Here is a 144179-nt window from a genome sequence, read left to right as displayed (position 1 = left end):
CTTAGAAGTAATTTGCCACTGTGCCAACCAAAAAGAGGCAAACTATAGCACGAAGAGACAGTTATGTGAGTGAACTTGCCCCTGCATTTTTTAGTGGTGGTTTGTCAGTTTCCTCATATGTAAAGCAGTGATCATAGCGTCTATTAAAGGAGTGTTGAGAGAGAGTTAGAAAGTAGCAGCATCATTGAATAGATAGTACATGATGACTATTATCTTTTCATGTGAATTTTCTTATTTTCATAATACATTCAGTAAATACTATTGTAACCTATTTTTCTAATACAGGAAGCTATAGATATGAGCTGCTGAGTCATTTGCTCCTGACCACATGACTAGGAAATGAGACATGTTCTTCATCATGTCACTGTACAGGGGAAATATGGCACAGTGAGGGCTAATTTGTCATAGTTTGGTGTTTTACACAATAAAAGTTGATTTCCTCCTGGAGGAGAAGGGATCATTGTTGACAGAGAAGAGCAAGAAGTCTCTAATATGACTTGAACTAATTTCAGAGATGATTAGATTATTGCCTGAGAGGTTGTGCCTTAGGGAAGAAAAGTTGAACCCTATAATTTTAGGACACTATCTAAATTTCTATGTAATATGTATATAGTAATCACTTTAAATTTTAATTTAATTTGCTTGTTAAAGCTTTTATAAATCATATATTCTTTGGGAGAGTGCCTATTAAAAACCAAGCAAAAGAGTTTTGTTTTTGTTTTTGTTTTTGTTTTTGTTTTTTTCCATATTGTGGAGTGGCTAAAAGCAGAATCAATTCTGCCTTTTATCCTTTTATATGTTGGTTATTATAAGATATCTGGACTCTGTATGTCTTTCTCATTTGACTATGAGCAGCTTGTGTTTCTGACCACAACATCAAGAATCCCTAAATTCTAGAACTCATGACCTGTAATGGGTAATTGCCCTCAGAGTCTTGGCTCTTCTCTGAGATAAGATTACATACTGCTTCTTCTCCCTCTCCTGTGGCACACAAGTTTGTTGTTGTTTTGTTTCCCACATCCCTCAAACCTTTGAGTTGACAGTAAAGTCTCCTTTGATATTAATACCAAAAAGCCATTCTCTATCTCTCATCTTTCAAAATTAAAATCAAAACAACCCAACTTGAATCATACACCATCAACTCTGCACTCATTAAATATCCACTTCAGAAATGCCTATCCTCCTTTAGAGTTCCTGGATCACTATTGCTCTGTACAGCACTGGCTGTGTTACAAATTTTGGTGCTTATAAAGTTCTGCTATTACTGCAGGTGGTTATTTTCTCTGTTTTCTCAGTTCCTCCAAAGATTTGAACTTGAATTTCAGCCATTCGTTCCCCTGGTCATACCCAACCATCTGGAGAGCATTTTTCAAATGTGAAAGCTCAGGACTGACACTTGAGCTTTGTGATCTGCTTTGTTAAAATTTACAAAACAATCATTGTCATTCACATTCTCAAATAAATTCTTGCCACTACTATAATCATAAATTCAATATCCCATTTTTCAAACAACATCCCTTTATTTCAGTCTAGTCCCTTTACTATTCCAACTTGAGTAAATTTTTTGACTTCTACAAGGATCTATATAACCTACTGCTGATTTTTATTATCTGTCACAAGTCTAACGTCTTCACTTCACACCTTCCTAGCTTAAACTCCCTGGTCCATCAATAAAATCACTCTTTTAGGTACTGCATTTCATGTTACTCTGGAGTAAAACCTTGATTCTCATTAATTACTTTTTCTTCTACTTCATCAATGAACCTGCCCAAAAGAACATATTCTCAACTAAAATATATAATCACTAACCAAAGCTCTATGTAATTAGGAATCCCCTCTGTTTGCTGTTGTATCACAAGATCCCAGAGGAATGCTTGGAATATAGAAGAAACCGGTCAAACATTCAGTGAATAAATGCATGTGTGGAACAGTCCATTGATGGAACACAGAAAACCTATTATGTTCCCATTGTTTCCTTTCCTAGTTTTGTACTTCTTACTTTTTCTTTCAAAACATCAATAAGATGGTCTTATCCTAACTTTCTGCTGAAGGTTTTGCCTATCAATTCTCTGAGAAAAACAGAACTACCATAAAATCACATAGCTTATAAAGCTCTACCCACCTACAGACACCCAAACTCAGGTAATCAGCATTTCTTCTAATAATTGTGGAAGCTAAATTCTTGACTCACACACTATGTTCCACTCTTTTCCCAGAATTTTTCCAACCTTTTTTTTGGATAATCTATTTTTACTTTCTGTTTAATAAATCCAGCCAGCAATATTACATGAAATTTATTTTAAAATATCTCATATGTTTTCATGTTTCCTCTAGAGATTGACCACATTATTTTGCACTTTTAGATCATACTTCCTTGAAAGAGATGTTTGGTCTAAATCCCTCTTCTCCCATTCTTTCTTGAATATTTTCCAAGCAGATGTTCACCCCTTTAACTTCACTACAACTGTTGTTAGCAAGGCACTCAATAACCTCTATTTACTGTCTTGCTCCAATCTCAGAAGTTGTCCTTTTTGGTCTTCAGTGAAATTTGACAGATGATCACTGTCTCCTCCTGAAGACACTTTCTTTATTTGGCTTATAGGCCCCTATAGTTTCTGGCTTTCCTCTTCTGTCACTGATTTGTGTTCCCAGTCTCATGGGTAATTTATTCTCTTTCAGGTCTAAAGATATGGAAAGCCCCATGACTCAGTATACAGTATTACCTTGGTAATTTCTCACCAGGGTGCAGCATAAGTATCATATATGTTGAGACAACTTTTAGATAGTATGTGCAACCTAAACATTCCCCATGAACTCCCACATGCAGCTACCCTGGAGCAATCATTCAAATTTCACAGGATCTACATCAAACACCTGATCTTCTTCCTGACCAAGTCTGTTTCATCTAAAATGTTCCCTGTTTCAATAACCGGCATCTGCATATTTCTAGTTTACATGTTCTCAAAATCTTATGTTATCTTGATTCTTCCCCTTTACCTAATCCAATAAAATCTTCAGGTGAATCCTGTTTGCCCTACATTCTGATGACTTCTCTTCATTCCTACTGATATTATTATGCTGAATGATTTCCTACCTTCAGTGTTTTATTAACTTTATAATTTGTCTTCCTATGTCTTCCTTCACTCTCATTTGTAAGAGTGATTATTATTAGTAAATGGCAGAGTTGGGTTTAAAACTCTGTACACATCGTAGGAAACAAGGTTCTTACATGACCTACCTTACCTGCCACTATTATCAGACTTCCTTTATAATTAAACAAAACATGCCTATCATACATCCCAGGTACTTTTACAGAGGTAAATGTATTGGGACGTAAAAGAAACTTCAATTTCAATGTTCTTCACTTACAGATACATTGGGGTAGACCTGACAATATGTTCTCTTGAGTTTCTACTTTTATAAAAGGGTTAAAAGACATTTTAGCCTTGGTCCAGTCCACTGTCTTCTGCTCAAACTCCTTTTCCTTCATAATCCTCCACATAATTGAGTGTAACCAAGACAACCTTTAAATTCCCTTTGGCTTAACTAAACCTTAAGTTCTAGTCAGATTCTAAGCCCCAAACACCTTTTCCTTAGAGCATTTACTTTAGAAAACTTGTCATTATAAGTTATTTCCAGTCTATTTGAGATATAAATCTTTAAAAAATTCTCTTGCCAGTTTTATAACATAGGAATGTCTTTCTTAAGGACCTGGGAGACATTCTTTTGAAATGCAATGGTCAAGGACAATAGAGGCCCTATTTTCAAGTACCCAGGGTGGTAGGAAGTCTAATTTTGGTGAACAACTTGCTCCATGTTTTAAATATACCTACTGTATATTTAAATATACCTATGATTGCTCCCAACTCAGTTCTTAAAAATTTCTCTGCTTGGTTTAAATGTGGTTTATTTCAGACTACATTTCTTGTCTCACTCCTATTCCAATATCCTTGAATACTTTTTGCCTGTTTGATTTTTTGTTACACTTTTTCAGGTGGCTTTGGAGTAACTACAAGCATTTTAGGAAACCAAATAAAGGAGAGTTAAATTAGGAACACAGTTAAGATTTAGTAGGTGCTTGTGATAGTGCACTTAGTTCTATGTATAATTCAGTTATTGCTAACAATGTTTCACAAGCTAATAAGGACAGCACTAAGATTCAGATCTCAATTTGTCTAACATTAAGGCTAATGGTGTTTACAGTATGCATTAGTATCTGCCTCATGGTCAATGACCCATCAACAGACATTTATTCTCAAAGCGATCTAGTCCATCCCTAGCTACTTCCAGAATTTGGCACTTTTACCCATTTTATCTGGTTCCTCCATGCTTTCCATTTGTATTTCCTACCTCTGTGCCATCTGTGCACCCCAGGCTACACGTGGCTTATGTCTTGTTGGCTGTACCTTTTCTCATGTTCTTCTTCCAGTTTAAAATGACTTACTTAGTTCTATTTAATAATTTCTTATTAATTTCTAGTTGAATGACACCAGAACTGACAATGACAGTGATAGAATGAACACAAAAAACATTTAAAGATTCAGTCAACTGTAATCAATTAAAAAAATTTAAGATTAGATATTTTAAAAGAAAGCAAAGTAAAGAAGAAGAAGAGGAGAAGGAGGGGAGGGAGAGGGGGGAAGAGGAGGAAGAAGAAGAACTGAAGTCTTGAAATCTTGAAATCTTAACTTGGAAATGGCTCAAAATTTAAATGGCATTTCCAATAATGAGTTTGAAGCTTTTTTTTAAGAAGCTTCCTACACAATAACTAATAATGAAAGTCTTCATCAACCATGCTAGAAGAAAGACTGAATTATGTATTTTTATTTCTTTTAGAAACAATACCAGAAAATTGTCATTATATGACTTGATAATCAAAAATAATAACATCCACCTGTAAGAAAAACATATTATGGATGGAGATGAGACAGATATTTAGTATAATTTGTTTTCTTGATCTTGTAGTTGCAGACAATTTATAATTTTCTGGAAATTTCTATTTGTTGTGATTTCCATAGTGACTTTTAAACTTATTTTAACAATTATAATTTTGCTTTCTTTTTCTTCCAGAGGACATGTCAAATTTTCTAAGCTTTATAACCTGAACAAACCCAAAACGGGTTGCCTTAGTATTTCAAACAGCACTTTCATAAACACAGTCCCTCAGGGAAATGGGTAGTTTATTGAAAGAAAATTGAGAAGGTTTCTGAAGTTTCAATAGAATATGTTGGTAGCATTCAAATCTTACAGAACTAAGCAAAGAACTGACATTGTTTTAGGATCACTAAAAATAGCTCTGAAGAATAACATAGCCAGTCACTTAGAAAGAATACTTACTATCTGAGGTTGGCTGGCATACAGGATCAGGACCTGGAGGCTGAACTTAAATCTAAGAATCAGTAAAAGGGACAGTTTGTGAAATTGAGCATATGAAGGTATACAAAATGATAGATAAAATGGGTGTATTTGGGACTTAATGCTTTCTTGGATGCTACAATATTACATGTAATATTGCTTAGTAATTTATTTAAAAATGGGAGCAACTATAATATACATAAATGAAGACTTTTCAGAATTGTCGTCTGGTAAAGACAGTAGTTCAAGATGTCCAAAACTGTGAAAAACAATGTGTATTAAGAAAAGTTGAAACAAAAATACCACCTTTATAAATTATGTCTATCTTCTAAATGAAATTATTTCTCAGATTGGATATTTCCCTGTGACTCATTTTATTTCCATTCTGGAATGTTTAAGGTGTTATGGTCCTCAAAGTTAATATAATTCTGGATATTAATTGACCGTGAGTCTGTTTGGTCATGAAGAAAAAATAACACATTATAAATAATATATTAAAAATGATCACAGCAAGAGGGAGAAGACTGAGAAGAACATTAACTTATTCTGAAAAAAATTATTATAATTATGTTTGATTAATTTTCCACAAAGTTAAATTGCTTAAAGATCTATGTAATTTTTGTTTTCACAGTCCGAGATATCCTGGTGGCAAAGAAATAGTAATTTTTTAATTTTTATTATATAAAAATTTAAAAGCAAATATGACTCATCCCTTATGTTGTTTTCAAGTACAAAAGTTTTTCATGTGCATTTAAGAGACATTGGGTATGTACACTTTGATAATTTAGATTTCTTTTCTATGTCAGTTGAAAAAATAAACTTTAATTTTTTAAGAAATAGCACTAGGATTCTGAGAAAAAAAAACACATCAATGCAAGGATATATGTTGATCTATTTTTAATTTAACACTTGGGTTGATGCTTGACTTTTCTTAATTGCGAGAGTCTTATAGGGTCTGAAGGTCATGTGCTGTTTCAAACTCATATGTGATTTCAAGATTAGCATTGCAAATGTTCTGAAATTCTTTTCAAATCTTGTATTGCATATCGAATACAACAAGCTATTAAGCTTGTAAATTTAACTATTAACAGAATGTAGATGTCTATGCATAGGTATAAGTCTGGGGAATTTTTGATGAGTTTGTGTCTATCAATAGCTATTTATCTACAGCTATATTCTCAGTCTTGAAGTCACTATACCAAATTCCTAGGGGTACTAGGCAAGAAATATGAATGCAAGAATTGTGTGATGTTCAAAAAAGCAAAGCAGAGATATATTTTTTTTTCACTTTTGATAAAGATATGGTATAGAAACTATTATGTGTTAAATTGTGTTTCAAAAACAATTGTTGAAATCTTAACTCCTAGGGCTTTAGAATGATCATATTTAGAAATGCGAGTATTGCAAATAGTTCAGATATAGTCCTGTTTGAGTAGGATGGGCCCCTAGTCCAACACTAAGCTTCTGTGGGGCAAAACATTTCTGTTTCTTTAAATGACTAGATTATAGTGTTTTGTTATAGCAGTCCCAGGAAACTAATAGTGATTTTGGTGCCAGATAACAGGTTGATAATACAAAAAATAGTAGAGAAAGTTGAAGTGAATTTAGAAATAGACCATGGATAGAGGTTAAAATAATTTTGAGATGCATGATAGAAAATCATAGATTTCTTTAAAGAGTTTGCTATTTCAACTACGGATGGTGACTGTGATTCTGCTGATGGATCAGATGGAAATCAAGAATATGTTATTGGAAATTGGAGAAAAGGCGATCCTTGTTCTTAAGGGGAAGAGAACTTGTAAGTAATGAACATGGATATTTAGCTAAGAGCAATTCCAGGACAAATGTTGAAGGCACAGACTGACTTGTTCTTAATGCTTATAGAAAAATGAAAAGAAAAACAAAAACAAAAAAAACAGATGAATTATTGAAGAAGAAATTGCTAAAGAAAAAATCACTAGATAATTTGGGAAATTCTTAACCCACCCAGAGAGTAGTATGGAAACAGTCCAACAGTGTAGCTGGACAACCTTTCCTAAAAAAGATTAGGAGTGTGACTTACATATGGAATCCGCTGCTGAACAGAGACCAGAGATTATGATGTGACTACCTAGGGAAGATCTGTGGAGGACACTCTTGTCTCATACCTAGACTACAGGAAACTGAATTGCACAGGAGGCCGACAAAGATTTTAGAATGTTGTATCAGCAGAAACATTGACAACTTGAACCAAAGGAACAGAGATGAGGCAAAATGAAGGAAGAGTGACTCCAGAGTAGAATCAACAATGCAGAGACCTAGGCAGCAATAGTACTCTAAGTTCTGAAGGCTGAGGGGCAAGCATACCTGTGGCTCTACAGGCCCAAAGATTAAGATCATCTAACCACAAATAATTATTCTTAAGCTTCTAAAGCTATTGAATTTCCCTCCGGGCACTGACAACTTGTTTTAGACAAGTGTTCATCCCTTCCCCCTTCCCTTTTCTCCCTTCTGTAATAGAAATTTCTATCCTATACTGATAATTTGCTTTCTGGTTTTACAGGTCAACAAATGGGGAGGGATTTTGCCTCAGGATAGGACATATGCTAAATCTCAACCATATCTGATTTAGATGATACTTATATGAGATTTAAAATTGGTATTATGACTGATTAAGATTTGGGGGATGTTAGAATGAGATGAAGATGTTTCACTTGTGGGTAGGCCATGAACTTGAGGTGGAGACCAGAGGATTCTTATGGATTGAATTATGTCCGTCCCCCCAATATAGAGAGGATATGCTGAAATCCTTACCCATAGTACCTCAGGACTTAGCCTTATTTGGAAATAGGACCATCACAGATGTAATTATTTAGGAGATTTTCAGATTGGAGGAGGTTCAGTTCCTTATCCAATATAATTAGTGTCCTGAGAAAGTGGCCATGTAAGGACAGGTTATACAGGGAGAGTACTATGTGAGGACAAAGGCAGAGATACTGGAGTTAAATACTCACAAGCCAAGAAATACCAAGCATTGCCAGTCCTTCACCATTGCTGGAAGGGACAAGCTAGAATACTGCTACATTTTTCATTGGGAGCATGGCCCTTCTAAAACCTTGATTTTAAACTCTTAGCCTCCAGATCTGCTAGACAATACATTTCTGCTTTAAGGCACTCAGTTTCTAATGCTTTGTGGCAGAAGTCATAGAAAACTGATATGGAAGCTTATATTCTTCTTTTAAAAAAACGTGTAAGAAACATGATGTGTGCCAGCTGACCTGCAGGCTTACTGTAAGGAGCCAACAGGGAACATGGGAGCCATGACAACCAAAAGAGCAACCACCCTGCCTAGAGGACGCAGTCTTTATTGTTCTCCAGTTTGGTGGGGTTTGGATGTTCACTTGCAATTTTTCAAGAAGTAAAAGGTAGAATTTTTAAATACTGTTTTCTCTATTTTAAAGTACCAAGTGAAAAGGACCACCCTCAAACCAAACAAAACTGGCCTCTGTGAATATTTGTCATTGATTTCACACCTTCAAAACTGGTATTTAAGGCATAGATAATGAAAAGAGCACCAGCTCATGGCTGATATAATTCGCTTGCACTGTTTGACTATAAAGATTTTACCAACCTTTAAACCTTCTTCTACCCTTTTAATCTTCAACCAGTGCAGCCCAGTGCAATACAAGGAACCCCAGCCTTCTCCTTGCCTGTCCAGGACGCAGTTCTCATTCTCATTGTTACAATGTTTCCATTACCATTCTCTTACTCTCCTGCTTGGTTGGTGGGAGCAAGTTTGGTGAAAGGCCAACAATTTGTTAATGATCAAGAGAAATATGGGCAGTAAATTCAGTACTTAATTACTCTTGTTTATTTAAAGAAAAAGCTCAACCTTTTTTTTTTTTTTGAGCAACACTATCTACATCAAAACTTACTCTCTTAAATGCAACAATTAAATTTTAGTAATTTTGGAATAATTTCTATCTTCTCTTAATTTTATACCAATACTCCATTTAATGTCCAGACCCATCTATATGATAACTTCAAAAATAGATATTGAAATTCCCACTTAGAAGACACTCATCATCCTGTGGATTTAAATGGATCCCTATCAAGCACTGTCTGCCATCCAGCATGCTCTCAGCCATATTTGGCAACTGGTTTCAATTAAAAAAAAAAAAATTACTCACTGTATCTTCTTTAACTCTGAAAGTATCTTCCAAGAAAATGCAAAAGGCAATGTGGCTTTCAGCAATAGGAACAAGTTTATAAAGACTAAATTTGTAGCTTTGCAACCAACTAGTATGCAAATCAGTTGCAGAAATGAAAGGTTAAATATTAATTTGATTTTCTTATTTTCAGTCGTTAAGGGAAAACCCTTTTACAACTGCAGCATTTCATTTGTTTTGGTTTCAAATCCATTATTCTAATAAATCAGCTTTTATTCATGTGAATATTGATTTAAGCTTTGTTTTCAAAAAAGGGAAAATGCACTTAAGTAAGAAAACCAAAGAATTTACAACCCATAGAAAAAGGAAAGAAAATAAATGAACAGAATATAAAACCAACTCCCAGTGCAAAAGCCATTTATACTATGTTTGAATAATATTTTGTAAATGAAAACATACTATTTATAACACCTGTAAAAAGAGAACAACATTTGTAGAAACTATTTATTTGCAATGCCTTAGTACTTCCTAGGGAGGAAGGTTTATGGATTTTCTTTTCTCAGAAGGTGCCAGCTCCTTTCTATCTGGCTTGCTATAAACTGTTGGTAATTAACAGGCTGTCAACTGTTGCTCTAAAACTTCCCTGCCTCTGGTTCCCATGAGTGCCACCCAATATAACCCCATGTTTCAAATACTATAAAGAGAAAAATCATGTTTACTTGCCTACAAGCTGTCCTCTGATTATGAGTACCCCTAAAATTGTTTTGGAAATACAATTTACAAATATTCCTTTTTTAACTGCAATAACATATCTATGGAAATAAAATCTTTCAAAAAAATAGTATTTCTACATAATATGGGTTCATGAATGTGTCTATCTCTATAACTACAAGAGTAGAAAAGACATTATTCTAAGAATTCTGTATCATTTACTCTTTTTCCATGTCGATTCTCTCCAAACCAGCCCAAGCTGTAGCTATTCACTAGAAAAGAGATGTGACCTGAACTATCTCTAGGGATCAAAACACTATCTTCCACCAGTGCGTAACAGAATTCTAGTGGGCCATTTGATCCTGCCTACTTTCTCAATAATAAGAATTTTACTACCGAAATTATTTTATGCTATGAAAGTACAAAATGATTTTGCTCCATCAAGTTAAAGTTTATTCTTCAGGGGTTAGAGGAACAAGAGACAGAGGAGTCAGGCTATAGATGCAAGTCTTGATGCATTGAAGATCATGTGTGTCAAGTGTTTCTCCTTCCACAGGTTCCAGAAACATCTGTTCACACATGTCCACAAGGCAGATATGTGAATAAGTTACATGTAAAAATACCCTAAGTTAATCAGTGCTCTTTGTTCCATTTCCATTGTGTTTTTGTGGCATTAATTGCTACATACTGTAAGCAGTCTTTGGTATGGCCAGGTCCATGATTTTGAAAAACAATAAAAAAGTGATGGGATACCACTCAAAATGTGGAGTTAATGGCATAATCATGCCTCCAGGGCATTTATAATGCTTGACAGGTACTAAAATGCTTCTGCAGCCTTGAAGAGTGATTAATGTATTTTATATGATAACCTTTACTCCCACAATTGCTTCCTTTTGAGATAAGAAATATAATTATTTGAAATAAATATTATACCCAGAGATAAAAAGGACAGTTAGGCAGTATAAAGTCTGCCAGGCCACAAAAGAATTTGAGACTAAATTGAGTATATGTTTATTAAAAATGGATTTAACCAATTAGAGCATATGCCCTCTCATTAAATTGAATTGTGATACACATCCATAAAACATGGTAATTCTGCAGAAATTGTTTAATTACTTGCCTAGAAATCCACCCTTAAAGAATACTTGGCCTCCCTTATCTCTATGTCATCTTGCTGTATGCAGTGGCGTTAGATTTTTGTGTCTGTTTGTTGAGAAAATTGTAAATCTCCAGTTCCTTTATTCCAAATCTTTCCATCTTATCTGCAGCATTTTTCATCCTCTAAGTTATAAAACATTTGTGAGGGATGGGTATGACACTGTATAAATAATCATGTATATTTGAAAGTAATGTCCCTGAAGTTTTGTAAGCAATTTTCCAACTTGTTTGCACACCCTTTATATTTCATTATTACTCAAAAACATAATTCACAAAGAACTTTAAGTGTTTTAGTTTTAGTGTATCTAGTGTTTGTCTATGAGTATATCTACAAATCTGCTGTTTTATATAACTGCATAAAGTACATAATAATTGTGATTAATCAATACACTCTCCTACAGATTATACCAATGGATTTGGGGAACATTGATTCACAGAGCCATTAAGTGGCCTTGTTAGAGAAAGTTTAGATTATTAGCACACTATTATTTTCAAAACTGCTTTAAAATAGATACATTTGATACTCCATCTGAATGTTGTTGCTTGCATAATGGATTAATTTAAAATTCTTTCAGAAATTTTTGATGACTGATACCTTACTCAGTCCTTGTGACACCAGGATAATTCTCAAGGCTGTTTTAGAAGTGATAAATGGATATTTTATATATATATATATATATATATATATATATATATATATATATTTGGATAATTTAGAAGAGATATAAATTAAAGACAATTAGTTGCAAACAGTGTAGACACAAATGAGAGATAGCAATGAGAATCAACAAAAGCAATCATGATGCCCATAATTTTCTCATTCTCTTTTCTGCATTAGCAACTTCAACTCTTACATGTCAGAGTCATATGGCACTATGTAGGTGACCAATTCTTTTCCATTAGAAGTGGTCTCAATTCTGTCCTCAGGCACCTTCATGAAAGACTCTATCCAGAATATGTGTTATTAGGGCAGGGTGATTAGAACTCCTAGCAGCACAGGGGCAGGGCTCTGTGAGGTGAAGATCATACACAGCAAGGTGCTAGACCTCAGCGCTACTCCCAGGGCTTGCCGTACTCTTAGATAGGTACATGCAAACACAGTGGACCTGTGAAATCTCTCTGTGCAAACATATATTTTTTAAACCACTCATTTCACGAGTGCAAAGCACTTCCTAACACACTTCTAAGCAACAACAGCAACAAAAATCTCTAATGGTGAATTCAATAATTATAATCAAAATACTTAAATATACACCTTTGAGTTGTTGACTTCTGATCTGAATTATGTGAATACTAACTATACTTTCATCAGACTGTATACATATAAAAATTCATTTGTTTTTAAAACCAATCTTTTTCCTTTTTTTTTTTTTTTTGCACAGGAAATTCAACTAGGCAGAAAGCAAAGACATACAAAACAGAATATGGGAATTGAATATACAATGTATATGTAACAGAAAAAAAATACTGATTAAACTGAGACAAACTTACAGCAGCCTAGAGTGTGTTGATTTATATTGTTAGATATAGAGCTGACTTGTGGCTATAAAATTTATCTGCATATACAAACAGGGCTGTTACAGTCTCACAACAAAGCAAGTGATACTGCAGAAAAACCTCAAGTGCTCTTCATGTAAATATGTACTATATTAGTGTGTTGAATTTTTAAGAGATAGGAACTAGTGAATCAGGTTTTAAAGTGTTTTCTTTGATCAAAGCTATCAATACATTTTATATTGATTTAGTTCAATATATGGCACTACAGAAGCAAAATATTCATCTAACCCATCTTGAAGAAATAATAAAAAGATTTTTAGAAGGGTACATTTTTGCTTGAGCCTTAAAAAACAGTAAGCATTATCTAGAAGTCCAGAAGAGATAGAACTAGAATGTGGGACTAGGAAAGGGTTAAGAGAATTCTGTAAGGAACCAGTAGCTTGAGCAAGAAACAGAGGTAATAAAGAGCACAACTGGAGGGAGATAAGACAAGAAACAGAATGGTATGACTGGGATTAACATATCTAAAATATCAAGAATTTATGAAGATGTATTCACTGGGAACTATTATAAATATGTAAATATTGCAATGAAATAATAAAAAAAACTCATTTCAGAATAATAGTTACCTGATATTATTCAGAGGTTTAAGTGTAAATTGGTATAGGAAAATATTTAATTTTAGCTTGTGAAGATAAAAGAGTTCATTTTCATTGACCCACATATTAATTCCACTCAGGTATTTGTATCCTACAGAAAATTTGTGCCTGCTCAGAGCAATCTAAAATATGGACAATAAAAGAAATTTTGCCTCTGACATATTCAGGTATGGCAAACAGTAAAAAAAATATGTATTTCATAAACAGATAAATATAATACATAATAATAAAGGACTATTTATCAAGTCCTATTATATACTTTATGCCCAAGTTTTAATTAAAAATTATAAGGCATGCCGTAAGCTAAAAATGTAGTCTGAAAATAAAAAGCAAGCACATGAGTAGCAGACTCTTAAGACATAGATTTTACAGAAAGAATTTAAAATGACTATGAATAATAAGCTAGATACAGTTCATAATGGAAAAACTGGGAAACATGAAAGAACACATGGAAATATAAGCAGAAGATGGAAACTTAAAGATAAAACAAAATGCTAAAAATCAACATCATCACAACAGAAATGAAGATATTTCATAAGTCCATCCATAGACTAGACATGGTCAATGAAAGAAATGCAGGGGTTGAAGACACATCACTAGAAACTTCCCAAACTGAAAAGAAAAAGAAGAAAGAAACTTAAAATGTAATAATATGCTACTTGGGAGAGTAGACTGGGCAACTTAGTGAGACCCTTTCTCAAAATAAAATTTAAAAAATGTGGCTTCAGATATAGCTTTATAGTAGAGGTCCCCTGAATTCAATCCCCAGTACCACACACACAAAAAAAGGAAAAACTCCAAACAAACTACAACAACATGTGCAATACAAGATGTAGAAGTAAGAAGAAAGAAAGAGAAGAAAGAATAATGGTTGAAAGAATAATGGTTGGGAATTTTCTCAAATTCATGACCCACACCACACCACAAATCCAGAAGAGCCAGATACCATCAATGATAAATTCCAGAAAACTACACTTAAACATACTATATTCAAACTACAGAAATTAAAGGCAAAAGAAAAAAGCTCTTAAGAATCTAAGAGAAAAAGAAATTTGTTTATATTGTGACATTATGAAAGCCACAAATTTTCAGTTAGTTAAAAACAAAATTAAGGGTCCGGTATACCTTCTTCAGATACCCACTTTCAAGATGAAACTAAGAACTCTTGGGAAAAAGCACTAAAAAAAACCGTAAGACATTGGAGCTCAGGGTACAGTGAAGAGTGTTAACTATATATTTCACATTTGTGTTATAAATAAGGGCTGACTTTGATCTTACATAGGACAGAGATTTATGCAACTTTTTTAAGGTGACATTTGACGAAGCAATTTTCTGCATAATAAATGTCAAGCACACAGGAAAAATGTCAAAAGCTAAGGACATCTAGTTTTCAAATCCAGTCTTTTTGCCCAAACTATGAATCTTTTGCAACTTATGCCATTTCAGATCCTATCTTTCAAACATTAATGTAACATGATTTTAAGTAAAATATTGTGGAGGTAATCCAATTTATTGGTTTATTTTATTTGATGATATTGGTAGGCTCAATTGATGTAATTGCTGAAGAAAGATTAACAGTGAACTATGTTCAGACTCAAAGGAGATTCAATGAAGTTTATATGGCAAATTCATACAAAAGGAAAACATAGCTTTGGTTCTTTATGTTTTAAAATGTCTTGCTTTTACCTACTTTGACTTATTTAATCACATCTGGGGGAAATGTGAGAGTCAATAAAATAAGAGAGTTAATTTTATGGCCGAAGAGATTGTATTTCTGATGAGATTCTAGTCAAAACTTTCTGAGGTGAACATCTAGGCTCACTGCTTTCTGAGACGAAATTCAGAACTGTCTTGGATCTCCCTCCCTGTCCTGTAACATAAGCCAGGATACTTGAGCGATGGATAGATGACAGCAAGTATTTACTACCTGACTAGTTAAAGAGATGTTTTAGGCCAATTTTCTTTTCAAAGTGCTTCACCAACAATGATTTATAAGGTGTAGCCATTGATTAATTCAAATTGCACATGTCAAATTGAGTGAAGTATTATTTCATCAGCTTCTAACACTGACATCTAAAATGTGCTCTGTCCCTTAAAGAAGTTAAAGTGAATTGTGAGGATACTTTTGAAGTATTTCAAATAAGAAAGAACTTTGAAATCAGAATCTTCTTAAAAAGAAATGCTCACTAGTAATTTTACTACTTTAATTGAGGTTTAGTAATTAAAGGCAATAACAAATTTTCATATTAAACACATAGTCTGAATATGCTCATTTCTCTTTTGGAACTTTTGAGTTGGAACCTATAAGATATATCATATATTTATGTCATAATATAATTGCATTGTTCACATTCTAAATACATTTCAAATGTTTGCTAATATAAGTATTCAAATTTACATAATTAAACTCATAGTAGGAAGACTGCTACAGACCCTACTTTAATTATTCTGCTAAAAAGTGTTTGGTGATATGATGCCTACGTAGATTAAGTATTGAATTCTCAATGGGTATCAGAAGTGCTGAATTCTTAGAATACAATGTCAGCTACTTAGAGTTTTTGCTTACTATTTACAGTTACAAAATAAATTCTGTATATATTTAGAAATCATGGATTCTAATTTTTTTTGATTTTATTTATATATTATAAATATATTCCTAATATTTATAAAGGTAAAGTAATATGACAATAAAGATGAACACATAGAACTTAAACATACCATTTAAAATATAATAATGATAATTGCAACATCTGATAATTTTAAGGTTAATTTAACTAATTTTATACAGCTGACAATTTTAATGTTTTGTGTTTCTATTACTCAATGGCTGAGAAATATTTTCTGCTTCAGCAGTTAGGTGCAAGAATGGTGTGAGAACACAAACATGAAATATTCATAAAATTTTGAAAAGCATAAATGAATCTTTAAAATTGCAATACCTGTACTACAAATCATTCTACAAAAATGACAAGAATGAAGAATAGTTAGATCAATAATTTGCAAGAAACTAGTTAACTGGTCAGTTTCTGGTTTTTATTCCAATTAAACCTAATTATACAATTCGAGGACATATTCATAGGTGAGAGTTTGAATTCTTTCCTTTGTGTAAATGATAGCTAAGTGGTTGTTAGTTTTTCTCCTCATTGATTTTTCGGCTCTGCCTTAGACTTGCATTATGTCATTTCTCTCCCAAGTGTCCATCTGTCTGGAGTTAATAGATACGGGGTCAGACCAAGAGTCTGAAGCCATGACTACAGTGCCCATGGTAGTTAGCTGGATTATCTGGGGGTTAAACCACGAATAATAGTTTGCTCCATTCAAGGCTATGAAATTATGAAGTCTAACAAGCATATTAGTGAACATTTATCTCTAAATTTAAGCACAGTTTAACAGAAAACTTAATAGGAATGATCCTGACTGACATAGCATTTTTGCTAATCTCTTAGTATGGTAGGGAACTAGATAATCATATTGAGTAAAATAACAATTATTTTGTGAGGAATAGATGACTATATATATATATACATATATAATATATAAATGATTAGATATTTAGCTCTTTTCATGTTGGCCTTTAATTATATTAAATCAATATTTTAAATCCACTTTTTAGAAGTTAATCATTTTGTGCAATTCATACAAAATAATACAGTGAAATCCTTATGTTAAAATGAATGGTTATTGACCTTTAACATGAAAATTATTACTCTGAGGAAAATAAATGTGAAACAAAGTGAATTTGTGATATTCTGTCACTTAAAACCATTTATCCAAATGTTAGTTATATTTTGATTCTCGAGATAAAATTTTATAGTATAGTTAGGATAATAAATTCCTATTTTTGAAATAAAAGAAAATTTTAAAAAATTTATAATTAATGATATTAATATACTTTCTGATTCCTTATTTCACAAGTGACTAAAATAAGGCAAAGCTAAAAATCAAAAAGTTCAGGAAGTGAAATTATTCATACAAATGGATAGGTTACCCCTATTTATTTCTTTTAATGATAATATTTTTAAAGAAGAGCATGATATTAGTTTTCCAAGATCCCCATAACAAATTACCACAAATTGAGTGGTTTAAACAATGAAAATATATCTTCTCACAGTTTCGGAGCTTAAATCTCAATCAAGATGTCGGCCTGGCCAAAGTGTGACCTGAAGGTTCTCACAACAATCCTTCCTTTCTTCTTCCTAATTTCTGGATTTTGGAGACAATTCTTGGCATTCCTTGTAGAATTATTACTCCAGCCTTCCTCTTGTCTTTACCTGGTCATCTATCCTTGCATCACTCTGTCTCTAGATGTCCCTGTTCCCAAAAGAATAATAGTTTTGAATGAAGAACCCCTTCTAATGTATTATGACAGATAACATCTTAAAGGTCCTGTTTCCAACTAAGGACACAAGCATATGTACACAGATCAGGACTTTAGCATATATTTGGGTGACACAATTCAACTCACAACGTGTACCATGATCTTATCTTAAACTTTAATGCATAACATTTATAATATTTAATATGCACTGCAATGTATTTAACTTACATAAGACAAATTAATTGAACTATAGGAAATATTGGCATCCATTATGAAAGCAATATAATATATATTTATGAGAAATTCCATTGATATACTGGCATAATCATTTTTTTAAAGTAATATCAAATTAGTTGACATCGTTCAGTAAATAAAATATATGACCTAAGATAACTACTACTATTTCTCATCTGATTTATTTATTTGCATATTGTGGCTACCACTTCTAAAGTGTTGAGTGGTTATTTGTCTTAAGTGAAAAAATAATGGTGCATATTGAATATTTGTTTCTTTAAGAGTTCAATATTTCTAAGATTTGTGCATGTAAATAAGTCATTGATCTACAAATTTTCTAGTTGAATCTCTTCAGTTATCTTTGCTCCAAGTTCTTTTGATTATTTTGTGTCATTCCCCTCCATAAAAGCTGTTGCTAAGTATTGCAACTTCTAGCCAGAGAATACATGTTACCAATTCTGTTTCAGATTCCATCTGTTTTGTTTTGTTTTGTTTTTATGGTCAGAATGTGTTACAATAGTACTACAGAGACTCCCCCAGTGATAAAGACACTATTAAATAAGATGAACATTTTTTAACACTTTCAGAAGAAACCTCTTTAATTTACAGATATTTTGCTTCTTTTGTAACATTTTAATAACTTCATATACTGGGAAATTATCTTAAAATACACATAAGTACATCTGGCAAAGAAAGAAATGATAGAAGTTGGATACATTTTACATACAGTTAGAAAATCTTCTGTGGTATGTATAATTCTTGACTGTATATATTTAGTAGTTTTATCCACAAAGTTAACATTTAGTATAAGAAGTCCAACCTAAATAGATGATTTTTAAGTAATAGCGTTTAAACAGATTTTACACAGAATTCATTTTTGTTGTTGTTGGGAGACAAGATCTACTGGGGATTGAACTCAGAGGTTTGCACATGCTAGGCAAGTGCTCAACCACTGAGTTATACCTGCAGTCATTGAAACTATTCTTTTTTGGCAAAAATGTCTTGTGATTATAAGAAATAGGAATTAATTATTTACGCTATTTTAATATGCAATAAAATTATCCATCTTAGTGTTCAGTTGAATGAATAAAATAAGTAAGAATTCATAGTTTATTCCTCATTAAATATTACTTAAATCAAGTGGGAGAATATTTTTCTTACCCCAAATGTCTCTTTGTAGAACATTCGGGAAATTCCAATCTAACTCTACTTCCTAAGAAGTCTTTCCTGTGTGAATTCTGCCATTGTGTATTTAATGTTTTGTTAGAGTTTCATGTAAATTGAATCATAAAGTAAACACGCTCTTCATGATCAATTTTTTATTGATATAATATAAGATTTACTCCTGCTGTTATACACTAAATGGTTAAGTTTTTATTACTTCCTGATATTCCATTGTGTGATTATGTTATAATTTATCCATTATCTTGGCATTTCTCTTGTTACTATAAGAACTTTTATATACATATTCTTGTAAACACATTTTAATTTATCTTGAGAAAATTCACCAAATTTGGAATTGGTGGATTCTGGGATAGACAGATTTTTTCCTAAGTTCTTGGAAATGGTTACATCATGTTATACTTACATAAATAATGCGATTTTAAGTTGCTTTCTATGTTTTTCAAGTTTAAATACAATTTGCTATTTCTTTTTTTCAACAGTGGTCATTTCAGTTGATGTAAAATGGTACTTTTTGTGGTTTTACTATGCAACTTCCTTATAATTATTAAGCAGCTTTTTGTGTATTTATAGCCTGTTTTTCTCAGGCAATTTTTATACAGTTTGTCATTTTATTCTTGACTTTAGATGATCCTCATTTGTTCTGGATGCAGTTCTTCTGTCATAGACATATATTAAAAATTTTCTCTTACTCTTTTCTTTAAAATGGTATGTAACATTACCCCTCAGATAATTTGTATTCCTTACCCCAGGGTACAGTTCCCCAATAATCTTTGAATTTTCAATAGATTTGAAAATTTGATGAATTTTCCTTCCATAGTTATTTTCATGGGAATAAAACTCCCTGTAATATGGCATAAATAACTTTAGGATAGAGGTTATTTCCTTGTACCTGATCTCATGAATCATTTTACAGCATTTTTTATTTTTTACTATAAGAATTTTCTCCAGATGGTAGAAAGAAGAAATAAAAGATTCAAAGAATGAGAATGGTTGGCTATTACCTTGCTGGCTTAAAAGTAGAAGGGACCACTTAGAGGAAAATCATGCAGCAGTTCAGTTGCTGAGAAGAGCGCCCAGCTGGAAGCCAATCAGGAAGCAGAGACTTCAGTCTTACTCCCACAAAGAAATGAATTCTGCCAACAAGAAAAATGAGCTTAGAAGCAGACATTTTTTTCCAAATCCACAGACCAGAATTAAGTCCAGCCAAATCTTCGACTTTGGTTTTGTGTGCACTGAGCAGAGAACTCAGGCACACTTAAAAACATTTGAACTTATAAAAGTATAACTAATAAATGAATGGTGTTTTTAAGCTAGATTTGTGGTAATAAAAACATTCTATATTAGTGATATTAAAATGTTTATAGCAATAAGAATACATAATGACTATTTGGTACAAGAAGTAGGATATGGTTATAACAAAAATATAAATTCATAAAATGTGAGAGTGTTTTTAGAAGTGGTCAGCAGAAGGAAACTGGGAGAGTACTAAGACATATTATTTAAAAACCTTTATTGCTTTGAACAAACTGTTAGTAGAAATACATTAATAGTGGTGGGCTTGGGTTGTTGCTCAGTGGTAGAGTGCCTGTCTAGCACGTGTGAGACACTGGGTTCAATTCGCTGTGCCACATAAAAATAAATAAAATGAAAGTTAAAAAAATGTTTGTTTGTTTGTTTTTTAAATAAGTGTTCCCAAGGAAGTGAGTGACATTATAGAAACATTTTACATTGTTTTAATAGAAATCTGTTTTACAGTTAATAGACAAGTATTAGAAATCTGAATATTAAGAATGATGCTGGTGAAAACTTAGGAGGAAGTGAGGAATATGTTATTGGAAACTGGAAGAGAGACTATATTTTTATGTAGTAGCAGAAACCAAGGCAAAATGTTTCCTGCAGTTATGTGGAAAGCAGAGCTTGTAAGTGATGAATTGGATATAGAGCAAAGAGGACTTCCAATCAAAGTGTTGAAGGCACTCCCTGGCTTATTGCTGGTTATAGCAAACTGTGAGAGGAGAAAGATAAGTTTAGGAAAGTATTATTAAACCAAAAGTTACAAAAACTTGATGCCTGGAGAAATTATCAGACTATCCTGGACATTAAAATTGCTTCAAAATAGTTATGATATTAATCTGCAGGGAGGGTTTTTTCTTCTGGGGCATAGTTGTCATGTTTTGGAGTTTAGTCATTTAATAGTCATATTGAGGTATCTTGTGTTGTTTTAATTTGCACTTTCCTGGGAACATGATGTTGTATACCATTTCATAGATGTATTTGATGTATGTAGATCTTCATTTTGTAGATCTTCACTGGTAGATTAGTGTGTTTTTTTTTTTTCCTTACATTTATTCAAGTTTTGTTCTTTTCTTATTGTCAGGTTGTAAGAGTTCTTTGTATGCTTTGTATACAAGTCCTTTATCAGATATGTCTTGTGCAAGTTTTTTCTCACAGTATTTGAACTGTCCTCTCATTCTCTTGACAAAGTTTTCTGTAGGGCAAAAGTTTCTAATTTTAATACAGTCCAGCATCAATTCTTTCTTTCATGGATTGTGCCTTTGGTGTTATATTTAAAACGTCATTTTCAAACACCAGGTCATCAAGATAGTCTCATATGTTCTTTTCCAGGAATTTTATAGTTTTTTGTTTTCTACTAGAAACTATAATCTATTTAGAGCTAATTTTTTTGTAAAGGCAATAAACTTTTTGGGTAGTTTTATTTTTGCATGTTCCAATTATTTCAGCCCAATTTGTTAAGATTATCTTTTCTTCATTTACTTGCCTTTATTCGTTTGTCAAAGGTCAATTGAATATATTTCTGTGGGTCTATTTTTAGGATCAGTATTCTATTACATTTCTTTTACTTGTATAATCTTTCACCAATTTCCTACTCTTTTAATTACCAGATGTTTATAGTAAGTATAAAAGTTGGTTGAAGTTAGTTCTCCAACTTTGTTCTTCAACCTTGTGTTGGCTATTTTAAATGTTTTGATTTTTTCATATAAATTTTAATATATTAAGTTTGGCAACACCCACAAATTCCTGGGATTTTAATTGTATTGGTGTTAAATCTATAGACCAAATTTATAAGAACTAAGATGTGAAAGATATCGAGCATTCCTATCCCTGGGCATGGAGTATCTCTTCATTTATTTAGTGCTTCTTTGATTTTTTTAAACCAGAGTTTTGTAATTTTCCTCAAATCTTACATGTTTTCTGTTATATTTATACTATACACAAGTCTTTTACTTTAAGGAGTTCTACTATGAATGGTATAGTATTCTTAGTTTCAGAATCGAGTGTTCATTACTAGTGTGTAGAATAATGGTTGACTGGTGTATTAACTTTGTATCCTGAAACCTTGCCGTAATTGCTTATTAGGAGGTTTTCTTCGTTGTATTTGTGTGTGTGTGTGTGTGTGTGTGTGTTTGTATAGATTATCATGTTATCTATATAAAAAGTATTTCTTCCTTCACAATCTTCATGCCATTTATTATCTTGTATTGTGTCACTGCATTTGCTATGTCATATAGTACAATATTGAAAGACTGATGAGAAGTGGCATCTTTGTTCTCTTCTTGATCTTAGAAATCTTGTAATTTTTCACCATTAAATATGATATTAGCAGCAAGTTTTTTGTAATGGTCATACTCAACTTAAAAGTTCCCCTCTATTTCTAGTTTGCTGACTTCTAATGGAGTTTTTATAATGATTGCATTAAAACCATAAATCATTTTGGAAAGAATTGACATTGTGTCAATATTAAAATTCCAATCCATGAACAAAGCACATATTTTCTATTAGCCTTTTCTATCATTTTTTATGTCAAGGATTTTCATTAAAAGTTCAGATATGATCAGCCTGAACATAATAATGTAGAAATAATGAAACTGAGGTATAATAACAATGCCATTTTTAATCTTATTGAGACTATCACAATTCCTAATTTAGATTATTTTATATCATGGAGGCAATGCTGGTCAAAATTGTTGAAATTTTCTGTAACACTTTAGTCAGTTACCTCAATGCATTTTAAAGATCCTAGTCTTCAGAATAGGGTTTACTGAAACTGCTTTTTGAGGCAGATAATATGGTTGATTCTCAGAATGCATCACCAGCGCATTTAGCAATCATGCTGTTCAGGAGAGTGGTAGCAAAGAAAACCAGGGGCAGATGGTACCTCTTGTTGAATGAGGTTGTATCTAAAAAGAATACCAAAATCAGGTCAATGACACTAAGGGAAAGCTTTATTTGGCATTTTTTGGAAAGTAGGAAGATCAAAAATTGCATGTGTTCTTAAAGATGATATTGAAATGTTAGGAAAATATACCTGTGATCTCATCCTAAGACTGATTTAAGCTGGGGAACTAAAAAAATATCATGTTTAATCCATTTGGAAGCAAATGTCACTTGCAGTCTAAGTAATCATAACTCATATAATGGTTCAGCATTATGAAATGGAAAATGAAGGATAAAAATGCCAGCTCATTTCATCTTCCCCTTAGAGTTCTGCAAATAACTGAATTTCTTTGAATGCTTAATTTTTCAAGCAGTGAACTAATCCTAGCATAGTACCAGTCTGAGAATATTATACTTATTCTACACATATTGACAGGTTTATTTTATCACCCAGTGTGACCCATTTCTTGGTTTTCTCCTTGTGGAATCATCTTTTTATTATGTTTTCTAGGATAGAAAGTAAGACAAAATAATCAAACAAATCTTCTCCACGGCAGTGACATATTCTGGGTTTATTTCACATGAAACTCTTCATTATGAAGACATACATGAAAATCCACACGCTACTTAGTAGGCATGAAAAGTTGCAAGACAACAGATGTCCAGAGACTTTGAGGAAGAAAACACAGTAGCCTCTGAGAAAACTAGTCAAAACTAGTAGTAAGACGGCAAAATGTTGGCAGTTGCTACCTAATGGTACTAGAGATAACACACAAGCCTGAAGCTGCTTTTCTCAGTCTAATTGGTCCAAGAGACTGGCTGAGGGTTTTGGCTTTAAATACACAATAGCATCTTCTTTTCCTATATCATCAATATACAGAGCCAAATTTCTGTGTTAGAGCTGGTTTTTTTGTTTCCTACTCTGGTTAAAGGCAAATATACCTTAGCATGCCTATGTTTTTGTTTTTCTATTATCATTGAATCATGATAAAGTGAATAACAAATTTAAGCCGCCTCCATCAAACAAACTTCACACATTTATAAGCAATTTTCATATAAATAGCATTATATACAACATTTTTAAAGTCTAAACTGGCACAGCAAAGAGGTAATTGTAATAGTTTCATTATACAAAAATAAGGAAGAATTTTTTTTATGGAAGGACATAAGTTATTGAGATAATTTAGACATTTTCAAAGGAAGAAAATTGTTTTGTTTTAAATTCAATATTCTTTCCTTTAATCTAGAGATTTTCTAGGTGTATGGTTTTACATGAATATATAAAATATCAGTAGGGACTGAGTAAAATGATTTCCTATGATTACACCAAACACTAAGAAAAATATTAAATATTTTAGTAACAGACTTTCTAAACTAAGTGAAATTAAGGAAGAATAAACAAACATTGAATTAAATCCTGAAATGTTTGATTTTTCAGATATTTGAAGATTATTGATTTCTTATAAAAGAAAACCAAAGAAGCAATTTATTTTAATTATTATTCCACTAAAATTATGGAACTATAAGTTACATTTCAAATCATATACATACATGTGGGCATATAATGCTTCTGGTAATTATGAAAGTTCCTAGAGCTTCTAATTATGGATTTGTGGAAAAGAGATGTTAACATATAAAATAACCTAGAATTATTTGTAGGATTATTTTATTAAAATTACTAAACTTTCTTTGATGGGAATATTAGCATACACATTAATAATTACTGAATTAGGATACCATTTATTATAAAAATAACATTTTGTGGCATAATGGCTGTGTTAATATAAAATAAATAAAAGGTACATTGATTCATTAAACTTTTAACCAAATAAAAAAGTCATAATGGGAAGTTGAATTATTCCACAGGAAAGAAAAGTGAAAAATCTTTTGACTATGCTTTATACAAAGTGTTTTTAAATAGCAACACATACTTAAAATAGAAAAATTTTAAGTTCGGTCATAACAAAATTAAAAATTGTGCTGGCTCAATCCAAATCCAGTCAGGATGTGAGATCACTCTCATAATACAGCAAGAAAACATTGGAAAAATAAAGAAACATAATAATATTTTGTCTTAAAACCATCCAAGTGGTCTGTATACAACCATATCTCAAAGAGAAGCAAGTCCTTAACATATGGAAATGAGCAGAGGCTTTAAGGTAAAGGAAGACAGTGGAGCATATATAGTACAGAAGGAGAGACTTCCCTGGGATGAGAGAAGCAAGCTAAACTATTAATGAAAGCATTGGTATGACTGTTTGGAATCTGGAAGAGTGTCAATGTACAATAAATATTATGTCCATGAAGTTATAGACCATAAGAAATAGCTAAGTAAGCATCTGCAGTTGGCAGGTGGAAAACATGTAGGCATATCAGTTTCATTTTAACCCCCGGTCAAAGGCCTAGCTGAAATTCAATTCAAACTTGAAACAAAAATAAGTAACACTTTAATCCAGTCCAATTTACTCCAATTTGTGATTAGCTTCATCTCAACTCCCTGAAAGAAGAGACAAGCCCTTACCAGAAAGAAAAAAAAAACACATTAGGAGAACATATTTAACACTTTAATCTTGATTGTAATTTTATAAAATAAAAGTTGAACATAAAAAATAAAATAAAATTTGTATAGAGACAGAAAAATGCTTCCTGTAATGAAGAGATGATAGTCAACAGAGGGAGTCTCCACTTTAGCCTAAGATATATGAAGCTAGAAAGGATACCATCCCTATACTTGTGCCAGGAAAACAACAGGTATTTGTGAAATACATGTGGGAAGAACTGAATAACAATTCACATCAGAACATTGTTGGGATAGACCAATAGGGTACAGGGAGACCCTCTCTGATGCATAGTATGAAGGGAAATTTTTAGTTGAGGGGAAGGCACATTTTGAGAAAATCTTCCAGATAACCAATCAGCCTGTACCTAAGAACAAGGTGATATGAGAAGAATTTGAAGCCGATAGCACATGTGGGGTAACCATAGGAGAGCACACCCAAGGCATAGCAGAATTTCTGATTCTATGGAGTAAATCTAGCAAACCAAATGGAAATTCTGGAATTGAGAAAGGCATCTGAATTCAAGAATTCATCTGAAAAACTTTTCAGTTAACCGAACACATCAGGGATAAAAAGGCACTGAACTCAAATACACAAGTGCACGCGCGCGCGCACACACACGCACACACACACACACACACACAAAGTTCAAATTGAAGACAGAAATAAAGAGAATGAGAATATTAACTATACTAGTTAGAGTATGAGGGAAAACCCAACATATATGCAGTTAGAGTTGTAGAATAAGAAGAGAGGGATGAAAAGATTAAAGAAATTGTTCCAAATATGATTTTGGAACATCAACAAAAAGAACACATAGGTAAGAAAATGTTAATGGAATCTTAGGGTAAAAAACAAGAATTGCAATTGTAACCATCAAAGTCATGCAAATAAAAACTAAAAACAAAATAAATCTTGTTATGCTGCCAGAGTAAAAAACAATGTACATTCAGTGAATCTATGGCATATAACTTCTTATCTCAGGGGATGAAAAAAGAAAACAAAATGACATATTTAAGTCCTGTAAATAATATCAGTCTAGAATATCACATTCAGTAAAGATTTTTTTTCAAAATTGAATATGTGAGATTATCTCTCATTAACAAATTCACACTGGAAGAACACAGGCCAAAAAAATTGTTAAAACCCACATTTGAAAGGGAATCTTTTCAATTTCTGTCATTCATTTTGTATTACTTCTTTGTTTTAAATTGGTGCTTTCCTAATGACTAGTAAGGATGAACATCTTGTGTATTTTGATTTTTGACAATTCTGAGGTGTGTCTGTTTAAGTAGCTTATGTATACTCCTGACAGATAATATACCTTTTGACGTTTCTTTTCCTTATCTATTTGAAAAAAAAAAAGTTATCAATAATGGTCCATTGTTGGTTTTCTCTCTTCCAAATATCACTGTTCTGTGGTTTCTATGTCATTCTTGTAAAAATGTCTTTGACAAATAATGTTTTAATTTTAATATAGTCTAATTTATTATTTATTTGCTTAGTAGTTCATGTAGTCTTTTAAAAAATGCCTTTTTTATCCCCAAATAAGGAAGATATAACTATAATACTCCATTGTAATAGTTTGATTTGTTGAACTTTTAACATTTAGATCTGCAATTCAACTCTCCTTGATTATGTGCAAGTCATCAGTTAGATTGAATTTTACTAATCCCTACATAGATATATAATTGATCTAGCATCATTTATTGAAAATTCTGTTTTCTGTATTGCTTTCCTGTGATTTTTACATTGATGAAGTGTGTACATATGCAAAGTACTATAATTTATACAAATTTTTAAATGATTTTACCACCTCCTGTTCTTGATGTTAATGTGCAAAATAGAAAAACTTGGGCATTGGAAGGAACTAGGCATTCTTCTCTGTACAGTATTGACTTTCAAATTGTCAAAATGTGAAATAAAGAAAGTCAAATTTTATACTCTGAACTAATCAATGTTGTCTGTGTTTTAAGTTCATATTGACTTATTTTCTGGGAGGATGCATCATATCTCAGTTTATGGATTGAATAGTGTAAGGAGTTATTAAAAGGCATTTGTCCAAGATTCTAAGACTTCTATCTCTTAATGGATTAATCTTTATGTCATCAGTTAGGCACTAAGAGAAGCTAAATGAGAAGTCAACTGTGAGGAATTTTATAAAGATATGCATCAGAGTACAGAACTGCTATGAATACTATTTGCTGCAAATGATCTTTCAGATGCTTCTTATAGCGCACATTTAAGAGTTTGCCTTAGGACATACCTAGAAGTAGATTTCCAGAGACATAAAGGAGGCCTTGGTATTATAATAGATGATGAATATCATTTTTTCTAAAGCCTATGATATTCATATCAATCTGTGTCTAGCTTGCTATAAGAGAGATAAAATAACACAATGAGAAAATAATACATATATATTTATAGCAAAAAGTATAAATTATATATATGTATATATAATTAGAAATTAGAGCAGAGCAAATATTAAAAACAGACAATGTTGAGCATAGGCAGAGATGTGAAGGTTTTCATTTCTGATAACAATTATATAATTTTGGAAATATTTTCAAATATTCCGTTATAAATTTTCTCATTTCAGCACAATTTTTGTTTGAAACAGCCATCACTCATTTTAAAACAGTGATTTTACTGTGATGCCGTAGACTAATTGCATGAGTATTATTTTTCCTCTTAAATGTGTGCTTGGCACCATTTACAGACAGCCACTTTTCAACACAAACTAGGTCAGCAAATTTGTAACAACCGCTCTGAATGGAATACTGAACAGACAGCTGTGCAGTCCAACTATTTTATGCTCTATCTCCTTTTCATGGAAAGCATTTTCATGATTACATTACACTCTAGATGCCTTGATTATATAAAACTAATCACATTCAAGAAAATGTGCAATACTTTGAGAATACTGGCTCAATGTCTTAAAAGTATCTTTTTATTTATGGATCATTTAGTGAATGTGTAGAACAGGTATTACAACCTAGGCAAATTTATCACTGACTCATTTTAATGTCAATCAAATAAACCAATAAATCAATAGTTGAATTTTCCTAGTTTTTCCATAAAGCATTCTATTAATTTTTAAAATGTGACTTCCTATTGAACGTATATCTTTTATGAATTATTCTCCCTTCTAGTGACTCATAAGGATTATAGCTTTGTGACATTTTATTTTTAAATCAGACTGTAGGTATTTCTGCTATTTTCCTGATATTTATCTTTTTCCCATTTCACCACATCATTTGCAGGGAATCTGGGAGTGTAACTCAATGGTAGAGCAATTGCCTAGCTTATGTAAAGTCCTGGGATTTATAACTAGCATTGCAAAAACAAAGCATATATATAATTTTCTAGATGAGTAAATGAGTTCAATTTAGTTTATTCCCATTTATTCCGTGTATGTTTTTACTACTTTTGTGTAGTCATAATGAAAATTTTTTTATCAATGGTATACAGCTATTAGGCTAGAAGTAACAAAGATTTTCAACTATTTATAACTGAAATTAGTGATTTCATAAAACATTGGAATGATGACTATTTTCTTCAACTATCACTGAAATAAATAATTTGATTTGATAATCATTATTTTAAATTATTAATATGATGCCTGGTATATTCCTGAGGGATTCAAATAAATATTATTTCAATGTATTGAATAATTATTACAAATATTTCTGTCAGTATATGATTTTTTTCAATGCTGTAGATCAAACCCAGAAACGTGAACATGAGGCAAGCTTTTAACCACTGAGTTACATCTCCTGCTCCCTATACGTTGTTTTGTAGAAGAATTCTGAAGTATTCTTGAGTAGTGATTTAACTAAAGATAGACTTTATTAATTACATATGTCACATATTAAAAAGAATTGTTTACATTGAATATAAACATAAAGTAATTATATATTAAATAAACAAGTATATAAAGATCAATAGTTTAACTTCAGTGAAACTAACAAATTTAGCAGATAGCTAAACATTATATGTTTATAATTACAATCAATTCATATATACATATATACATACACATACATAAATACAGTATTGGCCTCAGTTAAAATTTTAAAAATTGCATCCATGTATTCCACAAGTACAGTTATTTTAGCATGGGTGCTCTGCAATTGAATCACCCTGAAGATAAATATTTGCTGTCTCTTCATATTGTGGAACTAGAAATTTTTCATTGTGATACTACACTTGGCCACCATTTCTGTCATGAATATAATGAATATATTCTTTAATATTCCTCCTCACTAGATACTATATGGCAGTGAAAATAAGATTGTATACCTTCCTGAAGGACTACATTTTTGAAGGCCTACACAAGCAAGAAACAAATAAGAAATGTAATATCAGACGTCAATAAATGCTAAGAAATAAAAAAGGCAGATTTGAGGGAAGGATATTAAATAAGTCAGGAATTTGTAATAAAATAGTCAGTGAAGGATTTTCTTTTGAAGCAGCATTTAGCTGACATCTGAATAATGTGTTAGTGGACAGTGATTTAATCTGCTATTATAAAAGAATACTACAGACTGGGAATCTATAAAGAACAGAAATTTATTTCTCACTGTTCTGGAGGTTGAGAGAAGTCCAAGACTGAAGAGGAAGAGAGTTTTACTATCTAGGGAAAGTTTTCTTTGGGCATACTCACATGGTGAAAGGGACAGAAAGGTCAATAGGGTACAATGTTGTGGCAGAAGTTCAGAAGAGAGGGTGAACTGGTTTTCTGAAGTCATTTTAGGTGGCATTAACTCATTTGTGAGGAAGGAACCCTCATGACCTAAACAGCTTCTGTCAGATTTCACACCCACCACCGTGTTACACTGAGCATTGATTTTCCAACACAAAAATGTGGAGGCACATTCAGACAGTGGAAAACACAATGCCAATATCTGTGGAAAGAATGGAGAACCCAGAGGTGAGTGTTTTTGTGTGTTCAAAGGACTATAAGATCTCAGTTCAATTGAAATGGTATGGACCAGGGAGATAGAGAAAGGATGTAAGATCAAGAAGTTTTCAAGCATTCATTCATATGAAAAGATGGCCATTTAAAAATTGTCAGATATCATCCTATGTGTTATAGAAACTAGGGAGCTGAACAGAGAATAGGTATAGTAAGATATACTAGTTCAAAGGTCATTTAACTTCCTTGGATGGGGACACTGTAACTAGGAAAGAAATAGGGACATAAGTTGCTTTAACAGTTGTACAGGCATTAAAAGGTATTGACTGAAACCTGGGACTGAAAAGCAAGATCTGCAGGTGCATTTAATGTGAGACAAAGGGGTGATTCAAGGATGCCACAGAGCTTTTTGGTCAAACACCTGGAAATAAGGACGTGTCACATAAAGAAGAGAAAATCTAGAGGCAGAAATGTGTTTTATTTGGGGCCAATTAATATTCGGATAATTATTAGTTCTCTAAATAGAGATAACAAGCAGTATTGATAAAATTTGGAAGTTATCAAAATGTGGATAATATTTAAACTTATAAGAAGGGATGAGCTCACTGAGAGTATGAAGAAAGAAGATACTAAAAAAAAGAGAAAGCAGATAATAAAAACAGAAAAATACTAAGAGCAGAGAATGGGAAAATGAATGGAAAAATTGGACTGACAAGGAGCAAAAGTGTGATGGGAAAAAGTGTGATTGCAGAAAGCAATGCAAGAACTAACCAGTAGCCAGGTGTAATAAAGGCCAAACATAATTTAAATATAATGAAGACAAAGAATTGAGACATCAAATTCAGCAACTTGGAGGGGGTCAAATATCTTGTCAAGAGCTATTTCAGAGAGTTATTGGAAAAACTGATGGGGGTCAGCACTTGATAGTTAAGAAGAGAATTGAAATCCCCAGTTGCTTCTATCCACACTGGATCATGTTATACTCTCCTCACTGGGAAGTTTTCTTCCTGTAAACAGAATCTGTATCTACTCTTGATCACTACTCCCTCTTCTTACTCCCATTTCTTACAGTGCAGTCAGTTACTTACATGCATGTGGAATGAAAGTATCAATAAAGATTTGTAATTGTTATTGAGAAAGTAGAATTTGGAGAAATAGTCCAGAAGAAATTAAGAATAAATTTGAATGACTTTAAATATAGTTCTCCACTATAATAGAACCTTATATAACCCTCTTGCCCATTTCTTGATTTTTTTAAAGAACTAAGTGAGTGATTTATCTTTCTTCTGAGTTGAATTTTCAAGTTAGTAATAAGAATGTAAGAAATATTTATAGCTTCTCATGCCACTGTGCCAATAGAGATATCAATAAGGTTGAATTTATAGCTCTGGCTTAATGACAAATTTATTATTTTTGAAATGAGATGTCAAAAGAATAGTTTAGTTTCTATAACCTCTACTGTAGAAAGGAGTGATTAACAGGACTGCACCAGTACTCTTCTAAAGTTTTGAGTTTCACAATGACATGTGAATCATCTTACACTGCTTGGACACTTCTGATTGCTGCAGAAAACATGTCCATGCTCAAAATTAAAAATCTGCATTGATTCTATTACCTTTAATTTCACTTTGCTTCTGTATTAACTGCCCCTGTTGCCTGGAGATTTCTCTGATGCTCTGGATTTATTTGGCAGATTTAAGGTTGTAGTATATTAGATGAACAATTTAGGATCACTACTATCAACTTTTTTCCAATCAAACTCTTAAAATAGTAATTTAAGTTGGAAAAGAAAAGTTAATATATTTTTATCTTCAAAGAGATGTGTGTGTGCGTGTGTGTGTGTGTGTTGATACTTAAACGTAATTGTTAATTCTTCTCTTAGCACATTGATGGATCATGACTCATGGTATATTAATGAAAAGCAACTTTATTATTCTTTCCCACTGACAATTTAAAATTCATTTAGTAGAGAGAAATTTTGTTATGAGAGTTCATGAAAACTAGGAGATACCTTGACTTTTATAATTACTCTGAAATAATGGAAAATCTTATTAAAATTCATATTAAATCCAAAATCAAGTCCCAAGTAACTTAAATCCCTAGTTGGACAAATTAATTATAACCACAATCTTGATTGTAGTTAGATCTTTTCTACCCTCACTGATGGGTCATCTTCATGTGGAGCATATTTGTGCTAACAGGAGATGTGATCAAGTTTGGACAATTCCTTTTTCCCCTGCCATGCCTCTCGTGACTTTGAACCCTTTATGGTTGTGAACATGGCTAGAAAATAGCAGAAAGTAAAGACTTCCTTAATTTATAATAATTTAAGATGGCCTCAAACACTGTTCTTAGTTGAGGTTTAAATCTGATTCTCATGTAGAACATTTTATGTGCTTTTAAGAGCTTTCCCTAGAAACACAACTTTCATTTCACAAGTAATACAACTTTTATTACCCTCGCTGATGCTTTTGTCAGTTCCCTAGACCTTGGAGAAGATCTTGGAAGATCTCTGGGGACTGAATATAAAATTACTTCCTATATACGTCATCTAATTGCATTGGAAAAATAGTTTGCCATCTTGCTAATGGTGCCATTCTCAAAACATTCTCTTTTTATATTTCTTTCTCTTCACATCCATGTCCATGTTCCATTTCTATCTTTATTTCTATTTGCCTATATCCTGAATTACAGGAAAATGTAGTACAACACAGCCTTAGGTTCATCAGATTGTATATCAAACACAAGGCTGACGAATTCCATTAAAATGTGGGCGACAGATAATATTCATTCCAAGTTTTCTCACTGTGGCCATTTTATTTTGCCTTAAGATGAGGAGCACATAGACTTTTTTTCTCTTGTGAGTGTTAGAACTCACAACAAAGTAGCAGTTCTTTCCACAGATACATTCTCCATTAATTCTATACAACACAACTTCTCTTTTATGTTTTATATGTTTAAAGTTAATGAGAAATTTCAAGTCATTTGTTTTTCTAATTGATTTCCCCTATGAATTTGCATTTTAGAACATCTCCTATCTCACTTTGATATCTTATATATAATACATTTCAGAGCACGAGTAAAGAATTCCGGTTTGACACTGTTACTATGTATGAATATTCTGTGTTCACAGTATGCTTATCCAGTAACTCCAAATCATAGAAATTTACTGAGTTGTGCTTGATAGTGTTCTTGCCACTACCCTTCTAAAGTGTCTTCTGTTATACATTTTAAAATAAAATTATCTTAAACTTAATTTTCTTATTGTTATGGTTTAGATGTGGTATCCCCAAAAAGCTAATGTGTGAGACAGTGCAAGAAGGTTCAGAGGAGAAATGACTGGGTTACAAGAATCTTAACCCAATCAGCAAATTAATCACCTCACAGGGATTAACTGAGTGGTAACTGAAGTGGTGGGGTATGGCTGGAGGAGGTAGGAATTGGGGACATGGCTTTGGGTTATTTATTTTTATCTGTCAGGTGTAGACCTCTCTCTGTGCTTCTTGATCAACAGGTGAGCTGCTTCCCTCTGCCACACTCTTTGATTATGATGTTTTGCCTCACCTGTAGCCTTGAGGAATGGAGCTGGCTCTCTGTGAATTGAGATCTCTGAAGCCGTGAGCACTTAAATAAACTTTTCCTCCCCTAAAATTGTTCTATTTGGGTTATTTAGTCAAAGCAGTGAAAAAGCTGACTAAAACACTTATAAATTTCAATCATTTAAATATCTTGATGTAAATATGGGTATTTTATCTCAGTAAGTGACTAGGAATTACTTATTACTTGATTTCTATATGTACATAAATAACAAAATTTTTATAACAATTAATTTTTATAATTTTACTTCAGTAATTTCAATATTATTCATATATATGTGAAACATTGTTCATCTAAGTTGTGGTGTCTCTACTATGCAAAATAAGACAGGATTCTTTTCAAAAAGTTTGTTTTTCATGATGTTATAAATGTTGGACCATATTGAAGATGTAAGATTTAATGTATCGCAATGAAAGAAATAGTTCCTGTGGAGCATCCATGTTTGTGTGGATATTACGCAACGCTATAAAAATCTGAATAGGTTCTCAACAGTGAAGGGATCAATAGTCTGAGGAGAGTATGAAATATTTTCTCATCTTTAAATGACTATTACTCATTTTCTAAAATGTGTCATTTCTGTGAGGCTGGGACACCAACAAACTGATCTTTTTGAACTAAGAACAAGTCTGTGCATTACTTTTGGATAAGGCTTATTAGTCTATTTGACATTATTATTGGTTCAGTTAGTTTTTACTTTTAAACAACATATATTTCTGTTTTCCTATAATGAATTTTGTATGTAAAGTTTTTGGAGAAAATGTTCCCAGTTTACAAAAAGCATTATTTGCACTTTAGTATGGAAGTGATAGCCACCCACAAGCATGAGGTAAACAACCTCTCCGTAAAGTTTATTTTGCAGAGCAGAGGTATTACTATTCTAGTTCATTTAATGTAAAAATATGACTAAAATATTAACAATCAATATACTAGCATTGGTCATTTTGTGCATATTAAAAATGAACCACATTTGCAATTGATTTGTTTTCAAAGATGTAGTTCCTTGAATAATAATAATCTTACTAAAAATGGCAGATGGCAGATATTAATTTTAAAATTTGTAAAAATGAATTGGGATATTTTTTAATGAATACAAATGTACTCACTTCATATTATAAAGAATAAAAATTAAGTACTTCCTTAAAGAAATGGTGTTTAAAATAATGATTTTAACAAGATTAGGGAATAATTGAACTATGAAACACATATGGTGATGGTTACAGTATCATAGTGCTATCAATCTAACCAAAAATGTCTTTTGAAACATGTGAATTTCAAATGTTTACAGGGAGCTTTTAACTTATATACACATTAGCAAGCTAATTTACTTAAATAATTAAGAATATCAAAGGATTTTTTTGGAAGGGATTAGATTTAGTAACTTTTGAATCCTTGTAGAATAAAAATCATATTAATTAATGATAACATTTTGAAACATTAAACTTTATTTTTCTAATTCAGACTTTGTTCTAGGATACAAATTATAAATGAAGAGCTCTTCTCCCTGATAACAGCTTCAAATTGTCAATTATTTGTTGTTCCCTTAATCTATCATATACATTTTAGAAAATCATTAATAAGATTCTGCTCTCTGTCCAACTCTGCTAGATATTGAAAATATAAAAATGATTAAATGGTTTTAATCACTTAAAGGCTTAACCACTGAGTTGCACATCAAAGTTATAACTAAGTCAGTGGAGAGATGTGTTTGGTACTATGGATCTTTTTCTCTTTTTGGGGGGATACTGAGGATTGAACGCAGGGGCACTTAAACACTGAGCCACATCTCCAGCCCTATTTTGTATTTTATTCAGATACAGGGGTCTTATTGGGTTGCTTAGTGCCTCATCATTGCTGAGACTTGCTTTGACTCAAGATCCTCCTGTCTTAGCCTCCCTGGTGGCTGGGATTACAGGCATGTGCCACTATGCCCAGCTGGTGCTAAGGATTTAAAAACAAGGTAATACAAACATACCATTGGATATGCTCTGTTTCTTGAAAAATTTTCACTTTTTAAAATTTTATATATGTTATAGTAAGGATCTAGAAAGTTCTTGCTTTGAAAGCATGATCCAAATGCAGCAAGATTCAAAGGTGGGACTTGTAGACAGTGAATAGGGCTGTAATCTCACTGGATGAATTAATAATTTGAATGAACTAAGAAGTGGAAAGTTTAGGAAACTGGATATAGCTAGAGGAAGTAGATCTCTGAGAGTACGCCTTTGAGAACTATACCTTCTATACCTTATTCTTTGCTCCTTGCCCTCTTTCTTTCTATCTCTTTCTCTCTCTCTCTGCTTCCTGGCTGCCATCAGCTGAATCACTTTCTTCAGCCACAACCTTCCACCATGATGTCCTACATTATTCAGACCCAAAACAATGGAGTTGGTCAACCATGGACTGAGACCTCTGAAAGAATAAGCCCAAAATAAACATTTCCTACTCTGCATTGCTCTTCTGAGATATTCAGTTACAGCAACAAAAAACTGACTAATGATAAAACTTATTTTCTGACATATCAAATTATTAACTCATTTATAAAGGATTTATAAAAAAGCAAAAATTACTGCTTTATTATTTTATAGGAAACACATGATTCATGCAAGGAAATTTTTTTTAAATATAATTTTTCCTTCACAGAAAATAATCTAATATTCAAGTGTACCAATTTCAGCAGTTTTACATGCAGCTGTAGTCAAGGAGATGGATCACTTTATTACTATAAAGATAAAATGTTCCTTTTTTCAAACTTCTGTGGAATTTCAATGGTGACATCTAAAATCTAACTTTCCATGAAATAATACTGTACACCTTGTTAGCACTTAATCTCAATATTCTTTCAAGTTGCAGAAAATTGTCATACAGGTAAAAGATGAGGCCTGATTCTTCCGTTAAATGGACATTATGATTACATTCCTCAGATATTTCAGTTGTTCTCAATAGCAACATACTTCTAGATGCTCCAGTAAATTACCAAAGCAATTTATAGACTTTAAGTTTTGGTAAAACTGTAACACTTATTTTGACTTCTATTTGAGTCTAGAATAAATTTTTTCCTTTCAAATAGATTGACTGCTTCAAGGCTAAAGGGCTGGAAAAAGAAAACAAGTATAAATTTTCTTCATATTTTCCTTTCTGATGATAGTCAACATTAATCTCATTTTGTTCTAAAATGTTAAATAACACTTGCATTGGACTTAATTCAGTATTTGTCTTTTAAATAAATTTTAAATTTGTGTTAATATTCATGGGGTCAAAAATAATAAACAATAAACTATAACCTTCAAAGACATACTCTGCTTCATGTCTCAATGCAATTCACAGTAGTTTAGCTATAACTAACTAATAAGATTGTCGTGGTAAAGTGTTGAAAGGTGCAAAGCTCCCTTTCCCATGATTAACTTTGATGAAATGAAGAAAAGGAGAGAGAAGTACACAAAACAGGAATTAACAAAAATTATAAAATTTTAGAAACTTTGGGAAAAGGAAATTTCTTGTTAATGAGACTCAGTATCTGTGTCTGTTGGGGGCAGGGCAGGTTGGGATAGGGAAAGAGTACCTAGCTGCAACTTGAGAAATGAAACACATCTGGGAGAAGCTATGAGCACCCGGATGAAGAAAACTCTTGATGTCTGGTTTCTAGCATTTCCCCATCACTTCACCATCTTTAAAAATAAATGCTGGCCTCTTCATTGCTGAAGCTGGCAATGGCTGTTCAGGTTTCTCATGTAGGTACTATCCAGCAGGGCAAAGCCACACTAGGATGAACTAATATTAAAAGCATTTGCAAACTGATCAAACTGTACTTGAATTATCATTCCATAAATTCATACTATCAACTTCAACCTCAGGGATATTTGCTTACAATCTAAAATGTAAATCTGATTCTTCAAATTCTTTTTATTTCTAAGAATTTAATAACAATTACTTGAACAGAGAATCTGTCTGTGGAGTAAAAGCTGGGTCTTGTGTTGTTTGGGTGTTCTCATCCTGAGAATGACTGCCTCTCCCTTTTCAACTGAACTAGAAAGGCAAGATTTGTGCCTAGTTCTATCTCTGCTTCAATATATCCACCATGTCAGGATAGCTGATCTGCCGGCATGCTAGAATAATACTGGATGTATTCCTGACAATTGAGGGCACTCTGCATACTTGTCTCAGTGATGACAATTGGTTGCTTGGCATTAACTATGGTGGAGGTACTTAATCACAGAATTTGAGGAACACCTCAAGTCATATTTTTTATTTCATTTTATTTTATTTTATTTTATTTTATTTTTTGTGGTGTTTGGGATTGAACCTAGGGCCTCGGACATGCCAGGCAAGCACTCTACCACTGAAATAAACCCCAGTCCATTATCCTCTTTTTTTAAGATTGCTGACTTAACAAAATACTATCTCTAATAATGAACTCAGATGAAAAACATAGTCAATTTAAGAATTTAAGAATTTAAGAATGCAAATATAATAAAATAAAACAAATTAAATATATTAAGTGAAATATAAAGGAACAGATAAAATGATGTTAAATTAGTATAATAAATGTATTTTCAGAAATTATAAATGTGTAGAAAAAAAGTTACAAAATATAGAACTGTATTCTAAAAGTTTTCCAGAGATAAAGCACAAATAGCTTAAAAAGAAACATTTATGGTATGAGCCTCCTGAAGTCAGGAAAATAGTGAATTGATATCTTAAAGTATATAGAGAAAATATAAAAACAGGTAAACACTTTTCAAACATTTGAATCTAGAATATTGTATTGGGCAAAAATATTCAAATGCTGAAGTATTATAGGAATATTATAAGATATCAAGTCAAGGTCTCAAAATGTTTGTTATGCATAAATATATTGAAAACACACACACAAAAAGAAACCCAAGAACCAGGCAATAGAGATTAATACAGATAATCACATATCTTATATAATATTAGTAAAAACTTGCTTACTTACTTGCAATTTTTTTGGTTTTTTTTTTTTTTTTTGGTACCTAGGATTGAACCCAGGGATGCTTAACCACCACAGAGCCACATTCCCAGTCCTTTTTCATATTTTATCTTGAGACACGGTCTCACTAAATTGCTGAGGCTGTCTTTGAACTTGTTATTCTCTGCCTTAGCCTCCTGAGTTGCTGAAATTACAGATGTGAGCCACCATGCCTGGCTTAGATCTGATTTTTTTAAAAAGAAAGAAAATAAGTGTCTAAGAAGCCAGGCATTCACTATAATCCAAGTTACTAAAGAGGCCAAGGCAGGAGAATTTTAAGTTTGAGGCCAGACTGGAGAATTTAATAAGCCTGTCCCAAAATGAAATTAGGAATTAGGGATGTAGTTCAATGGTAGCGTGATTCTGCTTTTAATCCTCAGGACAGAGAATAAAAAAGAAACATTTCTTATAACCCATTGTCAACAATTCAATAAGAAAACAGAAAAAGGAATTGTAATGATTGCAAAAGTTGAGGTCAGTTTCTCATTATTTTCAAATGATATAATCAGCTATCTAAAAATTATAAAATTAATAGAAAAAACATGAAATAATCATGGAAGTCAAATAATGACAAATGCCAACAGCAACTAACTAAAAACAGATCATAAAAAATACAATTGTCAATAGTAACAAAAGATCTAAAAAGACAATAGAAACCTGAATATTAGTAGTACACACATTTTCTTTGGCTATGTGGGACAGCTGAGTCATATGATAGATTTATTTCTAAGAATTTCCATACTACTCTTCAAATGGCTGTGTCGACTTACATTCTCACCAACAGTATGGCAGAGTTCCTTTTCTTCCACATCCTCACCAGCATTTTTTTTTGTCTGTTTGTAACAGGCTTTTTAACTAGAATATGATGATGCTTTCAATTTGCATTACCCTGATAGTTTATTATCTTAAGCATTTTTTTATATATTTGTTCACAATTTGCATGCTTCCATTCTGTATGTTGTCTCTTCACTCTGTTGATGGGAAGTTTCCTTAGCTGTGCAGAAACTTCTTAGTTTGATATAATCCCATACTGAACCTGTATCTGCACTCCCAAGTTATTGCAACAGTATTCAAAATAAGATATGGAATCAATTTATATACCCATCAGTGGATGAATGAATACAGAAATGTCAAGTATATCATGACAGGATATTATTCAGTCATTATATGGGATTAAATCTTATCATTTGCATCAAAATAGATGGAACTGTAGGTCATAATGTTAAATGAAGTCCAGCAGAGAAAGAAAAATATCCCTTGCTTGCTCTCTTATATGGAAGCTGAAAAGAAAAGATCTATCTTAATGTAGAGTAGTGTTTAGTAGATGCTGAAAAAAGTGGGCAAGGGATACAAGGAGATAGTAAAAGAATAACAAAACACAGATAGAAGAAAAAGTTCTGATGTTTCTTAGCAGTGACACTGGTTCACAATAACCTATTAGATATTTTATGAAGAACTAGAATACAGGAGTACAAAGTCTTCCACATATAAAGAAATGAAGATACAAGCTAACTGATTTAATCAGATTGTTTATATAGATGTGTTGAAATATTACACTGTTGTCATAAATATGCCCAATTATCACATTAATAAAAAAATCAAGATAATAACACAACTTTCATCAAGAGCAATTAAAATTAATTAATGATAAATATAATTAAATAGATAATTAGGGAGCTATTTCATACCCTTGAAATAGCCATATTTCAAATATCATACTAACCCAAATGAATATGTAAATTCTATGTATTCCCAATAAAAATATTACTTAGACTTATTAAAGTCAGATGAATTTATTCTCAAATATAAGAAAAGGAATAAAAATCTTTGGGCTATCAAATAAACTTTGAAAAAATAAAAGCTTTGGAGATATTTGCCTTATCATATAGCAATAGAGTTCAAAGACAAGTTCAGGTATATGGAGATAATATACATTAAAGGAAACACCATGTATGAGAGAGAAAATATAATTTCATAGATAGTGTCAGGAAAATTGGATAAAAATAAAACTGAATACCTGTATAACACTATATATATATATCTATAAAACACCTCAATTTGGATGTTGGAAAAAATCAAGTATCTTAATGTGAAGGATTGAATTATAAAGGTAATTGCTGAGCATGTATTAGAATAACCATGACATAGAAGAGGAAATCTTTTTTTAGGAAAACTGAGACAATTAATAATTTTAAAGTTGATGGATTTTAGTGATAAAAATCTAAAAATGAAAAATCAGTGAAAAATCACTGAGCGCTCACACAATTAGGTACTAAGAAAATACATTTTCGATAATACAGAGAACGTATTAGACATATTTTTAAATGAAAAACAAGAAAAGCACATAAGCACTATTAAAAATGGCCTGTTCAAAATGGCTAATATAAAGAAGTGCAGTTCCCAAAAGTCATGTGGATAAGAAAAGATCTGCAAACTAATTGACAATGCAAAATAAGCCAAAGTTGGGAGACAGAACCAAATGCAGTAAGTAGAATATATTTGGATTCCAACTGAAGTGAACATGTGTGCACACACTCATATATTATCTTTCACTAAAAAGGGTTCAATTTAGCTTTCCACCTGGAACAAATTTAAAAATAAAGATATAAATTGTGTAAGCAATTACTTTTCAAGAGGCTGGACACTGGGCACTGAAGCACAATGGTTTCTGAGAGACAGAGAATATACAAAATAATTTGTTTGCTCCACTTTATTTCACTCAGCAAGATTTTTGAGTCAAAGTTTAAAGGCCAGAAGACCTACTAAGTTGAGGAGAGAGAGCTGAGAAGTCTGAGAACAAACTCTACAGTATGGGAGAAGATAAAACTGACTAGGTGGAGAAGCCAGGAGATTTTCACAGTCTACCTGAATAATCATAGAAAGGATTAGAGGTAGTTGCAGGTCCTCACATTGTGCTAATAATAGCACCTATTCTCAAGAATCAGTTTGGAAAATCTCATAATTCATGGGCTATTTGGAACACAAGTGAGAAAATTCTTCTATTAATAATGGTAAGTAATCCTAAACTAAGAACTGCTAGTAAATCTAGAAAGTAAGATTAAGAAAAATTAAGTTGTTCCCAAGTTACTTAACTACATCACAGAATCAAACTCATGTTTTTGGAACAAAAAGAAAAATCAAACCTTCTATAAGTAAAATTCAAGATGTCTACCATCTGATCTAATATTAGAAGGCATTAAAAATAATTAACAAAATATAATCCAAAATTAATAAAACTGATTCATAAAAGCAGTTAAAATTGAGTTCTTTTAAGTTCAAAAAGTTAACTACTTGCAAGATAAACAACATTTTAAGAAAGACATGCAATTAAGAAGAAGCCAAAAGTGAAATTACATATTAGCCTGAACATAAATGAAATTAACTTATCAGAATATGTGAGATGCTACTAGAACATTACTTAAGAGAATTCATGGCACTAAATACCTGTGTTTCAAAACAGAAATTTATGAATGTATTGAGGTGATCTTCCAGTTTAGGAACTCAGGAAAAAGCAAATAAATCCAAAATAAATAAAACACTGAAAGCAGACATGAAAATCAACAAAAATAGAAATTAAGAAAATAATAGAGAAACCCAACAAAAAAGATAGTCATCTGTAATGACGGTTAACGTTAATAAACTTTAAACACACTACCAAAAATGTTCTGATGACAATAAATTTTATAATACAGGAGAAATAACCTAGTCTTTAAATGAAACCATGAATACTTGCTCAAAAACACACAGATAATCTGAGGATTCCTAAACATTATTTAAATTGTTGAAGTCTTAGTTAAAAGTCTATTCACTGAGAAAACTTGGGACCATTTGGATTCACTTGTTTAGCAATCTATCAATATTTAAGGAAAACATAATTATAAAACAGTGATGCAAAAAGATATTAAAATAAAAGCTTATTATCTCTTAACCTGGCTGCAAATATTATAAGCAAATTTAACCATATCCAACACATATACAAAGTACAATGCATCATAATTTATTGGCATCCATACTGGAAATATAAGGTTGGTTAACATTCTTAAACTTATGTGATATAATTATAAACAAAAGGAATAGCCATATGATGACATCAATCATAAGTGAAGAAAAAGCATTGGCAAAATCCAATATCCATCCCTGCTGAGGTCTCATTAAACTGGAAACTGAAAAGCACTTCCTCAAACTAGTAAAACACACCCAAAAATTTCCTCTACTAAGATCAGTTACAATGAAGTCAGTACTTATTACTCTCATTCATCGTTGAGATGGAGTTTCTAGACTTTGTAACAAGGCAAGAAAAAGAAATAAAAACCACCAGAAAAGGAGTCAGAACCGTAAAAGAAGGTTTGGAGGATATTTTCACTCTCTTGATTGTTGAGGTAATATCATTTGTAAATCCTGTTCAGGGCAGCGCTGTGGTGCACACCTGTAATCCCAGTGGCTGGGGAGGCTGAAGCAGGAGAATCAAGAGTTAAAAAGCAGCCTCAGCAACTCAGGTGAGGCCCTAAACAACTTGATGAGACATACTCTCAAAAAGCATAAAGGAATAAAGGAATGGGAATATTGCTCATGGTTACACGTTCCTGGGTTCAATTCTTAGAAAAAACAACAAAAAAAAAACAACAACAAAAACTTGTTCAGATTTGCAGTTTAAAGGCATGCTGTGATCTTCCATCAGTTATACATCGGCAAATTGCTAAAGAAAAACATTGAGATGTCATTTTATGTGCCAGATAACTCAATCATTTGCTGCAGAACTGAGGAAAAAGTAACTTTCATGCATGGTCTACTGGAGGTATTCACATATACTCTATAACAACTCCTTTGCTACAAATATATCCAAAATAAATCTCGTCATTAAAATATAGGGCATTATGAACAAAGTTGCTGATTACAGGGTTGTTTATTGTGACAGAAGGTTGTATGCAATATAGGTGACCATCAGTGTGGAAGAACTGAGAAAAATGTGATTGATAAACACAGTTAAGTACCACATGGCAGCAGGAAGCAGCACACTTGATGGGTGTATCCATATATTATATATATTATAGAGGGAAGCAAACCAACAATGAAGCAGCAGACTGAATGAACTTAGAAATGGTGTGGAACAAAACAAATCAAAAATATTTTAAATCATTGCACAGACCCATTTGTGTTGGTAAAAATTCTCATAATTAAAATAAGAACATGCATTTTAGCATGACATGAACAACAGAGGAATAAACATCAAACATATTGCTACACTGCTGGGTTGGTTAAGGATCTTGGTGTGGTACCCAAGGACATAATTGCATAAATAAATAAATTCACAAAAATAAAAGGCAAAAATAATACAGGTCTTGAACAATTGATGACAATTATGTTTCATGAAGAATAGATTTTACTCAACTCTTTACCTGTACATTAAAAATTAATTATTAAAAAATAAATGTCAGCTATATTCACATACTCAGAAACTACTGAAATACTACAGATTTAGGTCACAGACATTATAAAATCAACCTATAGTGTGTTGCCCTTGTTTTACTTGGAAAATGCCATTACATGCCATTTTCTAGTTGTTTGGAAACTTCAGAATTGGCGGAGCAGATGAGTTCACAGCTTGGTGCAGTAAACAGAAGAGTCTAAGTGATCCCATAGGGGACTTAATAAAATAATTCAACTGGCCCACTGTTAAGAAAACATTCTAAGACCAGAAAAAGTCTTGTGTGAATATCACTAATGATATTAACAGTCCATATTATAATGTTTTAAAAAGTTTTTCTGCCCAATCCAATATACATTTCTTTTATGAAAGATCCAGATTCAAGAAGGGAAATCTTGGTTTAGATGCTTTAAGAGCAGCAGGAATTGTCTCCAGAGAGGCTCAAACAAATCGAGGATGTTTAGCAATCCACAACAAAAAGTCTTTTTGCAGTTTCCCTGGGTTAATCATCAGGAGAGTGGGATAACTGGACCATACTGGGTTAAATTTCTAACCTAGCTGAGTTGTGCCAAGCTCACAAAAAGTTCCCAGAAAACAGAAAAAGAAAGGGGATTTTGTTTTTCATTTTTTCCATTGTTTAGATGTCTTCGAGTTACATAAAAACTTGACCATTGGTTGGAGATTTTGCAAATTTATGAAACAGCTACCATTGAGCACTGTCAGTTGCTCCCCAGAGGGTTTGACTGAGCTTTGCAGGAACAGAGACCATTGCCAGCATTGGGAATTTAGAGTGTCCAGCACAGTGTTCAACTTTTCATCTTCTCTTCTTCCTCCACAGCCTCCTTGATAAAGAGGATAAAAGCAAAATGCATCTTCATGAATGGCTCTCTTCTCTAGGAATTGTGGAAAAAGTAAAATAGTGTGCATTTTCAGTGATAAAATGTCTATAAAAATAGACAATGGAGTCAACGTCCACTGCTGTATCACTTAAGAAGTGTGAGAAGGATGAAGTAGAGGAGTATAAAATTGGGATTAAGAAAACAAGATATGTCTGTGCTAATTTCTCATAAAAAATACCTAAACATAACATGGATTATAGGAAAATTATTAAAAGGAAGGTAAACCAGGATGTTGAGCATGTTGTATCTAAATTTTTAAATGGTAAATCAGCTGTGAAATGTATTTAATCTCTCTTCTTACAAACATGTGTCTTGAGTGCAGTACAATGTGTACATGTACTGAAAATGATCAAAGTCATTATTTCAAGAGGTGAGAGGGTACTTTGTGCTTGGGTGTGAATGAAACTTAGGAACACGAAATTTCTGTTGGAAAAATTGAGCAAATTCCACCAAAAATATCTTAAAATCTATGAGAGGATGTGCCAAAAAGTTGGGATATTTGATTAAGGTATATGAGAGATCTGAAACTTTTAAATGGTATCATTTCCACATTGTCCATGATAATAAAATAGTCTTGGGATAATTTAATCATGTTTTTATATATTAATTTGTTTGCAGTTTGCAGACAAATATTTGTTTTGTAAGTAACAAATATTTCTTGATTAGAACTAGCAGTGATAAGTAGTACAGATGGAAATGAGGGGAATAGTTCAATGGCAACATGAAATCTTCAGAGTATAGTGGTTTCCTATGAGTATTTAATCGAAATTCAAGTAATGGGCGAAGATATTTGATTCATGGATGCTGATTTTGAACCAAGATAGCAAATGGCAAACTTCTTCCTCCCTTCTCAGGTGGTTTTGCCTAAATTAATGTATTTTAATGAAATTTGTTTCTCAGGCATAAATATAAATACTGATTTTAAAACATGTTGTAGTTCTAAATTTTTTTAAAAGTGTGAGAAAGAAAAAAATCTAATTTCCTCTAAATGTCATTAATATCACACTGGGACTCCTTTCTTCTGTTTTCATTTTCTTTCTTTTTTGGGCACCTTTGTTTATATTGTATCCTCTTTATTACCTTGTCTTAAAGTTCATTTCTGTTTTCTGATTAACATGTTACATTTCATAATCTATAAAAATTACTTTTCTCCTCTTCATACAGCTGCCAGGGATGGAATCTACAGTTATGTATATACAAGATCATTTTTACAGAAACAATTAGAAACATTAATTGGTGAAATGCACATGAAGTTATTTTTATAAAGTCTCTCCTTTATTCCAATATGAGAGTAATACTTAATTTTTACTTACTGGTCATATATGATTTAGGGATATATATGATGGTTATTAAGAAAACAGATGAAATCGCTAATCTTCAAGATTAATCTTATTTCAAATGATGGGCTGGAGAAGATTTTAACTTTTCTATGGAGCTGGGATTCAATAACAACAACAAAAACGCTGTTATGAACAGCAACTTGACAAGTGTAAACACACTTATAATGAGAAAAATGTCTATTTATATTCATCTGGGGAGATGCAAGCAGTCCCTATCACCTTTTCTGTATCAAGATTATAATCATCAATTCTTCCGATTGACAGATCTCATCTGTGGTGGTTCCCATTCTGTTCCATCATCTAAGAGTTTAACATTATTTGGGTTAGGTCTGTAACTAGTCAGGTATTTTTTCACTCACTGTTTCTATTACATAGGTTTTTTCGTCCTTCAAGTATCCATGAACTTTCTCTATGGTTTAAGATTTTGATTACTTCTGGTCACCTTTGTATAACGATTTTAACAAGATAAACTTTTGTAACTGTGCATGATAGTAGAGCTAGTATGTGTAATAATAGAGTGAAGGCAATGTTCTGAAGTTTTAGTTTAAAGTGTACTTTAATTTTCTTGTAATTATTTGCATTACCAGTATATGTAATAATTTTTAAAAGTATACAATACTGTCAATTTCGATGTAAGAATTTTTTAAAATAATATAATATCACTGGTATTCTCTTTTCTCTCATATATACATATATATGCTTATTTATTCATATATAGTTTAATATATATGCTTATTTACTTCCCTCCCAACTGTAGTAGTAACAATTTTCATAACCTGAGAAGCCTTTGCTTCAAAGTGAGAAGTTTCAGGGCTCAAACTTTCTATTACAAATCTTGAGTGACATTACTGCTGCTACCACCTTACCACACACTTGAAGAACTTGTACTAAAGGAAAGAAGTAATTTAGCTATAAATAGGTTTAAGTCAGTTTCATAGCCATTATGACTTTCCCAACAAATGAGACATGAGTGAAACCATTACGTAAATTTGCCAAAGTTAATTTATAGGTTAAAATTCTATGTATCTTTATGGCATACTCTTTGTAACTAGGATTTCAAGTTGTAACATCAGCTGTCATAGAAGAATTGCTATATTTTCATGATCACATCTTAGTAATTGTATTTTAGTTAGCTCCCTATTCCTTCATATTATTTCATTTATATTACCAACTAAATTAACTCACACACCATTATAGATGCTCAAGAAATAGAAACTGAATGAACAAGTCTATCAGGTATTTTAATTCTAAGCATTTTGCCATCTTTACAAATTCTACTTGTGATAGATGAAGTAATAATCCATCATGAACTATAAAAACCATAGACCATCAATTGTACTAAAACAATGAGTTCAGAGATTATAAAGATTTGAACCTTGATTATTATTTAATTACTACAATGAATTTAAAACAAGAGCATTCATCCACTTGAAGAAGAAAACCAAGTAGCATTGCCAATAGAAATACCCACCTGCATATTAATTTCCTCTGGATTGTTTCATACTTATGAACTGTCCTATTCATAGACTTAAAAAACAGACACAGTTCCAGGATGCCTTAATAAGTAACTATAACATCTGTACAACCAGATTTATATTATGACAATGCTTAGAAATTTGTGGATCACACCATAACGACATGCCTCTTGTACTTGAACTATTTCCACTAAAACATTTTGAAAACTGATGAGCATCTATGACATAGGATCATTGTGAAATATTTATGACATTCACATTTTAAGTTAAAGAATGAGAGTATAAATCTCTCCATAATGAAATGCCACAATAAGACACATATAAATGATTTATTATCAGTACCTCAATAATCTTATGGCTATTTTTTCATGTATGTATATATGAGAGAATAATAAAGACAATATTTCTGTATACATTTATTTATGTTGTTATTTTCTTTAGGCCTCTTATTCTAAGCAAAATTATTTTTTGTTGTTGTTTATGAACTGCTATATTCCTGCATTTTTAAAAGTTTCTCTCACTAATATGTAGCAGGAATGAACATTGAACCAATTATTTAATGAGTCATGGCCATTTGCCTACATACTGAAATAGTAGTCATAAGGATAAAAATATAGTCTTGATGCTAACAAAACCTAAGAGGTACCAGTTGATTTCTCCAGGTTAAGATAGCTGACTGATCCTGACATGAGGAGAAGGAGGTAGAGAAAGAAGAGCAGAAAGACTGGGAAGACTTGAAAGTAGAGATTTTTCATAAGAGGACTCAAAGACTCTAAGGTACCTACCTGTGTTTCACTCTTATCCACTTCCTTCTTCCAGGAGAACTTGGTTATATAGTCGCCAAATGTGTTTGAGTGCGGACTCTTCCTAACATATGCAATGTAAATTTGTGATATACTTCAACCTCTCTAATCTTACTTCTCTCAATTGTAAACTAGAGATAATGTTATGTTGTATTCCCTAAGTGCTACTGTGAGGAGTAAGAAAGAGATTAAATGGTAGCCCACTGATTGTAGAGAGTGGTCCAAAAATAGAGGTAAATCAACAAATTTACTTGGCACTCTCTAATGCAAAAGAGATAGTAACATGATAACAGAGTGCAATAGAGATCCAAGAAAGATTTAGTGACTGTGCCTACCATGTGCACCATGGTATAGCCAAATCCATCCATTTAAAGGTAAAGAATCAGAGTTGTAGAGAGAGGTGACAGTCACCTAGATGGTGATTTTGGCAAAGAATACAATGAAATAAACAAAATGAGGAATGGAGTCATATGTTTATTTTTTAAATTTGCAACTATGAATTATACTAGACTTAATTCTTAGTACTATATAACTGGGAATAAGTTTAATTTATTAATAACTCTGTGAGACCCATAGCAAAATAAATAAAAGCAAGAATCAACAACTGGGATAGATTCAAACTAAAAAGCTTTCTCTCAGCAAAGGAAACTATCAGCAATGTGAAGAGAGAGCCTACAGAGTGGGAGAAAATCTTTGCCACTCATACTTCAGATAGCGCACTAATTTTCAGAATATATAAAGAACTCAAAAAACACTACAACCAGAATAAAAATCAACAAATGGGCTAAGGAAATGAACAGACACTTCACAGAAGAAGATCTACAAGCAATCAACAGATATATGAAAAAATGTTCAACATCTCTAGTAATAAGAGAAATGCAAATCAAAACTACCCTAAGATTCCATCTCACCCCAATTAGAATGGTGATTATCAAGAACACAAGCAACAATAGTTGTTGGTGAGGATGTGGGGAAAAAGGTACACTCATACATTGCTGGTGGGGCTGCAAATTTGTGTAGCCACTCTGGAAAGCAGTATAGAGATTCCTCAAAAAGCTTGGAAAGGAACCACCATTTGACCCAGCTATCCCACTCCTCAGCCTATACCCAAAGGACTTAAAATCAGCATAGTACACAGATACAGTAACATCAATGTTCATAGCTGCTCAATTCACAATAGCCAGATTGTGGAACCAACCTAGATGTCCTTCAATTGATGAATGGATAAAGAAACTGTGGTATATATACACAGTGGAATATTACTCAGCCATAAAGGACGATAAAATTAAGGCATGTGCAGGCAAATGGATGAAATTGGAGAATATCACGCTAAGTGAGATAAGCCAATCTAAATAAACCAAAGGATGAATGATCTAACTGATAAGTGGATGATGACACATAATGGGGGGTGGGAGGGGAGTAAGAATTGAGGAAGAAAGGACTGTATAGAGGGAAAAGAGGGTCGGGGGGAGGGAAAAAATAACAGAATGAATGAAACAACATTACCCTATGTAAATTTATGATTACACAAATGGTATGCCTTGACTCCATGTACAAATAGAGAAACAACATGTATCCCATTTGTTTACAATAAAAAAAAAACTCCATGATAGTTATAATTAGCAATTATTTTACAAATGAGAAAATGAAGGTACAAAGTTAAGTGTCTTGTTCAGGGACATATAGTTAATGACAAAGGAGTAAAGGCTCCACTGTGTTAGACAGGACCTTGTGGGGCACTCCTGTACTCCCAGAAGCTCTGGAGGCTGAGGCAGGAAGATCACAAGTTCAAAGTGAGACTCAGGGACTTAGTAAGGTCATAAGCAATTTATGGATACCCTGTCTCAGAATAAAAAAATGTAAAAGGGCTGGGGAAGTGACTCAGTAGTTAAGTGTCCCTGGGTTCAATCTCTGGTACCAAAAAAAATAATAATTACACTGTGTTGCATGGACAGTAATTTTGTCTCTGATCATATCTGAATTTAAAGTAATGAATGGAGCTGATTGTATTGGTAAAGAATAAAAGTCTCAGATTATTGAAGAGTACACATTAAGGATCTATGAATTTAGCCAGGCTTGATAGTGCATACCTGTAATCTCACCTACCCAAGCCTGAGGCAGAATGATGACAAGTGTAAGGCCCACCTGGACAACTTAGTGTGAACTGGTCTCAATATAGAATAAAAGAAAGGAATGAACAAAGTGCTTGCCCTAGCATGCACAATGCCCTGGGTTCAATCCCCATGGAAGGAAAGAAGGAAAGAAGGAAGGAAGGAAGGAAGGAAGGAAGGAAGGAAGGAAGGAAGGAAGGAAGGAAGGAAGGAAGGAAGGAAGGAAAGAAGAAGGAAGGAGGAAGGAAAGGAGAAAAGGGAAAAGGGAAAGGGGAAACGAAAGGCGTCTGTCAATTCTGCAGGACCAGAACATTATCAGGTCTTTAAATAACATTATTTCACTATGTTGACAATTCCATACTGCAAGTTTTTAAATAAGTCCACATAATATGTACATTCTCTTTATTAGAAAGACTGTATGGGCTTTCAAATAACTGATTATTTTTTTCCTCTCACAAACATGTTTATTGACAATCTCAGTCTGATTATCCTATTGCCTTTGATGAGTTTTAGAGAGTTGTGCCAAAGTTATATGTACCCAAAATAGAATTAAGTGAAGTAAAATCTATTCCGAGAGTCGATTGTACTGCATGAATATTAAATTGATGCTTTGTATTGATCATTTAAACTGATCATTGGTTTTTGTGCATTTGCAAGTGTATAAAAGGGAAAGTTTGTCTTTCCATGAATTCCATGGTTAATGAGGACTGTCAAATGCTGTCTATGTCTACTGTTCATCTTCCCTATACATGGACTCTTCAGAATGTCTGAAATAAAGAAAACTGACAACTTTCCATGTAAGATTGTGAAAATGTAAATCAAATAGAATTTTCCATAAAGCTAAGTAAAAACCAGCAAATAATGGGAAAATCAAAATTATGTACCCAACTCAGCATTCAGGGACACACCTCACTTAACACACAATTTTCATCTATACTACTTTGCATTTTGCATTTTCACATTCTGCAGACACTTGGTAATCTGAAACAACTCCAGAAATAAAAGTCTACCTCTTTGGCCCTTTCCAAGTTATATCCTGTTTTTTAATGGAAAAACAAAATCAAACAAATAAAAATGAATACGAGTAAAAGTTTTTGCACATGAAATAATTGCCTACTTTTTTTTTTCTCACTTCCCTATATTGTGGACAAAGAATCAGTTCCACATTTATGCTAAGCATATTTCTATTTTAGGCTAATGAAGTTGAAAATATCTGGATTAATGTGGGTTGTTAAATTAGATATTGGGGATGAAACCACATTATCAATTGATGCAGTTAAAGGCAATTAACTGATCAAACCTATGGTTTTTGTCATGAATAGAAATTTAATCTTATTACATTTTTTAAATTAGCAAGTTAATTATCAATGCATTTCATTGCTTCTTTTTTTTTTTTTTCTCTTTCCTGATGTTTTCGAAACATACATCAAGAAAGACTGGTTAAGTGTAACCCCAATCTAAGATGTTACTCTGAGTACATTCACCCTCCACTTATGTTTAGAAAAGAATTAAATAGTGCTAGGCATGCATTTCAAATACAGCTTCTAAGTGCTCAAATTCAAACTTTTAGTTGTGAATTTTGACCTAATTTCTCTTTTTTCTCTCTGAGTTGCTAAATAATGTGTTTCTAAGGACTAAGGTTTAAGAACTAGTCCTACATCTATTTAATCTAAAAGTATTTTATACATCTTCTTTTCAAGCCAAAAAGCATGAAAACATTTTCTTATCATATCCCACAGAAAACCCCCAATGCCCTTTTAAAAGTAAACTATTATTAAACTAAAGCATACCTACAGAAAAGTACACAAATCACAAATGTTCAGCTCAATGGACTTTCAAATAGTAAATGTATCATGATACCACAAGTTTGGTAAGACCCAGAAAATTATGGCACTCAGATGTCCCTTGTTGTGCCCTCTCAGTCATTAGCACTTTTCCCTAAAGGATCTAATATCCTGATTTTTTATCACCTTTGTGTGGATTTGCCAGTTGTGCATTGTATATTTGTCTGTTTTCATTTAAACTTTTGGTTTTGAGGTTCATCCAACCCATTGACTGAGAAAAAGTTTACTCATCCTCATTAATATGCATAGTTTCATTGACTTTTGATGCTTCTATATTGCTCTACCTGATGTTGTTTCTCATGTCATTTTCATCATTCCAATGAGTAAATTTTTTTATTCCAGCCATTAAGAATTTTTTTAATTTATTGTTTTTTATTTTTTACAGATTGCATGTTGATTCATTGTGTACAAATGGGGTGCATCATTTCGTTTCTGTGGTTGTCCACGATGTAGATTCATACCCTAAAGGAAAAGTCAATCAAAAGAGAAACAAAGTCAAGTTAAAAACAAAAAAGAAGCCAAAATGACCAGGAATACAGATCATATCACAAAAATAATGGTGAATGAGGCTTAAACTCATTAATCAAAAGACATAGACTGGCAGATTGGATTAAAAAGAAAGATCCAACAATATGCTGCCTTCAAGAGACTCATCTCATAAAAAAAGACATCCACAGACTAAAGATGCATGGGGAAAAACATCCCATGCACTAAGAAGTTTTGAAGGATAAATACAACATTATAAAAGCAGTCTAGTTGCTGTGATTTGAATATAATTCAAACAGACTTCAATCATGTTTACCATGGATTTAAAATGAACCAGACAGTGTTCTAGGCTGCAGAACTTAAATAATGAGGGAGTGGACAACTAATATACAAGCAAACAAAATTATATTTAATAGAGGCAAGTAATATAAATAGCACAAAGCAGTTTGATCAGTGCTTTAGGATAGGTCCAATTATTAATCATTAGATGTAATTAATTTTAAGTAAACTATGAAAAAATTGTAGCAGTTTAAGTTTGGATATCACTTCTTCAATAAATATTCATTAATTACATTAGAAATAAAGTCACAATGTTTATCTTTCCATGACAGAAATTTCTGAATTTCTTGGGGCTTTCAGACTAAGAAAAACTTAAGCATATTCCTTTACAATTTTCTTTATTTCAATGTCAATTCAAAAAACTTTTAATTCACACATTAAAAAGTATTCCCATTTCTGAGATAGCTTTTGATGTTTCAATACAGGTACACATTGTAAAATGTCCAAATCAGGGTAAGCATATCTCCACAAACATTTATCATTTTTAGTTGAGTTTTATATTAAAATGTGAATTATTAACTGAAATTTATGCATATTTTCTTATCTTTATAATTGTTCACTTATTTTAGCTGATTTCTCAGACACAAAGACATTTTATCCTTCAAAATTTTGTCCCAAATTTTTTCCAGTGTTTTTGAATAAAATCTTCATTTTTTCAGTATTAATGATTAATATGCCAATGGTTCACACCCATACATATATACATATATGTATTTACATGCACATGTAAGGTCCCTACTGGATTAACTATATGATAGCTTTCAATTCATCAAAATAATCTTTTATTCAGAGGTATTATGTTAATTTTTGAAGAACTAAAAACATTTTGCTAATTTATCTGATATTTCTACCATCTTAATTTTTCACTGCAGTACACAATGAATAAAGGCAAAATAATGTAAGATATAACAAATTAAGATGGTATTACATGTATTTTCACTTTAACAAGTCTTCCTTTGTTTTGCCCAATTTTGATCATCATAAGAATATAGAAATCATTAAACACATGGTTTTGCATTCATGTTCCCAATAATATCTATTTATTATACTTGTAAATTTTATTAATGTTTCCTATTTTTGCTATTTACATATTTGTGCTCTATATTTTTATTATCTGTATACTTTAAGAAAATTATCGTTAAAATATATCACAAGGCTTAAATATTCATTTTAGCCAGGTTTGGTGGCACACTCCTATAATCCAAGTAACTCAGGAGGCTGAGGCAGGAGGAGCCCAAGTTCAAGAACAGCCTCAACAACTTGGCAAGGCCTTAAGCAACTTAGTGAGACCCTGTCTGAAAAAATAAAAAAGAGCTGGGGATGTTTCTTAGTGGTTAAGCACCCCTGGGTTCAATCCCTAGTACTGAAATAAATAAATGTGCAATTTATTTTCATTGATATCATTAATATACCTCTGATACACAATTATCACTTATGGCATAATTTTAAAGAGGCTTTATGATTTATATTTAAAACATCATCTTCTTGTTAAGTAAAGTTTAGAAAACAGCAAACCAGTAAATCCTCAATCATAAATGTTCATGTATTTCGTTCAGTTACTCAGTACTTCTTAAAATTTGACTAATAAACCATTCCTTTAAAATAATGTTTCTTATCCTAAAGACCTCACCAGGTTCAAGAACTCCTTTAGGTTGTAAACCCTTCCTTTTCTGGAAACTTATACTTTGAAAGAAACTCCAGACACCTTAGGAGTTAAAGACATTTGAAATCATTCCTTCAAATTGGTTTACATGTATTTCTAACCTACCTCAAAGTACATTTTTATCTTAATTTTTATGCTATATATATTTGAATTTTTATTATATAAATAAATAACATCTTAAAACTAAGATATTCAAAGTAGTTTTTGTAGTTTCTCTTAACTGAATTGGGTATTGACAGTTTTCTATAATTCTTAAAGTACTGGATGTTTGTGTTTTCTCCGATTTTTAATTTCAAGCATTTGTGTTTCAATTGACAAACTTGTACTATAATCTTTTTAAAAGTGGCCAACTGAAAGAAATTAAATTGAGCATTTATTAAGTGACTAACACTGGCCTTCAAAATACTGAAAAGTAAATATATAAGATATACTTGGAAAATCTTTGATTCGTTTTCATCAAGTGCAGGCTTGCATGTTCTTGGAGTTGTAGGATATTGTGGCAGTGGATAAAATGATGGAAATAGTGGGAGATAAGGCAATCAACTCCCCAACAAATGCACAAATAAGATGACTCTACTAGTTATAATGGATACCTAAACAGGACGATGCATTAGGGATTAAAGATGTATTATCAGATAATAAGTTACTATGTTAACGTGTGAATGTTATTATAGCTCATGATACATATTGCCTATTCATTAACTTCCAAAATGGTAAAATGTGTGCCTCAGTGATGTGTGTGGTCTTTTATTCCACTGGTATTGAGAACATATAAAATAATTATTTTATTTAATATACTTCTGCTTAGCCTTCTTTCACTTTATATAAACTTCTTTTTTTTTTGTACTTGATGTTCAATCCAGTGGTGCTTTACCTCTGAGTCACATTACCAATCCTATTTAATTTTTTTTAAATTTTGAGACAGGGTCTCACTAATTTGCCCAGGCTGTCTTCAAACTTGTAATCCATCTTCCTCAACCCCCTGAGTAGCTGGAATTACAGATGTGAGCTACTGTTCTAATATTAATACAAATCTTCACATATATTGTTGAGGTTTTAAATGTTTAAACATTGAAACTTCTCCATCATTTTTATGGAGGCATTATAATTACACAAAATAGTGAGATTCATAACATCATATTCATACATGCACATAACATAATTCCATTAATCTTATTTCCCAGTATGCTCCCTGTCCTGCCCTTTCTCCCTTCCCCAATCATCTTGTTCCACTATACTGATCTTCCTATTGTCTATTTTTTATGAGCTCTCCCAACATCTATAATTCCCTCATCCGGAAACAAATCTCTCCAATACATACATATTTTATAAAATTGTTTTATTTTTTGAAAATTCCAATTTTTGTGCAGTTTGCAACATTGACAAATGTGAGAATTAAAACCATTTGAATATCCTCCACAAAGTGTTCCATCAGGTTCAAATGACCATCTTCTAGACACTTGGCTACCTCGACAACTGGGGACAGAGAATGAGGGTGAAGACAAGAAATTCTGTGACTGTCCTCTCCCTCATTAAGGGAAGTACTTTTCTCTCCTTCGTTTTCTAATGCACTTGATTTTCTTTTCCTAAATGTCTACAATTTCTGATTAGTAGTTTATTATTTTCCTGAAATTTGGAAAAGTAGTTTTAGAAATGATTCCTCAAATGTTGACTTATCAAAAGAGTCGAAACTCTACTTTTAAAATGTAAAAGTATAATAAATATGAACATTAAATAAAAGTATCATTTGGTCAACACATCATTAGCTGTATGGGTTTGTTGGTAAGCTGGAGGAAGTTTGAGAAGAGAAAGAGAAGAAGGATCTGAGCGCAAAGCAAAGAGATCATTCAAACCAACGTCAAGTGTGGACCATGAAGTGTGAGCTGCCAGAGAAGAGAAATGAAAAACTTCAGGTTTCCCTGCCATTCACTTTATTTAAAGGTCTCTCACCAAAGTTTGTTGATAAAAACAAACACACCACAACAAAAAAGAAAAGAAAAACATCAGAAAGAATAAAAGTGTTCACAGGGCAGTCATAAAGGTAATTTTAAATACCCAGACTTATAAGGAGAAAGTGCCATGGAAGCGGTGTGAAGAGGATTAACAAAGAAATGGTGGAACATGAGAGCTAGCAGAGAGCAACGTCACTGAAAGAAAATCACTGGTGTTCGAAAAAAATGAAATATTTAATTTCTGCAATTCTTCATGGGGAATCACATTTCCAGAAAATTTGTTCAAAACCTAAAATAACCCTAGGTTATATGAGTGTAAACCTAAATTACGGTAGGTAATTATTATGGACAATGTAACCCAGATAGGGTAGACTCTCGATTAATACCTGAAAATAGTTAAAAGAAAAAAAAAATTTAGTCTTACTGCACTTAAAGGGAACACAAAATTCTCTCGAATACAAAACATTTACTTTTCCAGTGAAGAAAATGTCATCATCATCATCATCATCATCATCATCATCATCATTTCTGAAGGCAGAATATAGAAGAATGAGTGACTTAGAATGAGTAAAAATAATCCCTAAGATCCTCTGTGAGACTGACGCAATAATATCAGTTAGCATTGCAGATTCTTTGGAGACTTTTGTAAAATAATTTCTGAATATTTACATTTTTTGAAAGAGGTATCTAAAAAAAGGAGAATTACCTCTGGGAAGAATTAGTTGAAAGTTCCTAATAAAAAAAAAATTCTGTTATTAACACAGAAAAAGGATTTTTAAAACTAAAAAAGAGATAGTTTAAAGAAATAAAAGTTCTCTCCAGTAGATTCAAATTGAACCTAAATATAAACTGCGTTTCTATCATTAACTCATAGATACTAAATAAACATTAGGTAACAAAAGTGCTGGAAAAACACTGATTTAAACACTAAAAGCTAAAAATAAGATGGATTAAAAAAAAGAAATTTAAAAAAATATTATAAACCAGAGAAAATATAGTTTGACCTTTACTTGTTCTTTTTGTCTTTAAAACTAAAGAATATTGAAATATACAGACATATATGTATATATATATACACACACACACACACATAGATAAGCATGATGTATTGGTTTTAGTTGTACACTTGTATAAATTTAAATTTGCAATAGTTCATTCAAGTCTTCCAACCCACCTATGTTGGTCATATAGTAAATGAAATTTTGTGTGTTTTTGGTTGAATTAGTTCATATTTTAAGAGAATGAACAAGAATGTTTGGTTTACATATTTCTTTTCTCTTGTGTTAATGCCAAGTTTTTATAAAAGGACTAAATGCAGTGATTTTAATTTATTTCAGACTGAATATTTTAATCAATCATCTTTTTATCAATATTAAAAAGATAAAAATCTGTGGAAATTCAACCATTGATAAAACATTTCAGAATTAATGTTTATCTGATTAATGCAAAATTAATCAAAGTCCATGCACATCAGTATTGTAGTAACTATAGTTATGTGCAATAAAAAAATATGGTTAAATCAAAGTCCATGCACATCAGTATTGTAGTAACTATAGTTATATGCAATAAAAAAAAAGATGGGTAGTTAGAGGTACTTATTAAATGTTCTTATTTAGCCATTCAGCCTATAGTAATTTTGGAACCATTTTGTGCCAATGTTTTGAGAAAGATGCAAAGGAATTCCTTATCATGAGAAAACCACAATACAATAAACTCAACAGATTCATACTTCAAAGAGAACATATGATTTAACCCAGTCTGGAAAGACAACTAGTATTTTATCTGTGTTTTTAACTATGAGAAAGCACTTGAGAAAATCAACTTAAAGAGGAAAAGATTTGCTTTGGCTCATAGTTTCAGATGTTTTAGACCATGGTTATATGATTCCATTGATACTGAGCACATGGTGAAGCAGAACATCATGGCAGTGAGCACGTGGTGGAACAAAGCTGCTTACCTCCTGGTAACCAGGAAACAAAGGAAGAACAAGAGATGGGATGGGACAGGTCCAGGAACAAATTATAATGTACAACGGTATGTCCTCAATGATCTGCTTCCTCCCTCTAGGCCCCAACTCCTAAAGTTCTCAACATCTTCCTCTATCCCATTAAATTATTAATCCATCAATGGATTAGCACATTGATGAGGTCAGTATTCTCATGATTTGATCACCTTCAGAAGGCCCCACCTTTGAACATTGCTTCACTGGAGAACAAGCCTTTGATGCATGAGTTTTGAATAACATTTCAGATCTAAACCAAAACAGCAGAAAAATGGAGAAGATGAAAAATGGGTATTGGGAAAATAATGCAAACTTCCAAGGTGAAGAAGCAGACATTCAGGGAAGAAGAACCCTTGGGCTAAATCCCAAAATACACAGTTTGAGTAAAATTTGTGTTAAGATTACAAAAGTGAGCCAAAATTTATAAATAGAGGGCTTGGCATGCAATATAAAGTAAGTTAAACCATATTCTGTAACTGTTGGGCTATCACTGAGAGAATAAAGAGACAAAAGGATACAATCTTTTTTTGCATTAAAGTTCTTGCCAGGGGTGTAGGTGCTGTACAGGAAGGGAACAGGGATGGAAAAGAAGACCTGAGTTAAGGGACCTCATTGATCCAGGATAGAAATGATGAAGACTACTCTGATGCAGATCAATAGAAATGGTAAAATTAGATGCATTTAATACAATTAGAGATATAGTTGACAATATTTAAGGAGCAATGCATGAGACTATTGCAAACAGGATTCTCTGAGCAGCAGACTCAGACAGGTAGTCGCTCGGGGTGTTTATTAAGGATCACACATTACTGTCATGTATAACTAGAAAGAACCAATTTAAAGAAATGGATCACTCATTGTGTCCACTCCTCTAAAAAGGAGAATCAAGAAACAGGAATGGGCAGAGCATTCCAAGCAGCTTCTGAAGATCAGATAGGGATCCCTAAGCATGAAATGCCTGGTCAAAGATACTCTGCTTTCAGCTTAATTGGACAAGTGTGTAGACCCCTCACGCAATCTGTCATTGGAAGAGGGCCACACAATCCACAGGATGGCTTTGGCTGAGGCAGCTCTCTGAAGCCATGGCAAACCCTGAAAAGATAACCCCTGAAGACTGTTTATTGTCAGCATTCTTAGTACCCAGGAAGCAAGTCTGCTTTTGAAGGGAGATTTGGAAGGTGGAACATCTCCAAGTCTATCAAAATGAGTAGAAAGGAGGAAGAGCATCCAAAGTTATTTCCCATACTTACAATTATAAACAAAGATTCTGGAATGATTTAATAAAACATATCTTCAGAAAAAGTAGCAGCGTATTGGTGAGGGAGTGTGTTCAGCCTACAGAACTCTGTTTCAGATCCATTGAATTCAACTGAATTTTTCTAAATTTAAAACTAAATATATTTACTAAAGTTGTTGGAATACAGCCCTTAGAACAACATGGTCATGAGCCACATCTCTGAAAATACCCGTTTTTTTTTTTTTTTTTTTTTTTTTTAATAAATAAATTTAGTGGTCAGATTTGTATAAACACATGTGTGGTAATACATGGATCAGGAAGAATAAGAACAACTAAAAATGAAAGAGATCTAGTTTGTTGAAAAGACAAGGTTAAATACATACCCCATCAGCAAGGTCAATAACTCATTTCCAAATAACATATTACTAACCATGAACATTGACAGAGTATAAGAAGTCTCACAGTTACATGCTAATGTAAAAAATACACAAAAGTAGTATGTCCTGTATTAAGAAAGTAAATAAAACAAAATTGCTTAAAAAGAGTTTTTCATTTGTCTTTGAAAATGTCTAGGGTTCACTATAGAAAATATAGGCCGTTTAATACTGTAGATATTTACAGAACCATCTTTAGAACCTCTATGCAGAAAATGACCAATTTATGGTGCTTTTTCATAGCATTTCATGAGATTTGGCATGATAACTTATAATAACTTCATTTTCCTCACAGGAAAAAAAAATGAGACTACTGCACAGTAAGAATTTGCAGTAAATCTTGCAAGAACTCAGTAGCTTGGCATTTATTGCCCTTCGCTTCCTTTTGATTTAGCAGGTCTGCCCTTCAATATTTCTTTCCTCCAAATACTTGCCCAACTCTGTTTTTAAAACAATTTATACTGGTGGCACATTTTACAGCCTTAGGTAGTTTGTGGCATATGTTATTGTGTCAGAATTGTCCCACTCTAGTATATTTAGAGAAACTTCTAGACATCTTTGGTCAAACTCAATTATTTTAAGGGTCTATATCTCCAAGAAAGAAGGGCATGGTACCATATAGTGTTATTCCATGAGGGGAGTTTTTCTTTAACTATTGCTATATATTTCACCATTGGTTTCAAAGAAAGTAGTATCTGGAGATGGACTTATAGGAATTTTTATTGTTTTTTTTTTATTCTGTTTGAATAACATGAAAGCTAAACCAGGACTACATGTGTTATAAAAGTAAAATGCACAATGATTTTGCATCACAGACTTTTATTATAAATTTTATAATAGAATTTTAGTCCACTATACTTTGAACTGAAATTCACTCTTATTTTTTGGAAGTTGTGTATTTTTAGGAGACAAGTATTTATTTCCATATTTCTAAATATCCACTGAAGTTTTGTGCTTACTAGCTACAGATAATTTAGAATTATTCAGGATTTTGCTTAAATGTAATATTACTAATAGTTTAGAATTTTAAAAGGTTAAAAGATGACATTAAAAGATGATACTGACCCAAGATCTTATTACTAGAAATTTTTTTGGAATAGTTGTGAGTCATTTGTAGATATGTGTGCACAAATTTTCTTTCTTTTGGCTAAAATAATGTGTTCTAAAATAATGGGTTTCTTTGCAAATATAATTCATATAAATAAAATAAGAACAGAGGAAGCATACTTTTTAATTATTTATTAACTATTCCTCACCATAAACCCTCTCAAGTTTTTATGATAATAGTGACAGAATTAAGTAGAACATGATTAATTTAGTTTTATAATGTTTATTATAAATAACTTACTAGTAAGTTATACTATGTCCTCAAAATACTTCAAAAATAACAGATCTTTAAGGTAAGTAAGAAAATGGAAAATATTGTTTTAGTCATTATCTGAATAATCCTTTTGTTTCCTTACCTTATATTTGTGTTATTTGGTATTAAATAATGTAATAATATGAAAGTAATATTATTAATTTTATGATTCTATTTTTTATGACCCTTTACATACTATTTATTATGTGGAAGAGACTTAGCCTTAAACTGAAGCCTAATCACAATAAGAGCTTTTCCTTCAAATGGCATGTCTATAATCATGATTCCATACTATATTTTGTTCTCTAAACAACAAACTGCATGTCCATGTTTATTGCAGCACAACTCAAAATAGCAGAAATATGGAATCAACCTAGGTGCCCACACACAGATGGATGAAGAAGGAAAATGTGATATATATACACAATAGTGTATTATCCAATCATAAAGAAAACCAAAAAACCATCATTTGGAGCAAAATGAATGGATATGAAGGATATCATTGTAAGTAAAATAGACTGAGCATAAAAGACAAACATCACGTGTTCTCTCTCATGTATGGAAATCCAAAAAACAGAAAGAAAAAAGAGTTGATCTCAAATTACAATTAATGATATGTACAATACCATGCAAGAAAGGGAGATTAGAAATTGCACAGTTCCTAATGGGAATGAGCAGAAAATAATTCTCATGCAAAGTGGATTTCTAGAGAGAATGAAGAAAGGCAAAAACGGAAAAGTGTACTTCAAAAATATCTTTGAAGAATTACATCAAAGAGAAGATGGAAGATGTAACTCAATTTTAAAAGAACTGAAAGAAATTCATGTGGGTACATGAAATATTCTGGCAATGCATACAATCCTTTACCCCTGCAGTAGCCAGATGAACATTTCAAAATCACAGTGTTGATTATATTAGCACTTCAAATCATCTACTTATAGAAGTTGTAGTTATTCATTGTTTGACCTTCATTTACTTCCCATTCCCATCACACATAATGATATTCAACTGTGTAGAGGACAGGATGGAAAAGAGTTAGAACAGATGAAAGCTGAATCAGTCTGTGGGGATATGTATCCTTATCTGGGGAGCTGCCTATAGAAAAGAATGGGAGTAGACTTGGCAAACAGTTAAAGATGCAATCAAATATGACTGGGTATGAGAGTTGAGTTTGATTTTTTTTTAGAAGACAGCATGGAGAAGGCTGTTAAATCAGAATGAAGCAAAACAAAACAAAATAAAACAAAATTTCTGTTTTCTTTACCTTTGCATTGCTGAAAACAAAATACCTGACAAGAACAACCTAAAGAAGGAAGAATTTATTTGGGGTTCATAATTTTGGAGGTCTCAGTTCATTGCTATGGACCTAAAGGAAAGCAGCACATCATGGAGGAAGGGTGTGGAGAGGGAAGGTTCTCCCCTCACAGCAGCAAGAAACACAGAGAAAGGGAGGGAGGAATGGGGGCTGCAGAAAGAACATTTCCAGAGGCATGCCATGGTGACCCACCTCTTCCAGTCACTCCCCCCAAGTCTAGTCATACTAGAATGAACTGATTAGGTTACAGGTACCAAAATTCAATCATCTCATCTCTGAATATTCCTGCAGAAACACAGAAGGTTTGGGGGGGACACCTCTTATCCAAATGATAAAACTCCACAAAACCAAAAGCAAAATCAAAGAAAGAACAATTAAGGACAATGAAGGGTGAAATTGTTCAATCGGTAAGCTAATGTCAGAAAAGAAGATTTTATTTATGCCAACTAGGAGTTTCATATTTCATGCAGGAGATTTAATTCTGTGAAACACAAGACTGGGATGATATGGAGATTATTGATCAGTAATTGTTCCATTTGGCTAATGTTTGTGTCACACTCAAGCAAGAGAATGGTTCATGAGAAATGCACAAGAAAGACATAAAAGGGGTCATTCATTTTAGAGGAGAAAAAACATCTGTTCTCATAATTTCATCACAGATCCTCATGATTGGACATATCACATTATTATCACATATAAAAATATATTAAATCATATAAAATTGAGACCTGTTGCATGTTAAATATGAATTTATAAACTTAACAAAATAAAAGAATCTTTCTAGGCATGGACTTAATGCTGTATAACATTCTATATGTGTTTTGAAACTCTAAAATGTATTACAATAAAAATAGTAAGAGCAACAATAAATTTGACAGCATAACTAAGCTTTACGTTTAAAATCTAGTTTATTAGTTTATATTTTTTTATTAAATTAAGAATGATAAATGAATGAAATTATGATGAATTATATATCTTTCAATTAAAATAAATCAACATTATTTTATATTTCCTCTCAATATATTTTCCATAAATTTTTTATGTCATCTTCACAATGTACATTCTAAGGTCATTATTAGACTGATCCTTAACCCAGTAGTGAGTATAGATCTTTTTTGAACTGAATTATTATTTTTTATTTATTCTTTTTAGTTATTCACAACAACAAGATACATCCTGACATAATCACAAAAGCATGGAACACAGTCTGCTCCCATTCAGTCCCCAGGACTTCTCCCCACCCGCAACTTCCCTCCCTCCACTTCACTGATCTTTTCTCAATCCACAGTAGAGGTCTTTCATGTCTTTTATTGAATTGATTCCCAAGTATTTTTTTTTAAGACTATTGTGAATGGGGAAGTTTTCTTAATTTCTCTTTCAGAGTATTCATCACATATGTATAGAAATTCATTAGATTTATGGGTGTTGATTTTATATTCTGCTACTTTGTTGAATTCATTTATTAGTTCTAGAAGTTTTCTGGTAGAATTTTTTGGATTCACTAAATATAGAATCATTTTATGGGCAAATAATGATAGTTCGAGTTCTTCTTTTCCTGTTCATATCCCTTTAATTTCTTTGATCTAATTCCTCTGACTGGAGTTTCAAGGAAAATGTTGAACAGAAGTGGTGAAATAGAGCATCCCTGTCTTGTTCCAGTTTTTAGAGAGAATGCTTTCAAATTTTCTACATTTAGAATGATGTTGGCTCTGGGCTTAGCATAGATAACTTTTACAATGTTGAGATATATCCCTACTATCCTCAATTTTTCTAGTGTTTTGAAGATGAAGGATTCTGTATTTTGTCAAAAACCTTTTCTGCATCTATTGAGATGATCTTATGATTCTTATCTTTAAGTCTGTTGATGTGATGAATTAAGTTTATTGATTTCCGTATATTGAACCAAACTTGCATTCCTGGGAAGAACCCCACTTGATTATGGTGCAATATCTTCTTTATCATTTTTAAATGTTATTTACCAGATTTAGAATTTTTGCATCAATGTTCATCAAAGATATTGGTCTAAAGTTTTTTTTCTTTGATGTGTCTTTGCCTTGTTTTGGTATCAGGGTGATCCCTGCTTCATGAAATGAATTTGGCATGTTTCCCTTCCTTTTTTGTTTCACAGAATACTTTGAGAAATATTGTATTAGTTCTTCTAGGAGGGTCTTGGAGAACTTGGTTGAGAATTCAACTGATCCTGGACTTTTCTTGTTTGGTAGACTTTTGATGACATCTTCTATTTCATTACTTCAAATTGACCTTTTTAAAATTGTGTATGACCTCTTGATTCAGGTTGAATAGTTCATACGTTTCTAGAAGTTTGTCAGTGTGTTAAGAGATTTTCTATTTTTTTGGAGCACAAATTTTCAAAATAGTTTGTAATTATCTTCTGTATTTCAACAGTGTCTATTGTGATATTTCCTTTTTCATAAGGAATTTTGGTAATTTGAGTTTTCTCTCTCCTTTTCTTCATTAGTGTGGCTATGGGTTTATTAATTTTACTTTTTTTTTAAAGAACCAACTTTTTGTTTTGTCAATTTTTTCAATTGTTTATTTTGTTTCAATTTCATTAATTTCAGCTATGATTTAATTATTTCCTATCTTCTGTTTTTGGTGTTGATTTGTTCTTTTTTTAGGACTTTGAGATGTCATGTTATGTCAGTTAATTGTTGACTTTTCATTCTTTTAATGAATGAGCTCAATGCAATGAACTTTCTTCTCGGCACTGCCTTCATAGTGTCCCCGAGATTTTGATATGTTGTTTCGGTATTCTTATTTACCTCTAAGAATTTTTAATTTCCTCTCTGATGTCTTCTGTTATCCATGTTTAACTCAATAGCATATTATTTAGTCTCCAGGTGTTGGAGAAGCTTCTATTTTCTATTTTATCATTGATTTTTAGTTTCATTCCATTATGATCTGATACAAGGTAGGGTAATATCTCTATTTTCTTGTATTTGCTAAGAGTTGCTTTGTGGCATAACATATGGTCTATTATAGAGAAGGATCCATGTACTACTGTACTCTCTTGTTGATGGGTTGAACATTCTATATATGTCTGTTAAATCTAAGATATTGATTGCATTATTGAGTTCTATAGATACTTTGTATAGTTTTGTTTGGCAGATCTATCCAGTGGTGAGAGACATGTGTTAGTCACCCATATTATTGTGTTGTGGTCTGTTCAACTTCTGAAACTGAAAATTCTTTGTTTGATGTTACTAAGATGCTCCATTGTTTGAGGCATGTATATTTAGGATTGTTATGATTTGTTGAGGTATGATTTCTTTAAACGGTATGAAATGGCCTTCTTTATCTCTTCTGACTAACATTGGTTTGAAGTCAACTTTTCCTGTTATGAGGATGGAAACCCCTGCTTTTTATTCAGACCATGAGTGTGATATATTTTTTTCAATTCTTTCACCTTCATCTGTGGATGTCTTTTCCTATGAGATGAGTCTCTTGAAGGTAGCATATTTTGCGTCTTTTTTTAAAATTCAATCTGCCAATCTATGTCTTTTGATTAATGAGATTAGACCATTATCAGGGTTATTATTGAGATATGATTTGTTTTTCCATTTTGTTTTATTTTTTGTTTTTAAGTTGACTTGGTATCTTCTTTGATTGTCTTTTAGTGTAGTTCTTCCCTTTGGTGTCTTTTATTGTTGTTTTTAATTTCCTCATCATGGAATATTTTGCTGAGAATATTCTGCAGTGCAGACTTTCTAGTTTTAAATTCTTTTTACTTTTATTTATCATGGAAGGTTTTTATCTCATCATTAAATCTGAAGCTTATGTTTGCTGGATATAAGATTCTTGGTTGATAACCATTATCTTTCAGAGCTTGGTATATGTTTTTCCAAGACCTCCTAACTTTGAGGATCTGGTTTGAGAATCTATTGAGATCCAAATTGGTTTCCCCTATATGTAATCTGATACTTTCCTCTTTAAGATTCTACCTTTATTTGGCATGTTAGGCATTTTCATTTTAATGTCCTTTGGTGTGGGTCTGCTGTAATTTTGTATATTTTGTGTCCTATAAGCCTCTTGTATTTGATTTTTCATTTCATTCTTGAGATTTGGGGAAATTTCTGATATTATGTCATTGAAAAGATTGTGCATTCCTTTGGTTTGTGTCTTTGTACCTTCCTCAATCCCAATAATTCTTAAATTTGGTGTTTTCATGTTATCCCATAATTTTTGTAGGTACTCTTCATAGTTCCTTACCATTTTCACTGTGTAGTCAGTTTTATTTGCAAGATTATATATTTTGTCTTCATTGTCTGAGGTTCTGTCTTCCAAGTGGTCTAGTCTGTTGGTGATACTTTCTATTGAGTTTTTAATCTGGTTTATTGTTTCATTCATTTCAAGGATTTCTGTTTTTTTTTCCTCCTGCATCTCTATCTCTTTATTGAAGTAATCTTTTGTTTCCTGCATTTCTTTTGTAACTCTTTATTGAAGCGATCTTTTGTTGTCTGCATTTGCTTTTTTACATCATCCTTCACAGCTTATTTTAATTACGTACATTCTGAATTCCCTCTCTGAAATTTATTCTACTGTGCTGTCTTTTATTGTGGTATCTTGGTTTGTTTGGGGTAGTTTCTTCCCTTGTTTTTCCATGCTGTTCCCATTTCTTCCCCTCTAGCAGTGGGGATTCAGGGTATTAAGGTTTCTACCCTATAGATTTATGAAGTTCCTGCAGGTTTTCAATACCTCATCTTTAAGGGGAGATCAATATTAACAGCACCGATGCAAACAATATGCACCTTTAAATCAATTAGCCCCTATTAAGATGTTTACAGTTTTTTGCAATAAACAGAGTTGATGTGTTCGATTATTCTCTACCATATAAACAGTAGGTTTGCAATAGTGTCTACAGTTTCTAATGGTGGACAAAAGAGAAGGGGGATAAAGAATGTGTGATGTTTATGGGGCAGGAGATGAGAATATAGAGGTACTAGGCCATAGGAAGAATGAAAGAGGAATTAGTAGAAGCTGATAGTTAGCAGATGAGAAGAGAGAAAGGGACTCTCAGGTGTAGCCAAGCCTGTAAGCACCTTGGAAGTGGTCTTCTGGGTTCTGTTTCTTGCCCTAGATGGACACAGTCATGTCCTTAGTTGTGGTGGTGGTGGCTGCTATCCTGTAGATACCTTGATATTGGGTTTCTAGTCTCCAGTCATTGTCCCATGATGGAAGCTGCCCCAACTAAAGATGGTGGTGGTAGCACCAGAGGTAACACAAGATGGCTGCAGAAGTGACCTAGGATGGAGCCACTCCTTTTCACAGATGGGGCTGTAAGGGTATGCAGTGGGGTGGTTTTGGGGCAATCTGTTCAGATATGCAGGCCTGCGGTGAGCCGTTGCCTCCAGGCCCTGTCTGTTGTCCTAGGGTTGGGAGGTTACCATGTTCAGGGGGCTATGGCATTGGCTATAGTATCCCAAGATGGAGGCCGGCCTGGGGAGTCACGGGGACCACAGCACAGGTGCTCTCCTCTCCTCCAGGCAGGCCGCCAGCCAGGGGATGGACGCTCTCTTCTCTTCCCATCAATCATTCTTAATAGCTATAATGTGACATATAACAGGTGAAATGTATCATAAATGAATTATTAAAGTAATTGTCAATTTTATATATTTAGGTTGTTTTAAATATTCCCTATTAAAGACAACAAAGCAATGATGATGCTTGTCATGTCTGTCTTTACATGCTTGTGCTATCATTTCCTTGGAATAAACTATGAAATTCTTAATCATTAAGTCTAAAATTATCTACATTTACATTAAAATAAACATCATGATAACTGTAAGAATTTCAAAACAGTGCATGTTAATGATGAAGTATATATAAAATTACATGTTTTCATCTGCATTTGTACTTAACAGAGAAATACATGAAAAATGATAACCTGGATGTAACATATTTCAGGAAATTTTTTACTGACATACTTTTTTAAAAATTAAACCAGTGTTTTACATTTATAAAATCACACTTAAAAAATTAACTGGCAGTTGGGCACATTGGCACACACATATAATTCCAACAGCATGGGAATCTGAGGCAGGAAGATCACAAGTTCGAAACCAGCCTCAACAACTTAGTGAGGTACTAAGCAACTTAGTAAAACTCTGTCTCTAAATAAAACATAAAAAAAACACATGACCTGGATGTGCCTCAGTGGTGTTTCAACACTGAATTCAATCCCTGCTACAAAAAAATAGAAAATTGCACTTCCAACTTGCAGGCTTAGAAAAGCAAAGTTAAGGGAAATGAAACAAAAGAATGGAACAAATAAAAAAGTAATTAACATTAGCTCCCTTCTTAAAAAAGACTCAGTGGAGATGCCAAAAAATTTTAAATTCACTAGTATTTAAAATACTTTTCAATATTCTATGTAAAACTATAATGTACTTACAAAAACATAAAAAGACAGAAAGAAAAGAATAAGGAAAAAACTCTAGGAAAGGGTACTCCACTAGAATCTTCTTTGAAAATGCTTTCTATTTTCAGTGTCTAAAAAGGTACCCAATTGTTACACAGAGTCATCCAGTACTTCCAATACATTTATTTTAATTAAGGAAGTGAATTACAATTTTAATTTAAACATAAACTGTCACTTCTACCTATAAACTATAACATTAGACAATGAAGGCATACAATCAGAAGTATGCCATTAAATTCTAGCTTATCATTGAGCTTTGTGACCTTAGACAAGTTACTTTCCCCTCTCTGCATTTCAGGATTTTAGTTGTAGATGGACACAATACCTTTATTTTATTTATTTATTTTTAAATGGTGCTGGTGCTGAGGAATGAACCCAGTGCTTCACACATACCAGGTGAGCTCTCTACCACTGACCTACAGCCCCAACCTCTGCGTTTCAGTTTAATAGACTTTTATGAAGTTCAAAATTCTTAACCTAAATTTTAAAGAATTCTGTGATCCAGAGTTTTTGGAGTTATCACTTGTTAGTCTATGTTCCCTCATTCCACAAATTTTATTGATTTTTGAAAATGGTTTATATTTTCTACCTGCCTTGATAAAGGCTTTCAAGTAGAAGTTCGACAAAAGTGAATTTGAATTGACTTAAGATAAAAGCGACTATTTTCTCCTAAGATATCACATTTATTTGTTATGGTATCTAATTTACCTTGATACAATGGCTCATTTCTAATTTTTAAAATAATCAATATTTTAATGCATGTATTATTTCAAAACTTTACAAAACTGCTTATTTTTTTCATTTTTTAAATTACAGTTGTACCAAAATAGTATGAGGAAATGATTTTGCTTGTTTCTTACACTCTGCTTTCTGGATTGATGAAACAGTTTATTTTTCTCTTAAAAGTAACCCAAATGTAACATCAAGGAATTAAAGAATGAATTGTTATGTTAGTTGCAATATATGACTATCCTAACTCTAAACAAATGTACAACGTAAACTTGCACTAATATCACTACACCGAAAAATTTTAGTAAAACACTATGAAATAAGTGGAAAAATACTCCAAGAAGCATAATGTGCTTATTACAAAGTTGAAAACATAGTTAAGAATGAGGCACATTAGTGACCTGTTTATAGTTAAGGAAAGCATTTTAACAGAGAGCACAAGGTTAATGAAGGATTACTAAGGAGGGTCTCTGTAAGCAGAGGGAAAGGGGCATTGGGCAACAGATGGCTAAATGTTCAATGGATATAATTTTCAGATTCTAGTTTTGAATTTGAATGATGAATTTACATTATTAAATTTATTATTTAAATAATTAACCAAATAAAATGATGTCATTAATATATAAAAGATAAGCATGTGACAACAGTTCAAGATTGTCATTAATAGAAATCCAGAAGAAAGCAATCATATTTCATAATATTTACTTGTACTGCAATGATTGCTCTTGAGTTTGATATACTTTCAAATACGCTGTAACCCCATTCTTTCCTTGTCAATTGCTTCTCCTCTACATTCTTTTATACTAGTATTCATTCTTTTGTTCTTTTTAGTAATAAGAAATTAAATTTTCCCATGAAGGGATATTTTCTAAGAGCATTTCAATTATAGCCTATCTTCCTCCCTCTTTCCTGACATGGATGCTGTGTTTTTATTACAAACTCACTGACATGGAGACTGTTGGTTTTCTACTAAGGATGTGCATTTATCACATACCTTAAAAAGCGAGGACTCCAAAATAATAAAGTAGTTTTCTTTTTTATATCAAAAAATATTTATATCTTTATTCCAATTTGCATTTGACTTTAAATTTGTTGTTCTAGACACTCTTTCTTCATTTAATAAATTATCCCTCTATCTTCAAGAGTTTTATAAGATACTAAAACATTTTATATGTCTACCTAACTAGCCATAAGATATCATGGCATTTAAACTCATTTAGTTATGATAGCAAATGTGAAAAAAGATGTTTGTTTTTGGACTGCTTTAAACTATATAACTGGGCTTTCAATTTGTAACATAAGCAGTAATGTATGTTCCCATTGATAAAAACCTACAGAGAAAATAAGATAAGGCATTGGTTGAAATTATAATATTTATCAAAACCAAATTGCATGCTCTTATTTGTTCAATGAGTTTAAATGTTAATGAAATTCTCTCTTTCAAATTATATCCACAAGGCAAATATTAGATAAGACCATGTTTTCAATGATAAAAAAAAAGATTGAATTGCTAGTTTTACACTTAATAATCTGGAACAGAGATATAGGTCAATGGGTAGAAAAGAATATTTAAGATATTACTGTTGCTTAGATAAAATGATAGTTCATTCAAAGAAATAATCAGCTTTGAGCACGTTTGAAAAAGAGTGATTTCTTTTCATTCCAAATGCCAACTGAACTGTAAATGCTGACATTTTGAATAAAGGAAAGATGAACATGTGTCTAAAAAAAAAAAAAACTTTGCTTTTCAAATTGTACTTTTCCATTGCATAAACCAAGATCTCAGGATCCTGACTTTTATATTTTGGAGTGTTCCAGTTTAGCTTTATTTAAATTGTCTGAACAGTTTCAGTAGAACTAAATGTAAGATTCTTGTTATGAGTAAAATGGAAATACAGAAACCTCTGCAACCACCAGCCACCAGCTGTTCTCATCCAAAACCACTCGCTACCAATTTCTGACAGCAGTATGCAAAGACACTATTCCTGTCTAAATGAATGTATGCTTCCCTGAGAAAGGAAAGCTTAAAAATGATGCCAGATACTGTTCATATTTTCTTCCATTCTTTTGAAACCTATAAATGAAAATGAAGGAAATTGACTAAAATTTGAACCATCAAACAGGCAAATGAAATAGATGACAATAGAAAACTTTAAAGTGGAAATCTAATTAATTGCATGCTTAACTCCTGAGATTTATACTGGTTATATTCTTATCCAAATATAAGATATTTTGGTTTTATTACAATCAAAATAAATTTTTACTTTATCTACAATTTATTATTCTATTTTGAGAATATATCAATATTATTTAAAGCTATATTTTCTCAAAATGTATGCCTAAAACAATTATTGGTGTTTGAATACAAAATGAAATAGGTCTTGTTCTAGGGATAATACAAGGATTAATAGGTAAAATAAAGACTTATGGAATGTCAAAATAAAAGAGTGATAGATACATACTCAGATAAAATTTGTACTAAAATAAATGCATTGGGTTATACTAACAATTATTTTGTATTTCCGAAGTGGCATTCTAGTGTATTTACTGATTCTTTTAGACAGATAATAACTTAGATAATTCCCATGATCAACTCAACCACATGAAAATTTTTAATTTATTTTATTGCAATATCATTATTTGCAGTATTTATAAGACTTAGTTAAGTACAAGTTCATATAATTTTAATTGAATATTGTCTACATATTATTCAGAGTCCAAGCAAGAAGATAGATAGATTGATGGATTGGTTGATTAGGTGTTAGGGGTTCACTCCAGGACTCATGCATGCTAACCATATACTCTATCATTAGCTGCACCACTGACTGTGACTCTTAAGGATGAAAATGGAGAAATTTTAGTATGCAGCATTATTTGTCCAGTTAAAAGAATTGCTGAGAAGTCTAAAGTGAACTGCAAATCACACCATAAAATAATGGGAATGAGTCACAAATTGCTGCACTAACAAAAGGAGACAGCATGATACTGAAACTCAGGTCTGAAATCACCTTGTAGAAGGTAAAGTGCTGTAGGCCTGTCTGGCAGGAGATAGAGCTATCTTGGGAAATGTATTCATAGCAAAGAGAAAGGAAACTATTTTCCAGTTTCCTGCCACTGTTTCTACCTCCAGGAAACCTTGAAGCCATTAACTTGAGAACCAAGGAAACAAGCTCTCAGCCTCATGGTAGAGTCTCAGGTTCATGTATTATCTGTTTATCTTCAGAAGAGACTTAATTGAGTCTAATAATTTATGAAGTGTTTCTATATTATAAAACATTTCTACTAACCATACATAATTTTACACCTTTGTGTAGCAGATTCCATCAGATAATTATAATAAGTAGTTCTGTACACATAGTTATCTATCAAACATTCATTTTCTTTTTTCCCTTTTTAAATTTTTGTTCTTTTTAGAATATTTAACATTACGATTTATTTTGAAAAAATTGTAATAGCATGGAATATAATTTGTACTATTTTGGTCCCCAGTAGTTCCCATTTCCCTCTCCCTCCTTCCCCATTTCCTTCCCTTTACTCTACTGACCTTCCTGCTGTTTATTTAGAGTTTTCTTTTTAATTAGTTTATTGTGGATAAACATGATAGTGATATTCACTGTGGTATATTCATATTTGTTCATAGGAAAATTAAACATTCATTTTCTACTAGAGCTGAGTAATGCAAAGTACTGGTTAGCAAATGAAGGTGGCTTCATCTCGAAACCCTTAAGATTGGTGAATTATTTTTTTTTTAATTTACAATTTATTTATAACATAGATTTTAAGCACCATTAGATCTACTGGTTCCTAAAACCTAAGAGGCATGGAATTTTGTATATTATCTAGAATTATTTTAAACTTTCCTTACTCAGGGTTCTCCTTATAACTAGCATCATTATGTGTTCCCTGGTAAATGGATCAGAACAAGGAATAGAAATGTGAAAGTTCTTAGCTCTGAAATTCAAAGTAGTTCAACAGTGAATGCAGCAACACGTCCTTCTGGGGGGAAATCTGACAATATCCAGAATGCAGTTCCCCAGGGAAAATCACCAACAGTATGAGCACCTGAGTTTATATTTGCCTTATTTTGTTTCTTGCTAATTCTTGCTCAGCAAGTGTAATCAGAATTATATCATCAATGAACAATATCAACAATGAACTAACATGCTGTTCTCTACAATGATCAGGCAACCAAGTGCTCTGTGAATCAAAGTTCAGTAGAGGTCAGAAATGAAACAGGGGAAGTATACTGCTATCTTACTGAATAAAAAATAGTTTTATCATCCATTGCATGTGCCATATCCTCTCAGATTAAAAGTTGTATACTAAGTGCCAAGAACCAAGTGATTTACTCCAGCAAATATGTAACATTTGAATAGCATCTATATCAATCATCTGATTAAATTTATAGGAATCCAGATATATTCCTAATTTATCCTGATTTTCTCATGGCCAAAACAACCTAAATTTCAAGCCTTTGAGGGCAGTGCTAATCTCTGAGAAATACCCAGGTAAATACTATTGTTGTTTTTCTATATCTGTAGTGGCATATTCCTCCATGACCCTTTACTCGATTTTTCTTACCATAAAAGTCCTAATGTTAAAGTTAGGGGATTCAGTGTGGGAATTTTGACAGGAGTTAAACATATGTATATAAATCCTGTACTCATAAAAAGGGAAAATTAACTAACTCTATCATATGTTCGCAAATGTTCTCAAATAAAAACCTCCTTCTGTCACGCAATACCTAAACACTACTCTAACTGGCAAACTGCAACAGTGCTTGATTTCTCCAGGTTTAGCAGTAACTTAGGATCTACTTCTGTAGTAGTCCTTAGATATCTGATATCTGGATCCCTAAGTATCTCTTTCTCCAGCACATCATTACCTTGGTCAATAACTGCAGATCCCCTTAGAGGTGGACGAGAATCTTTCTTAGAGGTAAGGATCTTTCTTAAAGAAACCCAGCCCCGCCCCCATTGGTTAAGGTCTGCAGGTATATAAACCAATAGAATTGGTTAGTTCTAGAAGATGAGTGCTGAGTGATGACTTACTTTTTCCTGTTAGCGATAACTTCTATCTATGGATCCTATGAAAGTTGTGGTTAGAAGTTGGCCAAGCACCAGACAGAATGTAATGACTTCAGTTTAGTCAATTCATGCCAACTGCTAGTGCTTTTATACTACTTTATCTGCAAGGATCTTTAAAAAACAGATCCACATATGGATAGAATGCAGCAGATTCAATGTATATACATAGGAAATATTTTCAATAAAGAAAAATAGTAATATTTCTAATAGGAAATATAAGCAACCTACTAGTGGTATCTGATTTTTATCACTAACAGGAAGAATTTTATGATATTAAAATTGCTTCAGATTTTTTCAAAATGCCCCTTATAGTCAACACTACTTTGAAAGCACAGTAGTTGTAAATCTATTTTTGCTTAGTGTTTAATATATTATTATGCAAAACATAAACATAATTATATCACATTTTTGATAGTACACATATAATCATTCTATAGTTTCTGCTGTAACCTGTCAAAGTGGTCTTTAGCACACACTCGCATGTGTGCCATACCTGTGTGCTCTTTCACTCTCACACACCAGTTTAGAATCTCTACTGTAATATGTAACAGTGTAGTTTTGTAATCTCAGCATTAGATATCACAGATCACCATTAAATCAAGTCTTTAATTAGACAGAATTATTAAAGCCATTCCAAGTGCTTCAGTTGACCCTTTAAAAGTTGTCTCTAAGTGAAGCACAGTCATATCAATAGTTTACACTATGCATTCTGCTTGATATAACAGCTGATGAAACCAGTCATTCCCAAACATACTTCCAAGTTCTTCCCAATTCAAATTGGCCAGATTTCACATACTTTTTGATATATAGGACATCTCCTCTAGAAGAAGACTTCAATTTTTCCCCTGTGAGCATGATGGAGTTCAACATTCTTAATGAGTTTGAAAATACTGATTAATGTCATTCTCTCTCTAAATTTTTTAATTTGTTCTAATTTGTTGTGCATGACAGTGAATGCATTTATACATTTTGATAGATCATACACAAATGGAGTGTAATCTCTCATTTTTCTGATTTTACATATTGTAGAATCACATCAGTCATTCAGTCATATATGTACATTAGTAATAATGTCTGTTTCACTCTATTATCCCTCCTACCACCATAACCCTCCCCTTCCTTCACTTCCCTCTACCTAATACATAGTATCTCTACCCTCTTACTGTGAATTAGCATCCCCATATCATAGAAAACATTCAGCCGTTGGTTTTTTGAGTTTGGCTTATTTCACTTAGCATGATATTCTCTAACTTCATCCATTTACCAGCAAATGCCAGAATTTCATTCTTCTTTAAAACTGAGTAATATTCCATCTCATATATATATAATATATAATATAATATTTATTTATATATAATTATATATTATATAATATATCATATATAATATATTTGTATTATATATATTAGATATCACAGGTATTTATCTATCTATAAATATACATATTAGATATCACACCATATACATATATACAAACATACCACATTTTCTTTATTTGGGCATCTAGGTTGTTAATGTTATTCTTAAATATTATGATCTTCCCTTTCTGAGAAAACTCCCAATGCTTACGTTAAAGCAGCTAGTTTCCTCCAGCATGAGAACGCTTCAGCAAAGGAAGCATTCCTAAGACTTCTACCACTTTTGTCTTTACCATCATCTTCTTCTGGATTTCTAGACTTTCTAACTTTTAAAAAATTGAGAGAGGGGATAAAACAGCAAACATGAAAAACTGCTCTTAAAACTTTAAGCATCACACTGGGCACAACATTTTCTTGCTTCTGTACAACAGTCCAATATTCTAGCTTCTCTGTTTCTCCCATCTTTTTATTTTAAGCAGTTTGTTCCGTGTATTTTTGTGCCTGGGACCTTAACCGTTGTTTATGCTTCCACTGTGCCACGTGTGATGTTTCTCTGTGCTGTGTTTGTTGGATTTGTTTGCTTATCAAAAATGTAATCATGCTTATTGTTTCCACATTTTTTTATAAAACCTTTGCTGTAGTCTCTCTAGTGTGAATCACCCAAATGAAGTAGTGTAGAGGTGGAAAATACCTCTGGCATTTTTTCCCTACACTTACATTGACCCACAAAGGAGTGAATGTATAGTGTTTTTCTTTTCAGTGATGTTCCAGAGAAATTATGTGTGCCCATATTCTGAGCTATAGTTTAGGCAACCTGACTTAGCCTATAACTGAATTATACCAGAATGTAAAGAGGAAAATAGGGAGCATCGATAGTTGGTCACTCATGAAGAAATTTGATATTATAACTTGGCTATTGCTCTCTAGGTGTATCCATCAGTCAAAGTCCTAAAGCATGGAGTGATTTGGGAAGATCATAAATCCCTAAGACCATCAGAACCTCACCTTGATGATGCAGGAGCTAAAATGAATGACTTCATAGTGCCTCTAAAGTTCTCAATGACATCTGGTTAAACTTACTGGAGATTAAGAGTAGTCGGGTAACTAAAGAAAACTAGACAGTATGCAGAGTTTTTAAAGTTAGAATAAAGTGCTCAAAACAACATTGTCTTTGAAGCATCCCTATAATTATCAAGAATACAGAAAATAACATGAGGTTTCACAGAATTATTGAACTTGATATAGATTATAATAAGGGAATGCTATCTGAATAAGCTATAAAATCAATACCTTCTGGAAAACTTTTGTTTTCTAAAGACAAAAATAACAAGAAACTGAGCCTAACCAAATAAAGAGTTATACCTTCTGTAAGAGTGCACTGCATCAGTAGCTTCTCAAAATGAAGCTTAGCACTATTGCACAGTAAAATAGACAAAATATGCCTTAAAAATACAGTAAAACTAACAGGAATAAAGGATGTCCTTAGAAACCCTGATGAAGAAAATAAAACTGGGATTTCACTCACTCTCTTTTAGAGAACAGGATGGAAATGTATAAAGGTACCTAACAGATGTGTTATTTTATATAACAATCCTTGTTTGTGATTATTTAATATAGTATTTAGTAGTAATTAATCAAGCCTTGAACATGTTTCAATAATGTTCAATGATTTTTGTTTTTGTCTACTTTGATCATGGAAAAGCAACAGTGCATTGTGATAAAAGGCATATAAATCTTAACAATATTTATTGTCCTTGTTCTCCAAAATACACATCCTTATCAAGATGTCATAAAGTATCAAAGGTGAAAAACAGACCAAAATTATGCTAACCATTAGCAGTGTGTTCTAGTTACTAAAATCCATTTTCATATTGTTTTAGTCCATTATATCAAATAGATTTCTGTTATTTTGAAGGAAAATATGCTATTGAATTTCTTAATTACAATAAAAAATGTAAAAAATGGCAACATAAATGAAGCTGGTTTGTCCTTCTGGCTTTCCCACCTTCATTTTACAAAATGTATAGCTTGGTTTCACTATTTAATTATGGCTAATCTTACAGTTAATTCCAGCAGGTCATTTTTGTTTGTTAAAACTGTCAAAGCAATGAATTGACCATACCAGCATATAGTCTTTCTGATTAGCAGCTGCTACACCATTAAATTTCAAGCTCATGTGCTATTCAAAAGTGGCTAGGATAGTTTGCCTGACAGGTAAAGGACAAAGATGACCTTATGTAGGAGCCACTCTTTCCTTACAATGTTTATGGCTGTTTCAGTCAGTTTTTTCACTGCTGCGACTAAGAGAGTCGACCAGAACAACTGTAGAAGAGAAAAAGTTTATTAGAGGTCATAGGATTTCGGAGGTCTTAGTCCATAGAAGGCCAGCTGCATTCCTTGGGGTTTGAGGTAAGGCAGAACATCATGGCAGGAGAGTGTGGCAGAGGGTACCAGTTCACATGGTGATCAGGAAGCAGACAGAGAGACTCCATTCTCCAGATACAAATTTATAACCCACCGCCACACCCCCATTGAATCACTCCCTCCAGTCACATGCCACCTGTCTGCAGTTACCACTCAGTTAATTCCATCAGGGATTAATTCACTGATTAGGTTAAGTTTATAACCCAATCATTTCTCCTCCGAACCTTCTAGCAGTATCTCACACATGAGCTTCACACATTCAAACCATAACAATGACATAAGTATATTAATTATTTCAGTAAAAATGTTTGTATCGCTCAGAAGTCTGTTCATTTATCTTCTCAGAAAACAACTAACATGCTAATATTTAATATGTATGACAGTGAAAGCTTACTCCAAAGACTTGCTGAAATAATTTCAAATAAAATACAACATATCACAATGGAGAATTTTTTTTTTATTCTTTAATTTTAATATTGCTTTATCCCATCTTCTGTGCTACAATCTTGTTATTTTCTCACATTTTATTATTTACTGCATACATTTCATTTCCCATAAATCTTTCAGTTAATTTCTTAGTGTAATCATTTTTCATTTAGCTACTTATTTTCATATATAGTTTTGTAAAGTTTTAACTTTCTGACATTATACAACCACATATTTTCCTCCAAATATACTTTATCTAGCAAAAGAATTAGGCAAATATAAACTAATTTATCAACACTTGCATAACTTTAAATGCATTTAGCAATAACATTTTTGAGTTATTAGAAAAATTTCCATAATTAAAATTCTTTGCATCCTGTATTTTTTCTTTCTTTACTTTTTTTTTCTGCCTTTTCCCTATTCTCCTTTTTCCTATTCTTCTTGTTCTCTATGAATGATAAAAATGACATGTGTGCTGTGGATTTATCTGCTGAAATGCTGAGACAAAGCATCTAGAGAACATTCCATAGGTGCAGTTTGTAATTTGAGTAAATGGTTGCCTAGGTTATCAACTTTAGACCAAGTATATTTTGGATCTTTTTCATTCAATTATGTACTTTAAAAAATATCAAAACAGATATTTTATTAAAACAACAAAGAATTATTAAAGAATAAGAATTATAAATATTTTAACTATGATTTAGATATTACATATTCAAAATGTACATAAGAATGTTCTGAATGAATTTTAATAAAAATGTTTTTAACATACTAAATTCATCTCTCAGGTTTGTGGGGAACACTCACTAAATCCTTTCTAATTTTATGCAATCTTACTTGGTTTTGCTATATTGACATAATATCTGATCAAATAAACCACTCAAATCTGCCTTCTACTATATAGGCTTTTGTTTATATAACTGAACTTTTAAATAAAAAGATTTAAAATGAACATGCCACTTTGTTAAATATATTTTTAATCATTATCTACTACCATTAAATGATTCCATGTCAAATATAACTTTATCCTTAAAGAAATATACGTACTCTTGAGTGTATATTGATCAATACTGTCTTAGTCATCATGAAATCCTTCTAAAAATATCCTTCTAAAACTCTAAGATGATCAGGGGCCTAAATATAACATGCAAATCTAAAAAGACTTATAAGATAACATAAGAAAAATTCTCAGTGACCTGGACTTTGGCTGTGACTTTTTAGATATAACATCAAAAGCAAAAACCATGACAAAAATTAGATAATTTGGGTTAATTAAAATTAAATTTTCCTTTTCTCAAATGATACTACTAAGTAGATGAAAAAATAAGTCACACGCTAGGACAAAATATGTGTAAAATGTATTTTCGATTAATAACTCATGTTCAAAATTTGCAAGGAAATTTAAAACTTCAGAATATGAAAGAAAACAATCCAATTCAAAAAGGGAGGTCGTGCAATATCTCTCTTTCTTTTTCTGGATTATTTCACTTATCAGAATGCATTTTAGGTTCGTCCATGTTGTTCTAGTGGCCAGGATTTTCACTGTCGTACACTGAAAGGTGGAGAAAACAGCAGTCTTACACACCGTCTCTGAGAATGTAGCTATTATGGGAAACAGTACTGAGATTACTCAATAAAGTATAAACAAAACTACAATATGGGTCAGCAAAACCACTAGTAGGTACATATTCAAAGGAAATAAAAATTTGTATGTTGAAGAGACATCTGCATGTTTGTTGCAGCATTATTCATAAGATATGGAATTAATCTAATTATCTGTTATAGGACGGGTTGGTGTCTACCATATTTTTCTTCATTTTATATTTAATGTAATTATTATATTACCAAAACCAGTAATGATAGGGCACTTCCTAAAATAGATCAAGAAATGAAAAAAAAATGTAATGATATATTAGTTCGTGCCCATTAGCATGGTTCTTATATAAAAGATAGGCAATAACAGGGCTATGAGTGCATGAAGGAATAAGAAACCCTTGTATTGTAGTGTGGACATAAAAAGATGCAGCCCCTTGGCCAAACACTCCCGCAGTTACTGAGAAGGTTGAACATGGAGCAATCATATTGCTACCTAGAAATAGGTTACTTCTCCCAAGATACATTTGATAAATGTGTTCCTGACTATATACATGAATATTCATCACAGTATAAGTAAGAATAACAAAAAGGTGGAACTATCTCAGATATCCACCTACTTTCCCTTAATAGATAAAAAAAAAAAAAATGTGGTGTATCCACACAATGAATTTTATTTGTCAACTCAAAGGAATGAGGTATGTATTGAGTCTACAAAGTGAATAAACCTCATAAACTGTATCTTAAGTTAAACAATTCAGTCATAAAAGACCACATGAAGTATAATTTAAAGTTTAAGCAAATCTATGGGAACAAAAAGTGGGTTGTCATTTTCTCTGAAGGGAATAGAAGACACTCAAAGTCTCAACTGAAAATTATATCTTGAAAGCTCAGTTGTATTTCAGTTATGTGGATTATTTAAACCATTGATTAACTATGATGGAATTTAGAAATGCAATATATGAGCAACCATTTGATGTCCTTGTGAAAAGAATTTGGTGATGGTAACGTAATTTTGCTTTCTCTACCAGTGTCAGTTCTCAATGTACCAAGCTGCTTTGCAATTCAAGTAAAATATGTGATTACTTTTAATCAAATTACTGCTCTAACACAATTCCTACAGCTTTCCCTTCTCAGTCACTTAAGTTCCCATCTTTTTTGGTAAGAAGCATCACATGCCCGGATGTCTTTATTTAACTGTTAAAATTGAAAATGAGATTCATTCTGGCTTCACTTTTTCCCTTAGCTGCTGGACATCCCCCAGAGAAAAAGAATCCCTGCCATATTCAGCTAGAGGTAGTAACTTCAAAAAAGCTTTTGATGATACATTTACCAACAGTTATTAATATTTTTAAATAAATGCCTCAATATACTTGCAATTTTTTATAAAAAGTAAAATAATTTTTGCAGTTTCTTTTTCAGTGAACATAAAATTGTTTGACATGATACATTAAAACTGGATTATTCACATGTTGAATATTCTTTTTAGATAATAGTGAGAGCAGCAATGTTTATCTGAATGAATATTTCCCATGCAGCTCTTGAAAGTTATTCTACAGTCATGCAATTATTTAATATTCAGAGCCATAGCAATTTAAAAGTATACATTTACAATGTCATCAATGTACTATTTGTGATAATGGAGATCACATAAAGTCCCCAATAGTAAGTTAATCAATTTTAGTCATTGAAAATCTCTAATGCAAAATATAAGATTAATCATTTGGGTATTTTAGAATACACTGGTGGCAATCAATATAAAACCAATTGTACAAACAAACCTTAAAATTGCCAGTACAGGAGCAGTACAGAGAACAAAATTTTAATGGTTTAATACCTATTCATACCTTCAGGGCTCTCACTTTAATTTTTTTAAGGGTCTGTCTCAGCTAGATGGTATCCTTTTTACTCTGATGTGCTCTTTAGTCCTTACCATTTCTCAAGTATATAAGCTTAGTAACATCGGATGATTTACACACTTAGCCTTTTGGAAGATGAAAGCCATTGAAGTGATTTGTTGGTTTCCTGATTGATTTTGTAATGCCAAAGTGCTTCATCGTTGCTGTTCCCAAGTCAGAATATCTACACTTCCCATTAAGCTCTTGAATCAAAAGGATTAATATGATAGTAGAAAGGGACATATTCCAAAGCAGAAATAAATCAAACTAGAAATCTCCCAAAGCAAAGGGCATGCACTTGCATTGAATAATCAGAGCAAATTATAAAAAAAATCTCTTTGTAAACAAAAAGTAGAAAAATTGTTTCAAAGAAGCACAATTGTTAATCCTATAAAACTATGCAAATATGTTTTGAGGTGCATTACTAAGTCTGTTCATAAAAACAGTACAATTCAATTTTGAATAAATAAAAACAATTTAACAGAAGCAGTAAATCAATTTTTAGTCTATTAACAACAGAATAGTTATTAATGGGTTCCATCCTTCAAAAGACAGTGTAGACACAGACCCTATCACATTTGGTCACTTAGATTACTTCCCATTTCTATCAACTGAATAGGAACCTTTAAAATTCAAACATTCTGTGCACATAACTGCTTAGAACAAGCATTTGTATGAGTAGTAACATGATTAATTTTATGTCATTTGCACTCACACAATAATTTCACATATAGTCATTTAAAAATAGATTACCCACTGTTAACTGTATTATAATAACTGGAATTAAGCTATGGCAATTACCTCCATTAAAAGTAACTTATTGACTTGTTCTGATAGTTCTTTGGATGTCAAGATTCCTAATCTCCAAATATAGGTTGCAATTATACTTTTGTATTCATATGTTTTGTAGACATGACAGATAAATTTAGCATGGATTGAACAAGACCTGTAGAAATCCTGAAACTTAAAGAGTCATAATATTACATATGTTTAGGCAGTTATCAGTTTTGAGTAGCAACTAAAAACTACAGGCTTCACAAACAATATTAAATGTTATTTGTTATATGACACCACCTTATAAACTTTCTGTAGCTGTACTTTTACATGCTTTGAACTAGTGGGAGATAGGACTTCAATGAATATACTGTTTAGTAAGCAATAAAAGGTAGATTAATCAAAGTCACATAGGCAAGCTTACTATAGAATTACTCAAAGACAATGTATAGAAATGTCTTAAATGTGTGTAGCCATTGCAGTTCTCTAAAGAAATAAAACCAATATCTGAGTGTATGTGTGAATGTGTGTGTTTTATCTTTCTATCTATTTATCTATCTATCTATCTATCTATCTATCTATCTATCTATCTATCTATATCTGAATTTCTGGGACCTTACAATGCAGTTGAGCCCTTCAAACTATAATAGGTTTCTGGTATTTTAAGCCAACTTTGTAGTATTCAATTACAAAAGCTCTAGGAAATCAATATGATGTGGTACATACTTAATCAACACAGTCAAAGAATATCAGACAACCCTGCATACAAATGCATATATATATATATCATGCAAATATATCAAAATATATTTATGCATAATATAAAGAAGCATATTATGATGTGTCTGAAAAAAAGATAAATGTCTCCTCAAAGAAAGATTTACTTAGTCAAACACACCTCCTTTTTCTTAATTTAATTTTTTTATTGTAAACAAATGGGATACATGTTGTTTCTGTTTGTACACAGAGTAAAGGCATACCATTTGTGTAATCATAAATTTACATAGGGTAATGTTGTTTGATTCATTCTGTTATTTTTCCTTTCCCCCACCCCTCCCACCCCTCTTTTCCCTCTTTTCCCTCTATATAGTCCTTCCTTCCTCCATTCTTGTCCCCCTCCCACCCCCCATTATGTGTCAACATCCACTTATTAGTGAGATCATTCATCCCTTGGTTTTTTGAGATTGGCTTATCTCACTTAGCATGATATTCTCCAATTTCATCCATTTGCCTGCAAATGCCATAATTTTATCATTCTTTATGACTGAGTAATATTCCATTGTATATATATACCACTGTTTCTTTATCCATTCATTAATTGAAAGACATCTAGGTTGGTTCCACAATCTGGCTATTGTGAATTGAGCAGCTATGAACATTGATGTGACTGTATCTGTGTACTATGCTGATTTTAAGTCCTTTGGGAGGACTTAGGCCGAGGAGTGGGATACCTGGGTCAAATGGTGGTTCCATTCCAAGCTTTCTGAGGAATCTCTATACTGCTTTGCAGAGTGGCTGCACTAATTTACAACCCCACCAACAATGTATGACTGTACCTTTTTCTCCACATCCTCACCAACACCTCCTTATTATACCTATGGTTTAGAGATTTTGATGGTTTGGAGATTTTGATTGGATTGAAAATGCCCAGATATTTGGTCAAGCATTATTCTGGCATTTCTATCAGGGTGTTTTAAAGTGAGATTAACATTTTAATCCATAGAGTGAAGCAGACTGTCCTACATAATATGCGTGGACACCAACCAATCAACTGAAGGTTTGAATAGACCCAAGCTACTGACCTTTGAGAAAAGAAAAATTTTCAACACACTGCTTCCAAACTTCATCTAACGCATCAGCTGACCTGGGTCTCCAGCCTAGAAGCCCAATTGCACCTTTGAACTTGCCAGTCTTCATAATGATGTGAGCCAGTTCTTTATAAGTGATGCTCCTTCTTCAATAGACACATAGACAGATAAACACACAAACACACATATTGGTTTTATTTTTCTACAGAACCCTAACTAATAGAGATGTTTAAGTCTATTTTTTATACATTGATTTTGAGTAGTTCTATAGTAAGTTTACTCTAGTTAATTTACATCGTAACTGTATCTACAAAAATCCTATTTTCTATTAAGGTCATATTGAGAGGTACCAGGCATGAGGACTTCAACATATTTTTAGGAGGACACAATTTAACTTGTAATGTCACTCAAGAAGCCTTCTTCATGTCAGTAGAGACATTCCATGGGTTTCAGATTTGGGGACATTCTGGATTTCATATTTTTGGATGAAGGATGTTCAACTATGTCTATACAAATATTCCAAAATCTAAAATAGGAAACACTTCTTCCGCAAACATTTTGGACAATGAATAATCAATCTATAATGATATGATTTTGATTTTAAATATGAACATTATACTCTTTTCCCGAGGTAATGTATAAAGTTATGTTTTAAATTTAACACTTTTAAACTGCTATTAAAGTTTAGACTATAGTTAAGATAAGAACAATGCTATAATGTAAACTATGGGAAAACTAAGATTTTCAAGTCTGATTTAATTCATTAATTAAGTCTGATTTTATATTTCAACAATCAATGTACATAACTTTATACCTGAATATTAGATATATGATATAATCTTAAAGGGGACAGAAGACATGAAAGCAACAAGAACAAAACAAAAAGTGGATATTAAGGAAATGGAGAAGAGCAATTTTTGTAGGGAATATTTTACAGATGAGAGTTAATAAGTATGCCACTTAATGATTTTGATAAATGTCAAATAAATTATGTAAAAGTCAATGACTTTCATTTTAGTAGTATGTGGTTACCTTCATTTGAAAAATTTAAAAATTAAAATTCTATGTCTTTATAAGATATCTGTAACTAACCCTAAACTAGTTAAACTGAAAGGCTCCTTCTCTCCCAGAGCCAGTGGGTGCACGTGACTGTTTTCTGCCTCCTTCTGGTTTATACTAAATTTCCTTGTGACTGCATGCCTTCATTCACCAAGATCAAACCAAATTTTGATCTGCAAGAATAAGAAGCCAATTGAACTATGTAGTCATATTTTAATTTCTACAGTGTTTATGATTCCTTATTGAATTTAAATTTAAATGACCCAAGACTGAACATAATGTTTGATTACTTGCCTAATTCATTCAGTTTCGATTAAATATTGCTTTTCTTTGACAAAAATGGTTGATCTGAGATTCATATCCAAGCTCCTAACCTCAGAATGAGAACTACAGTGTATGCAAAAATTAATCACAATTAATTATGTGTGGATGTGATTGTATGTGTGTGTATTTTGGTTTTATATGAAAGATATATTATGTATAAAACACAAAGGGTTATGAAAAATGCACACACATTTTTATCTGCAACAAACATTTATTTAAAATATATCTAATGACAGTATCAATAACCATAGCTGAAGTGATTCAGATTTGCTGTTTACTGTGAAACAGAAAACATCATGAGAGCTGGGTTGCAGCTCAGTGGTAGAGCACTTGCCTAGCACATGTGAGGCACTGAGTTTTATCCTCATCACCACATAAAAATAAATAAATAAAATAAAGGTATTGCGTCCATTTACAAGTAAAAAAAAATTTTAAAGCATTGGGAAATTATAAATATACATATGACACTGAAATAACCTGATGTCAATATAAACTTGTTAAATACTATCAACTTAACAAAAATAAAAAGAACTAGTTTATGAACCTGTGTTGGATAGTAGTAAGAATATACTTATTATCAGTGAAGATAATAGCTTCACTGATTCACTGTTGGAAAAGCATGACAATAATTGACTAAAATTTTTTTCCGAAGGAGGTGAGGCACTTATGAGGGTCAAATCAGTATATTTAGATAGGAAGTTGAATAAAATCACATCAATCTGAAGGCTAAGTGTGAATAGACATTGATTTTAAGTAAGATATCAGTATCTCGCAATACTTCTGGTAATCCACATTAAGAATAAAAATAGGAAATAATTCTGAATGAAATTATTGTATGTGCAATAGGGAATTCATAAAGTGATTCATATTGAATACTGTTCAGTCAAAAATATTTAAAGTGCTGTTTCGAAAATGTCACTATTCTTGCCCTCACAAATGAACGTATTCAGACTCAGCAAAGATCATGGTACTTCATCTGTGAAAATAAATCCTTTTATTGTTTCAATTCAGCAATTGTTCAGTGTTCTCTATAAAAGCAATCAATGAAGTTTCTCACTTTATTGGCTGGAAATATAAATATAATGGAGTGTCAGAAAGGAAACACTCTTTGAGGTACTTATTAAACCATTATATTACCTATTTCTTAGTCATTTTCTCTATCACCAAATTTTCCCAGATTATTCAGTGATAATGTACATGATTAGTTTCTATTTTTTATTTTTTAATTTAAAAAATCTATTAACAATTTTTCTTAATCTATTAACTATTTTTGTAACTTTATCATATATATATTATATATATATGTATTATGGAGTGATGAGGATTGGATCCAGTGCCTCACACACTTGAGGCAAGCGCTCTCCCCTGAGCCACAACACCGGCCCTCATATCCTTTCTTCAAACAAGATACCTTATAAAGGGCTGGGGTTATAGCTCAGTTGGTAGAGTACTTGCCTCATAAGCACAAGGGACTGGGTTCAAATCCCCAGCACCGCCCCCCCCCCAAAAAAGATACCTTATAAATAAAAACAGCAAAGTACATACTTCCTTTTGCTGAGTGATGTCTGCAAGGCCTCTAAATGCCCCTCTGGCTTTGAGCTGTTATATTGAGGCTCTTCCCTTTTTTTCTATGCATAGACTTTCCAGTGATATTTAAAAAATCTTTCTATGTGAAACCATAAGTTTTATCATAAATTCCAAAATCATAGGCATTCAAAATTTTCTATTTTATAGTTTTATTAATATTCGTGATTTCTTTCCAGTTCTTCATTACATTTAGTGCTTTGGCATGTACAGAAGTAGAGGTTTCGTAGTGTCATTTCCTTTTTGTTCTCTATTACGAGGCCGGAGAATGACCACGGAATAACTCTCAGAACACAGGCTCCTCATTTCCCGATGCTTCCCCTTCGGAGTTGCGCTGCTTTGCCTTTTCATTCAATTTCTCATCATTCTCCAAATGTTACGTAATAGAAAACATTAATATGAAAAATCAGTATCAGTTGAACGTCTTTTACTGTTTTATATTTCTGGATGTTTGTTTTGCTTTTATTTGAAGCTGAATTACTTTTGTTATTTAAAATTATGCTTTAAATGAGCTTCACTTTAACATTTTATGGTAGAGTATATGATCCTGGAGCTGATGGCTAAACATAAACTCTCTTGATAAGCAGTATAATCAGGATGCATAATATGTAAGTTTGGTACAATCTGTTTCAACCAATAACCTTACTGAAATTGTAAGTTAACAACTTTAGAAAGAAGTTAAACACTTATGATATATTTGTATAGAACATGATTGTTAAATGAAAGACTTCTATGTCCTGGATAAATGAAAACACTGCTATTCCTGAATATGCAATATCACGTGGACTCAAGGGGAATATTATAAATGTTCTTTAATTGTGTTAAAGCCAGGGATATAATAAAAACAAATTTGCTCCTGTTTTCACTCTATTTTTCCCAGTACAGTAATAACAATAGGTGACCCCAAAATACGTTGAGCTACAGAAAAACAATCTCACAACAGTGACTCTAATCTTCCAATATTATGTAAAGCCAGCCTCATTTCACTGTTTTAGCCAATGCAATATTATGTTGCTTCCTACTTATAAAAGAACATGCTTTGTTACCTTTCATTTACATTAACCCAATAGTAAGACAGAGCAGATTTATATTTATTCCTCTTGAGAGAAAAATACTTTGTCTTCAAAAATGTTTTTTAAAAAACTTGCCCCAATTTATCACACAATTATACATTTTGAAACACTCTGCTTAGTTCAACCTTTAAATAACTTGAGAAATGACGATACACATGTTTTAAAACATAAAGAGCTCACTATTGTCCCTTAATTAACACCAAGCAAATTGAGAACAACCCCATGAAGAAATAGAATGTTGGGAGAAAGGTGAACCATAGATAGATCAGTTTAAAACCACTGAGTAGCCAGGCAGAGTTGCTTGCACGTGTAATTCCAGTGTCTAGAGAGGCTGAGGCAGGAGGATCTCAAGTTCAAAGCCAGCCTCAGCTACAGTGAGGCACTAAGAAACTCAGTGAGACCCTTTCTCTAAATAAAATACAAAATAGGGCTGGGGATGTGGCTCAGTGTTTAGTGCCCCTGAATTCAATCCCTGGTACACCCCCATTCCCCCCAAAATAAAAGCATTTAGTCATCTAATTATTTTTTGAAATCATGCTTTTATAGAAATCACGAAACTCTAGAACCACATTTGCAGAATTAAAGAGAATCTCTCAATGCAATATGAGAGTTTAAGAAGAAGTTAAAATTGATAGTTGGCCTAACTTCATTTCTCTTAAATTCCTCTATACCCAGTGTGCCTTTCTATAGTGTGTGAGTGGTTAAAGTCACTTCTCAATTAAAACAGCATTCCATGCTTTAAAAAATCTGTTTTTAAAGTCTAATTTGCAGTCCATAATCCTAATGTACTTATCAAATAGTCATTTTTCATGCAGTAATTCATTCATTCTTTTTAGCATATATGATAGTGGTGTATAATTTGGCATACTTATACAAACATGGAGTACATCCTTATAATTAGACTTGCAGTTGAGATTGTCCATGATGTGGAGATTCATTGTAGTGTATATCTATACATTCCACTCTCTTTCCTATTCCTGTCTCCCCTCCCTTCCTTTCATTCCCCTTTGTCTCATGTACTGTACCATTCTTTTTTATGGCTGAGTAATATTCCATTGTGTGTATATATCACAATTTCTTTATCAATTCTCTGTTGAAGGGCACCTAGGGTGTTTGCATAGCTTACCTATTGTGAATTGAGCTGCTCTAAATATCAATGTGACTGCATCACTGTAGTAGCCTGTTTTTAAATCTTCTGGGTATATACCAAGGAGTGGGATAATTGGATCAAATGGCAGTTCCATCCCAAGTTTTCTGAGGAATCTCTATAAGGCTTTCCAGAGTAGTTGAACCAATTTACTGTCTCACCAGCAATGTACAAGTGTACCCTTTACCCCACAAACTTGCCAACATTTATTGTTACTTGTATTCTTTATAATTGCAATTCTTACTGAAGTGAGATGTAACCTCAGTGTTTTAATTTGCATTTCTCTGATTGGGAGAGGTGTTGAACATTTTTTCATATTTTTGTTGATGATTTGTTTTAGTCAGCTTTTTTGCTGCTGTGACTAAAAGATCTGACCTGAAAAATTTTAAAGGAGGAAAGGTTTATTTGAGAGCTCACGGTTTCAGAGGTCTTAGTCCAAAGAAGGCCAGCTCTATTCCTCCAGGCTCAGGGTGAGGCTGAACATCATGGTGGAAGAGTGTGGCAGAGGGAAGCAGCTCACCTCACCAGGAAGCGGAGAAAGACAGAGAGTCTGCACTCTCCAGATACTAAATAAATACCCCAAAGTCAGCTTCAATTCCAATTTCCTCCAGCCACAACCTGCCTCTTCAGTTACCAATCAGTTTTAATCCCTGTCAGAGGATTAATTCACTGATTGGGTTGAGACTCTTCCAACCCAATCATTTCTCCTCTGAACCTTCCTGCATTATCTCACATATGAGATTTTGGGGGACAGTTCACACCCAAACCATAACACCATTCATATTTCTTCTGTAAAGTGTCTGTTTGGTTCCTTTGCCCATTTGTTGATTGGGTTATTTGTTTTCTTGGTGTTAAGTTTTTTGAGTCCTTTATATATCCTGGAGATTAATGCTCGGATTTGCAGGTGGCAAACATTTTCTCCCATTCTGTAGGCTCTCTTAGTATTCTTGATTGTTTCCTTTGCTGAGAAAAAGCTTCCCTTCTTCCATTTATTGATTCTTGAATTTACTTCTTGCACTTTATGACTCTTGTCGAGGAATTCATTTCCTAAGCAGACATCATTTGTTTTTCATATATTCATAGATTTGAGAAACTATTATACTTTCACTTACAACCATGTTCCAGTAAATATTATCTAGTTATTACTGATTTTGAAAGGTCTAAACTTCTGAATGACAACAATTCTTTGTAATGTTTGTGAGACTGAAGAATTACCCAAATTATTCAGCCTTACTTCAAGATGATATTTTCATTTTACAAGCTTCTCCATTAGGTGATATGGTCATTGATGTATAATCAAAGAGAACAGACAGAAATATCAGTTCCATACTTCCAGAGAAATTGAGTCATGGACATCACGTTTACCCTTTCAACTGAAAGAACCTAAAAATGTGCCAACACATGATGTTTGAATTGTATGAACCAAATGATCTCACGTTATTTGCAATCAGATGGTTAAGGAAAGTGATCTCTGAACCTGAGGAAACAAATGAGCCAAGATCTTTGGTTTCCTCTGTTTATTTCCTGGAGTTCTCAGGTTTGGATTCAAAGAATGGAAGACTTTAAGTTGAGGAGAAGGATCTGTGAGTCTGTCAAGACCAAGGTGTCACTAATTAACAAGACAGAATACTGAAGACACAGTTACAGAAACATTTAAAAGAAAGCCCCTCAAAAATAAATCAAGATACCAAAGATCAGGGAAGGAACGTCTCAAAAGCTTTAGTGGAAAGATTGTTCAAGATTTTCCCAGACAGTTGAACAGTGTCCATTCTCACCAGCAAGGCTGGCAAATCTCAAGACTGAGGAGACTGTGAGTAAAGCACTGTGTGCAGGTGTGACTGTGAAAGAGCACTGTGTAGTCCTCTGCAGTAAATGTCAACAAGAAGACTCAACAGTGTCAATACAGTTCCAAGAAACTATTGAATCCCAGGAACTCAGGAGAAACCTCAAACAAAAATGTTCATCATAATGCAATCAACTGAAACTGACCTAGAAATCACATAAATGTTAAGATTGACAGAAGAGAAAATCAAACAGAATTATCACTGCATTATAAAGTAGAGACATGGAATATGTGTTAAAAATCTAATTTCTAGACATAAAATGATAATGTGTGAAATTAAACAATAGCATTAATGACTACGAATACTATGAAAGCAAACATGAGTGAACTTGAAGACATAGCAATAGGAAGTCTCCAGTTGTATGCTTCTATTTACATGAAGGACTAGAAAATGCAATAGATGAGGCAGGGATGGTAAGGGGTGGGAAGGAGTGATTACAAAGAGCACAGGAAATACCTGGTAGTGATAAACCTATTGGATACCTTAAATGTGATTACGACAAGCAAAGGAAAATGCCCTTATGTCAGTACTTATCCAATCACACACCTTAAATGAATGCGTGCTATTCTACGCTGAGGGTACCTCAATGCATTTATTTATTTATTTAATCATTTATTCATTCTTTCTTTCATGTTTGAAGTGTGGGTGATTGAACCATGCATATATAGTCTTGCATATATAGTCTACCACTAACCTACAATCCTCAACCGGTTTAGATTTTTTAAAGGCAGTTATAATCCCATACAATAAGTGTTAAGGAGGTTGTCAGATAATGAGAGAACAACATAAGCAATACGACACAGCAAGTCATGTTGAGTAATGTCTTGGTTGAAAAAAGTTTCCTAGGACAAAACACATTTAATCAGAATAATAATATTCTAAAGAAGCTGATTCTCAGTGAGCATGACATGAGGAAAATTCACGAGAGTGGGCAGAGAAAACTCACGTTTAATACGAGAAATCTGCTCCTCAAAATAGAAGTCTAATTTTCTATGACAATTGTATGAGGATGATAGGTAGAGTATGCTATGGTTCACATATGGTAGGAGTGTGCTCCCCAAGGTTTCTTGTGTTGAAATTTAATCATCATTGTGAGGAATTAAGAGATGGAAACAATTGGAGTGTGGCGTTTAGAGATGGAAACAGTAGGAGTTATTAAGACTAGATGAGGTAATTAGCCTGGAGCCCCAGTGACTGAATCCTGGTGGCTTTAGAAGAAGAGGGAGAGAGACCACACCTCCCACACATGCACTGTCTTTTTCCATGTGATGTTTTGTTCTGCTTCAGAATTCTGCCCCAAGGAAACCACCTCCAGGTGTGGTCTCATTCTTGGACCTCCAGAACTGTGAGCCACAGTCAACCTCTTTTCTTTATGACCTCACAAATTGTCTGGGGTATTGTGTTATTAGCAACAGAAAAACAAAACAAAACTGTATTTTACTGACTAAATATCACTGTTATGTACAGTAGCATGGTGATTGCTCAGGTAGATTATCTTTGGAAATACATGATGTTTGAGATTTATTGTTTCTTCTTACTTTTTGTTTGCTTATTAATGTTTAGTTGATTTTACTATATAGAAGAATGTACAGTTTTATAAATTATGCATAAGCTGAATTTATCCAAAGGGCAGTCATTAGACCATAAAGGTCTATACATAGAACTCTCCTGATTAGGTATAGTATTTCTGTAACAGCATTATGAAGAGTACAATTTGTGAAACAAGACAGGATTTTGGGAAATTAACCAAAAATCTGTTGCTATAATACAAATGAAAGATGACAAAGGCATTGATAGAACATCTGGAGAGAAATGGACAGGTTCAAGAGATTTGTTTGCAGTCTATGTGGGAATTATAAAGAGGATATTTAAAATGTACATGATTTGGAGAAACTTTTAGCACCTAGACAGTGCCTAACTCAGAGAAGGTGGTCAATAAATATTAAAAGATTTGGTATACCTTCACTTAAGTGAAGAAGCAAGGAGAAATATCAAGCATCATCATGGAATTATACCAAATTTAATTTTAGACTCAGCAAGTTTGTGGTGCACAAGGGGACTGTGCAATGTGACATTCAGGTCTGTAACTCAGGAATGAGCATTGTGTTGAAGATATAGTATGGAATTATGGAATTAATTATCATAAAGATGCTAGCTGTAAAATTTCATTCATGGAAAGTAAAGCACTTGTCTAGAGAAATGTGTAGAATTAAGTACACCAAGAATCAAGTGAAAAGCAATATGGAACAATTTCAAGTACAGAGAGGGAGATTATAGTGGGATATTCACATTTGAAGGTAGATATTTGCATAACTTCAGAAACACCTATTTTCTTCCTTCTTCGTTCCTTCCCTTATTTGTTCTATCCTTCCTTTTTTTTCTATCTTTTCACTTTTCATCAGTTCAATACATAAGTATTAGACATAAGTATTAGACACTCACATTTTCAAAGTGCTGAACACTGGGGATTCTGGAGACGCGTTACATAATTTATGCCATTGCTAATACACTCATTTATTTAGTAAATATTTGTTATCACTGTTCATCCTCCCACTATTTTATAGTAACCACAGGTAGAGCAGTGAAAAGCATAAACATCTTCCTTTCTCTTGTGTAGCTAAAATAGGTGAGGGGACAGAAAATAAGCAGAAAAAAATAACTAAAGGAGATATAGGTATATACACACATAGGTAACATACATATACAAACATATATATAGATAAAACTCAAGAATATAAATAAATGCTAAAATACCTAAAACAGATTGGTTCAAATATATGTGTGTGTATACATGTACATATGTATACACATAGATATATACACATACTATACACACAAATACATATAAAAATAACTAAATGAGATGGGAAGAGTTTTATATATACACATATATACGGTTGATACATATCTCATATTTGTATGAAAACATTTGAAAAATTCATAGCCATGGAAATCTTCCTTTGGACTAACATAAAATAAATGACATTATTCAACACTACTTGGAACAGGTTTAAAAGATATAATGCATTTTTCCCACACTATCCACAGTACAATGTCCTCAAAGGAGCATGGGTCTTTTAATAAGACTAAACTCATACTTGTTTTTTGGACAAATTTAATAAGATTTCTAAACTTCAGTATGGTTAGCATGTAAACACAAGCTGCAAAAATGTGCCTGAAAGGAATATTGTAAGATGTAAATGGCTGAACAAGTGGAGAAGGTGAAATTACCCAGTGACAGCCAACCTTACGGTAATAGATGCTAGCTCCTTCCTTCCAAAAGAATGTATAACTGTACAAACTCAGATTATTGCCGTATACTTTTATCAATAGCTAATTACCATCTTTAGATAGATACATGCAAGAAAAAAATGATGAAGTCTTACCTAAGATATTTGTTTTAAGTGAAACTTTCTTCAGTTCGGGATAATTGCATTTTGCTCACTTAGAATAAGGTATCTTATCATCACTCAATGACCTGTTATAAGAAACTAACTCCAAAACTATTGCTAATAAGTGTTAAAATCTTTATTCAACCTCTATGGTTTCCTTTTAGGGCATGTTACTACTTCTTTTGACCAAAGAAAGTTAAGACAATCTGATTCTTCAGTAAGAAATGTCAGTAAAGGATTAATGATCACATTACTCTTTAATTGTCAACCACAAGGTAAACACAGAAATATAAAATGATAATTTAAGATTGATGTCCTCGAGATTTTCTATTTTGTTGGAGTATAGATTTCCAAAATAGTTTCTAATTATGTTTTGTATTTCAATCATGTCTGTTGTGATATTTCCTTGTTCATTCCGAATTTTAGTTTGAGTTTTCTCTCTCCTTCTCTTTGTTAGTGTGGCTAAGGGTTTATCAATTTTGTTTATTTTTTCAAAGAACCAACTATTTATTTTGTCTATTTTTTCAATTGTTTCTTTTGTTTCAATTTCATTGATTTCAGCTCTGATTTTAACTATTTCCTGTCTTCTACTACTTTTGGTGTTACTCTGTTCTTCTTTTTCTAGGGCTTTGAGTTGTAGTGTTAGGTCATTTATTTGTTGATTTTTTCTTCTTTTATTGAATGCTCTTCATGAATTAAATTTTCCTCCAAGAACTGCTTTCATAGTGTCCCAGAGATTTTGATATGATATACCTTTGGTCTCATTTACCTCTAAGAATTTTTTTTTATTTCCACCCTGATGTCTTCTGTTATCTATTCATCATTCAATAGCATATTATTTAATCTCCGGGTGTTGGAGGAGTTTTGTTTTTATTCTGTCCATTTATTTCTAATTTCAATCCATTATGATCTGATAGAATACAAGGTAGTTTCTCTTCTTGTATTTGCTAATAGTAGCTTTGTGGCATAATATACTGTCTATTTTAGAGAAGGATCTACGTGCTGCTGAGAAGAAAGTGTATTTGTTCTTTGTTGGATGGTATGTTTTTTTTTGTTTTTTTGGTTTTTTTTTTTGGGTACTGGGGATTTGAACCCAGGGCCTTGTGCTTACAAGGCAAGCACTCTACCGACTGAGCTATCTCCCCAGCCCTTGGATGGTATATTCTATAAATATCTGTTAAGTCTAGATTATTGATTGTGTTATTAAGATCTATGATTTCTTTGTTTAATTTTTGTATGGAAGATCTGTCCAGTGGGGAGAGAGGTGTGTTAAAGTCACCTCATATTATTGTATTGTGATCTATTTGATTCCTGGAATTGAGAAGGATTTGTTTGACATAAATGGATGAGCCACTGTTTGGGGGTATAGGTATTTATGATTGTTATGTCTTGCTGATTTATGCTTCCCTTAAGCAGTATGAAATGTCTTTCTTTATCCTTTCTGACTAACTTTGGCTTACAGTCCACATTATCTTATATAAGGATGGATACTCCAACGTTTTTGCTGAGTCCATGTTCATGGTACGTTTTTTCCCATCTTTTCACATTTAGACTGTGGGTATCTCTTTCTACGAGATGAGTCTCTTGCAGGCAGCATATTGTTGGATCTTTCTCTTTAATCCAATCTGCCAGTCTATGTCTTTTGATCAATGAGTTCAGGCCATTAACATTCAGGGTTATTATTGAGATATGATTTGTATTCAAGGTCATTTGGCTCATTTTTGTTTTTTGACATGACTTGGTTTCTCCTTTATTTGGCTATTCCTTTAGGTTAGTTTCTCCCGTTGCTGATTTGCATCGCTGTTTTTCATCTCTTCCTCATGGAATATTTTGCTGAGAATGTTCTGTAATGCTGGCTTTCTTTTTGTAAATACTTTTAGCTTTTGTTTATCATGGAAGAATTTTATTTTGTCATCAAACCAGAAGGTAAGTTTTGCTGGGTATATCATTCTTGGTTGGCAGACATCAACAGGTTTGTAGAGACATATGAATTACCTAAACTGAACCAGGAGGACATACACAAAGTAAATAGATCAATTTCAAGTAATGAAATAGAAGAAGTCATCAAAAACCTACCAACAAAGAAAAGTCTGTGGGACCAAATGGGCTCTCAGCCAAGTTCTACAAAATCTTTAAAGAAGAGCTCGTTCCAATACTCCTCAAAGTATTCCATGAAATAGAAGAGGAGGGAACCCTCCCAAACTCATTATATGAAGCCAATATCACCCTGATACCTAAGCCAGACAGAGACACATCGAGGACAGAAAATTTCAGACCAATATCCTTAATGAACATCAACGCAAAAATTCTCAACAAAATTTTAGCAAATTGCAAACCAAAATATATTAAAAAGATAATGCACCATGATCAAGTGGGTTTTATCCCAGGGATGCAAGTTTGGTTCAACATCCAGAAATCAATAAATGTCATTCACCATATCAACAGACTTTTAAAGTTAAGAATCACATGATTATTTCAATAGATGCAGAAAAAGCATTCAATAAAATACAGCATCCCTTCATGCTCAAAACACTAGAAAAAAATTGGGGTAGTGGGAACATTCCTTAACATTTTAAAGGCCATCTATGCTAAGCCCATGGCCAATATCATTCTAAATGGTGAAAAATGGAAGCATTCTCCGTAAAAACTGGAACAAGGCAGAGATGCCCACTTTCACCACTTGTATTCAACATTGTCCTTGAAACTCTAGCCAGAGAAATTAGACAGACCAAAGAAATTAAAGGGATATGAATAGGAAAAGAAGAACTCAAATTTTCCCTATTTGCTGATGACATGATTCTATATTTAGAGGAACAAGGAAATTCCACCAGAAAACTTTTAGAACTCATAAATGAATTCAGTAAAGCAGCAGGATATAAGATAAATGCTAATAAATCAAATTCATTTTTAAACATAAGTGATGAATCTTCAAAAAGAGAAGTTAGGAAAACTACCTCATTTACATTAGCCTTGAAAAAAATAAAATACTTGAGAATCAATCTAAGAAAAGAGGTGAAAGACCTCTATACTGTAAATCCATATGCAGCAGAATGAAACCAAACCCCTATCTCTCACCCTGCACAAAACTCAACTCAAAATGGATCAAGGACCTTGGAATGAGACCAGAGATCCTGTATCTTACAGAAGAAAAAGTAGATCCAAATCTTCAACATGTCAGCTTAGGATCAGATTTCCTTAACAGGACTCTCATAGCACAAGAAATAAAAGAAAGAATCAATAAGTGGGATAGATTCAAACTAAAAAGCTTTCTCTCAGTAAAGGGAAATATCAGCCATGTGAAGAGAGAGCCTACAGAGTGGGAGAAATCTTTGCCACTCATATTTCAGATAGAGCACTAATTTCCAGAATATATAATGAACTCAAAAAACTCTACACCAAGAATACAAATAACCCAATCAACAAATGGGCTAAGGAAATGAACAGACACTTCACAGAAGAAGATCTACAAGCAATCAACAGATATATGATGAAAAAATGTTCAACTTCTCTAGTAATAAGAGAAATGCAAATCAAAACTACCCTAAGATTTCATCTCACCCCAATTAGAATGGTGATTATCAAGAATACAAGCAACAATAGGTGTTGGCAAGGATATGGGGAAAAAGGTACACTCATACATTGCTGGTGGGGTTGCAAATTAGTGCAGCCACTCTGGAACATAGTGTGGAGATTCCTTAGAAAGCTTGGAATGGACCCACCATTTGACCCAGGTATCCCACTCCTTGGCCTATACCCAAAGGACTTAAAATGTGCATATGATGGTGATGCAGCCACATAAATGTTCCTAGCTCTCAATTCACAATAGCCAGATTGTGGAACCAACCTAGATGCCCTTCAATTGATGAATGGATAAAGAAACAGTGGTATATATATATACAATGGAATATTACTCAGCCATAAAGAATGATAAAATTATGGCATTTGCAGGCAAATGGATGAAATTGGAGAATATCATGCTAAGTGAGATTTGCCAATCTCAAAAAACCAAAGGATGAATGATCTCACTGGTAAGCGGATGATGACACACAATGGGGTGTGGGAGGGAGGCAAGAATGGAGGAATGAGGGACTGTATAGAGGGAAAAGAGGGTTGGGACTAGTGTGGGGAAGGAAAAATAACAGGATAAATCAAGCACCATTACCCTATGTAAATGTATGATTACACAAACGGTATGCCTCTACTTCATGTACAGAGGAACAAGATGTATCCCATTTGTACACAGTAAAAATAAATTAACAAAAAGATTGATGTCCTATAATTGTACATTTTTGAAGAACTAAATATTTTCCTGTAGACCAAGTTTTATACATACATGTATGAAACATTTAATTATTGGAGACACTCAATGAGTCACTCAATGACTGTAAGTTCTTTAATTTTTCCAAAGTCAATCATATTTATCTATATATCTATATCTATATAGAATACATATACATATATTATATATAGATTTATCTAAATATTCTAACTAATAAAGAGAATCCTTACCTTAATATGATTATACATTCTTTAACATTCAATTAATATTTCCCTCATACTGAAAAACTCCAGTTTCTTAATACAATGAGAACAGCCTTTTCCTAACTTTGAGACCCAAAGATTTTGGAGAAAACTTAAACACACTCATTGTCTTGATTCATTTCATGTGGTCAGACAAGCAATGAGGTATATAGATATATAGATATGTGTGTGTGTGTGTGTGTGTGTGTATGTTTGTACCTAAAATATATTAAAATATTAAAGAAGCAAAACACAATAGTATGAATTGCTTTCTTAGTTTTATTCAAGGTACTTTTAAGTACTAAATGTTATTGATTTAACACTCAGGAAAATCATGGTAGTAGAGTGAAAGATTTGTTAAGCAACTTGTTTAAAGAAACATTTAAATATGGTTAAATGCAGAAGCACAAATCCAAATGTATGTATTATTGGAAATATAGTTCAATGTTTTCATAAAGGAAACAAAATATAAGTATTCATACTTATAAAGCTGTATACTAATTTTTAGGTTTATAGACATCTTTTGTCTCACATCTGGACCTAGATATAAAGGTCTCATGTAATTGGGTTCTCCTGGACAATGTCTCTTTTGATTAATCTGAACTCAAATGTTAGTACCCCTACATAACTCTGTAAAAGCTGTTTTGCTAAATAATGTACTATAATTCAGGGTAATTACACAATTTTCCTAACTTATTGAAGTATGAGGGTAACTGGAGTCATTTTAATATTCTTGCTACCACAGCTTCATTTTTTCTTTAATTTTATTTTTACAGGCTGCATTTTGATTCATTGTACATAAATGGGACACATCATATCATTCCTATGGTTGTGCATGATGTAGATTCATACGTGTACATAGGGTAAAGATGTCTTTTTCATTCCACCATTTTCATACCCCGCATCCTCCCTCTCATTTCCTTCTATGTAATCTAAAGTTTCTCCATTCTTCTCTCACCCCACGCACACCCCACCCCCCATTATATATCATCATTCACTTATCAGAGAAAATATTCAGCCTTTGGTTTTTGGGGATTGACTTATTTCACTTAACATGATATTCTCCAATTCCATTCATTTATCTGCAAATACCATAATATTATTCTTCTTTATGGATGAATAATATTCCATTGTGTATATATACCACAGTTTCTTTATCCATTCATCTGCTGAAGGGCATCTAAGTTGGTTGCACGATCTAGCTATTATGAATTGAGCTTCTATAAACAATAATGTGGTTGTGTTATGTAGTATGCTGATTTTATACCTTTGGGTATAAACTGAGGAGTGGCATAACTGGGTCAAAAGGTGGGTCCATTCCAAGTTTTCTCAGTAGCCTCCACACTGCTTTCCAAAGTGGCACACCAATTTGCAACTCCACCAGTGATGTGGAAGTGTGCCTTTTTCCCTACATCCATGCCAACATCTATTATTGTTTGTTTTCTTGATAATAGCCATTCTAATTAGAGTAAGATGAAATCTTAGGGTTGTTTTAACTTACATTTATCTAACTACTAGAGATGTTGAACACTTTTTCATATGTTTATTAATCACCTATATATCCTCTTCTGTAAAGTGTCTGTCCAGTTCCTTGGCCCATTTATTGCTTGGTTTCTTTGTATTTTTGGTGTAAAGTTTTGTAAGTTCTTCATAAATTTTGGAGATTAGTGCTCTATCTGAACTGCCTGTGGAAAAGATTTTCTCCCACTTTGTAGGCTCTCTTTTCATATTATTGATTGTATCCTTTGCTGAGAAAAAGATTTTTAGTTTGAGTCCATCCCATTTATCGATTCTTGCTTTGATTTCTTGTGCTTTGGGTGTCTTCCTAAGGAACTCTGATCCTACGCTAACATGATGAAGATTCAGGCTTACTTTGTCTTCTATTTGGTGCAGGGTCTCTGGTCTAATTCCTAAGTCCATGATCCATTTCGAGTTGAGTTTTGCACAGGGTGAGAGATAGAGGTTTATTTTCATTTTACTGCATGTGGATTTCCAGTTTTCCCAGCACCATTTGTTGAAGAAGCTTTCTTTTCTCCATTGTATGTTGTTGGTTCCTTTGTCTAGTATGAAGTAACTGTATTTATGTAGGTTTGTCTCTGTGTCTTCTATTCTGTACCATTGGTCTTCCTGTCTATTTTGGAGCCAATACCATTCTATTTTTGTTACTATTTCTCTGTAGTATAGCTTAAGGTCTGACATTGTGATACCTCCTTCTTCACTTTTTTCTGCTCAGGATGTTTTGGCTATTTGAGGTCTCTTATTCTTCCAGATGAATTTCATGAGTGCTTTCTCTATTTCTATGAGGAATGTCATTGGGGTTTTAATTGGAATTGCATTGAATATGTACAGTGTCTTTGGTAGAGTGACCATTTTGGCAATATTAATTCTGCCTATCCAAGAACATGGGAGATCTTTTCATCTTCTAAGATTTTCTTCAATTTCTTTCATTAGTCTTCTGTAGTTTTTATTGTAGAAGTCTTTTATCTCTTTAGTTAAATTGATTCCTTAGTATTTTTTTGAGGCTATTATGAATGGAGTGATTTTTCCTAATTTCTTTTTCAGTGGATTCATCACTTAAGAATAGAAATGCATTAGATTTATGTGTATTGATTTTTATATTCTGCTACTTTGCTGAGTTCATTTATTAGTTCTAGAAGTTTTTTAGTGGAGTTTTTTGGATCCTGTAAATATAGAATCTTGTCATGAGCAAATAGTGAGAGCTTGAGTTCATCTTTTCCTATTCATATCCTTTTAATTTCTTTGGTCTGTCTAAATGCTCTGGCTAGTGTTTCAACAATGATATTGAAATGTAGTGGTGAAAGAGGGCATCCCTATCTTGTTCCACTTTTCACAGAGAATGCTTTCAGTTTTTCTCCATTTAGAATGATGTTGGCTGTGGGCTTAGCATAGAGAGCCTTTACAATGTTAAGGTATGTTCCTACTATCCCTATTTTTTCTAGTGTTTTAAGCATGAAGGGATGCTGTATTTTATCAAACACTTTTCAGCATGTATTGAAATAATCATGATTTTTAACTTTAAGTCTACTGACTTAAATGAATTACATTTATTGATTTCCAGATGTTGAACCAACCTTGTGTCCCTGGGGCAAATCCCACTTTATCATGGTGCACTATCCTTTTAATATGTTTTTGTATGCAATTTGCCAGAATTTTGTTAGGAATTTTTGTGTCTATGTACATCAGGGATATTGGTCTATAGTTTTATTTTCTTGATGCATCTTTGTTTGGTTTTGTTATCAGAGTGATACTATCTTCATAGGAGTTTGGAAGGGTTCCCTCCTTTTCTATTTCCTGGAATACTTTGAAGCATATTGATATTAGTTTTTCTTTAAAGGTCTTGTAGAATTTGGCTGAGAATCCATCTGGTCTTGGGCTTTTTTGTTTGTAGGTTTTTGATGACTTCTATTTCGGTGCTTGACATTGATCTGTTTAAATTGTATAAGTCTTCCTAATTTAGTTTGGGAGGATCATATGCCTCTAAATATTTGTCATTGTCTTCTATATTTTCTATTTTGTTGGACATAGATTTTTTAAAGTAGTTTCTAATTATGTTATGTATTTCAATGGTGTCTGTCATGATCTTTCCTTTTTCATCACAAATTCTAGTATTTTGAGTTTTCTTTCTCCTCTTCATTAGCATGGCTAAGAGTTTATCAATTTTGTTTACTTTTTCAAAGAACCAACATTTGATCAATTTTTTGAATTATTTCCCTTGTTTCAATTTCATTGATCTTAGCTCCGATTTTAAATATTTTCTGTCATCTACTATCTTTGGTGTTGATCTGTTCTTCTTTTCCTAGGGCTTTGAGATATAATGTTAGGTCATTTAGGTATTGAATAATCAATCTCATCCTGTTTATTACAATAATGTTAAAGAATTTATAGGGGTTATCAGGTTTATGGCTGTATATGGTTTTTATTGGGTGCTGCTAATATTGATCTCTTCCTGAAAGGAGAGGTATTGGAAAACTGCAGGGTCACAATAAGCCTGCAGTGGGGAAACATCAACCTCAGATCTTCACTGTTTGAGGGGAATATACAGAAACGATATGAAAAAACAGGGGAAGAAAGTGTCCCTAACAAAGCAAGATGCTATTTTGATAGAATCAAATGACAGCATGGCAGTAGAAATGACAGAAAAAGAGTTTAAGATCTGCATAATTAAAATGATTCATGAAGCAAAAGATAAGACAGCAAATGTAGGCAATGCATGATCACTCCAATAAACAGTTAAAAGAGCAAATGCAGGAAGGAAAAGAGCACTTCAATAAAGAGATAGAAATTCTGAAAAAAAATCAAATGAAATACTTGAAAGAAACAATAAACCAAATTAAAAACTCAGTAGAAAGTGTCACCAACAGAATAGATATCGTGGAAGACAGAATCTCAGACAATGAAGACAAAATATTTAATCTTGAAATAAAGTTCACCAAACAGACAAGATGGTAAGAAATCATGAATGGAACCTCCAAGAATTATGAGATATCATGAAAAGACCAAATTTAAGAATTATTGAAATTGAGGAAGGCACAGAAATATAAACCAAATTAATGAACAAACTGTTCAACTAAATAATATCAGAAAATTTCTCAAACCTGAAAAATGAAATGGAAAATCAAATACAAGAGGCTTACAGAATACCAAATACACAAAATTACAAAAGATCCACACTCAAGGCACATTATAATGAAAATACCTTACGTACAAGATAAAGACAGAATTTTAAAGGCTGTGAAAGAAAAGCATCAGATTACTTATAAGGGGAAACCAATACTAATATCAGCAGATTTCTCAATACAGACCCTAAAAGCAAGAAGGACCTGGAACAATATATTTCAAGCTCTGAAAGAACATGGATGCCAACAAAGAATCTTATATCCAGCAAAACTTTCAGATTTGATGATGAAATAAAATCTTTCCATTATAAACAAAATTTAAAAGAATTTACAAGTAGAAAACCTGAACTAGCAGAACTTTCTCAGCAAAATATTTCAATCAGAGGAAGTGAAAAACAACAATATAATTCAGCAAAGGGAGGAACAACCCTATAGGAAAAGCCAATCAAAGGAGAAACCAAGTCAAGTTAAAAACCAAAAATAAGTCAAAATGACCAGGAATACAAATCATATCACAATAATAACCCTGACTTTTAATGGCATAAACTCATTAATCAAAAGACGTAGACTGACAGATTGGATTAAAAAGAAAGACCCAACAATATGCTGCCTTCCAGAGACTCATCTCTTAGAAAACAGCATCCATAAACTAAAGGTGAAAGGATGGGGGAAAACATACCATGCACATGGACTCAGTAAAAAAAGCAGTATCTCCATCCTCATATCAGATAAAGTGGACTTCAAGCCTAAGTTAGTCATAAGGGATAAAGAGGACATTTCATACTGCTTAAGGGAAGCATAAAACAGCAAGACATAAGAATTTTAAATATTTATGCCCCAAATGATGGAGCATCTATGTACATCAAACCCTTCTCAGTTTTAAGAATCAAGTAAACCAAAACACAATAATAGTGGCTGACTTTAACACACCACTCTCACCACTGGATAGATCCTCCAAACAAAAACTGAACAAAGAAATTATAGAACAAAATAATATAAATAGGCCATATGATATACCACAAAGTAGCCATTAGTAAATACAAAACAGAGATACTATCTTGTATTTTATCAGACCATAGTGGAATGCAATTAGAAATCAATGATAAAATAAAAAACAAATTGCTTCTATACCTGGAGACTAAATAAAGCTATCAAATGATGCAATGATAACAGAAGACATCAGGGAAGAAATAAAAAAAAATTCTTGGAAGTAAACAAGAACAGCAACACAATATATCAAAATCTCTTGGACACTGAACCCAGTACTAAGTGGAAAGTTCATTGCATTGAGCTCATACATTAAAAAAAAAAAAAGTCAATTTCTTTTTGATACTCCCTCAAGATAAAATTAGATATTTTCTCCCCTTCATATTATAAAAAGGATAATCACTTAAGATTTTATATCTCTTATTATCTCCTATTGTGCTTTTCATCATGCCCCTTGTTGAATGGATAGAATTCATGTCAAAGATACTCAACTTGACATCAGACCAACACAGGTAACACAGCATTTCAATAGCATCAGCTCTGCCAGGGTGACAGGTCTTCAAATATCAAATGTTTGCAAGGATAATGAGAAGAGATTCCCCCAAGACCAAGCTATTTCCAAACTGATTCACACAGTTCTCCTAATTGGCTAATTCTGGTATTGTTTTGGAAGAAACCAGGAATGAAGTGGAATTTTAAGTGGCATGGAAGTAAACTTCTCTTGAAACATACAAAATCCACTCACAACAATATTTACTTTTGAACTAAGCTTATGGTGACCCATATTTCTATCTCTACTTATAAGACAAAGTTAGTTACAAACTGGTATTTGTTGTTCTTCAGGAGTCAGTAATATACTCTGAATAAAAATGAGAATCCTGACCTTAATATGAAAATACTTTCATTATCTTTCAGATAGTAGTTCCCTCATACTGAAAAGCTTCAGCTCTTTAAAAAAATGAGAAAAATCTTTTCCTAACTTTAAGGCATGAGGGTCTTGAAGACAACTTCAGTGGACTCACTGTCTTGATTCATTTCATGTGGAATTAGAGAAGAGATGAGCTAGAGGTATTTAGGATATTGTGGAAGATAATAGCTATGGAAACAAAACAAAAAATGACAAAAGACTTGCACATTCCTTAAGTAGTCCCCCATTTCTTGGTTGAGTATCTTTCAAATGAAGAAGTTAAAGACAACTACATGTTCTAGTCTCAAATATCATAAAAGGAAAGAGATTAACAATAGTACTGGAAGACTTAAAAAGAAATCCCTCCTCTATAACCATATGACCAATTGGCATTACATTATTTTCAAGTAGTAAGAGCTTGCAGTAGACAATCTATTAAGTTGGGTGAAATAATCACAGCATGAGTTAATGGGTCTATATTATTGTAATTCATATTCCTATCTTGAAAATCATACCATAATTAGACCAATTTTTGCTTTCCCACACATTTCAACATAGAAAAACTCATAAACCATATTGTCTGACTTGATATGCATTAATTTTCCCCAATTAGATACACTTAGGACTGTTTTTTCAAAGCATGCATGAATCATTTAAAATAAAATTTCATTATTTATTCATTAAAGCTCTCAAATTTCCTCCCAGCCTTTGCTTTCAATACAATCATCTCTTGCTCTTTTGGCTGGCAAAAGCAAAAAAGCAGTGCAGGATTTTTCAATAAAGCAAAGACAGGGAGAATCAGATGCGTATTCATAAGACAACCAAGCAAAACAAGCAGGATAAGCAGAAATACATTGCAGAGCCAACTTGCAGTCAGGCAGAACTGAGACAAAGCAGCCAGGTATGGCAGAGCTCCCACTGAGGTGGTCCTATTTTAAGCAGAGCCCAGGGCTTGTGAATAGAGTCCATTATTTCTTCCTATTTTAATTCAATAGAAACAGAACAAAGCAGATTCCAAATTCATCAGCAAATTAGGTAAGGCCTAACAGAATGAATTTTACCCTGGCAACATATAGGATGGAGCAAGCAAAGAGAATTGGAGAAAGGGTGATAGAAAGGAAAAGAGCCAAATTATTTTAAATTTTATTTTATTTTAATTTCTCATTTGATTAAAATAGATTTCAAAGTATTTCAAAGTATCCAAATTAGGCACTCTGAGATCAATTTCGAATTTAGCAGAAGGATGCAGGGTAGTAGCTGAAGCTGCATATGTAGCCAGGAACAATGTAGGTTTTGTAAGACATTTAGGTTATCTAAATTCTAGCTCCCAGTATTTTATATAACTTCCTAAACTGTATGCCACAAATATTTTCATTTTCCAAATATTATTGAACTTTACAGTTTTTATAGAATTTTAAATAGTAGTGTTGGTTCTTTCCCAAATAAATTAGCTGTGTTTGTGGTAGGGGGAGTTATTTTGTAACATTTTGTGATTTCTTTTTCTGGGCCTGATTACATTTTGACATTGTCTTCCCATAATTAACATTAACATGTGTATACTTCTTTAAAATTTGATATGAGTCTATATCCCTAAGATGGCACTGTTACCATGGGAGACATAGAGAGTCCTAGAGCTCAGGCCTTACCTGAAAGACACAGCACAAGGGCTTCTTCCACCTCACTCCATTTAGCCTGAGTCTGAGTGCTGGTTTGGGTCAGTAGCCCTCACACTGATTCCTTTATTCTTCCATTGCTCATAGCATAGGTGCCAAAAACTGTGAGGATGTGCTGTAGTCTCAAGATTCAGAACATATTTACAAAAACCAAACACATAAAATAAGATAGAAGAGTAGTAGTTTTAATAAGAAATTATTTACATTATGGGAAATAATAAGACATTACTAAAGCCTGAGTGATTACTGGCACAACATTCAAGGGAATGATAAAATGAAGTTTCTTGGTGAAGTCAATAGTCATGTTTTAACATTGTCTCATTTAATTTTAACCCTGATGGACACTAGGTGCCCTTGAAAGAATAATAACATATTATGTTTCTTTTTCTTCTTTTACTTTTCTAATTTTTAACTTATTATTTTTTATTTAAAAAGTTTTCATACATGTATATAAGTTAATGTCTGTCTCATTCCACCATCCTTCCCATTGCCACTGCCCCACCATTTCCTTTACTCCCCTCTGCATTATTCAAAGTTCCTTCATTCTTTCCTACCCACCCCCCACGATGGATGAGCACTCACTTATCAGAGAAATCATTTAGCCTTTGACTTTGGGGGATTGGCTTGTTTCAGTTAGCATGATATTCTCTAGTTCCATCCATTTACCTACAAATGCCATAATTTCATTCTTCTTTAAGGCTAAGTAATATTCCATTGTATATATGTACAACATTTTCTTTATCCATTCATCTGTTGAAGGTCATCTAGATTGATTACATAGTTTAGCAATTGTGAATTGAGCTGTTATAAACATTGATGTGGCTGCATCACTGTAGTATGCTGACTTTAAGACCTTTAGGTATAAACCAAAGAGTGGGACAGATGGGTCAAATGGTGGTTCCATTCAAAATTTTCTTAGGAATCTTCATACTGCTTTCCAAAGAAGTTGCACCAATCTGCAATCCCAACAACAATGTGATTTTACCTTTTTCCCCACATCCTTGACAACACTTATTACTGCTTGTATTATTGATAATTGCCATTCTGACTAGAGTGAGATGAAATCTTAGAGTAGTTTTGATTTGCATTTCTCTGATTGCAAGAGATGATGAACAGTTTTTCTTATGTTTGTTGATCAATTGTAATTCTTCTTCTGTGAAGTGTCTGTTCAATTCCTTAGCCCATTTATTGATTGGGTTATTTGTTTTGTGTGTGTGTGTTAATATGCTTCTTTGCTACACAGGGAAATATAGTTGATTAATTGAGAGGGATTCACAAAAAGGCAGTTTTAGAGTACTCAGAGCATATCACACTAGGATCCTGGCATGTAGGCAGAGAACTGAAAAATATGAAGCAAGAAATCCTTGTCAATGGATAGAAGGAGGGAATTATAGGAAAGAGAAGAGTAAGTTTAAGGGCCCTGGCAGGCATCAAGCTTGATGTGACACACACACACAAAAAGCCTAGATTATTAGTGCAAAAGATGGTTTCACAAGAAGGATAGTAGTACAATATTTGGTTAAAGATAGGAAGAAGTTATGTTTATATTAATAATATTTATTGCTAGCACTATTATATCAGTTTAAGTTAAAAACTCTCGACTTTGAGGTAACAATAACAACGGGATAAATACATGCTGGAAAACCCAATTTAAATGTGAGGTCATGTTGTTTTATATTAATTATACATTTAGCGACTGAATTAAATTGTCATAATTGAAAAATGTCTAGAAAATTAGATAAAACACCTACTTCTATTTCCACATTTTTAAAAAAGTATACTTCCAACAATATTCTTTTATAATTCTTGTAACCCTCTTTTTTTTTTTTTTTTTTTTTTAGTAGCAATGTACAATTTATTGATGACTTATTCTGTTTCAGGCGGAAGGTACTTATGATGGATTAAGGCATCTAATACTTCACAAGAGGCAGTCATTACCATCATCACCATCATCATTGTGGGTCTAATTTACATTTGGCAGATGAAGAAACAGAGGTAAGGAGTTTCTATCATTAACCAAAAGTCACACAGTTAATCACTGTTGATATGAGGACCAGAACTGGTGTGACTCTTCGTCATTAGCACACTAATTGTATAAACGCCCAGCAATGGTAACCCTCTATTTTTGAGATAAGTGACTTAGGGTAACATTTTGGTCATTCTTTAAATAATTATAGATGTGATTTAAACAGGATTTAGTCTGGGTTTTTGACTATAAATGTGTAAGAGTTCATGAAAAACTTCATGACAAAATGTGTTTATCATAGCATTTTAAAAAATATTTGAAAATCTGTAGTTGATTTTATTCATTTACTTTCAATTATACTAACATGTTATTAAAGATTATAATTTAAAAAATAACTTCAAAATTACAGAACAGTACAATGGACTCCCACGTACTCTTTACCCACTTCATTCATTTACTAGATTTTATTAACATTTCTTTCTCTTTTTACAAGTATGTATATTCTTTTATATCTGTATGTTTGTATAGTCGTAACTCATTTGAGGGTAATGAGCGAGTATGATGACTCTACCCTCAAATATTTCAGTGCAAATTTTATATAAAAAAGACATTGAAAGCATGAACTCAATTATCTATTGTATACATTGTATAATTGTACATATCCATTGGTAAGTAAAGAGAAGAGTTAATATTTTAAGGTATGAAGTTCCTCAATTAGCTAGTCTGATGTTTCCTCAGCTTTCTGATGGGTTCAGCAAAATTATTCATTTGAAAATTTTTGGATGAGAGGGATTCTTCTTAACTTTTCATATTTAATCAATGAAAAATAAAAGCCTCCAATGGTTTTTCCTGGAATAGGAATATTAATACAATATTAAATGAAAGAGAAAACATGATGGAAACTTCCTTAAAGAAGTTGGGTGGTTCTTTCTATTTTGGGGGAGATGAACAAGGGTCTCTAATATTACCCAAATCCATCCTCTTCCTCATATATCTTAGACACTTATGAGGAATAATAAAAATTTAACAGAATTAAGTTTTAACAATGAATCATGCAAAATGCTTAATTAGATACCATCATAAATAACTCTATGTAAGTAATCCTTTCTATTTCACAGTGTATCATGTTAGTCCAATATAAAGATATTTGTGTTTTGATTTAATGACCCACTGGAGTGTATTCAGCTTTCTAAATAACTAGTTTGTTCCTTTAAATATAATAAGCATTTTAAAGTCTCAATTTTATTCTTGAGAACAATAAAAAGGAGAAAACACTATTAAGTATTATTCTTAAATCGTCATGCAGCATGGGTTTATCATGGACAGTAAAGAAGGCACAGGTTAAAACATTCATGGATAGTCAACAGCAATGCCTGTCATGCAGTTGTCTCCAACTCCTAATTCAGTTGCCAGGAAGGCAAAATAAAACATAAAAGCAGATTTGTAGCATCTTTGAGAACTTACTGGAAGACCACATGAAAATTTTCGGAAAAATTTATTTAACTCCAGTGTCAGTGTACTTTGGTTAGTATATATATATCTCAAGACTATTATTAGAACAAAATCAGATGTGTATTAGATGCATTATCTTGTAATCAATGAGAAAAATAAAATTTATGTCATTTTCAAGAAGAAAAGATACTCTACTCTCTTAAAATGCTTTTATGTATTGAATTTCAAAATAGAAAAACACAAGTAGTGAAAAAAATCAATAAAATAATTTTGACTTACAGCTTATATAACAAATTTTGAATCATATAAATATAACATGATACGAAATCAGTTGATTTCATGTGTCTAAAATGTTTTAAATATATATTTTCATTATGGATTCAATAGTAATAATTTTTTTATTTCAATGTTTTTTACGATATTTCTTATGTTTCTGGCTTTAAGTATATTTTGTAGTTTTAATGAAAATAGTAATTTTTCAATATTAGTTTATCTATTGGAATTTATTAAATAAAGTGTTGTCATTTACTAATTTCATGAGGACATTTAAGTAGATAATTCACTCTTTCCTTTCTTCCTTTACCAATTTCATGGTGTTTCTATGCTATAGTTATAGAGGTGAATCAATTTTTATGAAATAGATGGTATGCAAAGAAATAACAAATATCTCCAGGTCTTCTAATACTATTTTCAACATGTCACCATAATCCATTGAGCAATATAATCATGTTCAAATGACAAAGACCACATTGCACCAGCTTTCATTGTGTGTTCTTGCTACAGCCCCTCTTTTCTGTGGTTTTATTTCATTTCTTTAAAATGATTCACATGAATTTCAAAATGGAACCAAAACATGCAGAAAAAGTGCTTAAGAATCATATAACTATAGGTCAAGCTTATTCATACTTTTGTAAGAAAAAATATCTACGAAGTGATTCAGTCAGTCATTAATTTCAAGCGTTCTAAAAGTTTTTCATATTACTTGTAACAGTCTTGATAAAATGTGTTGTCCTCCCTTTTTTCTTATATTGCTCCACAGAAAATTTTATTGTCTAATTATTAGAATGATCACTTTTATCTCTAATATAAAGACCAATCTCCATTGCATGACCTTTTAGATGAACTGAAGTAAGTTTGGTTTATCTTATATATGATTCTGATCTAGAATCCTAATTATACTGTGGTACAGACTACATGAGTTTGTTCAAAAGAATCATAGTTTCTTGGGATTTGAAATATATATAATGAACTCTATTTCAAAAGAATAGGTAAATTAAATGATTGGGTATAATAATACAATGTATTTGGATGACTTATAAAGAAAAAGTTTATTTATTTTATAATTTTTAGTAATGAAAATCCAAGATTGATGGCCCCATTAATTATTCCTCTGGTGAGGGCTCCTTGTGTGCATAACACCATGGCAAAAGGCATCACAGCAGGAGCATGTCAAGGAAGACACCACATAATGACACAGGAATTCAGAGAGTGGTTCAGGGATCAGTTCACTCTTTTTATAACAAACCACTCTTGTGGGAAGTAACCCTGGTCCAACAAGAACCACGTAAGTCTCTTCCAAGTGCAGTGTTTCTAATGGCCAAATTACTTAGCACTGTCTTTGCCTCTCGAAGGTTCCCCCAGTTCTTCACAATGCCACATTGGAGGACAAGCTTCCAACACAGGAAAATTTGGGGCACAAGCCACATCTGAATCAAAGTAACTTAGAATGTCACAGTTCTCAATAAAAGATAATTTTGTCTCCCCGTTTCTTAACCCCAAGATTCATATACAATGTGAAAATTAAGTCTCACTCTTCCAGCAAGGAAGAAAAAGAGCTCCTTCCTCCTATTATGCTGCAGTCGATTAAATCCATCCAGGTTTGTGCATTGCCATATTGACAGACAATCTGAATTTTCAACTTGATTGGATAGAGAGATGCCTAGGATTAAGAGATTTCTGAGTGTGTCTATGAAGTGATTTCTTCATAGAGATGATTGGCATCTATGACAGCAAATGGGGCAGGGGAGGGAATATACCCTCAGTATGGGTGGCACAATCTGATAGGCCAGGGACCCAGATAGAACAGGAAGAGGAAGGAGAAAGCTGCAGTGGATACAAGCTCAATTCTTTTTGAGTGGGTGCATCTATGGCTGCTGCCATCACCTGTGGACATCAGGCTCTGGCTTCATCACTTTTCCAAACTGTCACCGGTAATTCTGCATGGAGTTACAAGGCCTTCCTTTTCTTCTAGTCCTTCAGAATGAGACTCTGTGTCCTTTTGGTCCCTTTTATTCTGAAGCACCAGTTTCAACTGAGCAACTTTTGGTTCCTCTGACTTTCCAGCATGGAGATGACCACTGTGGGACTATTTATCTTCTGATATTATAAGTCCATCCATAACACCCTTTTGTATTTATAAATATATATGTCCTGTTGGTTTTGTTGCTGTAGAGAACTGTGACTAGTACACATGCTTTTGCTTACCCTGCACACTTAACCCTGGTATGCCCTTACCGAATTTGTACCTCTACTTCCATATTTGTGTTCCCTTCTTAAGTAATTTTTTTGTACACTGAAATGCCTCTCAGCAGATTCAAGAGTTCACTGTACCACAGCTTTATATAATATAAATCATTTTGCCTTGCATTATATGAGTTAATTTTTAAATAGTTCTATTTTGGTATTAAAGGTTGCACATCCATAATAAATTGTATTCAAACTATAGTTAAGTGACTGCATTACCTTAACATTTAGTATCTCCCATGTCTATTCACAGCTAAGTGGATAAGGTCATTATTTTCAGTACTTATTACTCTTTGCAAAGCAATTTCTTTATCTCCTATGTTACAGGATGATTCCAGTCCTTAAGAAAAACAGTTTGAATTATGGTTTAAGTCATCAAATGCAAAATAAATTTTAGTCACTATAGATTTTTAGAAAGGATTTTAAGGGACATGCATTCAATTCTTCCACTGTTCAAGAGTGGGAAATAAAGATATGCTTTCATGTTCCTTTACCTGAGAAAATCACAAAGCATGTTAGCTTACATTGTGGTGCTTAGCAGGAAGCATGGTATGATTATTACAGTTTTGCTTTTGCACATGGACAGTGGTGTGAAAGTAAATGCTTAGATTTTTCATATTGAGTTTAGAATTATGCATGACTTTTTGATCAAGAGACATAAGTTTGATTATTCATCCATTCATCAATCTCTGAAAAAAATCTCTTAACAATATTTTATAGTAATCTCATTTTGTGTTTTAATGTATCCCATGATGCCTCAAATTAATCTTTTCTAGACCTGTGAGATTTAGAGGAAATGCAATATCTATTAATGAAGGTTTTATTGTTCTTTTCCATTACTTTTCTGTCAATTCTATGTACCCATTCTGCATACCCACATTTCCTATGTTTCTTTCTAATACAAAACTTCATTGTGATTTGTTACTCATTTCTTCCTCTTTAATTTTTCAATAATATCTTAATGTAGGTTACCCAGAATCAGACTTTAAGATAGATCTTGAAAGAAATTTTTATTTGGAAAATGACTTCAGGAGATATCAATGGGGAACATGTCCAGGAAGAGAAAGAAACCAACACGGCTCCACAATTGGAGGTCCTCCAAGGAGAAGCCTGGAGACAACAAATTCACATTGAATTATGCCAATCAAGTGGAGGAGGCAGGTGTGCATACCCATTCATTCCTATCAGTGTTTATTTGAGCATTACTTCTAAGGGTAATAATTCACACTTTTGACTTGTTTTGATTGACAATATGTATACTCTTATAGTAAAGAAAATTTTTAAAGCCTCCTCAGAGAGTTGAGACATTCTGTCAGCACCATTCAACATGAGGATGTGTGTATTATGAGTTGGACAATGGCATCTGATACATTTATGAAACTCACTGATTGGTGCATAAAAAAACTTCAATTTATTTTTTAATAAATGGCAAAAAATAAAGGACTAATTGAAGATATGATTTTTTTAAAAAGATGTATTGTTTTAAGTGAAAAGTATAGAACGAGGGATATAGCTCAGTGGTAAAATGTTTGCTTAGCATGTGTGAGACCATGGATTTGATCTCCAGCACCACAATAAAAAACAAATGGACAAATAATAATAATCACAGAAAATTAAGTTCAGATATGATATAATGCTTGGTGAGAAGCTGAATTAATAAAAATAAGAAAATGCCAGCTAAAATTTGAATGAGGTTTTACATTTAAGTGCCTACTTTCTATCTTGGACAGAGTTTCCAGAAAATTTTCTGAGTTTTATTTTAAAACAGAATTATGCAAAATATTAGACAATAAGATAGACATAAAATAAGGGATTTTTGAGCAACTTAGGGTCTCTTAGAAGATCAATAAATGAAATCGAAAATTCATTTATATTTGAGCAAAATTCATCACACATAAAAGTGTTTTAAGTTGAGGAAGTCATCTAGTTCATAAGGCTTTACACTGTAGATGTACTTTGAATCTGACCACTAGACGATCTTGTTTGAAAAGGTTCAATTATTTGCCCTTTTTTCTGTATTGGAAGATGAAACCATCACTTTTGTAGTTTCTTATATATTTAGGTCACCAATAAAAAATATTCCACAAAGAAGAAAACATCCTAATAGCCTATTCATTATGGAATTTATATATTTATTTCATTTTTGTTTGTTAGCATGAGAGTCGCTCTAGATTTGTATATCAGAAATTGTTAACATATGAAGGATAATTTCTTTTTAATATAATTTGCTTTGTGGGAATCAACCAAAAAGAAACTGTTCTAAAATTGAATATAATGCTAACAAACAAAATACAAACTGTATTTATGTGAATTTAAACATCAGTTTTTGAAACATGTCCCAAAATACAAAAGGCATTATGTAATACAAAAGTCAACTGTCAAAATGAGGACATTCAAGAGTAAATAGAGAAAGAAGTTTAAACCAAAGGAAGAGAAAAGTTAATATTTAGGAGAATATGTGAGAGCAATTCCTTTGTTCTGAAGAAAAATGAAACTCTTAAATAATATGTACTTATTTCCTTTTTATATTTGTGTATTCCAATTCAATGTTCTTTAAAACTAACTTTAAAAACTAATATAGTTGGGCACATAATGATGTGTTTGTTTAGAGAAATTATTATATCCATGAAACTGAAAAATTCAAATTTTAGAAAAGGAAATCTTACAGGGAAGTCTTTTACTATTTGAAACATAATTTAATCTTTAGCTTGTATCACAATGAAAAGAAATCATTATGAACTCTTCAAATCTTGAAAGTGAGAAAGACTCCTTAGAGGATTCACATTGATTCATTTGTGTTTTAGATAAGGGGACTAAAGTTTTATAGTTGTTCACAAGTTCAGACAGATAATTGATAGCACATCTGTATTTGATCCTCAGAGCTTCTGATTCAACATTTCATATTCCTCTCTTATTGTGATTACTCAACTTGATTTACTACAAACTGTCAATTTGTTAAAAAAAATCATTATTATGAGATATGTTTTGAAAACATACAGAAACAATTCCATTCCAAATAAGTAGAAGTAGAGAAATGTATTAAAGGCTTTCTATGGATTTAATGTCCCTACACTGACTGTTCATAATGCCCACCCACCTTTTCTTTCTTCTAAGTAAATTGACAGTTAAAATATCCCTCATCTGTTCTTTGTTTAGTACAGATACCAAAATTTGAGTATTATATTTTACTTTGAGGAAAAAGAAAACAGAGTCAAAAACAACTTCAGCAGACAATCTTTTTTTTTTTTTTTTTTTTTTTTTCAGTGCTGGGGATCAAACCCAGGGCCTTGTGCATACAAGGCAAGCACTCTACCGACTAAGCTATCTCCCCAGTCCCAGTAGACACTCTTGAAGAGCTTAATCCAGTAACCCTTTCAAGTAACTCCAGTATTGCATCAATCATCATTAGAATTTAAAAGTGTCCATTTTTGTTTGTTGGTTTTACTTATTAGTATCCTTTAACTTTGTCCATAATTCATTTCTGCATTCTTTCAATTCTTCTTTTCAAATATTCTATTAGAATCTATGTCCCAATACAAGGATGGATAAGAACAAAAGAAAAGACAAAATGGAAAAAAAAAACTGCATATAAAATATATGAAATATGAGGTTTAGCAATGTAAACATTTAGTAATTTCTCATTGCATTCAGTGTTGTAGCCTTTTAAATGCTATGAATCTCAACAACAATTCTATTATCGTGGAATAATAACATAACAACATATTTATTATCAAATGTTTTAACTGATTTTATTTCTTTATGGAATGAAAAGTATAATGGTATTGTTTCACATAAAATAAACAATATTATTAGGGTAAGTTTTGAAAGAATAATACTTTGTAAATACACTGTGCAATGTTCCATTGTCACAAAGAGATCTATATTTTAAATGAAGTATTACCTTTTTAATCCATTTTTAACACTTTATTTTAAAATGTACATATAGTAAAATTTACTCTTTTTCATGGATAGTTTTATAAGTTTCCACAAATATGCTAAGCTCAAGTTACAGAAGAATTCTACCACTTCAAAAAAGTGAAACACTCCATAGTAAACTCTCCCTGAGGCTTTCAATCCCTGGCAACCACTGTTGTGTTAAAAATTAGTACAGCATTTGAGGAACAAATTCACGTGTCTGATACTAGATGGAGATTCTTAAAGGAGAAAAGTAATGGCAATTCTTAACATTACTACAAACCTGTGAAAATGTACAAGTGAGCATTTGATTATACAACCTTGACATATTTAATTGCATTTTGCAAAAATTCTCAATTGTATGTAATATTCGAAGTTGTAAAAGCTCAGAAAACTTTTGGTTCTAAAATTTTTTCATTTTAGTTTATTTTTAAACTGATAAGTAAAAGCATAAAATCTGCAAATATTTATGGTCAGGTAACACTTCAACATGTGTGTGTTATATAATCAGGTTAAACACACATCTGTTTCTTCAAATACTTGTCATTTTATTGTGGTGAAAACTTTCAGAATACTTTCTTCCAGTTCTTTTTTTTTTCTTAAACTGTGCAGTACACTAGTTTTATCTATAGTCAGCCTACTGTAGAATAGCATGCTAGAACATATTGATTGAGGGAGTTGCACTTCAGCAATTATTGACTTTGTTTTATAATATGGAATGAGAGATCTAATAGATTAATAAGGGTTGGGAAAATAGGATACTGCTTCATTTCAAGGAAATCTACTGTTATCAAAAAGTAAATATCCATAGATGTTGCTGCCACAAACGTCACTACCCCAAATGCCAAGAAGTCTCTTCTCTAGGCCCAGCTGCTGTATATACTGCTGCCGCCACCCCTATTGCCTCCTGCCATGCCACTGCCACCAAAGCTGCTGCAGACCCCACAGAGGTCACTTGGAGGTCTTCTCTCAGGGTGCTGCAGTCACAGACACAGCACCCACTGAAGTCACTGCTGCAGCTGGCCCTGCACCTGCTGCTAATGCTACCATGACTGCAGCTACTGCTGCCCCCGCCTACTTCCACCACCACCTGGAGGGTCACTGCCAGGGAGATTCCAGGTTTGGTTGCACATGGCCACATCCATCTTGAGACACCTGCCAGAGCTTGGAGTTTGGGGTGCCAGTGGTTTTGCTACCACTGCCATATTGGGGTGCAGCCGCCCCTGTCTGGGGACACTGGCCAGGACCTGGAGGTTCAGTGTCAGGGTACCTATGGGTTTGGCTGCACCTAGAGTCTTCCTCTCAGGAGTGCTGGTTGCCACTATCTAGTTCCTATTTCTCAGGATTGCTCATCCCTGGTGGTCTCTCATCTAATTCCAGTGGCATTGAGATCTTGAGACTGCAGTGTGTCCAAACCTAGGACATCTGAAGCCCAAACTTAGTGGAATAGTGACTGGATCTGGCAGAGACTGTCTGAGCCAGTCAGTCCTGTGGGAAGTCAGAGACAGGTCTGAGAGCTTTCAGAAGCCAGCAGAGACAGTTGTTCAATTTTCTACCAAGATTTATTTTATTCTCTGTCATCTCTCTCCACCATACTTGGAGCTGTGTGTTTTTCATGCATCAGTTTTGTGAGGACAGTGATATATGCATGGTGCTTTGCAATTTTTCTGTATATTCTTATATTTTTAATTTTTTTCTCTTTATATGTATTCCTCCTCTTGATTGTCTGTTTTCCTGGATTCCTTTTCTACCTTTCGTCCACTTAACAACCAATCTCTGTTGGTTCCTTTTCCACTCTTCCTGTGGATTTTTGCTTTGGGTTTCCCTCCTTTTCCTGCAGGAAAAACATGCCCTGCACTATTGCTGTTCTCTCTTTGTCCACTATTTGAGACTGTAAAATCTTGTAGCAAGTTTTCTGTTTATATTGTAGGTAGTGATTGAACTCATCATTGCTATTTATAGAGAGAGGGCAGTGGATGCCTTGGTGGGAGGTATTAGATTTGAGGCTCTATATTGTTCGCACTGGGTGCTGTTGATATTGGTCTCCATCTTAAAGATGGGATACTGGAAATCTTCAGGGACAATATAGGACTACAGGGTAGAAACGGTACTATCACAGATCCATAGAACTAGATGGAAAAATACACAAGCAATGTGAGAAAACAAGGGAACAAAGTGCCCCAAACAAACCAAGATACCCCAATAAGAGAATCCACTGACAACACAGTAGAAGACATGTCCAAGAAAGAGTTTAGAATGTACATAGTTAAACTGATCTGTGAAGTGGAGGATGGTATAAAGAGTGAAATCAAAGAGAAATACAGGAAGTGAAAGATCACTTCAATAAAGAGTTAGAGATTGTGAAAAATAAAAATGCAGAAATCCTTGAAATGAAGGAAACAATAAACCAAGTTTAAATACAATGGAAAGCATCATCAACAGACTAGAACATTTGGAAGGAAGAACCTCAGGCAATGAAGACAAAATATTTAATATTGAAAATAAAATTGACCATGCTGAGAAGATAATAAGAATCCATGAACAGTCCTTCCAAGAATTCTGGGATAACGTGAAAAACCCAATTTAAGAGTTCTTGGGATAGATGGGGGAGGAGACATACAAACCATAGGTATGCACAATCTTTTCAGTGAAATAATATCAGAAAATTTCCCAAAACTAAAAAATAAAGTGGAAAATCAAATACAGGAGGCTTACAGGCCCCCAAATGTACAAAATTAGCAGACCCACACAAAGATACACTATAATGAGAATGACCAAAATACAGAATAAGGATAAAACCTTAAAGGTCATGAGAGGAAAAAGAGCAAATTAGGTAAAGGGGAAAACAAATTTGAATCTCAACGGATATCTCAACTCAAACTCTCAAAGCTAGGAGGTCATGGAACAACATATTTTAAGCTCTGAAGGAAAATGCCAACCAAGAAAATGCCAACCAAGAATTTCATATCCAGCAAAATTAAGTTTCAGATTTGAAAATGAAATAAAAACCTTCCATATTAAACAAAAGCTAACAAATTCACAATTAGAAAATGGGAACTACAGAATATTCTCAACAAAATATTCCATGAGGATGAAGTGAAAAAGAAAAAAAAGTGAAAACCTGGAAAGGGAGGAACTACACTAAAGGAATAGTCAATCAAGGGAGAAACTAAGTCAAATTAAAATCCATAAATAAACTAAAATGACCAGGAATAGAAATCATATCTCAATAATAACCAGAAGTTAATGTCCTGAACTCATCAATCAAAAGACATAGACTGACAGATTGGATTAAAAATCAAGACCCAAAAATATGCTGTCTCCAAGAGACCTCATTGGCAAAGATATTCACAGACTGAAGGTGAAAAAATGGGAAAAACATACTACTCATATGAATTGAATAAACATGTAGGGGTTTTCATCTGATATCAGATAAAGTGGGCTTCAAGTCAAATTTAATCAGAAGGGACAAAGAAAATAATTTCAATCTACTGAAGGGAAGTATACATCAGTAAGACAACAAAGATTCTAAATATTTGTGCCCCAACAATGGAACATCTATGTACATCAAAGAATCTCTTCTCAATTTCAAGACTCCAATAGACCACAACACAATAATACTGGGTGACTTTAATAAACCTCTCTCCCTACTGGACAAACCTTTTATATAAAAATTAAAAAAAGAAGTTATAAGACTAAATAATACAATCAATAATTTAGACTCAACAGACACATATAGAATAATTAACCAACAATGTATAAATAAAACTTTTTCTCAGTAGCACATGGATCCTTCCCTAAAATAGACCATATCTTATGCCACAAAGAAACTCTTAGAAAATACAAAAACTGGAGATGATACCCTGCATTCTATCAGATCATAATGGATTAAAATTAGAAATCAATGATAAAATAAAAATAGAAGCTACTCTAACACATGGAGACTAAAAAATAATACACTTTTGAATGACAAATGCATAGTAGAAGAAATCAAGGATGAAATGAAAAACTACTTAGAAGTAAATGAGAATACCCATACAACATATCAAAATCTCTAGGACCCTGTGAAGGCATTACTAAGAGGAAAGTTTATTGCTTTGAGTTCATTTATTAAAAGAATAAAAAGTCAACAAATAAATGACCTAACTTTACATCTCAAAGCCCTAGAAAAATAAGAACACATCAACTTAAAACAGTAGAAGACAGGAAAAAATTAAAATCAGAGCGGAAACCAATGAAATTGAAACAAAAGAAACAATTCAAAAACTTGACAAAACAAAAAGTTGGTTCTTTGAAAAAAAAAATCAATAAAATTGATAAACCCCTAGTCACACCAAGAGAAAAAGAGAGAAAAACCCAAATTAGTAAAATATGTGATGAAAAAGGAAATATCACAATAGAAACAACTGAAATACAGAAGATAATTAGAAACTATTTTGAAAATTTATACTTCAATAAAATAGAAAATATTGAAGACATTGGAAAATGTCTAGAGGTATATGACCTACCTAAACTGAATTAGAAGGTTATACATGATTTAAATAGAAAAATTTCAAGTACTAAAATAGAAAATACCATTAAAAGTATACCAATTAAGAAAAGTCCAGGATCAGATGAATTCCCAGCCAAAATTCTACAAGACTTTCAAAGAAGAATTAACACCAGTACTCCTCAAATTATTCCATGAAATAGAAAAGGAGGGAATCCTTCCAAATTCCTTCTATGAGGCTAATATCACTTGACACCAAAACCAGACAAAGACGCATCAAGGAAAGAAAACTTCAGATCAGTATCCCTGATGAATATAGATGAGAAAATTCTCAATAAAATTCTGGCAAATCACATACAAAAACATATTTAAAAGATGGTGCACCACAATCATGTGGGGTTCATCCCAGGGATGCAGGGTTGGTTCAACATACAGAAATCAAAAAACTTAATTCATCTTATCAACAGACTTAAAAATAAGAATCATTTGATCATCTCAAAAGATACAGAAAGAGCATTTTACAAAATACAGCACTCCTACATGTTCAAAGAACTATAAAAACTAAGAATAGTAGGAACAGACCTTGATATCATAAAAACCATGTATGCTAAATGTAAGTGCAACATAATTCTAAACATAAAATTGTAAGTAAACACATTTGGCAAGGTAGGAGGATATAAAATTAATACCCATAAATAAAGCACATTCCTACACATCAGTAATGAATCCACTGAAGGAGAATAAAGAAAACTATTCCGTTCATAGTAGCCTAAAATTAAAAAAAAGAACTTGAATATTTGGGAATCAATCTAACAAAAGAGGTGAAAGTCCTCTACAATGAAAACTACAGAACACTAAAGAAAGAAATCAAAGAAGACCTCAGAAGATGGAAAGATCTCCCATGGCCCTGGATATGCAGAATTAATATTGTCAAAATGATCATACCACCAAAATCCTTGAACAAATTTAGTGCGATTCTATTAAAATCCCAATGACATTCTTCATATGAACAACAACAAAAAAAAAGGTCATGAAATTCATTTGGAAAAATAAGAGACTCAGAATAGCCAAAGCAATCCTTAGCAAGAAAAGTAAAGCAGGAGGCATCAAATACCAGACCTCAAACTATACTATAGAGTTAGAGTAATAAAAACAGCATGGTATTGGCACCAAACAGACATATAGACCAATGAACAGAAAAGAGGACACAGAGACACACCAATATTAATACAGGCATCTCATACTAGACAAAGGTGCTAAAAACATTCACTGGAGAAAAGATAGCATATTCAACAAATGTTGCTGGGAAAAATGAAAATCTACATGTAATGAAATGAAATTAAATCTTTATCTCTCACCCTGCATGAAACTCAACTCAATGTAGATCAAAGGCTTAGGCACTAGAACATATATCCTGCTATTACTAGAAGAAAAAGTGTTCTGAAATTTTCACCATGTCAACCTAGGATCTGACTTTTTTCATCATGTCGGCCTAGGATCTGACTTTCTTAACAAGACCCCTAAAGTGCAAGCAGTTAAATCAAGAATCAATAAATGGAATGGATTCAAACTAAAAAGTTTCTTCTCAGCAAAAGAAACAATCGATAATGTGAAGAGAGAGCCCATAGATTGGGAGAAAATCTTTACAACATGCACCTCAGATAGAGCATTAATCTCTAGGATATATAAAGATCTCAAAAAACTTAACATAAAAAAAATCAACAAATGGGATAAGGAACTGAACAGACACTTCACAGAAGAAGATATACAACTGATCAACAAATATATGAAAAATGTTCAACATCTCTTGCAATTAGAGAAATGCAAATCAAAACTACTCTAAAATTTCATCTCACTCCAATCAGTTGGGGAAAAGGTATGCTCATACGTTGGTGGTGGGAATGCAAAATGGTGCAACTATTATGAAAAGCAGTGTGGAGATTCCTCAGAAAACTAGGAATGGAACCAACATTTGACCCAGTTATCCCCTCTCGAGTTTATACCCAAAGGACTTAAAATCAACATACAAGAGTGATGCAGCCACATCAATGTTTACAGCATCTCAATTCACAATTACTAAACTATGGAACCAAACTAGATGCCCTTCAGCAGATGAATAGATAAAGAAAATGTTATACACACACACACACACACACACACACACACACACACATACATATATACATGCACATGTACATACATATATATATATATATATATGAGGAATATTACTCAGCTTTTAAAAAGATTGAAATTATGGCATTTGCTGGTAAATGGATGGAATTGGAGAATATCATGCTAAGGGAAATAACCCCCAAACAGAAGGCCAAATATTTTCTCTAAGATGTGCATGCGAATCCACAATATGTGGGGGAGGCTAGGGAAGAATAGTATTACTTTATACTAGATAGAGAGGTGTGAGGGTAAGGGAGATAGTATGGGTGTAGAAAAGATAGTAGAGTTTCAATGACATTATTATCTCATGCACATATATGACTGCATGACCAAATTTATCCTACAATATGTATAATCAGAAATATGAGAAATTGCACCCCATTTATGTATGATTTATCAAAATGTATAATTGCTTTCTGCTGTCATGTACAACTAATTAGAACAAATTAAAATGTTTTAAAAGTGAATCTCACTAGCTAATTAATAAATTATTTCTATCCTTTTATATTCTATCATTTTATTTAGATGTACGTAGAATACACATGCATATTTAATTTAATTCTACTCTAATTTTTTTTCCCAACTAATGTACTAGAAAACATATGGATAAACTCTTCTATAAGTGATTATCCCTGGAGGTTAAACATGTCAAAACCATTTCTAATCAAGATAGGATAGTAAATACCTTTTTAGTTTCCAAAAAGTGAATCTTAATTATTTCAGAAAACAAGTTTAGTTGACTTTTTCCTCCGGAAAGATATTTTCTTGGTCAGAAAAGACATAGTCCTCAATAGCAATACACTAAGGAGTAAAGTTACTTTAACTTATATAAACCTATTCTTCTTAGGACAGTAGATTGTTAAGTAAATATATCTTGAATTATGTTATGATAAATTCCTCTAATTTTTTTTTATGATGGAGGTGGCGATTCCCAGATAATATATCATGTCTCATTGTCTTCAAAAGATGGCAAAACTTATATAACTTACTTTTAAAAAATAATAATTTTATAGCAGAAATGGGCAGAATTTATATTCCCTTGTACTCTTTTTATCCCCTTGTGTGTGGCTTAGAAGTCTTTATTTATCATCAAAAGAATCCTTCTTTGAAAATTCAGAAAAACAGAAAAGCCATATAACTGAAAATATTTAGAGATTTTCTTTTCTCATCGTGTAGGCAGCCTAATTAAAGCAGCATTACAGAAATATTATAACTCTGCTAGTCCAAAGTCATTCTGACTTTGTCTGAGTAGAGGTTGTTTCAAATGAGCTAAATTATTGACTGAACATAAACACATCAAAGCCTTATTAAAACTTTGTTCTGGGCTTCTGGACATGCATTTCAGAATCTGTAGTCCTTTGAAATCATGAGGATAACTTGAAAGAAATCAGAAACCAGTGTAGCTGGAAGGATTTTAAAAGTTTCTTCTGGCTTTTAGAAAATTTAAGAGATTCACTAGGCATTTAGAAATTCCTTTGATATCATGATGTCTGATGATATATTATGGAATTTAAGTCTATGAAGGAACAGAACTTTCATGACTTTTAAAAGGCAGTATTTTGCTAGTACTTAAAATAAGGGGGATAAACTTTTTTGAAAAAAGAATCGGTTCTTATATCATACACCTTACCTTACAAGTGCTTATTTAGCTCTGTGTATTTGACCAAGGCTCCCTCCTCATGTCAATTCATACAGTTTCATAGAATTACAACCTACTCTACATAAAAGGTGAAGGTCAAATTAAACACACAAACTTAAAAATGACAACAGACCCAGAAGTAATCACTGGATAGTCTATAAAGAAGTTTAAAAGCTGAGTTGTCATATACACACTATGCTTTGAGAAATTTCTGATGCCAGTTATTTGGGGTTGATACAACTTTGTTTTAATTATTTATTGTTATATCCAATCACCACAAATTTAATAGTTTAAATAAAACAAAGTTATTTCTTTATAGCTTAGTAGGTCCAGATTCTGTTATATTTCTACTAGCTGAAAGCTAAGCATCAGAAGGCTGAATTCTTTGTAGAGAATCCATTTCCTTCTTATGTGTGTGTGTGGTTTAGGATTTTTATTTTTTGCTTTTTATTTTGTTTTGTTTTGTTTCAGCCTTTAAAGACCAACTGCATTCTTTAGGTCCTCTTCTTCCGTATTCAAAGCCCGGAGCACAGAATCCTGAGATCACTTCATGACTACAATATTCAGCCTGATTCTTTCACCTATAAGAACCCTATGATTATATTAAACTATAATCTAGGACCATCCCTTCATCTCAAAATCAACTGATTAGTAATCTTAATTCCACTGAGGTCCTTAAGCAGTGAAAGAAGATTGTCCTGGGGACTCAGTTCTAAAGATTTTGCCTATTGTGAGTTCCTGCGAACCAGTGATCCTGAAACGAGTGATCAATATATAATGCTTTTTCTCCTACAGTCAGAATATAGGTTCAGATAACACAGTAAAGGGGTAGAAGGAGGAACTATAATCAACTTCTTATATATACATACAGCATTACTCAGGAGAGCATTCAATTGCATAGTGTTGTTTCTAGCTGATACATTATTGAAACTTAGGTGATTGTATCGTTATATTAGGGCAGCTGCTCTGGCTGATTTTAATACAGTTGAAGTTTATGAGAGTGAATCATTTGTCTTACATATTTTACTGTAAAACTAACTTTGCTGTAAAACAAGCTTCATTATAAGAGGCACAAATTGCTGAGTCCCTTTGACTGGTTAGGTATATACATAAGTATGTACATAAATCAATTTGCTTCTCTCTTTCACTTTTCTAATATCTTATAAGGTTTGTGGGTAATGATCATTTCATAATTTAACAATAGACACCTACTCATAACATCAGGAATCTCAGGTCCAGAAACATTGAACTGTGTATCTAAAGACAAAAATATCTTTGTCTGAATACATTTTAGTCTTTAATTTTTAGTCCCCAGTCAATTCTCTTTATGTGATACCAGAACAGATATCATTAAAACTGACTAAATAATCACATTAACAAAACAGTGATGTCAACTAATACTTTGTGGGTTAACAAGATAAAAATTTATTATTATGCATATAGTTTCAATATTTCTTGGCAGACAGATGAAATTTCAGGAGTATATTCCATAGAAAATATTTTATTATTCCACAAGGAACAAAAAGCATATTGAACTTTATGTCAGTTTCAAGAATTTATATTTTATTTTTTTACTTTCTTCTCTCTCTCTTTTTTTTTTTTTTGGCATAATGTTAAGGTAATTTATCTCTACCGGTTAACCCACTGAACCAAAAGTAGAGATATGTCAATAAGAAGAGGTTGTAATAATAAAATGTAATAAATGAAAATAAATAGTAATACCTGTTTAAGTGAACTTCAATACCAAAACATTCTTCTAGTAATGTGTTTTAAAATTCTGAATCTAAGGAAGATAAAGACACTATGGAATAATAATAATTTACCTTGCATTTTTCATGCAGACAAATCATTAAACAAAAGTGAAAAATTAACATCCGAAACAAAATTTTTGAAAACCCCTCTACACATCCTTACAAATCAGTTGATGCAGAGAATTAAAATTTTTATCCATAAATCAATGATAATTTCTTAATTCTAATAAATTTGCCTGGCTCATGTAAGATAATAGTATTAAGTAAGCCTACTTAGATTGATGACTCTTTGTAAATCCAAAATTATTTCAAACTAAAATATATTGAACTATATTAATATTTGTTCAAAAAAAGTGAGTAGAATTTTTTTTCTTGACTTATACAGATTACTATAATTTTCCACTTTGCTTGCAAGTGAAAATAAGGAATGAACACTATGTAAAAGAAGACAACGAAGCTAAATCTATAAAGAGTAATGAAGATGAGTGTTCACTGACTTAAATGATTTAAAAAGCTGCATTTTTTATGATCTAGTGTATGCATATATTGTTTCAAGTGAGTTTAAATAGTAAAATTATCAGCTCCTTCATCCAAGTACAGATATTATAGAAAATGGCCATTATAACCCAAAATCCAAAATATTTCCCAGAACTGTAATTTTAAAATATTCTCCATCAAATTAGAAATGTAATTTTAACTTTATGTGAGAGGTCCAATAGTAAATGGACTTGATCTGACAATATATTATGTAAACGTAAAAAGATAAAAAATATTTTAGATGTATTCAGTTTACAATAAAAACATGCCCAATATTACAGGAGAGTCACTTTTGGACTCAATCAAGATACAAATAGAAGGGAAATAAAACTATTTTATGAAGACAGTTTAAAAGCTGCAGTGAGGGTATTTTGTCATAAATCTGAGACCAGATTAAAACTATGTCATAAAAACATAGAAAGCAAATGATGTTATTTTTAACATATAGGTAAATGGTGCTAATAGCAGATTATTATGCAAAAAGTTAACATCTTTTAAAGATATGCAGCAAAATTTTATGCTTTCATGGAGTTAAAGATTGATACTCTATAGGATTTAAAATGTTTTATTAGGATCACTTAGAATAAGAATTGTAAATGAAAACTATCCAATAAATATCTCATGATGCTCAAAGCAAGTACATATAGGAACTATGATACTTAAATGAAAATCAATGAAGAGGTAATTGGTGGAGAAATGCATATGTCTTCTTTAAAATTACAACAAAAAGATTCAAAGCTTATGCAGGTGTTGAAAGTTTCAGGAAAGAAAACATCTCTTTGCAAAATGACAATTTACAAATGATGGTGTGATATAACAAAAAAGCTCATGCCAGCATTTATATATGAATTGAAAGAAACCAGTACTGTATGTGAACCATTTTGTATGCAAAGCACATGCAGTAATAGAGCACTTCACCAGAAATGAGCATTGCAGAGACATTACTGACTCAAGGGACTGATTCTGTAAAAGATGGTTTGTATGTTAAAATTTTATGTGCTGGATAGATCCCATGGTTTATCAGTATTACAAATTTACTATAACAATTTTGTAGTTATATAAATTTTCCTACTGAGTTCCAAAAAAATTTTTTTGAAGAAGATTAAATATGCCTGCCACAATAAAAAAAAATTATTTTAACTGACCCGAAGTAACTCATATATGTATAAACACACATAATCACTTGCACACATACATATATATAAAACATATACACACATACATATACACATGTATTTATACATTGAATTTTTTTGTTAAAAGTAGATAATAGACTTGTGATATATAACATATATATGTTGTGTGTTTTGTTTTTATTATCCACTTTGGACTGTGTTATCTCTTTCATTGATAAAGACACTTTACATTTGCTAAAAGAAAAAACACTTTTGAAGAAGTTTCAAGCACATTTTCTCAATTTGTAGTCACAGAAATTTATGCAGTTACAGGGATCTTATTACAACTAAATTAAAATGAGTAAAAAGAGACTTAAGGAATATTTAGGTAGGAAGCCTAAGGTCTTAAAACTATCAAGAACCCAAGCCATGAAAGAGAATTGAAACTTCTTTCTGATGATGACACAAATGCTCTTTGCAAGTCAGCACCCTGCTGTGTTTGCCTTTTTCTCAGCCATGGGAATCAACTTCTCTGGAGAGTTCTGTGTAATTTTGCTTTTAACATAAAAATGTGTCAGTCTCAATGTGTACTGTCCACTACAATAAACAAACAGCAATTTTTTTTATTAAAGCAAAATACCTACAAATCTCCTACTGTTTCAATTTACAGAATAACACAGCAAACAATTAGTAGTGTGATTTTCCAAAGTAGTTTGTTTCTCTTTCTCCATTTTGTTGTTGTTGTTGTATATTGGATGCATTCAAATTCTATCTTTATGGCATTTGTGAGTGTTTTGTTCTTTTCTTTTATGGTTTTACAGATTTTTTGATAAGTTAATACACAAGTATTTTTTTCTAAAGTACTCTTTCAATATTCCCAATATTTAACTAAAATATTTACTTGCAGTAAAATGGTACAATTTTTACTTTGACTGTCTTCTGAAAAAAGGTAATTGGTCTTATGGATTTTTAAATGTAAAGTGTTATTTCATCTTATCTCCCTCATCTTTTACACACACACACACACACACACACACACACAGAAGAGGGAGGCTATTGTGATTTGGGAACATATTCAAGAGGATTCTACTTTGTACTTTTAATTCTAAAATCATTCTTTAATCTTTATTTTACATCTAATATATTTAGTCTTTATTGTGACTCAATTCAATAAGTATACATTTTCATGGAGTATATGCCAAATTGATGTTTTCTAGAAACCTCTTATACCTACTCATGGTTATATTCTCCAAAGTTTTACACAATTAACAACTGTTGAGTATAGGAAATGATTTGTTTGATTATTGCACAGTTTGTGTTTGATTTCTAAGATAAATCAGTGTTCAAGTAAAATGGTGCTAGACTGTGCAATTCATTCAGAATTTTTAAACTTCATAAAATTTTATAAAATTATAATAAAAGTTGGAAACTCTAGAAAATTCTCTCAATGATTTTTTGAGAGAATTATTTGGTCAACAAAAGGATAGAGAAAATATGTTTTTTTTTTTGGCACTGAGGGTTGAACCCAGAGGTGCTTAACCCCTGAGCAACATCCTCAGCCCTTTTTAATATTTTATTTACAGACAAGGTCTCTCTGAGTTGCTAAGTACCTAGCTAAGTTGCTGAAGCTGGCTTTGAACTCACAATCATCCTGCCTCAATCTCCCAATCTGCTGAGATTACAGGTGTGTCTCATCATGCCTGACTAGAAAATATGCTTTTTAAAATTTGTAAGTGATTAAAAGGAAAATAAGAAAAAAATTAAAAACTACTTTAAATACTTCTCTTATGTTATAATAAGTTTTTCCAAAAGATAGTCAATAACATTCATAAACTATAGATCTCAGAACCAGTGTAAAGTTTGCAAAATTTATTTAAATGCTATAAATTGAATAATCCATTGATGTAGGAAAATCACATCATTCTAATTATTAAATTTGTTATTTAATAATTATCAATTTAAATAAATAATTTAAAATATTTAATGTTAAGATGGGCATGGTGGTATATGCCTGTAATCCCAGTTACTTAGAAAAATGAGGCAGAAGGATCACGAATTCAAGGCCACCCTTGGAATTTATCAAGATTCTGTTGCAAAATAAAATTTTAAGAAGGGTTGGGAATATAGTTCAGTGATGGAGTGCCCTTGGATTCAGTTTCCAGTATCACATTAAAAAATGCATTCCAGAATATCAATCTGATGGAAAATCAAGAAAATCTAGCATTTAGTGCTAAAAGGATAAGAATTATGTTGGCCATTTTTCAATCTTCTGTATAGACAGCATATCAGGCACATATAACTACTCTATTGTGGAATGAATAGGTAAATAACAATGATTATTAAGCACATTCTATTAAAATATTTTACTCATTACAATGAAAGTCAAGAAAAAATGACTCCTAAAGCACAGGGAATAAAATCAATAAATGGGATGGATTCATACTAAAAAGCTTCTTCTCAACACCAGAAATAATCAATAAGGAAGAGAGAGCCTACAGAGAAAATCTTTACCTGATGCACATCACATAGAGCACTAATCTCCATAATATATAAAGAACTCAAAAAGCTTAACACCAAAAAAAAAATAACCCAATCAATAAATGGAATAAGGAACTGAGTAAGCACTTCACATAAGAAGATATACAATCAGTCAAGAAACATATGAAAAAATGTTCAACATCTCTAGTAATTAGAGAAATGCAAATTAAAACTACACTGAGATTTCATCTCACTCCAGGCAGAATGGCAATTATCAAGAATACAAGCAACAATAAGTGTTGGCGAGGATGTGGGAGAGAAGGTACACTCAAACATTGCTGGTGGGAATGCAAAATGGTGCAAACCTTATGGAAAGCAGTACGGAGATTCCTCCGAAAACTTGGAATGGAACCACCATTTGACTCAGTTATCCCACTCCTTGATCTATACTCAAAGGACTTAAAATCAGTATACTATAGTGATGGAGACACATCAATGTTTATAGCAGCTCAATTCACCATAACTAAACTATGGAACCAACCTAGTTGTACTTCAATAGATGAATGGATAAAGAAACTGTGGTTTATAAATATACGCAATGGAATATTACTCAGCTTTAAAAAAGGATGAAATTATGGCATTTGCTGGTAAATGGATGCAGTTGGAGAATATCACACTAAGCAAAATAAGTCAAATACAAAAAACCAAAGGCCAAATGATTTCTCTGATAAGTAGATGATGATTCATAATGTGGGGGCGGGTGCGGTCAAGGGAAAAATGGAGGAACTTTGGATCAGATAGAGGAGAGTAAGGCCAGGGAGTAGGGTATGGAATTGGGAAAGACAGTGGAATGAAATGGACATTATTACCCTAGGTACATATATGATCCCACAAATGATATGACTCTACATCATGAATAACCAGAGAAATGAAAAGTTGTGCTCCATTCATGTACAATGAATCAAAATGCATTTCGCTGTCATGTACAACTAATTAGAACAAATAAAAAAAAACTTAAGCTATAAAAAAAGAAAAAAATTTACTCATGTATCACACAATTAGAGAAAAATAGAAGCTAGATTAAGATTGTTAGCACAACCCAAACTAATGAATGTAGGAAATGGACCTTGAAGGAAGGGATTTTGAAGAACCTGGAGAAGTAGCATGCTTATTTTTATTGAATAATATATATTTTCCTCAAATAGCATTTAGTTTAAAACACAGATGCTAAGAATATTTCTAGGTTCTGAGAGCTTCCCAATCCCTGTAGTTGAAAATTATGAATACAGATTGAAATAGTGATTAATAGAATGAACACCCAGTTTGAAATTAAATGTTTAGAATTACATGTTAACAAAATTAATATTATTAAACAGCACAAATTATTTTTAAAATGTATTATTCAAACTTCATGAATACATCTACATATAGATTCATCCATACATTTTGAGTAATACATTTATACATACATAAAATTAACCTTTCAACTGAATTTTTGTAAGAGTATAGTATTAACTTGGCAAAGTTAATAAGCCTTAAACCTTAAAACCACACTAATATATATAGGAAAAATATGTATTGCATTCCAAACTAAATGAACAACAAATTGAAGACAGATGTTATATATTAGTAACAATAAGAAGAAGGCTGAAACTATTAACTTAAATAGTGAATTTTTTTTTATTCTGGCAATAATTCATCAACAGTTCCAGGGAAACCCTTATTAGCTGAACCTTTTGATTAGTAATAGTTGGAAAACACTGTTTAATTCATATCATGGTTTTGGTAGATTTTTTTCAAAGCCTGAAGTTAATGGGACTTTAATACATGTTACCCCTAATAGTTTAAATGTGAAAATTACTCAAGTAGATAGTAAGGAATATTCATAATCTGAAGTGTCATAGACTTCTCCTAAAACTAAAATTTCGTGCTTTTATTTTAGTTCACCTTTCCCTTGACTTTTAAAACGTGTGTTTACCTTGTTAAGAACTGTGTCAGCAAATGTATTTACTTATAGGAGTCACTCTGTGGACCCAGAGGCTGAATCTGATCGACACTTTACTGTGTAAACAAGTTACTGCTATTGGTTATCTTACTACATGAATGTCTATATTGGTTTCTTGTATTATAGCTGGAAGTAGAACCAGCTAGTGGGGAGAGGTCATAAATCATTGCATAATGTTAGTGTCTGCAAACTTGCCAACTTAGACCCACGTGTTGGAATCATATGGCACTGAAATTAAATGTTGCCTTTGCAAGTTTGAATTCGTGAACTATCATAGCAATTCATCACTCATTTTGCCTTCTGCAAATACCACTTTTGTTTGATGTGCAGTTTTTTAAAATTTATTTTTATTGGTGTATTATTATTACATAATGATGGGATTCATTATGTCCTTTTCATAGATGCATGTAACACAATTCATCAATCTCATTTCTAAGTAAAGTTCATTTACTCTTTGAGAGCTGTTCAAGCTAAGGTCCTCTCTAAACAGTCCGTCAACCCTCTTTTGACCTATGACCCCAAATGCCAGGTCAAACTTGAGATGTTGAAAATAAAAATCCAATCTTCTACCCTGGCTATCAAAATAAAGAGCTGAGGTGGGAGTGTGAGAAGTTGTTAAGAACACAATCATATTGTCTATACGAAATTATGCCAGGAATTTATTCATACAAAGATATAAAAGAAGATAACTGGAGATTATTTAACTTCTATTTTAATACACTTTTCTCAGCAAAACTATCAAAGAAAGATTAACATTTTTTATTTTCATAGTTTGTTTGCCTAGAATTTCATTTTTGTTGTTTAACTGAATCCTCATACTAATATAATAGGTTCAGTATACCCATTTTTTAATTTTAAACAATTGAGGTTCACAGTAGTCCAGTGAATTTGTACAAGGATTCCAATTAGACTGGACACCCAGACCTTCCCTTTCTGCTGAACCAGTCTTTTCAGTGGAGATAAATGGGGGTTTGATTTGATTTGATCTGATGTTAACATAACTGCACCAACACCTCAGTCCCTTGGCTCCAGAGTCTTCTCTCAATAAGATTTACACGTGTACAATGCTAATTACATTGTTCAACCCATAAGAAAAGTGAAATTTGCAGTATTTTACAACACACATTAGAAATAATTTATGGTGTATTAAAAAATAGTAAAGCCCATATTTATTCTTATGTTACAGTTGTCACTTTTTAAAGTTTAGGTACCTACTAAAGGATTTATTCTGAATTCCCCAAAGAATTTTACTACACTCTTTGCACATTTGTGAACTTCATATACTTTAAATTTAGTTTGATATTATCTATGGAGTAGTTTTGTATTTTAACACATACAAATTTGTCTTCAATTTTATCATTGGATTATTTAATAATGTCATTTTCATGTTATTGTTTCACTCCTAATATGCATTTTATTCTAAACAATGTCTCTCAAGTTTTTGTACTTGACAGTTTCCTTTATTAAGAAAAAATTCAAAACTTAGTAAAAGTCAAAATCCTTTTATTAGAATAGATTTTTGTACATAGCAACTAAGGTGAGTGACATGGGGTACTGAGATTTAATATTTTGCTTGTTTGACATTTAAGATGCATGAAATATAAATATCATAATTTCATTGGAGGACAACTAAACTAGATTTTCTTTGAAGCTTGTTTAATCTCCCTAGAGGAACTCAGGTAGCTTATACACTGACTTTCAGGCAACTCTAACAATGCATTATACTTCCAAAGGCAAAGGTAAAACAATAAACATCCATTAAAACTATTAAAAAACACACACACACACAATCTGATATACAGAAAAAGAAAAAGGAATTAACTAATCCATCTCTTTCTTTTCTCTACATTTTTCCTCCTTGACTCCATGTGTCATTGTTCACAAAAGTCAACAAATATTCCTTTCATTATTCTCAAGTACTTAGTCTATTCTCCTCTCTCCCCTACCTCTTCCTCTCCTACAGTGTTTCACCATAACTACAGAATATATATCCTTCTTTAACTATTCAAAATAAAAAATGATGTCTAACTTCATTTATAATTCTTTTTATCTTATTTAGAAAAATAAATATTGCATTCTTTCCAAGGTTTGACATAAAACACTAGAGTTGCATACACTTAATATCCTAGTTATTACATTTTTTCTTAGAAATTTTAACATAAATAGATATTCTAATAAATAAGCCTTTGTTCTAGGCAAATAACCTCAAGCAAAACATATGATAGAACATTGAATTTCATTGCATTAATTAAGGTTAAAATAAAACATCAAGATTTTTGTAAGAGAATAATCATTTTTCAAAGAACATCAGTATCTTACCTGGAGGCCAAATTTCCAGAAAGACTTTCTTCTTTCATATTTGACAGTACAGACTGAGAATATTTTTAATTTTTATCTCATTCTGATCTTCCTTCCTCAATACTACTGCATTCTATTGTGTTTTGTCTGCTGTGAGTGCCAAGATCTTAATACATACTTAAATTTAAATGTTTTACTTAATCTTACTATTTCACAGATGCATTAATTACATAAAAATATATGTGTACATATATTTCTTATATATGTGATATATATGTGTGCAAGTGTGTTTGTGTAAATAACTTCAAAATATTTTGAAGTCTATATGTCATAATATCTGTTCTGGGGTATACCTTATACCTGGAAAAGAACAAAACATATTTATTGAATGAAAATATACATTAAAATATTAATGTCAATCAATTAGGTAGAAATCAACTTTAGTCATTTAGACACAGTAAATAATACTTTCAGTCATTACTTTTAGAGCAAGAATAAATTATCTTTCACAATCTTACATTGTAATCGCTTATAAGAAATAAATAGAAAAATACATTTAACAAAATACGAAATGTCTTCATGATTAAATATTTTCTTAAGTATTCTCATATCTCTTACCTAGTACATTCCTCCCCAAAAGGACTTAAAAAGTCAAATTTTTAAAATCCAAATGAATTTAATAAATATTTTTCATGTCTCTTATTAAGTGAAGAACATAAAAGTTTTTTTCTAAAAAAATATCTTGACTAACATTAGGCTTTTCTTGCCTTTGATGCTGTCAAAGAGGACTTAACCTGAATTAACATTGCTCTTTTGACTCTGAACTTGTCAAACATTTCATTTCATTATTCCTATACTTGTCACCAGACATAGACAGAAAAACAGGCAAAGTAACTATTATACATGAAAAGCAGAACATTTCCCTGAAAATGGCAGAAGGGCATAGGGTAATGTGTAAGAAGGAGCAAACAAAGCAGTAGATAAATGTATTGACAGGATTCTTTGAAAAATCAGCACTCCTGAGCAGTTGCAAACAAGAACCAGGCTCTGAGAACACAAAGAGAATGCACCAGCTGATGAATTCTGAGTAAGCTGGATCCCTCTTCCTTTTTACAAACCAAAGTGTAACAAAATGGAACTAAGAGGAATATGCGTGCTTTTCCTGCCACACATATAAAGGCTGATGCTCTAGTTTGAGAGCCAAGTAGCATACATAGTAGTTGTGAAAAAGCATATTTGCAGTTCTGGGAGTGGATCTAGGCAGCAACCTTCCACTCTACACAGTCCAGAAAGGAAGCAGTGAAAGAACAGCTGACTGGAAAGATGGATGACAGAGCAAACACTCTAAAACCTAATACTGGAAGCTTGAGACTTGGAGGGACTTGGAATTTGGTTATTGGAGCAGAAAATGAGAATTCCTTGACCCCAAACCCTGACCAGGGTGGTGTCAGGGGATAGGAGAAAGAAAGGGAGAAAAAATAAGAAAATCTCCCAAACTAACATCCTTAATAACACTGAGAAAGAAATATAGACAAAGTTAAAACAGGACAGGAGCAGCAAAGACGGAAGATCACACCATTCAGTCTAACTTGTTGGCAGTAAGCTCTGTTGTGCAGGACAGCCCTTTGGAGATTCTACACTTAGTCACTTCCTTGTAGTAATCAAATCAGTACAACTTCTCCCCCTGCTACAGATAGCAATGAATAAAGCCACAGAGGGCACCTAAACAGGAATATATCTAGAAGGAACACGTAGTGGGTTTGCTGATAGCTGATGATTACTAAAACCCTCCTCACTTCAGAAAAGGGGAGTGGATTGGAGTGGACCCTAGAGCAAGTCACTTCCAGGAGTGCTAACCCTAACCCAGTGCTCCCCTTAACCTTGGTGAAGCTCTGGTGAAGACAGGCCCACAGTCAGGAGTACGGGTAAAACCCTAGTGACCTGCAGCACTCAGGGTTGAGAGCTCTGTGCCACAGACCTCCCAGACAGAGCCTGCATCCACAGGTAACACAGTTGCAGAGACTCAAGCCTTACATAAGCAAGTCCCACCAGAGGAGAGGTGGTGATCAATATTACACAGCAGTCAACAACTGACCTGAGTCCTGTTCCTGGTGTCCCTGTACCCAATAGAAACAACCAAAAACAGCACCCTACAAATATGCAGATTTGAACCTCTGGGCTAACAAACACAGTCTGGGAGATAATGTAGCGACAAGGGAAACAACTCCTGCGCCCCATTATCTCTTGGAAGGTCTGCAGAAGGAAGTCCCAGAGTTTCCAGTTAATTCTTATCCAGATGCCTGGGCCCAAGAAGGCATTTCCTGAGGATAACTTCAATTCCCCAGCAGAGAACTTCCTACATATGCAACAGCTATGTAGCTTCCATTTAATCACGAAAGTTAACAGATTTGCATTATATATTTGTCTATTAAATGCTACATAAAGCATTAACTGAAATAGTCACCATTTTCAGAGAATATTTTAAGATTTGATGAAGTTCACACTTAGAAAATATATTTACTTCTAAATTTAATGAATAACGATCAGGGTTTAAGTTTAGTAGATATAAGAATTCTTAAGATGTTGTTCCTATTTCCAAGGAGTTTATCATCCAGGTAATATTCTCAACTCATGCAAGTCTCAGAGAAGTCAATCTTTTTAAAAAGAGATTTTAGCAAACTGTCATATTAAACATCTGCTAAGTCTTATTCTTGTCAACATCATAGTCATCATTATCATCATCCACAATATTCATTGACTTTTATTGAGCTCACAGTCTGAGTTCGATATTTAATAGTTATTTTATTAAATTATTAACTGCATATGCATTCATGTGAGAAAAAGTAGTATCATTTCCTCCCTTGTGGCAAGGTTCCTGGCTGAACCCGTATGACGAAAGACAGATTAACAAAGAAAAGGAATAACGTTTAATATGTTTTTGTGACATGACACCATAAGAAATGTTAACCCAAAGAAACAGAGAAATATGTGTATTTTTATGGAGAGCAAAATGAAACTATGCTTAGAGAACAGAAGGGAATGTAATAAACTGTGGGGGCTGTTTGTTTGGATCACCCTGTATACACCTGTGTCTTCATCCATCTCCTCCAGCTATAGGGACAGCCCCTGTGACTGAGGTTCTAGTAACACATCCTTTAGTGTAAGGAAGAGAACAATTTGTCCTCTGCATGGGGTAAGAATTGTAGACATAGGTTGGAGAAACCTTTCTGATTCTACTGTTTCTTCTATTTCCTTCAACTTAGAATATTCAGTATGATAAGTTGTTGTATTTTGAGATAGCATGTTCTGTATCCCTTAAATTAAGACCATTCAATTTCTGACTGTTGGATATCTTAAACACTCTTTTTCTGAATGTTTAACTTTTCTTTAATTCTATTCCAGCATTTTAATTCATATTGAAAGAACAGAAATTAATACCTAACTCTATTCTATGTTACAATTTTCCTATTGGTGGTTTAACATATGTCCAATGTTAAATTATTAATTTTAGTTTAATAAAGTGTACCCATATATATATTATTCTATTTTTTCCCCATCAATGGTCAAAGGTTCTTCATGCCTTATCAAGTGAAATTACAGACAAGAATTCAAATTTCACCTCAAAATTATGGTATCTATTTTCTTTTTTTCTAATTTTGAAAAAGATCATGTATTTCTTTTTTTATTTTGATTCATTATACACGAATGGGGTACAACTTTTGTTTCTCTGGTTGTATATGAAGTAGAGTCACACCACTTGCATAATCATACATGTACATAGGATAATGATGTTTATCTCATTCTATTCTTTTTCCTTCCCCACCTGTGCCCACCCCTCATTTTCCTCTATACTATCTATCCTTCTTCCATTCTTGCCTCCTCCCCCAATTATGTAACATCATCCATTATCAGAGAAATCATTTGGCCTTTTGTTTGTTGGGATTGGCTATTTTCACTTAGCATGATATTCTCCAACTCCATCCATTTACCTGCAAATGCCATAATTTTATTCTTCTTTATGGCCGAGTAATATTCCATAGTGTATATATGCCACATTTTCTTTATCCATTCATCTATTGAAGGACATCTAGGTTGGTTCAACAATTTAGCTACTGTGAATTGAGCAACTATAAGCTTTCATGTAGCTGCGTCACTATAGTATGCTAATTTTCGGTCCTTTGGGTATAGGCCAAGGAGTGGGATAGATTTTTCTACTATGAACATATATACCTATTTCTTCTTTTTCTTTTCTTTTTTTTGTACCAGGGATTGAACCTTGAACCCACGGGTACTTAACCACTGAGAAACATCCACAGACCTTTCTAGCTTTAATTTTGAAACAGGGCCTCATTGAATTGTTTGGGCCTCACTAAATTGCTAAATCTGGTCTTTAATTTGTGATCTTCCTGCCACTGCCTCCCAATTTGCTGGAATTATAGGCATGTGCCATCACGCTCAGCCACATATACCTTCTTTACCCTGTCTATGACTCCCACTCTCTCTTCATGTTTTCCACACGATCCCAAACTATCAGTTATTCATTCTCCTACAGTATATTTAAATTGCTTATTTATTAATTATTCCACAAACTTTGTATTTGGTGTAGTGGTTACCATAAAGATCAGAACAAATCTGATTTGTGCCCTAATAGACTTCCAATTTGTAAAACTTCCCTACTCTAACTCATTCTGTCAAAAGTACTATTCCAATAAATTATTATATAAGATTTTGTTTATACAGAAAATTTTTAAAATTATCCTGTCTTTCCCCTGATTATTAAAAGCCTAAGCAGTTTTCAAATTTAATTAAAACAAGCAGTAGTTATAAAACTTGTTTTAATTTCTGTGGTCAAGTATAATCTCCCCTTTCTTTCTGAATCCCAAAAGCACTTGAAATCTGCCTAATGATGCATTATATTCAGCCTGCACTTAGAATATTGAGATCAGAGACCTTTAGTTCTATATTTAGTACACAGTTCTTTTTTTAAAATTTAATTATTTATTTATTTTTGAATTTTTTCCAGACTGTATTTTGATTCATTGTACACAAATGGGGTACATCATTTCATTTCTATGGTTGTACACAATGTAGATTCATACCATTCATGTAATCATACATGCACATAGGGTAATGATGTCTGTCTCATTCCACCATTTTTCATACCCCCCCATTTCCTTCTACATATTCTAAAGTTCTTCCATTATTCTCTCATTCCCCACCTCCCACCCCCATTATATATCATTCTCCACTTAACAGGGAAAACATTCTGCCTTTGGTTTTTTGGGATTGGCTTATTTCACTTAGCATGATATTCTCCAATTCCATCCATTTATTTGCAAATGCCATAATAGTATTCTTCTTTATGGATGAATAATATTCCATTGTTGCTTTATCCATTCACCTGTTGAAGGGCATCTAGGTTGGTTCCACAATCTAGTATTATGAACTGAGCTGCTTTAAACATTGATGTGGCTGTGTTAATGTATGTAGTAAGTCCTTTGGGTATAAACCAAGGAGTGGGATAACTGGGTCAATAGTACACAGTTCTTATCCAATACATAAGTGTGCAATTTAAATTATTAAACATGATGATCAGTGGATTTAAATATCTCATAGTCTCCAGACACATTTTTAGTAGTTGTATTCTTAAGAGCATTTGTAGTATCCTTAACATTTTTTCCATTTCTTCTAGACTTTAGATATTTGATCATGAGCCAGAAATTGCAGAGAAGAAGAAGAAAATTGATAAACACAATAGTTAGATGTATACTGTAGTATAGTGGTTTAGATATTTTCAAGATTCTGACAGTCAAGATATATTCTTTTTCCTATGTCAGAAAACTAGAAGTCTTGTCACCTATATTTTGAATAACTCCTTAATAAACTTATCTTCAATTTGTCAGATTTAATTCTTATATATTCTTGAATTTGTCTCATTTCTTCCACTCTTTCCAACAAACTCCCTAATT

This window comes from Sciurus carolinensis, chromosome 6, assembly GCF_902686445.1.
Source record: "Sciurus carolinensis chromosome 6, mSciCar1.2, whole genome shotgun sequence".
Lineage (NCBI taxonomy): Eukaryota > Metazoa > Chordata > Mammalia > Rodentia > Sciuridae > Sciurus > Sciurus carolinensis.
This window is presented reverse-complemented; position numbering follows the sequence as displayed.